Here is a 108,677-nt window from a genome sequence, read left to right as displayed (position 1 = left end):
CGATACGCATGCACCAATCAGCGTGAAGTGGGCAGAGCCGAGTAATTGGCATAAAGGGGGCGGAGCTACAGTCAACCAATGAATGACCAGTAGGCTTAGCACGGGCCATTTAGCGTGAACTGGGCGGAGCCAAGCCAACTAATTAGCACAAAGGAGCAGAGCTACGATTGACCAATCAGTGGGGGGGCTTGGCGTGGACCAATCAACAGGAAGTGGACGGGACTAATGGTGGCCAATCAGATGGCTTTGGATTTGACTTGTGCGTGGATTACAAGTGGATTGTGTTGGCTTAGAACTGGATTTTGGCTTAGAACTGGATTTTGGCTTAGAATTGGATTAGAATCGGCCATCTTGGATTAGAAAAAGGATGTTGTTGTACGTAACGGTTATTATACAGTCTTAATCTATACTACTCACATATCCGTACCGAACGAAATAGTAATGGGTGACCTAGGAATCTCCACTTTAGAAGCCAGAGAAGCATATAGCAAAATAACATATGAAAGCCGGTTAATAGATATGGAAGAACACAGATACACCTACAATTAATACGTATGCGCGACAGTCGGATCGGACGTTTCATACGGGCTAAAATGTCGCTGGTTCCTCTAATGGTAACGGAATTGAGGCAGTTCAAGTAAAAACACAATGTTTTATAGGAAGGGATGGGGGGGGATATGTTCATTAAGAAAGAAAAAAAAAGAAAGGAAAGGAAGGGGATGGCTGTTCTGTAAAGCTAGGTGCTTTCAAATTACTGCAGCCAGTGTGAGTTGCTGAGGCGTATGCCCCTCACCGTCACGAAAGTGTTTCGCTCCTTTGTACTCTCGGAGCGGGTTGAAAATTTTCGGGGCATACACTATTGCTATCCTCAATGAAGGCTCATGAGGGATGTTTGGCATTGGGACTGGCTGCATAGCACTAGTTGATCCTGCTCTTCGTTTTTAGGGTGAAGGCAGTGCTATCTTTGAATGTGGGCAAGCTTTCGCTTGTCCCATTCAGGGTGTCGGAGCGAACCGAAAACCGAAAAAAAAAACGCTATTTTGGTGCGAACCGGAACGAAATCGAAACCGTATACGTTTTTTTTTTTTCGCTCAGGAGGGAAACCGAAAAATATATTTAACGGTTTTCGGTCCAAGAAAAAACTTCGTCGGTTTGGACTACGGATAGGCGAATGAAACAGACGTCGTGTGCTCTGAAGTCATGTCATGGATACTATACGAGGGTTACGGTTACGGTGGAATGTATGTCGGTATACTATGACCCTGAGGCTCCCTTTGTAATGGTTTATCGTTCGCGCACGCACACAGACTTAGAGGTACATGTGACTCTCTAGCAATATGCAGTAGTGTTCGTTTATTTTGATCCCCCCAAACTCTCCTCAACTAAACAGCGACCCAAGGGGGCTGCATAACGGCTTCTTTGTCGGTAATGTCGCGCAACGCGTCCCTTGTTTGAGAGCAGCTAAGTTGAATACATTTACGTATACGCGAGGGCAAGCCCGTGCGAAGTGGCAACTCTTTTGTGGACAGGACAAGAAGAAAATAAAACGGAGCCGTCGAAGGCGTTTGAGGGAGAGGGTGTTCCTCGATTTGCGTCGTACTCGTGCAGTGGTGCGTGCTGTCTAGACAGTAGCAACAGACATTCGGATGGGACGCGATTGTTGCATCCCAGCAAGAAAGTACTTTACGTATGACATCACGACAAACAAGTCCGTTTGCAGCATGCGCTTCAAGAAAGGAGAAAGCCCATTTGAACAGACAGTAACCTACAGGAACCAGGACCTACCAATTTCACAGCTGTCTATTAATATTAAATACCATGTATGCGGAATAAACGTGTTTACATTTTGTAACATTGAGTTTTTGTGGGGATGAATATTCCCAGGCAGAAGCGGAACCGGTTAAAAACCGGTATGAACCGTTATTTTTTTGCTCCGGAGCAGAACCGGTACTGGATCGCTTATGATGTAACCGGAACTAAAAACGTTTCGGTTCGACACCCTTGTCCCATCCTACAGTTGGCAACACGACTGCCTGGGTCCTTCAGCAAGACGGGCATAGCACCCGTTCTTCATTTTTTTGGGCGATGCGGTGTTGTTTTTGTAATGCTGTGCGACGTGTATCAATAAGAAGGTCTGCAGAAATGGAAGAGAAGAGAGAAGTAGTATCAGTGGTGGATATTAAACCGGATAATACTTTATTATTACACGGACTCTCCGTTGGCGCTAACACGAAAATATTGGCGCAATATGTGGGCAAAATGGGCTTGCCAATACGGGCAGGCCATATTGAACCAATATTGGTATCTTGGTAATTGGTATATTGGTAATCTTGGCATCCCATGGGTCCAGTATTGGACCAATATTGGCGTGCTGCTTGGGATAGTACTGCTGTACAGTCTAAAAACAGAACTTCACCGCATACCACACAACTAGCCAACCACCATGCCGAATGACAACGTTCTCTCCCCTGATTTGATGAAACGCGGCGGTGTGCGCCATTTTTATGGCAATTACGAACTGCATATAACAAAAAAATGGCGTAGGCCCCCTTTATCAGCGAATCAGGAGAAAGAACGACGTCACTCAATAGTTGGCTAGGAGCGTGTCACGTGGTGAAGTTCATTTTTAGTGTACGCCTAAGAGCTCTAAAATGGAGGCGCGCGCGTAGTGCGCTCGGCTCGTGTCACGTGGTACACTTTGGATTTCGCGCGCTTTCTTTCTTACCAGGAAAAAAAAATCTTCACGCAAGTCGCACGCTGTGGGAATCAACTGCGATAGGTGTTTCTGGATACTCTGTACAACTTTCCGATTAACAAAAAAATCACACCTCGGCCCGAACGCGAATAATATTAGAAGTTTAGGTAATTAATTGCACCCCATTAATTAATCAAGCATCATGAAAACATACGGGCGATTAGAACACGCGATTCCTCACAATATTCTCCAGTTCCCATGACGCTTGCTTAGTGCATCAGTGCTGAGGACGCACCGTGTTATTTTTTTTTTTTTTAATAGACCTCGGTGCACGTTAGCTTGAACACACTGTATATATAATTGCCTCGCCTACTTCTGACTTCGTTACTGAAGTATCAAGCTTCGCTGACCTACGCGGTAAGCGCTTTTCGGTCCGTCGGTGTCTTGCCTCGCCTTATATCAGACGCCTGCTTTGCCCACTTTTTGATCGCCGGAAAGCCATATCGTTAACTCGCGCCTTCAGACGATAACGATGCACCGTCCTTCACCTGACCGTTAGTGCACGGAGTAACGAGCAACGACTGTGAGGAAAATAAATATGTACTCAATAAATATAAATATACAAGTCAGGACCACCGTAGTGGTTGTGTGAGCAGTTAGGTATTCCTTCAGGAAAATTCCTTTGGTCGTTTCACTATTACACAAAGCGCGGGACGTTGTCCTTGCTATTGTTCATGTCCCGTACGCGTAGTGCTTTTCGACCGAAGACACCATTGCACGCCTCCCTCTGCCCCTTCGCTGGCGACAGCCCGCGAAAACACATCCGTAAATGTATGTCCGTACACGTGCTGCCCTGAGCTGAGCACGCATCTTCAATGTCTCACACCTTTGTGCGTTGTTAGGAACCGTCCAAGCATGAATGACTGTCTGTTCTTCTCCTGGTACGTTCGAAGCACGTAAAAGAGATACGCAGCGATGCAGGTCGTGCAGAGAATCAGCAGCACGAATGCGCCTACGCTCGCCGCGAGGCCGGTGGCTGGAAGGCAGACACCGTAGATGACTTGCTCGTAGTGTCCCATGTACAACGGAGTACCGTCTCGCGTTGCGTTCGGCAGAAACGCGAGATCTACTCCAGACACCACTTTGATGATCCCGCGAACACCCAACTGGTCCGACGGGCCTTGAGCCTCCCTCTTCGACCTAAGGGACCGAGGGCCGCTGGGGAACCTCCCGCTTATCTTGACCTCCTTGACGATTATTGGAACTTTCGTCACTGTCGGTTCCGTAGGATCTATGGTATCCATTCGATCCTGTATCACAGCGGGATTCGTAGCCTGAAACGTCGGTATGGGATACGGGTAGTGCGGTTTACCGGGCTTGTAGCCATCCAGCGCCATAGGAGGTCCTGGCCTTATGGCGTTGAACTGGGTCGACGGACCTGGTTCTGGAACTGGGACTTCGTATCTTTCATCTGCAGGCGTGGGGTGGGTAGCTGATTTTTGAACGCTGCCTGCAGCACCCTGTTCCGTTGCCTCTCCGTTCACTTCCACCGTGCTTGAATGCGGGACGTGGAACCCTTGGTGAGTTGCTGTCGCCGACTCCTGCGTTGTCGAAGGTGGTATCGTTTCTGCTTCAGCGTCCGTTTCGTAGTAATCGTACTGGGTCACGACATCTTCCGTTGTTTCTTCAATGTTCTGAGTAGAGGGAACGTACACGGGCTGGATTTCGTCCAGTGGAGGAGGAGGCGTGGGTCTCCTAGTTTCAGGCATAAATCTGGTGGGAAACGTGGTCGTATCATGGACAGCTGGGGCTTCCTCCCTATCGTCACCATTGTGGGTTAGAGGCCCAGGTGGTTGGGGATGGACCGGTCCAGTATACAACGGCTGACGCGCGTGCGTCGGAGGCAAGCGTGCTCCGAACGGGATTGGGTGGGATGGTGGAGCATGAGGAGGTGGGACCTTGAACACTGGAGGAACGAAGACCGGGGGCCGTGGGGCATGAACTGAAACAAGGATTGAAAGAATGAATTAATATATCTTGGGATAACCACTGTTAGAAACATGCGCGGCGCGGTAACGGTTCTTTGGATGGACTATATCGTATAGCGATGGACTATATCGTATATCGTTTTCTATACCTGCAATGCGTATTATTAAGTTTCGTTGAGACGACGAGATCCCGTGTTAAAGGGGTTGCGGCAGATCAATCCAGGTTCTGCCACATAAATGTGATTGCGAAATACGTGGTGCCTTCTGATCCTTAAAGTATCAGTACGGACTAAAAACAAACGATATATATATTTTTTTAACTTCGTATTCTAAATCAACCTCGCTCAAAGATACAGCACGCAAAATATCCATGCAGTCTGTGGACCTTACGCGTTTCCACGGACTTTCCAAAGAAACCTACCGGCCTCGGTGGCTCAGTCGGTAGCGTGTTCGCCTTCTGATCCCGAGATCGCGGGTTCGAACCCGGCCGAGGACGCCAGCAACTTGGTGGCAGGGTACAAGTTGCTTAGACACGCCGCGAGGGACGTTAAATACGGGGTGCCGTGTGATGAGCTTTCATCGCACGTTAAAGAACCCTCAGATGGGCAAAAACAATCCACAGACCGACCGCTGTGGCGTCGCTCATGATCTCAGTTGTCCCGCGACGTAAACACTCAATTATTATTATTATTATTCCAGAGAAACCGCTATACCCCATAGATTGGGATTACCCAAGAGTAGGTCGGATTCTCGAGAGTTTGCCTCTCTCTCTTAACAACACTGAGAAGGTCTTAGTAAGCGTTGGAAGTCCGCCAGCAGCTGTAGTAGGCAGACAGAAATGTACCTTCGAGGAGCAATGTTGCCAGACGCCTGAGCATATTGAGCACCACATGGCTTCATACTTGTCGAAACTATAAATTAATTATTATTACATTAATTATTATTAAGGTCCACTCGTGCTTGGGGGTGTTTCTCGAGAAGCCTTCTCCTCCTCACGATAACCCACCTTCGCGCATTCGGAGCGGAGCGTCTGCTTCTCGACCAACAACCCTAGCATGAGTGGGATAGCTCACAACGCTCTCTCCTTACAGTTCTACATAGAGCCTATAGAGGGTGGCTCACTAACTACTCCGTCAGCTTCGACGCGTTGGGGCTGTAAGTACGATCACATGTATGTGTATGTGTGAGAGGCAGAGAAGACGGGAAATATCTATTAGTTAAGTAAGTATTGATAGTTTAAGAAAGTATCTATAAGGTAAGTAACTTAAAGATATTCCTCAAGATACAGGACGGTATGACCTAGACACCAGGGATGACGACAACAGGCACAAAACGAGGAAGTCTCGATATTCCTGTCGTCGTCCCTGGACTCTTGGTTTTATGGTCATGTACTCAAGTCACCAGCTAGTTTACCACTTAGCAATTCCCGCAATATCATGACGATATTTCATCAGGACTTCGATCCCGTCGATCTAGCTCAGCCGTCCAATTCTGATCCTTATCGGAGCGCGTCGGTGTCGTAATACTGCGCCCATTGCCGTCAGCAACGCCGTGCCAGCTTGCCTTATATTCGTACCGCTATGTGTACACTAATAAATCTTCAGTCGCTTGTACTGCTGCCCTCCTCTTGCTCTCTTGTTCTGTGTCTATGTTCCCATTTCGCGTTTCCTCACCATGACATGTAGCTAATTAGCCCAGCTGTCTCCATTGCTTCAATTACCCAGAAGCTTCTTAAGCTTAGCGGACAAGGACCTATTTTGAGCATCTTATCTGAAGTCTCTGAAGCTTGCTCGATAGAGATAGGGTGAGTGGAAGTGGTGGTGAAAGGGGTCGCCGTTGTTGGCCCCACAGAGGTGGGCAACGTCACGACTAACGCCCTGGGGGGAACATGCGTCCTGGGACAACTTCTAAGGGAACTAGGGTAAGTGATTTTCCACACACACGAATGGCGCACGGATCGTATTACTTAATTGGCACGAGGAGGAAGAAGCGGATATTTAAGCTATAGGCCTATTGATGAGCGACGGCTCCTTTTATACGATGTCGTTAACTGTTCTAATGCAGGCTACGTATAGCCATGCCAAGAAAAAAGGCACCTTAGCATCCAATTCTAGACTCCTTTGGGATCAAGAGAAGTTCCTTACGGCTTTGTCCTTGTCCACCGGCTTGATGATGATGGGGATGAGGTACCGGAGGTACGAAGATCGGTGGTCCGGGTAATCTCTTGATGGGAGGGTGGCCTTCGCTGTCAATGCCTTCGACGTCATTCGATGGAGGCCTGTCCTTCACCTGATGATGATGCTGGTGATGCTTCTCTACCTTCTGGCTCGATGCGGCATGCAGCTGCTGCTGCTGTTGTTGTTGAGCCTATAGTTCAGGTATGATAGGAGAAGTTACGAGGGAGTTTCAAAAGGCGACAACAAACCGACAATATTTCACGAGCATACACCAAGACTCCAGCGCTGGAAAGATACATTCATAGAGGTCGTTTTGACACTGCGCAATAGTTGGTGTGGCATGCTTGATCGCAATAGCCCAGTTCGAATTTTTCCATCCACGAATGTTGTTGACTGTATTTTACCCATGAACTCTTCAACACGTCATCTCTAACCCTTTAGTACGATGCCAATGATGAGGACGGTGCCCAGAAGGCGAACAGTCTCTGTTAGAACAATCGGTGGCTCTTGTCCTGAGGCTCGTCCCTTATAGTTTTCTAAGCGGTTCTCCGGACCTTCTACCTTTTTAACTTGATTCTGAATAGGGTGTCCTGAATACTAGGTAGGGAGCTAGTATTCAGAAACCCTAGATAGAAAGAGCAGCCTATAGAAAATGTCAGCGGAAATTTCAGCAAATCAAGTTTCAGCACTTCATAGTACTTCCCGGAGGTGTATTGTGTGCACTTATTTTGCGCTCAGTGCTTGTTGGCTGATCACGAGGTTGCAGGCGGCAGTTTTCGAGGCCCATGGACAGCTTCTGTGGCGTTTCACGAACAACCATCGAGACGAGGACCATCCGAGTGCATGATGATTCAGAGGGGCAGTGGTCGCCGCCCGGTTACCATTCAGTTCGACAGCCAGTCATAACAAGGACCATTGAAACGCCCGTGTGACAGCGGTATATTGCTGATAAATTCTGAGCAGCGTAGAGTACGGCCTGGGAGTTGACCGGCGAGTTGTTTGGATGTCGGAGTACTAATGACATTGTTAGATCATTATAGTATGTGATCGGGAAATGATGGATTTCACAGACCAGTCTTACGTTCATCGAGACTTCTCTTCAGGACATGGCCGCAACGGTACCAGTAGCGTCTCGCAATGAGGTGTTTCTTTTGCTACAATGCTAAAAAATGCGCAAAAAACATGGAAACCGGCGAACGAATGCGTGCTGTAGTACGCAAACTCGACAAACTGCTCCCTTACCCAGCAAGGCATAGATAACACACCACACACTGTTAAAACAGAGCTTCGTTCGGAGCCCAATGTTATCAATATTGTTTTGTCTCGTCCCCTGATTTCTTGAAAGTTAGATGGATCCGCCTGTATGGGACACTATGCAAAATAAGCAAGATAGAAGACATATTGTTCTGAGTGACGGTCCCTCGTCCGAGCGGTGCTATGTAATGTTCCAAGCTCCAAATGATATCATTCGATAGGCGTACGCCCGACCCTTTAGTCAAGTCAAGAATGATAATGGTGTCACGTGGCATGCCGTGGAGTTTTGATTTTCGAGTGCCGCTCAAGAGAAAACGCAGACAATGAAGGAAGTAACTTGTGTACTTTGACAATTATGTTAAAGATTGACCAAAGGCCGGGAACATACATCTTTAATTACCGAAATTCACACCGGCTCACAACAATTAAAAACATATTGTCCCGAGGTTTACGTTGGGGAAACAGGTAGGAAAACAAAAACGAGAATGAAAGAACACAAAAGGGATATGAAATACAGTACTAGTAAGCAGACAGAGCTCTGTGATCATGTTTTGAAAACAGGGCACCAGGTGAACTTAGAAAAACCGGCAATCTTGGCACATGAAAAACGTTGGGGGGTACGTAAACAATTGGAGTCCTGGTTTATCAAGAAGATAGATAACACCATGAACAGGCATCCCGGCCCGTTACCCGAATGCTACGCCCCCTTGATGTATAAAAGAGCGGGGACGACCACCTAGACCGCATTCTGATGATGGAATCCGGATGGATTCCGAAACGTCAATTTTATTCACTGTTTTTAATTGTTGTGAGCCGGTGTGAATTTCGGTAATTAAAGAACAATTATGTTAAATAAAATATGCTGATCATGAAGGAACAGAGACGCTACACGTCCTCTGGGCAATGCATACGTACGTTTTGACATTCGACGGGACATCCATGACGACAGATCTCGACGATGCACTGAATCTGGACCTCGATGGAGTCCGGAAACTTGAAGGCGTAGAAGTGAGAGAACGCGACCACAGAAGCTCGTCCGCTGAAGTCGCGCACCTTCATGAACGCCGTCAGCATCTTTGGTCGAAGGACGCAGCCATGTTCGTCCGTCAACTGAATGGGAGGACCTCGGGCGCCGTCATGGGCGGAGCATGACTTGACGCGCATGTCGAACTGCTTATCCCGGTCGTTGATGGCGATCACCATCGTTAGCGGACTGCCCAGCGGGACTATGCTGGACACCTGCTTCGCCCAAGGACCTTTACCTGTAGTACAGACATATATATTAACACGGAACCAAGTACGGAATTCGTGAAAAGTCACGATAGGAACCGGGAGGCGTACGTCTTTTTTGTGTGTGACATTTATGCTGTCAATAATTGTCACAAAAAGGGGCGAACCCTCCGTTTTCAACAAATAAGGGCAGACAATGATATCATTCGAGATGATGGCTGGCTGGGGGCGTGGTACTCCATCAAGTTCATTTCTTAGAGTGCAGTTAGGTACACTCTTAAAAATGGGGGGGGGGGGGTGATGGCAGGATAGGTTCGCTTTTGTTGGCCTCACAGATGTGGGCAACGTCACGACTGACGCCCTGGCACGCTCTTAAAAATGAGTTTCACCACATATAGCACGCTCCTAGCCAACCATCATCACGAATGACAACGTCCGCGCCCCTGATTTGTTGAAAACAGGAGGCGGAGCCTCTTTGTGACCATTATGCACCTGCATAATGTTATAAAGTGGCTCCGCCTCCCGTTTACAACAAATCAGGGGCGCGGACGTTGTCATTCGTGATGATGGTTGGCTAGGAGCGTGCTATGTGGTGAAACTCATTTTAAGAGCGTGCTATGCGGTGAAGTTCATTTTTAAGAGTGCACCACCACCACCACCACCACCATCATTGGTAAAAGTGCAGATCAGGTAGATCTGACAATTAATTCACTTCGTTATTTCTGATCTCGTACTAATCAACATTATTGTTGCTGTTTCTTTTTTAAGGATCATTGCCTGCAGTACCTACCTTCTTGGATTTCGAACCAGCAGCCTACGCTGTCACCCTGAAAATTCAGCTCCTGTACTTCTAGGTCAGCCAGCTGGATGGATGGCGTCTTGAGGGCTGACTTCTCGTACGCGTCGTGCCATTCGCATCGAAGACGCTTCGCTTCGTCCCACGCTTCGATGATATCCACACCGTACTGGACGACGATGGTATTTTCGTAAAAATTACCATGGTGGTCGGGCTGTAGACGAGAAAAAACAACCGCATTTTGTCTGAAGTCATACGACCACGTGACTTCCGTATGCCTGAAACGGGTACCTTAGTGCCGCACTTCTCGTAGAAGACATCGAAGCTTAGCGTGGTCGCACCGGAGCCCGGCCTTACGTAGACGCAGTCCTGCTGTCCGTGGTGTCCCTTGGAGAAGACGATCCCGTTGAATGGTCCACTAAAGTGCAGCTGCACCCGCATGTGCCTCTTTCCGCACGCTACTTCCACTCCAGACAGGCGAGGGAGGTCACTCGGGGGCTGATTGGGCAACGCCGGTTCTCCTTCCCACGCCACAGACTAAAAAAAGGTTGAATGGACATGAATATTTCACTACTAGATGTCGGGGGGGGGGATATATTTATGAGAACAAAGTAAAAAAAACGAGGGATATACTTATTTTAGAACAAAGAAAAAAAATGGAGGAATGGTCAGCCAAACGGGACGTCGGCTTGCTATTCCGAAAAGCAGAAAGAAAACGAAGTTAAAGAAGAATGAAATAAGTAAAAAGTGAAGAAGGGAATGAGGAAATAGAAAATAAACTAACAAACGCTACGACTGTAGAAAAAAAAAATACCCCCCCACACACACACACAAAACACAAAAAAAGGACGGGAGGATAGAGGAGGATGAAGGATGGGGGTTGCGGTGAGGGTGCACGAGGTCGTCGGGGAGAGCAAAGTATTAGATGGGTCGTTGAGCAAAGCCTGCCTTCTGCAGAAAGAGAATTAGGTGCTGCACCACAAAGCACGCTGCTAGCCAACCATCTGAAAGATGTCATTATGCGTCCGGATTTGTTGAAAATGGGAGGAGGAGTCTATCTGGGGCACATTATGGATGTCCCATATAGGCGCCTCACATGGTGATCCCTCCAATGATATCAATAGGAGTGATATGGTGTACTATAGGAGCGTGCTATGTGGTGAAGTTCTGTTTAAACAGTCGGTATCATAAACAGAATATTTTGCTACATCTCTCCTGCTATAATGATAATCATCATTTCAAACTTCCCAATATTTATGCATCCCCAGGACACGAAACAAAAAACAAAAACAATCTGGCTGCTAATCTCTCTGTCACACGGCCGTTACAATGATTGAAGCCGAATTGCGCATGGGTATGTCGCATTAAAAATGAGATACATACACCGACAGTTTCAAGTGGCCAAAAAGGTCTTCTACGGGTAACGATTGCGCGAAGGATTCATCAAGTGTCTTTTGTGCTCGCAAAAAGCACAATGTGACCATTATTGATACCTCATTCACACAAGCTTTCCGTTTTATCTTTCCTTTTCCTTTTTTTTCTGCCAGTATATCCCCCCTCCCATTCCCACGGACATGATTTAATGGCCATTGAACATGCACGTAGCACCACCTGCCGTGTAAAGTCTCAACCTGGGTCTATGAAAAGTTTACGCTCTACAGGTCTGATGGTGCTACGTGCAAGTCGAATGGACTTGGTTTCTTTTAATTCCGTGTTACCCGCGTAGCAACTGTGGCCATGCGCGGTGTACAGAATGAGAGCAGGAGCACAGCAGGAGAGCAGCGAAGTGGGGGAAAGGGGAGTTAGTATGCCTCGTGGGCCGACTTCAGGGGGAATTGTGCCGACACTCGTCAGGAAAGTCTGTAGGAAACCCGGGGAAAACCTCCGACGGCACAGCCGGTGTAGGGATTCTAACCCGCGTCACCTCCCAGTCTGTACCGATCATCCTAACCACTATGCTACGGGAACTGGTACCGTAAGTTTCAATGACCATTGAAGATGTGAAGTGGGTGTTAGTGTGAACATCTCTTTATGAAGGTACGCGTTACAGAAATGTGGATCGAACTGAAACGGTTATGCTGGTCAGTAGATGTATGGTGGACTTACTTGGCACCGGGTGTCCACAAACAAGAGACACAAGAAGAAAGAGAACGGCGCCCAATGCATCTCTCTCGGGCTTCCTCCTGAAAAGATACAAAGGAGCACATGTATATTTCCACGTCATACTGGGCCATAACGTCGTGTTTGTAAATGGATTAATATGCGATGACAGAAATTAGCTGTATTATTGAGAAGCAATGCATTGAGAACTCATATACAGATACAACTGCGAAAGCACTCAAACTGCCATTGTCCTCGTATTTCTTGGATCTCCTTAAAAAGAGGGACTCCGCAACAAGATCACCACAAAGGTTGCGGTATATTCCTAATCTCTGGGATGTCAGGAACATGTGTACGAAACATCTCGGTCCAAAACTGCGCAGATTTTACACAAACGCATTATTACGAAGCGAGCGCTTCGCGTCTGTGAAGCGAGAGGGCGCCGAAAGCAACACACTGCTGACATCATCCGGTATCCGGCAAGGGAGAAAGAATGCAGGCTTGGACGCAGACGACAATGCTGGGTGACGTCACGGAATCCTCTTCCGGACGAACCGGCGTCGTATGGAGCTCCGTTTTCTGCTCTTCGCATTTCGGTTTCGGTTTGCTATTGTCATGATTTACGAATTAATTACTGGTGCAAAATGAATGCGAATGTTGTAATCGAGGGGGTAGTTCGTGTTCGGTATGATCCTCACCTAATGTTTTTCGAATCCTTGCGAAGTCTCCCTTTAAAGTATCTCGTGTCTCCAGATTACTACCGTATTTATGTGACTGCAATTTACGTGTCTCCCATTGTATTCTCAGCTTCGTCGTCACGTCCAGAAGGCCTGCTGCCAACTCGAGACATGGCTGCCCGAAGATGTTGTCGATGCTGCCGGTATTGCCAAGAAGACCGCAAGATATGCCCTGTGTCCTCAACATGCAGACGCATTCGGTCAGCTTGAAGAATACACCTCCCAAAGTCTACAATAGTATATAGCCGCGTGCTGTAGGACACATTTAGGTGAAGCCGGTAGAACAGCCCGGTGAACGCCTCGGAATAGGGCCCCCGAAGAGACGGCGGTACGGTAACGGCACGTGGTGAATGGTCCGTGGCAAGGGTGAGCTCTGCTTCAACCGGGTGCTCCAAAAAGAGGTCCGCGCGAGCGTCGCCAGCGAGCCACTGTTCCTTAGACAGTTGGTGACACAGAGGGTACAGTGTGCTTCAGCGTACAGTATGCTTCAGACGCTTCCATTACACAATACGTGTAAGTTGCTGTGGGACCGCGGAGTTCTTCGGAAAGCTGAAATTCGCTGCAGTTTGATGAAGCCCATACATAGCGCCATACCCATATACAGGTCTACGCAGAACTCCAAGCTCGAGAGATTGGCACACGTGGCAGGTTGGCGAAAGTAGGTACCTCCTAAACCAACGTGCAGGAATGGAATATCCATATGGGATAATGAGTGAAGAAAGTGTGTTGGTCAAAATGATACATGATTAAGGAACGTGAAAAAAAAAACGGACACGTAGACATACAGACAAAGAGTTCGCTGCTGAAAAAAGAAATGTCATGCGGAAGAAGCTCCGTCTGAAAGGCAACGCTTGTTGCCACGGAGCACTGGCATGACTTGGTGAGGGAAGAATGTAGGGTAGATTTTAAGATTCCGTTTTTCACGTTTTTTGAGTGGGTCGTTTGTCTACATCCGTGTCTCTTTCGCGTTACGGAACATCGAACGCAGTGGCGATTGAAGTGATGGGCGTACACTCTAAGAAAAAAAGGGTGAGAAAAGGTGGTAACTTCTATAGTTACCACCTAGGTCAACATACCGTCTGATAAAGGGCGTAAAAGGGTGGTAAAAGCAATAATATATCCAAATTGCTACAAAAAGGCGTACGCCCCCCTCGCTCACGAAATCGGAAGCGGTAGCCCTACCATTCGTAGGGAGCAGGTAGAACTTTGCAACCTTAAAGGCACAACATATGCGACAGCTATTACCTCCTAAAAGGTGTAACTGCTACACCATTTTTTCTGAGAGTGTACGTGGAAGCAGTGTTCAACAGTTAAAAATACCGCTTGGTGTGTTTAAAAAAGTCAGAATCAGAGCCCTGCACGAGCCCGGGACCGCGACCCGGCCCGGGCTTTTTATTGCCTGTGTGCTCCGGGCCGAGGCCGGGCTCGTGCCGACAAACATGCACTCTTAAAAATGAACTTCACCGCATAGCACGCACCTAGCCAACCATCAGGCAGACAACGGTATCGTTCGAGATGATGGTTGGCTAGGACTATGCGGTGAACCTCGTTTCTAAGAGTGTGCTTCCGAAAGTCAGGCTCGACCGGGTCACGCAGCTAATTCCACGCAATGGAGGACTATCAGTTCATATCATCACGCGCTTGCGTCATTCCTGTGCATATATTTGCAAATACAAGCAATGGACACTTCGTTATGCGTATGATTCGACCCTCTGAATATTCTCCAAACCACTTTACATTGCTCTTGACTTCTCACGTATTTCAGAAACACGTTCGCAAAGCTACACTCTTAAAAATGAACTTCACCGCATAGCACGCTCCTAGCCAACCATTATCTCGAATGATATCGTTATCTGCCCTGATTTGTTGAAATGACGGGGCGTACGCCTCTTCTGTGACAATTATGAACAGCATAAGTGTCACAAAAAGGCGTACGCCTCCCGTTTTCAACAAATCGGGGCAGATATTGATATCATTCCAGATGATGGTTGGCTAGGTGCGCACTATGCGGTGAAGTTCATTTTTAAGAGTGTACACTCTTAAAAATGAACTTCACCGCATAGCACGCTCCTAGCCAACCATAATCTCGAATGACATCGTTATCTGCCCCGATTTGTTGAAAACGGGAGGCGTACGCCTTTTCTGTGACACTTATGTTGTTCATAATTGTCACAAAAAAGGCGTACGCGTCCCGTTTTCAGCAAATCACGGCAGATAACGGTATCATTCGAGATTATGGTTGGCTAGGAGCGTGCTTTGCGGTGAAGTTCATTTTTAAGAGTGTAGGTGAGAGGGGTAAGGATTGGGAGGAGTTTGTTTGTTTGTTTGTCCTCTACCTCCAAGAAAAAATTGGTAGTATAACGACAACGCGCTTGCCCGCGTGCGTTCTAGATTTAATTTGGTCTCGCGCAGTTGTGATGTTAAATCGACAGTTCCTGTATGCTTGTGGCCGTGTCTGCCCTTCTTATAAATTTGTTTATAAATTTGTTTGATAAGCGATAGAAACGCATACGCCAAGGCTGGAAATAGTAAGCCGGGATCTACTCGCTGGGCCACCGGGACAGACTATTTTCGGTCCGCTCGGGTCGGGCCCCAACTCATGATTCTTCTTTATTTATTTATTTATTTATTGTTACTTTTTTTGCCTTTCTGGTAACCCATATTTTGCGAAGAAATAGCGGTCGCGAAATTCGCGAAGATTACTACTCTTACAGTATATGCTTTACGGCACCATCATCCGCCGGTTGACATTGATACCAGTTTACGACTGCGTTCGATACTGTGTACACTATAGAAACACGTCCCTCCTACGTTGCCGACTGGACTGCTTTTCTCTGCTGCGATGGTCGTGTCGCGTGAAACAAGAAAATCTTCCTCGCAACCATAAAGGAGAGGACGGTTTCCGGGTCTACAAGATGATCACGATGCAGTCGCTGAGGCTGTTCATGTGAGAGCTATATTCTCTCTGTCCCGACCACATCATTTGTATTCACACATTCCTTTCTCGAGGTAACGATACACGCTTTCAGCGCGTTCTGGTGGCGCAAGCGATTTGCGAACAGGGATGGCGGGGAGCAATGCACTGCAAACTAATTCATTACGTCTGGGTAATGATTGTGAGAATGATTATTTCTCCCGTCTTGTTTTTCTTACAAACAAACACACAAACGGTAATACATTACATTTTGTGGAGAAGTAACGGGTAAAGTAATGCCATTACATTTCGACAGGGTAATGTGTGATGAAGTTACTAAAAAATATGTTGCGGATTTTTTTTAAAGCACCATGTATAGGGAGTGTTTTTTTTTTGTCATTCGTTACGGGTTTTTTATATTTAAAAAAAGCTATAAGAGCAGCATATATACCATTTTTGGGAGTGAGTTATATACGGCCATGCGGGGGTTCTCTCGAAGACGATATGTAAGTACTAGACGGCTAATTACATGAAATTAATTAATTTACTCGTTCATTACGGGCAGGGAAAACGTAAGATAACAGACTGGGAGACGACGCTCCTTGTAAGACATTCTATTTATTTAAAAAAATCTCTAAACGAGCACTGACGGGTATAAATCCAGCGAACTACGGTAGGGAAGTATGGAGGGAATTGTCTCAGGACGAGAGCCACCGATATTTCGAACAGAGACTGTTCTTCTTCTTTAAACGAGCACGTACGTTGAAATATCCGTCACTCCATTTCGGTATGTAAATGTGCGAAAACCGATCAGGAGCACAGGGAAACACAGCTCTCATTTCACGTCACAGGGCCACGTGCTTTGGAGCGATGGAGACGATTGGAGTAGGTGCTCATGTCGGATCAACAGCTTTTCTGACCGCGTGGCTCAGTGGTTAGCGTGCTGGCCATGTCTTGTCGTGACTGGGAGGTACCCGGGTTTGAATCCCGGTACCGGCTGCGCTGTCTGGGGTTTTTCCTGAGTTTTCCTCGGACGCTTACCAACATGTCGGCGCTAGTTCCCATAGAAGTCGGCCCAGGGCGTCAATCGTGACGTTGCTCACCTCCGTGAGGCCGACACCGGCGACCCCTATCAGCACTGCCACCACCACCACCACAGCTTATCTGCTCAGATACGCATCCGATGGCGAGGGTCATGGACTCCTGAGGCGCGTGTGGTTTGCGCGGTTTGAGGGAAACCGCTATTTGCCCTTTCAAGAATGCGGACAATGCAGAGCGTACTCTCATTGGTCCCCTCAAACGATTTGCCCAATCATTGCGGAAGATCGTTTGAGGACACCAATGTGAGATCCTCTCCGCATTGTCAGGCTTCTTGGGAAGGAGAAGAAGAAGGAAAGCATATAGACATTGCTGTTTCTTTCGCTCATAAATCAGGAATGACGCAAGAGGTGCATCCCGTTCATTTTGTATTCGTGTCAAAGTAACCGCATTTTCCATTCGGTGAGGAGAAATTATAGCGCGCATTTAATGGCGGTCTCGTAAAAGAGTGCTCAGACTAGAGCATGTTCTCTATGCTTTGTCGGGTAATACTGTCAACCTCGACTCGTTTGGGGCTTGCCGTGCTCAAACATGTTCATCAGCATAATTTATGCACTGTTTCTTTTGTAAATGGACACTCTAAAAACAGAGGGAGAGGGGGAGGCTCGCCGTTGTTGGCCAAACAGAAGTGGGCGTCGTCACGACTATAGCAAAAAAAAAAAAAAAAAGAAGAAGAAGAAGAAGGACGGATGGAGGATAGAGGATGAACGGTGAATACGCGTAGAGGGTGCTTGAGTTCGTCGGGGTGAGGAACGTGTTAGTGTTAGCGGGTCGTTGAGCAGGACCTGCCTTCTGCAGAAAGCGAATCAGGTTTCTTGTTTTAGCGGAACGTTCGACAGAAGAACCATCGTGGCAGAGGACGTCCGCTAGCGTGCCCGAGGTGGAGTGAACTTCACCACATGGCACGCTCCTAGCCAACCGTCATCCTGCATGACATCGTCCTCACTCCAGACTTGTTGAAAACAGGAGGCGTACGCCTTTTTGTGTCACTTATGCGGAAATGTTAATTGTTACAGGACGCCGTACGTACGGGCCCCCGTCTTTCCACAAATCAAGAGTGATAGAGGTATCACTCCGTACAATGGTTGACTTTCAGCGCGCTATGTGGCGGAGCTTTGTTTTACGAGCGTATAGAGTGTGCATCCCCGAAACTACCTACACCCTAAAAACAGAGCTTCACCGCATGGCACGCTCCTATAGCCAACCATCATCCCGAATGTCAGCGTTGTCTCCCATGATTTGTCGAAAACGGGGAGCGTACGCCATTTTTGTGGCAATTATAAACTCAATAATGCCACAAAAAATGGCGTACGCCCCCCGTTTTCGGCAAATCACAGGAAAGAACGACGTCACTAGTGATGATCGTTGGCTCGGAGCGTGCTATGTGGTGAAGCTCTGTGTTTAGACACAGTTCCCTTAGAAGTCGGCCCAGGACGCACACTCCCCCAGGGCGTGAGTCGTGACGTTGCCCACATACGTGAGGCCGACAACGGCAAGCCCTATCACCACCACCACCATCTGTTTTTAGAGTGCAGCCGCGGTTACATGAACCCGACAGAAACGGGTCGAGTTGAGTTATCGCACCTCCTCACATCAATCCTCCCTAGAAAATTGGATGACGCGGCCTGATGGGAGATATGATTTGCTGCGATAAACCAATTCGACCCGCTTTTTGTCGAGTTCATGTAAACGCGGCTACTGTTACCGAAAGGAGAGCGCTGCTATGCCGGATGACGGCGTATATACTGACGCGTGCCTGTGTGTGCTACAAGAAGTTCATCACCTTTGTGATTTGACATTTGGTATTTTCGCATAGCATAAGACGAACTGCGTAAATTTTTGTTGTTCGTTTGTGTTCTCCTGCGTACTTCGAAAGCTCGACTCGTGTCCCTTTAACCGACATACAGTATAAGACCACTCGAATTCTGCTTTCATTTTTACATCTGACTCCTACTGGTGAAAAGATGCACCTTTTTTGCAGAAAAAAAGAAAAACAAAAACAGAGGAAAGAAGAAAAATAGAAAATGCGGATAAACAACTACCGAATTTTCGTCAAAATAAACGCCGCAGACTAGACGTTAGGTATATATACGTCTGCGAGCGCTTACACAGACGCAAGTGTCCCTCGTCGTCTGCCATGTCAAGAACGGCACTCACAGGTTCGAGTCTGCGATGAATTAAAGAGTGGCGACTACGAAAATACAATGTAACCACAGCTAAGGTACATCAGGCATATCTTCTTCCTTTCCTTGTCTTGGCAGGTGTCGGCGATGACGTCTTTGCGAGTGTATGTCTTCCATCCCCCGGGAGGATACCTTACACTGGGACGGGGTACGCACGGGGACAGGTCGTGACTGTGGAAGCTGACATAGCCCCGCATCAAAAGACGTGTAATGACAGCTATCTCTCCGTGGGCGTTCTCCTTATATGTGGCATTGTGCTTGGATGAGGAGTCAGTCTCTTGAAAGCTCAATGGCAAAGCGTGAAAAATGCTGCGATGCCGGCAGTTCCGTGTCGAAGATGAGGTGAGCCCCCCCCCCATCCAAATCCCTCCTACCATTTTCTTTTTGAGGCTGCGTGTGTGAATGCGTCTTCTTTTGTATCTCCTGTGCTGTGTGGTGATGCTGGAGCTCTCTAGATTGTGCTGTGCAAACATTCTTCAGAGCCTTTTGTTGTTGTTGTTGTTGCTTTGTTGCTTTTCTTCTGCTCAGTGTCACGGCTTTACGAAACGCTACTATCAGTTTGCCAGTCTTTTCCCGTATCAAAATCATCGCTTAGTTGTTGAATTTCGTTGTCGTTCTTGTTACGTGCCTTGTACAGAATCTGGAAACTATACGCAGAGGGAGGGAGTGGGGGGGGGGGGGGGAGCAAATAGGAGAGCTATTACAACTTCTAGTACCCTACACTCTAAAAACATAACTTCACCGCATAGCACGTTGAGCGCCAACCATTGCCACTTATGATAAGGTTATCGCTTCTGATTCTAGGAGAGGGGCGGCATACTCCTTTTTGTGTCAATTTGAATCTATGATAATTGACACAAAGAGTCGTACGCCATCCCTCTATTCGAATGAGAAGCGACACCCCTACACTCTTAAAAATGAACTTCACCGCATAGCACGCTCCTAGCCAACCATTATCTGGAATGATATCGTTAGCTTCCCCGACTTGTTGAAAACGGGGGGCGTACGCCTTTTTTGTGACAGTTATGAACAGCATAAGTGTCACAGAAAAGGCGTACGCCTCCCGTTTTAAACAAATCAGGGCAGATAACGATATCATTCAAACACGAGGGTGGCGTGCTACGGGGTGTCGTCAACGCTGAACTATAGTGTTAACTTTTTGCTAAAAAGCGAATGACAGGCCGTGTCACGTCGAGACTGGGAGGTACCCGGGTTCGAGTCCTGGTGCCGGCTGTGCTGTCTGCGTTTTTTTTTCCCTGAGATTTTCCTCAGATGCTTTCAGACATATGTCGGCACAGTTCCCTTAGAAGTCGGCCTAGGACGCACATTCCCCCAAGGGCGTCAGTCGTGACGTTGCCCACCTCTGCGAGTTCGACAACGGCGGGCCCTTTCCCCAGCACCACCACCACCGCTGTTGGCTAAAATTAAACTGGTCTTGATCACCACATGACGTCTTGTCCTTGGGCCCTGGAACTCAGGAGCGACACTACGCAGCAGCACCCAGCGTATTATGCGGCGAAGTAGTGTTTTAGAGCATAGATGGCAATTAGTTCCCATTGTACGCTCTTAAAAATGAACTTCACCGCATAGCACGCTCCTTGTCAACCATCATCTCGAATGATATCGTTATCTGCCCTGATTTGTTGAAAACGGGAGGCGTACGCCTTTTTGTGACACTTATGCTGTTCATAATTGTCACAGAAAAGGCGTACGCCTCCCGTTTTCAACAAATCAGGACAGATAACGATATCATTCGAGATAGTGGTTGGCTAGGAGAGTGCTATGCGGTGAAGTTCGTTTTTAAGAGTGTAGCCTAAAGGGAGGTCCGAATGTCTTGACCCCTCCTCCTCCCAACCCTCAGTTTTTTTGTCTGCACATATAGTGTTTAATTGACCATGCACTCTTAAAAATGAACTTCACCTCATAGCACGCTCTTTGCCAACCATCATCTCGAATGATATCGTTATCTGCCCTGATTTGTTGAAAACGGGAGGCGTACGCCTTTCTGTGACACTTATGCTGTTCATAATTGTCACAGAAAAGGCGTACGCCTCCCGTTTTCAACAAATCAGGACAGATAACGATATCATTCGAGATAGTGGTTGGCTAGGAGAGTGCTATGCGGTGAGGTTCATTTTTAAGAGTGTAGCCTAAAGGGAGGTCCGAATGTCTTGACTCCTCCTCCTCCCAACCCTCAGTTTTTTTGTCTGCACATATAGTGTTTAATTGACCATGTAACATACTGCCCAAGGCTTGGCACCCCCTCTCAGAAAAATCATGTATTCGCCCCTGGTCACTTCCCAGTCTCGATGTGGAAAGTGGTCGCCTGAGCCACTAAGCCGAGATTCACTGTCAGATTGCATGACCGCAATGGCGTATTATTCTTTGCTCTACAGTTGCGCTACCTTTCGGCATCATCATTCTGTCACTCCGACTAGCGGCGTTCTCTAAATCAACGATAGTTATTTCTTTCTTTCATTGATTCATTTCCAAAGGACAGGAAATGGGGTTAGGAACAAAAGGGATATATCCCTGACGAGCCTCGTATAACCCCGCAGCACAGTGGTATCTGATTGATTGATTTTAAAAGAAAAAAATGGAGATGGTAGTCTCGAGCCACTCGGGACTGGCTACTCCAGGACGCGTTATTAATAAAAGAAAGGGAAACTACACTAACCTCGACGCTTTGAAACGCTTTGAAAGAATAAATGAGAACATCATCACCGAGCTTGTCACCAAAAGCGAAGTCTCAAGGCACTAAAAACAAAGAGTGTCACAATGTGTCAAACAGGTCCGTCGAGACAAGAAATTGCACAAGGGCGCGCATGGCAGGTATGAGCTGATTTGCTGGCCAGCACCCAAGAACCTTTTCGGTGGAGTATGGCCGATTATCCAGGCGAGACAGGGACGACACAAGGGTACATCGGTGTGCACTGTACCTCGGGCAGTCTTGGAGTATATGATCCACGTCCTCAACTACATCACACAGACTGCAGTTGGGGGACGGGACCATGCCGAGCTTAAACAAAAGTCGTCCACTGTATGGCACGTTGAGGCGAAGCCTGTAGATGAGCGACGTGATGGGTCGAGGAAGCGGTATCTAAGCAGTTGAAATTCCACAGAAACTACGTAACACAAAGGTAACAATGTACATAAAAAAGTATTGAGTTTGTGTTTCGGTAATAATAGATACAATGAAATATTCTATTCAACAATGAAATCACGACCTCTAGCTAAAGGCAGAAATGGTGCTCTCCTTTTATGACGAGAAGGCGGATATGCTTTGGGTCGTATACAGTGACTGGACATGATACAATGTGCCATAACGCCATCGTGCACTGTCTGTGTTGTCGATACGCCTGAGCGTCGTGCACCAACAGACCACCCACATATGTATCTCCTGCACATCGCCTATTCTGTTCGGAAATAATCGACGAAGAATTTATTTTTATGGGAAGCCATATAAGAGAAGGTCGCGAAACAGCTCGTAATGTATGCAAACAGCGGCTTTAAAAACGTTCTAAAACCCGAAGAAACTGGTACGCATTAGCCTAAGAAGGTCGTTGCATGGTACAGTGCACTGCAGTGGACGTAAAAGTAGAATACAAGCAAGCTGATGTAGATTCCACGAAGGTAGTCCTTCGGACTGAGAGACACAAGCCGGAACACGAAGTCCACAGGACAAGACAGGTCTAAAGGTTCTGGTCCTGTGTGTTCTTGGTGTTCTTTCTTGCGCTACTCCTTTTCCACAATCTCGAGGAAAGGAAATCTTGTTAGAGCAGACTTGTACGTATTTCGAGTATTGTATTGAAAATACTCTATTTTAAATACAATTTGCGGTATTTTGGTACTCTACTCAATACTTTTTGTTTTGTGTATTTGTACTCTATTTAAAATACATTTTATGGTATTTTCTACTCAATACTCTAATTACATATTTTGGATCTCCCTCTCATACTTTCTGTGTCTCGTCTTTCCATTATCTTGCTTGTTCAGTGGAAATCTCCTGAGTCCCTCAAACTTGACCTGGACATTGGCCCTTCTTTGAAGTCTCCATTTAGAGATCCTGCCCCGTGTGTCCTAATCCTTGGCCAGTGAGGGTTCTATTATGTGTGCCCTGACGCGGTGACGCCGAATTCTGACCTTATCGAGCATTGACCTGCTAGAAGTTTGCTTTGTTCTGGGTCACATATACTTAGTGGAGTTATGTGGTATCTTTCTGTCATCTTTTTGGGACTTGTGTTTAGATTACTCCTATCACACAGCGGCGGCTTGCGTAGTGCGCGGGGTTTTGGTGATTCATGTCACATAGCGGCGACTTGCCGCATTGACCAGTGAGTGACCGGTGACTTTTTGCGTTCAAGGATAAATAGTATCTTAATTGTATTTCAAATACTTTTTGAACTATTTTGTACTCCATCTTAATTACTTTAATTTTCATGTATTTATACTCTATCTTAGTTACATTCTATCGTGAGTATTTATTATCTTATCTTAAATAGAGTATCTTGTACATGTCTGTGTTAGAGGTAATACCTTTGACGTTGCGGGTAACTCACTTAGCGATACGTGAACTGGAACGTTAATGTTTCAACTTTGATTAATTCGGCCCCTCCGCTTCACCATAATGACCACCAAATGGCGCAGCGACCGGACTTTGCACTGAACAGATCGTGTGTCTTGTTGGTGTGTCCCGTTTTTTCTTTTGTTTTTTTTTTTGGGGGGGGGGTCGTTTTTCCCTGCCTTTTCCCATTCTTTCCCCCTCTTTCTTTCTCTCTCTGTGGCAACTTGCCGCCCGTGCTCGGCAGACAGACCGTCCTCTCTTTCTTATTATTTTTCTTTGTTTCGATAAACGATACCCCCCCCCCCCCCCCCCCACACACACACACACACCCTCTCAGCTTCATGCAGTATTTAACGTTCCGCGCTGAAAATTGTGTTCAACTTCCACGTTGCGATCAAGTTGTTGTCGTCCACGGCCTGGTTCGAACCCGCGACCTTGGGATTGATAGACGGACACGATGTAAACTGATTCACCGAGCTTTCTTTTTTTTTCTCTCACTCGAAGCTCATTTGAATGTGGTTCGTGGCATGCACTCTTAAAAATGAACTTCACCGCATAGCACGCTCCTAGCCAACCATCATCGCGAATGATATCGTTATCTGCCCTGACTTGTTGAAAACGGGAGGCGTACGCCTTTTTTGTGACACTTATGCTCTTCATAATTGTCACAGAAAAGGCGTACACCTCCCGTTTTCAACAAATCAGGGCAGATAACGATGTCATTCGAGATGATGGTTGGCTAGGAGCGTGCTGTGCGGTGAAGTTCATTTTTAAGAGTGCATGCGCAAGAGCAGTGCAAAACATGAGACGTGTGCACTGTACATTTTAACGCACCACGCACTTTACACTAACACTGTGTTGTTACATCTCGTATACTATTACACACACTGCAACCCAAGCTTCATACAATCACTATAGTACCTTAGTTCATTTCGTCCCGATCCAAACGGTAAATCAATAACCCCTGATTACCGTAAAAAGCTTCACGAAGTTTCCTTGTTTTCTTCACGTGACACATCCCACTTGACGTGACACATCACATGACACATCTCGGAAGACAGTAATCCGAGAGTCCGAAGCATTCATTCTGGAAGGTGCAGTGCAAAGAAAGATCAACATCATCACCCACTGAGGAACTTGTTTCCCGCCCATGCAGTATACGAGGAATGCCGCGAAGGTCGCGAAATTCGGCACCTTCTGTACGCAACGGCAAATGGACCATTTCCGACAACGCGTATGCGCATGCCCAGCCCTTGTGTCCGCCATTTTTGAGCGGAAAACATCGCCATGGACCCACCTGATGGCGACTGTCATGTTCATTGTGGGGAGATAAAATCGGTTTCAAGGTTACGCGGACGTTTGAGGTCTGGTAATGAGTACAATGCGCTTTCACTCTTTCCGCATTTTTCTTCCAATCTTCTTTTGCTACTTTCCCACGTAACATACGTGCCAGTTCGTAAAGCGTCACCATTATTGAGGGGAAAGACATGACGTTCGACATTCCACCGCCAGGGGCGACACGAGTATGGAAAAGGTCCATTCGTTTTCCGCAAGTAGGGCGTGTAAGTCGCACAGTTTTGCCTTATAATCCACCGTACCATGACAACTCCCCAAGGTCGTGAGTGAGATGTTTGAACGAGAATATTTTGTACAAACACGCTTCAGGTATATTGTTACATTGTTACATTACAGGTGCATTGCTGCTTCTCTCGTGAGAAATAACGGAAATGTACGTACGCCTGAAACGGGTTCGGAGTACACGATCGCACAAAACGGCGGAGAGATGACGTAGGTCAGTCTAGGTCACGAGTTTTCCCCAGTAAGCGACGTTCCAGATACAGCAAAAGAAAAAGAAAATAACTTAAATGCGATACTAATTAGTAGAGAAGATTTGGAAGCAGAACGCAATTAAGATATAGTTAGGAACTATATGAAACGAACGTAACAACAGGAGAGCAGTCAATACTGAAAAAAAGAAGAAGAAGAAAAAGGGGGATATGTTTATTTATTTATTTATTTATTTTGGTACCCTCAGGGCATAAGTTTTACAGAGGGGAGTGAGACAAGAAACTAAAGAAGAAACGACAGGCACATACAAGGCAATTTCAATCGTAACATAAAAATGCAAAAAAAAGAAAAAGAAAACACGCAGACAAGGTGGCCTAGCAAAACTAATCACTGGCAGAGTAATGAATTGCTACTGATTTCTTGAAGAGTGTAATGTCAGTTATTGATGTTAATGATGATGGCAGTTGGTTCCACTGAAGCGATGTTCTAGGTATGAAGGACTCAGAAAACGTTGTAGTTGCACAGCGATGAATACCCACTTTCTGGCTATTATCGACGCGACGCGATATGTAATGAGGTGGGAGAATGAGCGATTCCTTCAACGAAGGGTTGTGGTGATAGATTTTATGAAAGAGGTTCAGGCGACTCAATTTACGGCGCACAGACAGAGGTGGGATATCGAGGTACTTTTCATTGATGATACACTAGCGGTGCGATTGTAATTGCCGAGAATGAACCGTGCTGATCGATTCTGAACAGCTTCAATAGCGTTAACGAGCGATTCCTGATAAGGGTCCCAGATAGCTGCCCCATATTCGAGTTTTGGTCTAATGAGTGTTTTGTACAGTGTTAACTTTAGATGAAGAGGTACTAGATAAAAATTACGTTTGATGTAACCCAGAGTGCGATTGGCACTACTGATAATGTGTTCAATATGCGTGCGCCAAGATAAGTCCGATGTGATATGAACGCCTAGATATTTATATGATGAAACGTGTTCAAGTATGGTGTTGTTGATGCTGTACTCTGAATAGTTTGAGGTTTTGCGGCAAACTCTAAGGTGTTTGCATTTATTAATATTGAGCTCCATACGCCATGTGTTACACCAATCAAGGACGTGGTCTAAATCAGATTGGAGAATGCTGGCGTCGTCACTCTTCGTAATTTCACGATATAGCACGCAGTCATCAGCGAACAGTTTTATGTTTGAACGAAGGCTGTTGGGTAAATCGTTAATGTATATGAGAAAAAGAAGTGGGCCCAACACCGAACCCTGGGGAACACCGGAAAGGACTGGGATTAGATTGGAATCGTAATTGTTAGCCGTTACATATTGGAACCGATCGCTCAAGAAAGACCGAATCCACTCCAGAACCTGGGGATTAATATTGAGGAAGTTGAGCTTATGAAGCAGTAACTGGTGCGAAACCTTGTCGAAGGCGCGTTTAAAATCAAGGAAAATACAATCTATAACTGAGGACCGATCTAACGCTATGTGGAGATCGTGAGCAAAACAAGCAAGTTGCGTCTCACAGGAAAATGATTTGCGAAACCCGTGCTGGTAATCGCTGAAAAAAGCATTCTCTTCTAGGTGACGCACTAAATGAGAGTAGATGATATGCTCAAGTACTTTACACTGCACGGATGTTAATGAAATAGGTCTGTAATTATTGGGGGATTGTTTGTCGCCTGATTTGTGTATTGGGATGATCTTACCCAACTTCCAGTCAATGGGAACTTGTCCTTCAAGCAATGATTGTTGAAATATTTTAGAGAGAAAAATTGATGAGTAGACAATAGTGCTTTTCAGAAGTTTTGGAGTAATCAAATCACTGCCCGCACTGGATGACAATGGTAATGAATCGATGATCTTGCCAATTCCCACGTCATCGACAATGACATTTATTAAACATAAAGAAAGGGGCAAAGGTCAGACAGGCCAGACAGAAAAAGGAAAAAGGGATACAATTAGCATACTCGTGTATCGGTTGTCAAAGATATCGACTTTATTGTTCAATCTAAACGTAGATTTTGTCGGGTGATTATATAGACGAGTTAATTCTAAGACCTCCCGACCGGTAATAGGCGAAACGGCTCATTTACCACCCAGGATACACAAGTTTATTACGTGCCACAACAATAATTTCTCGAAGAAACGGTATTTGAGGAGTAATTTAAGTAGACAACACAGTAAGCAACACGGTTGTATTTTAACCCGAAATGTTGTCACTTGTGGCGGCGGACTTTCCGCTACTAAAATCTCAGAAATCCCTCATTGCAAAGTCGCTTTGTCAGACGAAGAGTATCTCAGAAGTAATTTGCAAAGTCGTAGCCTATACGACCTTTCAGCCTAACTAGAGTCACTAAATAAGCTACGCTTCAGAGTATCGACAGTGAGCCGTCATGTTGTTTCGGATGACCTCCAGCGCCATCCATTTAGCGCTCTTCGAAGTGTTGTCTTCTTCCACTGCTGAACTTCACCTTCTATTTCTACTGCCAAAATAGAGGTGGGGCTGGAGGTCATCCGAAACAACATAGCGGCTCAGTGTCGATACTCTGAAGCGTAGCTTATTTAGTGACTCTAAGCCTAACCTGTGCGTTGCGCGTGTGGCCTAGAATAAAATATAGAAATAGAAAGGAAAAAAATGGCCGCGTGTGGTCTTGCGCGCGGAGTTTGCATGTTTGTAAGCGCGGTTAATTTTTGTTTGCGTCCTCCCCTTGGTGATCCGTCGACGCAGATAACTTCCACTCAAGTGTAGCTCTAAATGGCGCTGGGAAGAGTCGGAAAGCAGATGCCATACGCGGATATGCCTTTAGGAGATAGGTTCACACACATACACACACGCACACGCACGCGCGCACGCACACGCACACACACGCACGCACACGCACACACACACACACACACACACACACACACGTCCGCATTGGGTATAATGTAACACCCAGAGGTGGTAGTTTTACCACCTAGCTGCCCGCAGAGTACAATGTAGCACCCAGGAATGACAATTTTACCACCTATCCACGGGGTATCATATTCTCCCTTCAGGTGGTAATGTTACACCCTGCCAACAGGACTTAATACTGCCACCCATTCAGTGGGGTTTAACTTGAGCGCCTTTTTGGACTAATATATGTGACAGCCCGTTACCACCTCAAGGGTATAATACTAAACCTTTTTTTTTCCAAGAGCGTGAGCCACTCTATACTCTGAAACTGAGTCACCTTCCTACTAACTACCAATTAGCCTCCCACTGACGAACAAACTAAAAAAAGATCACAGCTATATTAAGCTGACAAGAATGTACCTAATCTAAAAACATCTAAAGAAATGCAATTATTTTACGCGTCCATATAGTGCATCTATAGCCACAATGCCTCTTACCCTCTCTACTTAGGCTGCATATTACTTACCGTAAGCGTACACTCTTTCAATTGTTTCGCGAGTGATCCACAACCGCTACCGCAATAATACAATGTGACTGGATCGGAACATAATGAACGCGCCACAAAAGGACGTAAAGGAAAAGAGAGAGCGAGAGAAAAAGAGAGAAAGGGCAGCAGGTAATAAGGATGAGCCGATCAGCAGTTCTTAATGGATTACACAGATTGGCGCGTATACGCTTCGCAAGCAAGAGCGGTAGCCACGCGGGGGTCCGACGTATGATGCACCGTTCGGAGAACACACGGGAACTGGTTTGGGTGCAAGGTAGCCCCCTCTGGGCAGGTGAATGGACCGTGGCGGATGTACACACACAGAATGCGTCCCTTGCGGAATTGCTTTCCGTGTGTTCCGCCTTCGCTGGCACTTTTTTTGAAGACGTATGGTTGTGTATATATATATATATATATATATATATATACTATAGGGAAAGAAAAAAATAGTAGAAAGAAGTCTGAGAGAGAGAGAGAGAGAATGGATGAAAACGCAGTTTTTTTTTGGGGGGGGGGGTACACTCTTAAAAATGAACTTCACCTCATAGCACGCTCCTAGCCAACCATTATCTCGAATGATATCGTTATCTGCCCTGATTTGTTGAAAACGGGGGGCGTACGCCATTTCTGTGACACTTATGCTGTTCATAATTGTCACAGAAAAGGCGTACGCCCCGTGTTTTCAACAAATCAGGGCAGATAACGATATCATGCGAGATAATGATTGGCTAGGAGCGTGCTATGCGATGAAGTTCATTTTTAAGAGTGTATATGGCAGTTTTGGGTTAATAGGCAGGCCATGGCTTTATGTCGCGATATGATGTGATGTGATCAAGAAAAGAATGGGGATGGCAGTTACGACGAAGTCGAAATGGCTGCCTCAGTACGCTTACGCACAGAAAGTACAAACGGATGAGGGAGTTAAAATGATGGAGTTCAACATGTAGATCCAAAGCAGGGATGGGCATAAATAAATTTTTTGAGTATTTAAATATAAATACAAAATACTTTGTTGAAAAAACGTATTTCAATACTCTTCGTAAATACTTTTCAATGTGCGTATTTAAACACAAAATATAAATACAGTATTTAAATACCATAACTACTACCATAAATACTGTGAGGCAGATGTCATTTGGAATTACAGAAATAATGACGATCATAACAACAAACGAGCAAGGAACAATAGTATTTGTTTGTTAGATTATCATGGCGATTTTAATATTAGAAATTTCTCGAAGACTGCATCTTCTAGGTATCTTCCGTTCGGCCGTAGAATCAGATTCGCAAAGGAGAACACGTCTCCACAGGTGCCGATGAAGAAAGCCTTGTATTAAATTTGAAGAAGATGCATTGAACAACAAGGTTGTTGGGTAGTCGCGACCCTTGCCTGCAACAACAGTGAAAAACTGGCGATCTAAAATGGTTTGTTGCATGTGCGTGCTTGCGAAAACACGGCGTAATTGCGCGGCTCTTCAAACTCTGCTTTGCCCTCCTTACCGAAAGGTCGAATGCAAAGCACTGAAATATATGAGTCAGTATCTTGCGTATGTAGGAGTATTTATAAAGTATTTGCAATAATAAATACAAAAATTGGTATTTAAATATAATTATAAATACATTTTTCAATTGTGTATTTCAATACAAAATATAAATACATGCATGTATATATAATATAATATTTTAATTACAATGTATTCAAATACTGCCCGTCCCTGATCCAAAGTTTCAAACAAGTGCGTGTTTACGTCGCGAGACAACTATGATTAGGACTAAGTTACAGTTGCGGTTACACGACTCAGGAAGTGTTTTAGTTACAGGAAGAGCTACCGAAATAAAAGTGTAACGCCGTTACTCATGAAATGTAACTTCATTTTTAAGAGTGTAGGGATGGATGTTCACGCGAACAGTTCCAACCTTGTTTGAGTATGTCATGTTTGTGCAAGACCAGTGGCTATAAGTAAAATGAAAAGCCTGACTGAAGTAGGAAAGACTCAGCCTCTGGAAAGAGAAAAAAATACTGCAGACAGAAATTTACAACACAATCGTTAAACAACAGTAGAAACTAACTGTCCCTTCAGTATAAGTTACAGGCAAAACGTAATTAAGTGGCAGTTAGAGTTACTCAGCTTTGAAACGATTTAGTCGCGTGAATTAATTGCTATAAAATTAATTAGTTACAATAATTTAATTACATGTAACTAATTACTTCGGAGCTCTGTTCACGAGCGACGGCGGCACAGTGGTCGTATGGCGTTTGCCCAGCCGAAAGTTCTGCAACGGCCGCCGAAATCTCGGGCAGTTATTTAACGGTACTGCGTTCAACGTCCTTCACGGAAGTCGGCGTCTCTAAGCAATTTCCACACTCACACCAAATTAATGGCGTTCTCCGCTGAGCACGCTATCCGCCGAGGCCTGTTTTAAGTTCATAGGCGAGCGGCGAATGCTACACGCAAAAAGGCAACGAAAAAGAAAAGATAAAAAGTCGAAACGAAGGATCTAGATTGTCAAGTACAAAGCAAAAAGCAGAAAGGTCACGGTATAGTGATGGAGTACTGTTTTGCCATTTTCTGTTTCTGCATTCGTACGTGTGCCCGAATGACTGCACGATAAAGCTACACAACGGTTTCACGGGCGTGGATAGGTGGGGGCTGGGGACAAGAAGGCAGCCGCCCCCGTGATCTCAACCTGCGGGGACCTCGCCCCCTCATTCACGTAGACCGGACAAGACATGTGTTGTTCCTCTTACAAGACAGATTTTTACAGGACGTCGTTGTTTATTTGCACGAATCAAGGGGCATGAATTTTTGTTATGGAGGTAACGTCTTCACAACAAGTCAGAAGAACCTTTTCACAATCACTTCTGAATTCGGAAAAATCTCATTGTGCCTACTTTCGGATCTTCTGCTCGACTTCAGACATCCGACGCCCCTGACTGTATTAATACTGCAGTTAGGGCATGCGCAGTGTTCATGCAGTGGGTCAAGCGCAGTTACGTCTTGCTGATCTGTTCCAGACGTTAGTGCTGTACTGTGTTTTTCCAATGACCCTGGGTGTTCCTTTTGGCGCCTTTGTCTTCACTCCGTCCGGTTTTTTGTTCTGTATTGCGTCTCCACCCGAAGATACGTCAGTTGTTTTTTTTAACTCAGTTTGTTAACTTTGTTGTTTAAACTGTTGTTTCAACTTTTGTTTGTTAACTCAGTTCACTTCATTCCTACATCACTCATCTAATATCTCACATGTAGTGTGGCAAGGTACTGCACCACAGAGGATGAAACGCCCTATATGTCATAGTCACCATCTATTTGTTGTTGTTGGAGTTGGAGTTGGACGGACGAAAAATAACTGCTGAACTCTTCAGTTTCCATCGCCAACTGCACACACGATTTGGCTTGAGTTGTCCTAGAACGAGTTGTCTTAAAATGAACGGCCCTGGTATGGGTTGCGTTTTCACGAAAATATTTGTAGGTTACAGGTATCACACGAGAGAATACATTGGGACTGCACAATAGTGATCCGTTCACAAACGTGTGCTGATGACTCGTGAACATTGAGATCGTACGATAGAAAGGAAGGTGGATGAATACGGCGCAGGGCGCGGTTCATTTCATGCACTTCTGGTTTCCGCCGTTGATACCTATTGCAACGACTGCTGGTACCTGTGGTATCGACGCACACACACATAAATGGGAGGATGACCTGTGGTGGGTCATTCCGCGCCGTTATGGCGGTACACTACCCCATTGCGCTTGTGGAAGGGATGACAAGGTGATGATGATGGAAAGGTGTCCTATTATATTGGATTGGATTGGATTGGAAAAGAAAGAAAAATATGGAGAGGTTAGTCCCGACCCAGTCAGAACTGGCTACTCCAAAACGCGTTTGTGGGTAAACAAAATTAGAGTTCGTCCATTAGTCCAGTGCTGGAGAGGAGCTCAGCAGCAACTCGTATAGGCCTTGCATCAGATGTTCGAAACTATGGCGCTGGCTTCGGAAAAGCGGAATTTGCACCATAGCAGCTCCACGAGGATAAGAAAAATATGCATCAAGGGTTGTGCAATCAAGGATTGTGGGGAAATTACAAGTTTAGCAGACCTTGAAAACGGCATTTTCAAATTCCAGGGTATTCAAGCGTTTCAACGAGCAGTGGGAACCATGCATTTCTTTGCGTCTGTTGCCGCATTCGGTTGTGAGCATATCTTCTCAATCTCTTCGTCTGTAAAAAGAACGTTGCTGCAGCATTTCCTTGCAGCGCTTCACCGTTCTCTTTGGAGACACCGGCACTTACTGTTCTGAGCGCGTGTTTTTTTGCAGCGATGGGGGATCTGATAGCAGTTTAGCCTTGCACCCTTTTATTCTTTTCATCGGTTATATATACCCACGTGTATTGCCCTGACCGGCGGCCCTCCCCAACGGTGAATGGCACAGCATGCGCAGATCTCACCCGTTCCCTTGTCGGCAGTCAACCACTTCCTGGAGCCAAAGGCGACGTCTTTTCATGCGATTTCTTCGAACCCAATTAAAAGTCATATGGCTAATAGTGCGAGGCGATTAGGCGACCCTGCCCACTGGCACGTTTGTGAGGTTCGGCCCGTTTTGGGAGATTGCTTTTTATCGGAATGATAATGTGTTCGGTGATTACAGATGATCCTCGCCACTTGTATAATAACAGGCCTTACCTTCGGTTTCGTTGAATACTCCCTGATAGGTTGTACATTAGGCGTCTGCAAATGCGGGATGGTATAAACAAAAAGCACGTTTATTACGCAGTTGCAGATAGGACGAGAGAACTGTTACTCGATGCGTGCTGTGTAGTTATGCAAAGTTGGAATACCAAAGACGGTGTTTATAACTGGCTACCCTTGGTACGAAGGCAACCGTTTTTGAAGACGACTCTTGCATGCTGATCCATTCGGGGCCTTCAACGTGAGCGTGCATATCATCGTGCGAACGTGTGATGTCATCACGACGGTAGATATCATAAATGATAACCGCGATCGTAGGAACTATAATGGGGACCGCAGTCAGGTTGAGCGGCTTCCTGTAGAGCGCAGTGAGGGGTGCTACAGAATGGTTTGTGTGTTGCATATGGTTGTGCAACAACAACAACAACAAAAAAAAAAAAGAGGAAGAAGAAGAAGGCGTGGTTGTAGCTGTGCAAAGTTGAAGACAAAACGAAAAAGTCGCTGTAATGTATGACTTAATGACAGCAAAAAGGAAGGCGGTCGAGAGCATCTAAATTTTAATTGAGACGAGACTTTCGTGCAGAAGGCTGCACTTCTTCAGGTCACCTGAAGAAGTGCAGCCGTCTACACGAAAGTCTCGTCTCCTAATACTCATAAACAAAAAAAGGTTATGTACTGTACGAGTGGAACAATAATTTATATTTCCTCCTCGCCGTCTTCTTTGTCCCCTGTCTCTGATGTCAGTATAAATGTCCGTGGAACCTGTCAATTATGTCGCACCTGATGAAGGATGCAGTCTGTCCGAAAGCTTGTTTTTTTTTAGTAAAATGAGTTAGTCAAATGTTCCAATCTCTTTAAATACTTATCTTATGCATTATAAGTAGAATAACTGGTGCTGAATAAGTGATGCATAAGAATATCACACACACACACACACACACACACACACAAAGTGGAAAGGGGCAACTTATTAGTTATAACTAAAGTAATGGTAGGGTACCTGGCCAAGACGCTGAATACGGTGAACTACTCTATAGAAGCATGGTGAGCTCGAAGTATTTTTTCCTGGCTATTTAGATACTTTTCTAGAGAACTGTGCCCTGCAACGCGAAAACATTCCAAAATAAAAAGATGAGAGAAATAACGAAAAATAAATAAATAAATAAATAAAAGGAGTTCGGAAGTGCACGGATCGTTAGGTAAGCCAAATAGCCTTCATGAGAATCCACAATCCTGTTTACTAAGTTTTTCTTTTTTCTTTTTTTTTTTCAACGGAGGCGACGCATGCAGTTTGGACGACCTTTCGGAATGTGTGCCTCTGTGCCGGTTACTGTACCCTCCGGTGTCACCGGGGAGTTCTCCTGGTGGCCCTTTCCTTGACGGCTGGGCCCGTCAAATGGAACGGAGGGAAATTCTTTTGTTTTACTCAGCGCGCACAGCCGACACCTCCTTTTACAGATACAAACGTCTACACGCCTTTCTTAATAATGGGCCATTGTTCGTCGACGTATAGGCCTCAATCACAGGTTTCTGAAATCTAGCACTCGAAGCTGAATTTAGCACTCCTGGAGGGCTGCGTACGCCAGTTCAAGGTGCTTGGCGCTCTGGATGTTGCGCGAAACGCAACAATAACAACAACGACGACGATTGAATGATGAATCATGATGCCATGGGGTGTGTCTCCGCTTATGCTCCGCAACCTTACGCCAGCCCGTGTCGTTCGATATGATTTTAACGGAAATAGCAGAGGCTTAAGGGGAAATTAAAGGCAAGCACGGCATTTAAGCTTCACCTGTCATAAAAAGCAACTAAGTTACAGTTACGGTTAGCCTGCAAAAGTAGTAACCGAGTGACAGTTACCGTTACTCTTTTCGAAATGTAACAAGTTACCGGTACAAGTTATAACTAGGGCCTGACTTTTTCGGGTTTTATTTTTGGCCAAATTCGGGGGGTAAATATCGGGTGATATTTTTCGTTTGAAAATTCGGGTGTATTCGGGTTAAATCCCGTTACGGCATATTCTGTCGTCAGGAATTCGGGTGATTTTTTTTGTTTAATAAAAATTTGTCTTAACATGGAACTAATGTTTAGCAATGTTATTTATTTTTAATAAATAACTTTACAAACTTTAACTTAACTTTTTAACAACTTTAACAAACTTTAACTTTAACAAACTAACTTTTTTAATAAATAACAAACTTTATTTTTAATGCACGCTTATGAGTGTGCCACGCGACCCGGATGTTTTCGGGTAGATTCGGGTTAAACCCGAATTTTACAGATTTCGTTCGGGGGGTAAATATCGGGCGGATACGGGTTTAACCCTAAAAAGTCAGGCCCTAGTATAACGCTAAAGTAACTTAGTTGCCTTACAGTTACCTTCTAAGGGGAAAAAAAAAACTGCATAAATGTAACTCGGAAGAACTTTGTTTGAGCACTTGTACTGTCCTAGCATAGTTATACCGTTGTTATGAACAGAGGATTTCCCATGCACGGGAGGAGTTAACCTTGGTCATCAGGTGGGATGTGGTATGAGATGACAAAATTCGTGGAGTTCAGTTGTTGGGAAACTGGACGGCAGTGTACTTGAAGCCACGACAAAACGACGTCAAGGAACTGACGCGTGGAACATATTGCAGTACCTGTGCAATTTAGCTACAGTTTCATTTTACAGTCACTCTAACCAAAGCAGTAATTACACTCGTAAAACGGGTGATGGTGGTGGTGGTAGTGCTTGTGAAAAAGCTCGCCGTGAACAGGAGAACGTCACCACATAAAAAGAAAGCCTGCCTAAATAGTACAGAGGCACCGGAGTACGAAGGACGGAGTACACCGAGCTCGTTGAGCAGAGCCGCTACTTAACGTTCCCTACCATTCGATAACTCTATCATTCGTGGCAATGGTTGGCATAGAGCGTGCTATGCGGTGAAGTTCTGTTTTTGGAGTCTGAGTGTTTCTTTAACCAACAACAACAATAAATGATGGAGAAGTGATGATGACATGGGGCGTTTTCGCGTGCACTTCACAGACGTTAATATGAGAGGGTGAACTAATGGTGAGCACGAAGCGACGACATGTCGGAGTTCTGTTAGAGCGCTTTGAGGAGGCCAGTAGCCTGCACGAAAGCAAAAAGGAAGCGAAGACACCGGCACTGATGCGCACGAGAGCTCCATGGGACAAGTACTTTGGACAAGGTGAATGGCGTCTCTTTAAAGGTTGCCGCATAACTTTGCATTTTTTAGATTTGAGTACAAGCGTTCCTACGCAACGCATTATTATGAAACCGTCACATACGATGTTGCTGACAGACAAAAGAAAACAGACACAGGACATTAACTTGTCCCTCTCTTCGCAGTCGTGCCCAGATCAAGTGTGAAGAACGCAAACACCTTAGCGGTCCGTCAATATACGGCGACACGAGACGACATCTTTTGCCGCTCTGCTGAGGCGCGACTAACGCACTTTAAACGGAACAGTGCACAGCTCAACCCCACGGTGTCGTCTCCGGCACTGCATGGACGCGGAGAACAGGGTGCTCTTCTTCTCAGGCAGTGGACCATGAATGGGCGGCACCTTCAGGGACGCGCTGACTCTATTTCGTATGCGTATGGCTCGGTAACCAGGAATGTGTGTTTGTTTCTGATGGGGAAGAGTTGTTGGAATCTAGGTGCTTCGCAAGCAGTCCGCTCTTCTCTTGCACATACGGCCTTCTTCGCGAAAGAAGATTAGCGAAGAGGAGGTATTTGTGGTATCGCGCCATCGCCGAAATGTCAGATTACCTTAGGTTAGGTCAGGCCAGTTTAGGATAGATTACGTGTATTTAAAAATGTGGAGACCGTGACCATGACCACGATGGCTTCATGGGGTCGATTCCGAGGACCGCCTGTGATGCCTGAGGTTTCCCCTGGGTTTTCCTGTAGAATTTGCAGATGACAGTCTGTACGCTTCCCCCTGAAGTCGGCCCATGACGCGTATTAGCCTCCTCTTTGTCTTATTCCTTCCTGATGTCCTCTCCATCCATCCACGTTTGCACGCCGCTCGTATAGTCACACTTGCTTCGAGGTTCAAAACCGATTGATTGATTTTAAAAGAAAAAAAATGGAGATGGTAGTCTCGAAACCGAAATCAGAAGATGTATGCTTGTTTAATGTACAAATCGAACAGCTAACCATGAAAATGTGAAAGGGACCGCGATCCCCACGACAAGTTTCATAAGTGTGCTTGCCACCTTATTAAACTGACGAGTTCCTAGCCCTATATACTCTGTTTCTGGATCGAAATGTTACTCTGTCTTCATTGAGAGCGCTAGCACCCTTTCTTGCACGCTCAATTGGCGAGAAGGGAAGCAGAGGGCGCTCCCGTTATAGCCTGGACAGGTGATCTCCCGGAGATCATTGCTGCAATGCATGCTATTATAGGGATCCACTGCGCGTGACGGTCCGGCTGGTCATCGTCTCCAAGCCGTCATTTAGTTTGACAATGGCTGTATGAATGCACTTCTTACGAAGAAAAGAATTCTTACGGGTACCATATAATTTGGCCTTCTGCAAAACCTACACGGAAGAGGACATAAACACGTACCTGCCTAAATTATCGTGATCTCTGGGAAACCCGCGGGTGCGGCGCACAAGGAATCCAAAGAACACTTCGGCCCAGCCCAAGACACCATCTGTTCCAGACGTTTCGAGGGACAGTCTCCAGGGGCTGGTTAATACGATCACGGTGTTCTCATTTCTTGAGGGCTGGTTATTACGATCATGGTGTTCTCATTTCTTATTGTACAAAGATACCCAGCAAATGCTGCTGGCCACCGGACACTAATCTGAAATGGAGGAGGAAAAGCGACATAACCAGTTGGCTTTGCTGATTACGGAAATTAATTTTCATGTGGGGATTCGCCGTCGCCGCTTAGCGTTCAGTGGCCCGGACACTGGAAGCGAGGTTGCCTTCGGGCTCTTCGTGCAGGTCTTCGTGCACATTGGAGACTTGAGCATAGCCTGTATGGAATCATTGAGTGTCTCGCTTGTGGTTCCACGCGCCTTTTTCCTCGAGTGCCGTGTCCTTAGTCGCCGGTCTATAGGGCTGTACTAGTCTTTGAAGCGGCACTTTTTGAATTCTGGATAGTTCACATGATCTGGAGGACGTGCATAGCAAGCCCTCTTGGGGTAGAATTGTTCATCTACATGTAGACTACATTAAATTCCGCATTCGTTCATTGAACCGATTTAAAATCTGGCAATATTTGCCTCTTCTAAAAAGTTTGACACCGAGAAGTCCGCCATAAAGCACGACTAGGCGGATCCATCCATATCCGAATCCATAAAGAGCGAACGAGCGGGTTACATTCACTCAGTGGTGTCACTAGGGGGTGCGGGGGTGGCGGTGCGCATCGGTTGACGCGACGAAGGGGGTGACGCGCCGCACCAGGACCTCTCCACATCTGCGGTGACGAGGAGCCCTCTGCAAGCACGTGATCTTTTTCCGCCTGCGGTATGATATTCCCGAAAAGGGATCCCTGAGATCCTGAAAATGATCCATTGTATGCGGGCGGGGTGACGCAAAGAGCTCCCGCACCAGGTGACGCGTACCCTACACTCTTAAAAATGAACTTCCCCACACAGCACGCTCCAAGCCAACCATCATCCCGATTGACATCGTTCTCTCACATGATTTGTGGAAAACGGGAGGCGTACGCCTTTTTGTGACAATTAACATTTCTGCATAAGTGTCACAAAAAGGCGTACGCCTCCCGTTTTCAACAAATCAAAGAAGGGAACGATATCATCCGGGATGATGGTTGGCTGGGAGCGTGGTATGTGGTGAAGTTCATTTTTAAGAGTGTAGTGACGCCACAGCTCTCACGCACACGCCAAACACGAATGAACCACGAGCGGAGGAAAATTTAAAGCATAACTAGTGCAACACCGCTGTCATTCCGTTGACCGTAGATGCTTTCATTCATGTGCCTCATCTAAAATTGAGATCTCGAGATCTGCTACCTTCTCATGGTGTGGGTTTTACCTCTCGTTGCCGGTTATTTTACTTCTTCCCTCGTACTCGACTAATACTTCTTAGGAGTACATTTATTTGTTTATTTATTTTTAAGTAAGGATGTTCCAGTCGACTCATCCACCGTGAGCTTTTCATGCGGTGTAGCTGCAACAGCCGCTCTTCTTTTGTAAATCACCTGTCGCCCTCACTGCCACGGAGAGGTCAACCAATAGGAATGGCTGAGACTCTCGCACCTCTGACGTCATAGGTCGGCGTGGAAGCCTTTTCAAGAGCCCGTATGTCGCCAAGTGCGCCACGTAGGAAACCCGTCTTTTTTTTTTTTTTTTTCATCCGCATTCTCACGTGTAGTACGATGCGTGTTTGATGCAATGCACCTCAGTTATTGAAGCGTCACCATCCCTTTAACCAAGTCCGTGGTAATCGTATTGCCAACTGTAGGATGGGATCTTTTCTGCGCTCTTAGCGTTTTCTTATTCATACCCATCAATTTATCTGTTGTTGTTGTCGTTGTTACTTGCTTCGTCGTCTTCTCTGTTCACTTGTTGATGTGTCATCGCAGTGAGTGTTTTCCATGTACTGTGTACGGTTGATATCCTTGTCTGTTCTGTCTTAAATCACTTTGATTATTAGCATTATCTTACGTATTTATATATATATATGTATATAATAGTGGTGTTAGTATAGTACTACTTGTATTATGCTAGTGTATATAAAATTTTGTCCCACGTGCCACCAAATAATAAATAAGTAAATTTGTAAGTAAGTAATAAGTAATTGAATTAAAAACAATTAAAAACCCCCAGTGCTGGGTAGGACAAGGACAGAGGATAAAAGGACAAGGACCATTCAATATGAACCAACCAGCCCAAACGCTTACTCTACTACAAGTAATAAGTAAATCTGTTGTAATTTTTCATAACTGTATCATAACTGAACACTACCTCTAGATGAGCCGTTCCATTATCTGCGTTATGATTTTGAGGTCCCCGTACTACCTTCTAATTATGGGACCTTTTCATGCAGAATGTAATTGCGTCTATACCTACACGCATGAATAAAATCATATTGCCCAGAGTTGGGCAAAAGTTTACGGAACATTCTCAAGCGCGGTCCTCCCTCAGATTGACACGCTAGCGGCCTGTGGTACCGTAAGGACTTGCAGAGCAGGTGACTGGGTTACCTAACGCGCATGTCTGTAAATTCGTACGGCCCCATTCGCTGCTGACGCGTCACTCTGAGGAATGAATGCACCAGAGCATGTTCGGTAAACTTTTGTCCAGCACTGTATACCTATAAGAAATGGTGCCTCTCACTACACAAGTCTGTGTGTTCAAGATATTGACTCCACGCCTGAAGCGCAATCCTTGACATAACGCAAGCACAGCCGTACAGCACGGCAACCATATCCGTGTATTCACACGAGCGACATCCCCACGGAATATTCTAGTAGAAGAAAAAGCGAAAACACTGCCACACAGAGCCGAAGTTCCGACCCGTGTTATGTTGAGCATTCACACGGTGCGCAATATCGGGAGTGACGAACTGCGCACTTAGCAGACGACACTTAGCAGACGACACCGTCAGCGTGTTTTCCTGTCGTCTGCTACGGAATATCTTGTGGCTGTGTAGCAGGATACTCCCCACGGTTAGCAGTTGTACGTGAAGACACGACGTTGAGCGCATGCGCTCACGTGACAGTAGAAAGCTATGACGCTTTTCGCATCTTCCGCTTCTTTGGGAATGTCGCTCGTGTGAATACATGGTATGGGTAATGTTCCACCATCGCTGGCCGCCGTCGTCTGCAGATCCATGTAGATACAAGATCAAGACGCGTTCTTCTTTCAATGAGAGTTGAAGCATCATTCGAGGTTTTATGACTCGGATACAAAAGAAGGGCTATGTCCAGGAAGTCCGGTTGCTCTGTGGATCCTGTTGAAGCACGCAATGGCCGTCATCCGCTAATCGTTTTGAAGTGAGTCACGTTGCTCAACGGGAGACATCAGGAAAAGAGAGCGTTCGTGTTTTCCTCTTGCGCCGTGATGTACCCCAGAGGAGAGCATCCACAACAGGAGAAGAGCGTATCCGTTAAAAAGCGTCCGTGTCCCCAAGTTACTCGGAACACCCAGGTGATCTTTGAAGGCCCTACTTGTTGGCATGGGACCGTGGGCGACTCAGGCTGGCTGACATGGTGACATTGTGCTGATTTCTCGAGTCACGACAAGCTCAGCGCATTATAGTGTTGCATGATGACGTTAAACGGAAATGGCGATATTTTTTTACGTCTAAAAAAATAAGCTTTTGTAAACAAACGATTTGTTTTTGTTCCGTATACCGGGTGTCCCACCGAAATCCCCCGGCTGGATAATTCGTGGACAGGTGGCGCTATCGAAGAAATTTCTTCTTGGTAAAGATCCTTGGGACATCGGCTATGAACTGAGTAGTGAGCGGCTCATTTGCATACGCTCACTGATTAAATAAACATCCTACCTTTTAAATTTTACAATTTTACGCTTACGGAACCTCTGTTTTACGCATCGGGACGTTCAGCGAAAAATATTGCAAGAAAAAAACCCTCATGGACACTTAGTCATTTTTCCGAGTAATTAAACGGTTTCGGTTTACATATTTCTTGCGCGAAGAAGTGCACCGACGCGCTTTTTGGATCAGCTATCCGGCTGTCAATTTCGTGTTCATCCGCCTGGTTCACGCACGGGGGCGACGGAAGATTAGGAAGAGCCGCAAGAGATGCTTTAATATTCCTTATCAAAGCGACTGGTAAACAGCGCTGGCGGTTCTGTCGTTCCGTGGGTGAGATAGCGTGCTCTTATCATGAATGATGACGAATGCGCCGCGAGCGCTGTGAACTAGTGGGGTACACTCTTAAAAATGAACTTCACCTCATAGCACGCTCCTAGCCAACCATCATCCCGAATGACAACGTTCTCTCCCCTGATTTGTTGAAAACGGGAGGCGGAGCCTGTAGAGAAAGAGAAGGAACACAAAAGCGTCCCCTGCGGTCTTGCGGCTGTTCCTGATCTTCCGTCGCCCCCGTGTGTCAACCATGCGGATGAACACGAAATGGACAGCTGGATAGCTGATCCAAAGAGCGCATTGGTTCACTGCACCGTGCAATATACACTCTAAAAAGAAAATAACTTTATCGAATAATATGTTCTAGGCAATCAGCATTCCGGACGATATCGTTATACACCCGGATCCAGTCATTCCGAACTGCGTCCATGAGCGCAAAAGCATAGGGTAAAGTGAGGCTACTTGAAGACGGGGGCAAGTTGAGGGCAGTTTGGGTTTTTCGCGTGGCATTTTCTTGGCAATTATTTTTGCTCTTCTGTGACACCAGGTTGAGCACAGTCGTTGTCTGGGCTTTGAAGTAACGTGTTGATGTTCTGCACGTGGCTTTTTAGAAAAACGTGAGACATTGTTTTGCAGATGTGGTCGAGGTAAGAAGGGCCTTTTTTTGTCCCATCTGTAACTTTCGCGAGCATTCGGGCTTCCAGTTTGCTCACTTCTGTTCCTCGGCTAATAATATATGACATCGCCGTTACGATGCTGTGTCACTGCCCTGTGTTTTCATGTGCATTCCTCGTGGCCGACCGTTTCGGCTGGCCCAAACACAAGACAAAATTTAAATCCGGCATTAACTTCTTTGATGTCCTGAAGTTACCCATACGGCGGGGTAAGTTGATGAAAATATGTAGCCTGTCATTTTTGGGCTCGTACGAAATAAATATCTGGTTTAGCACCACAATAATATGTGGATCATTTCTCAAAGGTTTGGGGATTCAGTTAACGAATTGTGGTTCAATTTAGGCGATTCTTCTGACTCCTATTAACAAAATAGTTCAACTGTCTTCAAGATAGATCACCTTACCCTACCGGAGTGCCGCCCACAGCCCCTTTTGAGCCCCTCTTGGTGTGTTCATGGGTCAAACGGAAGAAGTGCTCAATCTCAATGCATTATCAACAGTGAACTATATACAGTAGCGGAAGTAACATGTATGTTATTGCCAATCCAGCGACGCCTGAGATCGTGTCTTCTGCTATCCGTATGGATGATCGATACGCTATCGACGTCGTTTGAAACTCGAGGTAGCTGCGCAATTTTCGGAAGGAACGATAACGGTATCATAACGCCCTTGTTGCTGAATTACTGTTACGAAATCGTTACATCGTTTCACGCGTTTAGTTGGGAAATACGTGTAGCTTTTATCGTTAGGATATGTTCACCTGTGAGGATGGAATTTAAGGTCTAGACCAACCGAGGTAATAAACTATTCTGCGATTGACAGATGATGTGAACCTGCTTTTTTGTTACTATATAGAAATGACGTACGTTATATCAATTTTCGAGTACAGAAAAGTGTGTTAAAAATAGCGGTTAGGTAGCGAAAACTGTCGCAATGTGCCCCATGCTTCCGCGATTATACGTGCATGCACCATAGCATTTCATTAGGCGCGTATACAGGGTGCTTGCTCTAACGTGTTGAGAAATTATATTTATAACGAGCGATAAAAGAAAAGCAAGTGGGATTTTTCTGCTACCTGAATAAGAAACAGGTACTGCTTCACCTGTTCCTTAGTCAAGTAGCTGAAAAGCAGCGCTCGTTTTTCTTTTATCGCTCGCTTTATATAAAATTTCTGGACACGTTAGGGCAAACACGCTGTATACAGTGTGTCTCAGTCATATCCCCGGGCTAAATTATTCGCGAACCGGTACACCAATCGAATAACCTTCTTTTTTACAAGTATCTGTCCGATCCCGCCTACAACCTGAACAACGTGTTCATTAGTTGGAGACGCTCATTATTTAAATAAAAATTTTAATGAGTTTCGTGAAAAAACACAACTTCTAAAGCAGGGCGCCGTCGGCGTTAAAATGGACCTTCAGTGAACACCTTTTAGAGAAAAATCTCCCACCGAAGCGGGTCATTTGTTGCAGTAATTAATTGGTTTCGGTTTCCATATTTTTGTCGCGGCTGGTCGCGGTGAAGCGCAAACAGGACTCTCTTCCACTCTCATTTCCACCAATGAATTACGTCCTTACACCAATGAATTACGTGACGCAGATGTCACGCACAATTACAACAATCACGCACATTCTACCAGGGCGGCAGCCTTGACGTTGCCCACCTCTGTGAGGCCGACGACGACGACGAGATCTTTCACCATCACCACCACCACCACCACCTCAGTTTTTACAGTGCATGACGTCGTCTTAGTACCTTCTACCATGGAGGAAAGAAACTAAGGAGAGGGCTATAAGATCGGAAGGCCGTGGGACCCCTCTAGCGGTCGCTCCTGGCAATACGACGCCCATCTAGTTGCCCGGTCACGTGATCCACACATGTTTCAGCGTTATGGCGGTCTGCGCGGAGGCTTGGAAGTTTAGCAAACCTCATCTTCAGCAAATGTCTTACCTTCAAGGAGTCCATTCGCACAATATTTTGAGGTTATGGGTTGTTTCAACATTTGCCGCGTGATAAATCACAGCAAAAGTTGAGAAAAACAGAAGAGAAGCCAGGCAATGTCACGATGACGTACGTACGTACGTCTTCTAGCGATTTAGTGATCCATTGCTTCCACACTGAGATGATCTATCTTGTGTTTCAACGGGTGTGATAACTTCTAATTCCAAAGGTGTTATGAAATCGGAAACAAGTTATTCGGCCGCAGCTCGTCTCTGTATTCAGGTAAGGTACGCCGCGGACATGGAGGACGCCATGTTTTATGACGTCTTGCCGTGACGTTTATGGGTCACGTGTGTGGGCAACTAACCACAATGCCATGCGCGGGTCACAGCACGCTCGCTTGCATTGGGAGAGGCGCTTAGAGCATCTCCTTAGTTTCTTACCTCCATGCCTTCTACTTAAATTTTTTTATAACAATACCCCCAGCGTTACAAACCCCCGTAACAACGCGAAGGCTCTTGTTTACGGAACTCGCACAATGTCCCGCAGCGCGTGCTGCGGCATCCATGACATACAGGCACACTTTCGCCGTTCCATACTTTTATGGGCCATCCCTGCTTCTATTCTAACGTATATAATAAGTAATAACCTATGCGTGCATTTCCCGCCCGAAGAGAACCTGTTTCCCGCTTTTGTTTCTCATACACAAAGGTCGGCAGCGCATCCACTCGGCCGCGCGCTACTCGGCAACGCTTCGCTAACGCCGGAGATGAATTGATGTGATCTGACCCGGACGGCGGGATGCATTCTTTGCAAGAAATTGAATGCGTCGTATTACATTAATTGAACAGTGTACTCCTGTGGTCTGGGGAAAGAATTTCGTTATGGGAGATCCTGTTTATAGGCACGGCGTTGCCCACAATAAGTACAGGGTTGGTAGCGAACGTAGAATGACTAGAAAGAGGGTTCCGGAGGTGCAGACTATGTATGTTGGAGAACGCACTATAGGCGTTAAACATTCACGTGGGACAACAACAACAACTTTATTGCGAGATGATGAACTGGGAATTTCATCGCCAGGGGGCGATGCTCTACCCCCATTGCTGGTGGTGATGCGGGGAATGAAATAATGAGCCCCTTCACAATAAGGAGCGAAGTCCTGTATGGTATCCAGAAAGGTGAAAAGAGCTTTGAGGGCAGAGCGTTGGCGGGCTGGATGTCGCCAGGGACCAAGCAATTTTCTGAGAGGGGGGGGGGGGCGAGAGTTCAGTTCGTTAAGCAACGTGGGGATTTTCACTTGGTCCATTTCTTTGTGAACAAATCGTAGGCAGGTTACAGGGGCCATGCTCCATGCCGCCAGGGGCGATGCTCTATATCCCATTGCTGGCGGTTAATATGATGAAATTGAATATTGAGTTGCCACACAGTGAGGCCCGAAGTCATATACGGTGTCCAAAAGTTATCTTTAAGGCAGAGCATTGGTGGGCTGAATTTGGCCACAGATAAAGCAATTTTGATACGGCGAGAGGAAGAGAGTCCAGATGGTTTATTGACATTGAAAGTACGGATCTGAAAGCTTGGTAGAAAAATGCTGTTTCTACCGTTTCTGATGGCCTATACAGCTTCGTGTCGTGTGCATGCGGCATGCTCGCATCTATCTTGGAGGGGAGGGGGGTGGAATATGTTTAATAGAATGAAAAGAAAGGAAAACGGAAATGTCAGCCAGGCTAATGCCGGCTTGCTATTAAAAAAAGAAAGAAACTCTAAATAAACAAAAAGAAAAAGGAAAACAAAGAAAGAAAAGGAAAAAGTAAGGGAGAAAAAAAGAAAGAAAAACAGTGCAGCGCAGGCACGACATGGCAAAAGAAAGGTAGCGTACGCAAGCTACTATGCTTAAATACGTGTACTTTTGTTTACTTACTTTTGGTATTTTAGTATCTAATTCTGTATTTTCTCTGTAAAGTAGTTGTACTCTGTTTAAAATATTTTTTTCGTATTTTTTACTGGATACTTTAATTACTCTTCGTTTGTCTCTTTCTCTTGATACCATTTTTCGATTCACGACAATGCATACCTGCTTTCACGGTGTTTCTCATCTTTGTTTCAGTACATTGACTAGAAGAGCAACAAGTTATTGACCGACTTAATTATTTGTCAAAGCAAGAGAGGCAGGCTATTTGAAATGCATTTTTCTAAAATTCTTGGCATGAGGGGATTTGTGTATAGCATCGTATAGCAGTACAAGCTTCGTTACGATATTTTTTTTGTTGCGTTTTTACAACTTCGAAGCAGAGCATACGCGCTTTTGTCATCGTACTTCTTGTAAATATGGCTTCTAGAATCAATTTTAGTTGGAACGTGTCACTGATGCACCAATAGCAAAGAAAAGGGCAGCATAGGATATTGTATAAAGAAAATTTACTACATTAACCTGATAGGATATTAACAATTTAAATAGGAGAATAATAGAATAGAATAGGAGAATAGAATAATAAGAAAATGTACTACATTAACCTGATAGGATATTAACAATTTAAATAGGAGAGAGCGGTTTTATATTTTTCGTAATTTACTGAGACAAATATGGAAGCTAAAGCTTTATCACATGATTTTCAAGCACCCATATAGATGCGTATCGATCACGAAAGTTCCGGTGACTGTCGTTCCTGCGTTATTCTTTAACGGAGCAGCCGAAATACAGCGCATTATCTTGCGTAAAACTGTGTATATTGTAGCTAAATTATAGGAAGCTGTCGTAACGTTTCAATCATAAACTGTAAACTGCTATGAGCATCGATGACGGTTGAAACTACCGTAAAAAATATGGATTGATATCAAAGAGAAATCCTATCATTGGATAGGGAGCACGTACGGCGAATAATTCAAACACAGACCCGGATACAACGACACAGGCTGATGTTCCAAATGTGCGGCAGGTGCAGCGAAGTTAATGTATGCTTAAATTACATTTATATGTGTAAGAAAGACAGAAACAATATCAAACGACCGAATAATTAATTTAAAAAAAAACTTGCAGTGGTTCGAAACATCGAAAAATTCATTGTGAACAAGACTTTTCTGCAGCAGTCTACATTTATTCAGGCTACTCATCATCACCCGAGCAAGTGTAGGCCTATACTACGACACCCTCATCCTGCTCACAATAAATTTTGGGATGTTATGAATCGTCGTATGTTTATTTTATGTTTAATAATGTATAGGTATAATTATATTGTTTTTGTACTAATTATTCCGTAGTGCAAACGCGCTCGCGCCGAGGAGTACGTACATCTGTAAATAACGAATAATAAATACATCTAGGTATGATGATGTATCTATGGTGATGTGTATGTAGGGTGTATGTCAACTAACGTGTGAAGTAGCAGTTCTTATTCCGTTCTTGAGTTTAATAAAATTTCCTTTAACCATAAATACATACATACTGTAGTTCAATTAAGTAGTGTTTTCTAGTGCAAAGTCTTGCACGTGTTTCACACTTTCAAGCTTTAATTATCGCAGTTGCATTATAGGCGCAAAAATGCACGTTTGGAACATTGGAAACCGTTTTTTCTTGTCTTGCTTTTCTTTAACAATGGCATTATTTTCATATTGTATTGCCCGCTCCATGCACCCGGAGACGGTCGATCCCAACGTCGCCACGAAATGTGTGGGTCCACCGGCAAAACGTGGGCACCGCGGATTCCGCATGCTACACCTGGGTGACACGGAACGAGATTTTCCGGGGAACTTCCTCGTCGGTGAACTTGACCGTAATCGCGCTCGGGATCGGGCAAATAGCATCCCGCCACAAAAAATAAACAGGAGAAAAAGAAAAGGCTGGGAGTGCGACACTCATTGTACTCCTACGATGTTGTATTTGAATACTACCACACACTAAGTGGGAGTGTGATGCCATCGTACCGAGTACGTCCTCCTCGTTTCGCCTATACTTTGAACTGCATGAAAATATTTTGTGGTTGCACTCTTCGGGTCGATACCACCAGCAATGTGGTAGAGTAAACTCCCCATTCACCATCTCGTAGTAAAGTTGTCGTTGATCGGGTCGATTATAAAACATTGGGCTTCGTTTCGATGCCTGTTTTTTTTTTCTCTCCCTCTCTTTCTCTGTATTGTACAAGTGCTTGGGGACAGCTCATTGCGGACTCTGCGGGGAGTTACCGTTCATGCGGACTTGTCGTCTGATCTGAACCGGAGTAGACGTCAACCAACAAGTTTCCGCAGCGACTTCTGTATTCGTTCGGTGAAATGTGAATACAGTGCATTTATGACGTTCTATGTGTATGTATGCACATGTATGCATGCATAACTTGGGTCTTCAGTGCATATCTGCCACATAACGAACTCTGAATGATAATGATGATTCAGAATGATAACGTTCTCTACCCCGATGTGTCGAAAATCGGGTGTATGCGTCTTGATATACAGGCCGTGTTCACCTCTTTGGTGCCAAAACGACATCCGGGTTCACACCCTGCGCCAACCACTGCGCCGATTGATACAGTTATCGCTTCTGATTTGAAGAGAGGGGAGTCGAATACGCCTTTTTGTGGCAATTGAAATTGTCCCAAAAGGCGTACGGCTCCCGTTTTCAGGAGATCAGGAAAGTGAAAGATATAATTCTGTATCGGCTAGTTCCGAGCGTCCTTAGTCGCCGAAGGACCGGAAGTCTTCGTGGCACAGGGAGTTTTTTGGGGGGCTTTTCTATGTTTGCTCGAGAATGCCATGTGTAATAGCATAATGCAATAAATGTAATAAAATCACCATGTACACGTCTTACTGTGTATAAGTTTGGACTAATGTCATACGAGACACAAAGATGTACGACTATGACATTAAGAGAATTAGGACATCCTGAACGAACAGTTACGACACTGAGCGTTTGTGCAGCATGTTCTGTTTTTTTTTTCTTTTTTTTTTTTTTTGTAGTGTATCCATCTCATTTCCGTCTGGCTCACACAATATCTCACTGTACACTCTTAAAAATGAACTTCACCGCGTAGCACGCTCTTAGCCAACCATCATCTCGAATGATATCGTTATCTGCCCTGATTTGTTGAAAACGGGAGGCGTACGCCTTTTCTGTGACAATTATGACCAGCATAAGTGTCACAAAAAAGGCGTACGCCTCCCGTTTCCATCAAATCAGGGCAGATAACGATATCATTCGAGATGATGGTTGGCTAAGAGCGTGCTATGCGGTGAAGTTCATTTTTAAGAGTGTAGTGGATACAGTGTAAAACAAACCTTCTCAGTATACATGCTCATGGCTAATCAGCGCTCAGAATGGTATATCGTGCTTCTGATTGTTGAAAAAGGAGTGTTAACGGCTATCATCATGTGCAGTGATTGGCCTTCAGCGTGTCACTTGGTGCGCAAAGCTTCTAGAAAGTGGGTGTTCGCCCCTCGCCCTCAGCAAATCAGGAAAGCGATTGATATAATTCTGAATGCTGATTGGCCCTGAGATCGTTGTGTCGCACGGTACAGTGTGGTCTTAGAAGTCGGCCCAGGACGCACATTCCCCCAGGGCATCAGTCATGACGTTGCCCACATGCGTGAGGCCGACAACGGCAAGCCCTATCACCACCACCACCACCACCACCACAGTGTGGTGAAGTTCTGCAGAACTTCACTGGCGTGCACAAGGTGATACCGTTATCACTTTTGATTTGTGGTCAACGCGGGGCGTACGCCTTCTTGTGACAATCACTATCATCCTACAAGTAAACGGCCCAACAAAGGGAAGACTGACAAAGCGGCTATGCAGTAATATTTCTCAAATAATTTTAGCAATGTCTTTGCAAAGATACATCTAGTACTTACTCTGTACGCACATAAGTGAAAGGCGCGTTGTGATTTGTTTTGATTGCTGTGAGTATCTAATAGCTATACAGCTCTTACAATGGAGCAGGTATGGCACCCACGGTGGGTTGCTGAAAGTTCTAAGGTTTACTTTATTTAACTAATTTAGTAACTAACTAATTAAAGGCGCAAAAACAGTGTTGGAAAAGGTGCTATGATAAAATCCACCTGAAATAAGGTTTTACATAGTATGTATTCCTTCATGAGATAATGTTTTTGTAGAATAGACAATTTCGAAGAGTGCTCCAGAAGACCTTTTCTACAGTGCTGTGCAAACTACACAGAAAAGCCCTGTGACAGAAAAGTACATTTTTACCTGAAGGGCGTCGGAAACAACTACTCCGTAACCTAATGCGTGGCGGCTATTGTGGCACAGTTATGTGACACCCATAAATAATGTTTCGCCTGGACCAGGCAAGACATCGCTTGAGACATCCCTCATTGCTTGAGACAGAGGCATTCTCTAACATTTGATTGTTTGAACCATAAATAGTATACAAATAAAGATTGTTAGTTTTTTAAAGATCTTCAGATGTTCATGGAGCCAGTGTTTTTGTCCCAATCAAAGGTAATGGCCGAAAAGTGGTCTCTAAAATTCACTGCAACTACAACATAAAATATTCGATAATATTCTGCCTGCATACCAGTGCAAACCAGCGTAACGGATAGATTATATGAAGAATCTGTCACTTCCATCGACGTTATCAATCTCCTTAGATATGGGATTTATCCTGCTTATAGAAGAATGTTTGTCATTCATTCATTCATTCATCCATCCATCCGAATGCGTGTACTGATCGCATAACGATTGCGTTCCATTCAGCCTGAAGACGCCTTTTGAACGAGTGAAGAATGAAAGCAGTCTTTGTTGCACGTTTGGCCTTCGCATTAATGCTCTGCATTAATACTCTATCGCGCATCGTAATATAGTACCAGTGACAGCTTATCGTATATAGCACACGAAATCCCCGTTTTTGGAAAGCATCGACAGAGTCGCGGAATACAGTTTTCACACCAAGGGCGTGTGAAAATCCTCGAAGCACGCAGAAGGAACCACTTACCGAAAAAATGCCGAATCAAGAACACTGTCAGACCAGCACGAAAATCACGCCAGAAACACCACACACCGTCCTTCTTTCACCGCATTGAACAACGCCGAGGCACCGCCAGGAGCAACACATCACCGCCGTGGAGCGAGAACGTCCCGCAGCATCCGCAAGCACCGTTTCATTGCAGCCGCATTCTCAATGGCAAGCAGACGACAGACCTCCACTGATAGCAGAAGATGCGCTTCCTCCTTCCGCACCTGCGCGTACGTCATATGACGTCACGTCCGGTCGTGAAAGAGATCCTGTTACGGTCAGTGTGTGTGTGCTGTTTTTCGAGGGCGTGGGGGTGCGGGGCACGCGGAATATGTTGACTGGCGTTCTCACGCTCGTGCGTTTGCTAAGAGGAGCGTGCGAAGGAGGGTCATCGCAAACGTCGTTAGCGGCTGCGCATGCGGCAGTTTGGCAAGCTGGAAGGAAGCGTAGCTTCGAAAGGCCTATTAGTAGAAGAAAGGGAAAGAGAGAAAAAGGAAGACTGGACTGAATATCAATCAAGAAATCAATGGAACTCACCGCGGCAATCGCTGCGGCAAATTTCGCGATGTACATATCTGACTGCAAACTCTGGAATACGTCCGATTTGGTCGAGTTCTTCGGTTCCACGGGTCACGGCCAAAAATCAGGCAGTCTCAGAGCAATCATTCTGCACTGTACACCGTTAAAGAGGCTATGAACTCTACCAAGCTAGCCCGCCGGATGTGTCGGCTCCAAACGGCGGTTTTAACTTGTTGGCGATTTCAACTCGACACCTTTTGTATAGATGAATCTGATAGGATCGGGGATCTTCTAGGATCTGATAGGATCTTCACCACATATAGCACGAGCAGCTAGCCAACCATCATCCCCAATGACAACGTTCTCGCTCCTGATTGGTTGATAAAGGGAGGAGGAGCCTATTATGTATCTACTATGTACGGTATTATGGCTACAAAATAGGCTACGCCTCCCGTTTTTCAACAAATCAGGGGCGAAAACGTTGCCATTCGGGATGATGGTTGGCTAGGAGCTTGGTATGTGGTGAAGTTCATTTGTAAGAGTGTAGAGCAGAACGCTATGTGTATCTCCGCGTAGTCGTCTGATTGGGTGCTGAATTCTTCAAATGACAGAACAATGGTTAGAGATATCTGGATGGAGGCGTCTACTCGCCTGTATAAAAAAAAAAGCGTTTTCGCATTAGCGCTGCACACGTTATGAATAAGAAGTGTTGATCAATAAATTGTAAATAGAATTACGAAACGTAGAACAATATTACACCTTTTACACGCGTGACTAAATACCTGCAGATATGAGTTCTTACCTCCATAAAGATTGGCCAACCATTACGGGGAATTATACACTGTTAAAACAGAACTTCACCAGATAGCACGCTCCTAGCCAACCATCATTCCGAATGATATCATTCTGTGCATCGATTTGTTGAAAATGGGAGGAGGCGCCTATCTGGGACAGATTATCTTGTCCCAGATAGGCTCCTCCCCCCCTGTTTTGAACAAATCATGACGCAGGATGATATCATTCGGTATGATGGTTGGCTAGGAGCGTGCTATGTGGTGAAGTTCTGTTTTAACAGTGTACCCTTCCCCTGAATCGAGGAATGCGAACACACTTTTGTGACACTTTGGAAAACTGCATGACTGTCATAAAACGGCTCGTAGGGCAGTGATTCCCAAACTTTGCTACCTTGCGACCCATTATGACTACAAAATATCACATCGCGACCCCCTCTCGCTTGCTTTCGCGATGCCACAAGCTTTTTTTTTTATTATTTTAGGGCATACGCAGTAATACGCAGAACCGACGCTGAATTTTATTTTGGCAGTTGATATCGTCACATGTAGTAAGCCGGGCTAGAAACCATCGTCAAACGCAACATAAACACATGGCAGCAGGGAGGAGGGATATGTTTATTCAAAAAAGAAAGGGAGGAAAGGTTAGTCAGGCACAGGCCGACTCGCTATTCCTGAAAAAAAGAATAAGAAAAAAAAATACACACACACGTACACAAAACGGGGCCTTAGAGGCTGGTCGAGAGGCCGGATGCAAGAAGAAAGCTCAAGAGGGCAGTCGTAACCGCCCGCTGCTTGTGCAAGACTGGGCCGAGCAGAGTGGCCAAGGAGACGTTGGGGTAACCAAGTTGTCGCAAGTGGCGTTGGAGGACAGCAGGGATGGCTGTTCCTATCCACTAAAGCGAGCTTACTTTGTAGAACTCGTGGTCTGCCATCACGAGATTATTTTATTTATTTATTTTTTTTTTTGGCACGCAGAATAGTGGACAGAGCATGGTATATGGACATCTCTTCTTTATAGTTTCTGAGCCTATTCGCGACCCTCCGCTGAATCGGTCACGACTGCCCCGGGGCTCGCGCCCCACAGTTCGGCAAACACGTACAGGTCCCGACAAAAGTTTACGGAACACCAGAGCGACGTATTTCTTGATCTCAGCGACACCCTAGCGGCGAATTGTGAGTTCTTCCTGAGAGGTGTGTCGCGTACCCGGTCACGTGTTTGTAAGTCTATCTGCTCCTGTTTGCAGCAACCGTGTCGCTCAGATAACTATATGCACCACTCCAGTGTTCCGTAAACTTTTGCCTGGACCTGTCGTCGTAGGGGGTGCAGTATTTGCTGGCTTTCGTGGGCCTTTCTCGTATCGGCTGTTAAAATGGTTTTGTGTATAGGGTGTGTTGGGTGTGTGAGGGGTGGTACTTGGAGAGTCCTTGTTCGATGAGATATGTGCTCCTGTTTCTGCTGCTACAATGTGGTATATCTTTTGTTCTAAAGCAGCGAAGGTGCTATGAATACAGTCATGTCCTGCTTATGCTAAACACAGAACGGGAAAACTCGGAATGTTTCGAATTCGACGAGACCTGCATTCAGTTTTCTGGAGGTCGGTATCCGTGTCCGGACAGGGAACATCGTGGCCGTTCTGGGTTCCAGGTAAATGTAAAATGCTATTATTTGATTTACTTAAATTTGATGTCAGAATTTTACAGCAAATAGGGTGAATAAATAGGGTGCGTGGAAAATCGGCACCAGGTATAACGAAACTTAGGGAGCAGCTCCCCTCTATAGTGGGGGCTCGCGGGAGAGGTCACGTGCATACGCGAACCAATAAGTATGAGGCTCGCGGTTCTCAGATGTCGGATGCCTTCAAGAGTTTCTATCTCGCAAACTATATGTACCGTGTATTCACACGAGCGACCATGAAATATTATTTGTGGAACGGTGGTGAACCGGGCAAGTTGGTATTATTATTATTTATTACGGTGCCCTAATAAATTAACGAACGTCTTTAGTGTTGACGATGAAAGACGATGACGTTTTCAGTGTGTTTGTGCCCTGTGTTTTTTAAACAACCGCGCTTTAAACTGCCCTTCGGCGTCTTTGCTCTTCTAAAAGGCAAAAAAAGAAGGCTTTCCATGCCGATAATGGGAAGTGACGCGAGTTAGAGTTTTTGCACCAGTTCTGCTGTGAGCCGATTCTCATCGGTTTTCTGCAGGCGCTTCCGGGTCCACCTCCGCACAACCCTCATAAAGTCGACCCAGGACGCAATGACCGCTCGAGGAACGTGTTGTCAGCTATAACTACACGCAGACGAAAAGAGACATGTGACATGACGTTTCAAGAAGGGCGTTCTGCCTGCTAGAATAGGGAGACCCACAACACGCTGCTGCAACACGCTATGCAAGTAGGTCACAGGACTGCACATCCGTCTAACTTTTGTGACGGTCGTGCATGCTTTCATTGGTTGAGCTTAGCATATGGGGGGAAGACAAGTTTGAGGTGGAACATGGTCTCAAGGTTAATGACCATGTCTCTTGTGGTCAGGATCTCCATGTACTCTCAGCATCGGTGACGCAAGGACAGTAAGCCAACGAAACTATATGTATACTGAACAACGATTACGTCTGTCAGTTTACAAGTAACGACGCTATGGTGAAGATAGCAACATACTTTTGGTGCGCCGCCTGACCTCGAAGCCGAGCAAACTACTGGATTCTAGATTTCAGAAAGACAGCTATGCATATATTTTGGAAATTTTATTGAGGTAGACATCGCGTAGAAGTATTCGACTCAAGGCGTCTTCAGCAGACTTCATGTTCGTATGTCGTCTGGTATCTTTTGCTTCGCAAGACTTCCTTGCAGCATGATGGTGGAGTGTCAACGAGTTTTTTCGTAACCCACATCTCAGTGGCTGCAAAAGAGCAATGGGCCATGGAATAATTGTACTGCACTGTGGCAATTTAAAGGGAAATTCATACACATTGACGAGTTGGAGTTGGAGTCGGAATTAGAAAAGAAAAATATGGAGATGGAGGCTCCTTCAAAACACAGGAGCCGGCTACTCCGAAACACTTGAAAATAAAAATCGGTAATGCTAAAAAGTTAGAGGCGCTGCAATGTCCACAAGAAATGGCATTAAAAGAGCTGTCGCACGCTGTCTAAGATCCCTCCGGTCATTCTCCGAGGAGCTTCACTAAGTCTAGAGGACGGTGGCCAGTCTTTCCAAGGCGGCTGTGCGGTCATTACATTGGACACTGTATCTGGAGCTGTTAGTTAATATATGTTCAGTGTTCTCCACTTCATCACACGTGAGGCAGTTCGGCGAGTTTACTATCCCCATTTTGAAGAACAGGGCACGGCTGAAAGGGACGTCTAGTCGGAGGCGGTGCACTAATCATTCAATGGCACGCGGCGTGCGACTCAGAAGACAGAAGCGTATGCAAATGAGCCGCTCACTACTCAGTTCATAGCCGATGCCCCAAGGATATTTACCAAAATACATTTCTTCGATGGCGCCACCGCTTCACGAATTATTCAGCTGGAGCATTTCCGTGAAACACCCGGTATAGTTCTCTCCTTGACTATCACACTGCACAATGGTCGGCGCGGAGCGCGTCGTACGGTGAAATTCTGTTCTTTGGAGTGTAGATTCACGCGTGAGCGATATACACTGGCAACTTATGCCACTGGTGACATGTTGACACATTATGGCTGTGGGAAACTCGGTGCAATGTGAAGTTGCCTCCACACTATAACAGTTATGCGCTGGAAGGAAGCGCGCTTCACAGGGCAAAGCTAACTGCGAAGTACCTGAAACATGTGATCGGCAAACCCGAATGAGAACAAGATGCAATGAATGAAGCAAGCATGAATTTCATTTGCATCATCCTGCCACCACCTTCATCATCTTTCTTCATCATTCTTTCATATGTAAATACTTACCGGAATGAATGTACATAATACTTACTGTACATAAAACCTGTATATATTGTAACCACTGTCACTGCCTGACACCCGTGTCAAGTTTTTTAGGGTGTGTTGTTGTTGTTGTTGCTGTGTGTAAATATTCTCTGAAACGAATGTACGTAATATTGTCTGCAGTTGTAACGGCATATTGTATGGTGGTGTCTCGGGTGTGTCGTATGTTGTGTGTTGTTACCGTCAATAAATTTTCCTATAACAAGCAGCAACTTTATTTTGAGACGAAGAATGAGGAGTTTCATCGCCAGGCGCGATACTCTACCACATTCCTGGTGTTGAAGTGGGGAATGAAGTCATGAGCCCCTTCACAATAAAGGTCGAACTCCTATGGTGTCCACAAAGGTCGAAAAGATCTTTGAGGGCAGAGCTGTGGTGGGCTGAACGAACCACTCAACCTTGATAGAGAGAGGGGGCGAGAGTCCAGCTGATTAAGAGACCTAGAGAGTGCAGTTCGGGAAGGTTCGTAGTGTGGGCAATGAAGAAGAACATGGAGCATTTCAAATTTGTGTTTGTGCCATGAATGAGCTGTGCGGGGACGAAACAAAGTTTTGGCCAACACGATGGTTCCCAGCAAAGCGGCTGTCTGAAAACCATAACTCGGATGTTTCCAGAAAAAGTCTAGAAGACAATGGACGTGTGCGTATGGCCCAGGTAGGTGAAGACGTGCTTACCATTATTGTTACGGAGAGTGAAGCAGTTTTCGCCGCGAGCCTCAACTGTCGTTCCACACAGTGGCCCTATTCACAATGAGAATAAAGCGGATTAAAAATAAGGGCATTCTTTGTACAATGATACGACATAAAGAGATTAATGCCTCGTGGAAAACTCTATTGTTGTCTTGTTAACTCACGCTAATACATATATGACAGTATGATGACGCAGTCTGCAAGAGAGAAGGCTATGTACGTGTGATGTGATGTGATAAAGAAAAAAAATGGAGATGTGAGTTTCGACGAAGTCGAACTGGCTACCCCAGTACGCTTACACACAGAAAGTACAAACAGATGATGGGATGATGAGAAAACAAAGAGATGATGACCATAGAAGAACAGAGATGATGATGGAGTTCAACATGTAGTGCTTATCATTGGCCATTTGTGTCACAGGTATGCTATTTACGCCAGGCCATCCCACCTCACTCTGCTCTCGCCAATGTAGTGTTTATTCCCAGTGCTCTTCCATATCCTCTCCCCTTCGAAAGCAAACAACAACCCAAACCCTCTCTTGCAAACGCGATCTCAGCTATCGTCTCGCGCCTTAGTACGTCCTATGAAATTTTACAAGAAGAAGAGATTTCAATTACAATTTACTATTTACCATTTCCAAATTAATGGTAAAACAAGCATCAATATGCTAATCTCTTGTGCTTTAGTATAGTGTGATTTTATCTGAAATATCCAGGCAAAACAAACCGCACAAAACCAAATGCGACCTCACAAGGCTAGTAATCTCCAAGCAGTGCTATTACGTTAGCGTCGCCACCGTATTAGTGAGTTGTAGCATACCACTTTGCAACGTCCCGGTACGGTACACGATATGATAATCCGGAACGATACCACGATACGCAAGACTGACGATGTTGACGTTTTATAACGTCGTGGCGCTCCCGCATGGGAAATCCCGAACCCTGAACCGTGAAGCCTTTCGATGTTGCGCTCTTCGAGGAGTTCTGGTGTGAAGTCCCGTATCTGTACCGCTGGATTTTAAAAACTAACGGGACAGTCTAGAAGTCAAATGTTGCATGGAAGTGAAAGAGTGTTACATGCCGCATCGAACAATATAAGAATTATAAAAATCCGTGCACTCGAAGAGTTTTTACATTGGTTTGTGCTGCGCTCTATTGAGCACTTTGTTGGCCATGGAGGAAGGAAACACTATAGGAGAGGCTCTTCCTTCCAGACTGCGTAGCCACCCTCTAGCGGTTGCTCGAGGGTGGCCATCACGTCCTGTATATCGCCACGCAAATCCCATTGCCATCCCATCGCCATCCATGGCCAATCGCCATCACGTCCTGTCCACCACGTGATCCTCTCTAACGTTTCGGTTTTGCAAGGCTTTGTTTCTCGCGCTGCTCTCCGTGTGATGTTGCTTTTCGAAAGTCATTCATTGTGAAAATGTGAGGACAATCGTAGAAACAACGTACGGTAATGTGTTCGTGTCCAGGCTGCGGCTCCCGTTGAACCGAAACAAGCTCTGTCACGGGAACACGTTTTATTCGTAAGTACACGAGCAGTTGTTTAATTCGCCTGCGAGTGTTCGAGCAATCTTGAATCATTCGTTTGGGACCTGACACTGTGCCGCAGATTCATTTCATATCCTCTGTCGTTGTGCAAATATGATTAATGATGTTCTGGGTACAGCATTCTTTGACACTTAATCAAGAAACGTATTGTTCCAGAACAACCGGCGGCCTAGACACCATGATAGTCGCAATATACAACTGACTTCTGTCCTTTGGTCACAGCCTGTGTTTCCAATGGGTACCCAGTCACACCGGCCTGCACGGAAACATCCGCGCAGACGCCTTAGCACATCGGGCACATGGGGACTGCACCTCCAATAACTGTCTCCTACCACTTTCAGCCTCATCGTGTCGGTTACAGACACAGCGACTCCGTCATAACGGCACTCGGCAGTTTCAAGCGGACGCTGTCCGACTGAACGACCATCTCCGGTCTATCGACCCGTCGATGGAATTCCTTGCCACAAACCACTGCTCGCGTCAAGAAGCGTCCTATACCGACTACGCTTTAATACCGCCAGGACACCTCTACTTCTCTGTAAAATGGGTCTTCTCCAGTCGCACAAATGCCCCACTTGCGCTGTTGAAGCTGATGTTCCACACCTTCTCCTCGACTGTCACAGATTCGACACCCATCGAGCCACGCTGAGACGACGCCTACTCGAGCTGCGGTGCACGGACTTTTCTCTGGCCACTCTGCTCGGCCCAGTACGAGATCACACACAGCGGTCTGTGACCAAAGTAGTTCTGACTTTCTTGAGAGATTCAGGTCTTATGAACAGCCTGTGAACTCAGTCGTGCAATCCCACTCTTCTGTGCCCCACTCTCACCCTCGACGCATTAACCCATGCTTTTGTGGCGGCCCGGTGACGACGATGACAACGTGCCTCTGCTTGCACGCGCTACGGCGCTGGCGCAGCAGTTCTACCGGCACCGTCCTAGCGTGAGGCCACGTCCATCCCTCTGGGACATACCATCATCGCCGGTCAGGACTCATGTAGGGGAACACCACCTCCTCTACATTTGGTGACCCGAACAACGAACACCATGTTCGGCGTAATTCGGCCATGCAACATCCTAAATTTTTCGGCAAACCAGCAGCGAACCACCCTCTAGCAGGCAAGGCGCACCGGGACCACTGTTCCACCGGGGACCTGCAGGGAGACCACACTACGCTGACTTTCCGGCCTCCACCTGCTTCATGATGGATCTCCCCGGCACTCCTCTGGCGGCAACCGGCATTCACGCTGTCGTACCGGTCGCGGTACTGTCGCCCACTGCGCAACGCACTCACCCAGCAACAATCAGCACTCGGCAGCAATCTCTCAGCAAGCACTCAGCGCAGTCAACAAGAGCTCAACCCACTCAACAGACAATCAGCAACCACTCAAGCACCCAACCACTCAACCAATCTGCATTCACATCTCATCACTGGAACCCACCCGGATCGCAGCACTCTTGTTCCCGCCATCCAGCTGCTGCTGCATCAACAGCCACAAGCACAAGCCGAATGCCCAGCCGTCCACCATCTACGAGCCGTCATTCATTCTCCTCTTCGTGGTATCGACGCGAATCTCAACCACATGCACCGCTCCGCGTCTGAGGGGGGGAGTGATGTGGCGGCCCGGTGACGACGTGCCTCTGCTTCCACGCGCTACGGCGCTGGCACAGCAGTTCTACCGGCACCCTCCTAGCGTGAGGCCACGTCCATCCCTCTGGGACATACCATCATCGCCGGTCAGGACTCATGTAGGGGAACACCACCTCCTCTACACTTTCCATGTAAAGTCATCTTCTGTGATCCATCTCATCATTCTTTCACCGTTTGTTAATCACCTTTGTTTTGTCATCTTTGTCTTTAATCTACTTCATTCTTCTTTCATCATTTGTTAGTTCACCCTTTATTTCCTAATTTTTTCTTTATTTCTTATATCTTAATTTTCTTTCTTTCTTTAATTATTTTCTTTTTATTTATTTATTTCTGGAATAGCAAGCCGACGTCCCGTTTGGCTGACCCTTCCCTTGTTTTTTTTTCCCTTTTCGTCTAATAAATATATCCTCCCCCCCCCCCAAAAGAAACGTACATTCGTTGAAAGTCTCCCGTTGCGGCTTTGTTTCCGGTCCTTTTGCTCCGGTGCTCCTTTTGCGTTCTCCACACTGTGGACTGTTCTTTTAATAGAAGGGTAAGCATCCCAACATGCAGAAATAAAAGTGCAAGCATGCGTTCAGCTCGCGTCGTCTGCTTTGGCGGCGTCCTGCTGTCTGGAGGGTCACGTGAGTGGTCACGTGGTAGACAGGACAATCCCAGAATGCAATGCGAAGGCGGTTACGCTCGCCCCGATGGAAAACTGTTGAAGGGGCCGCCGCTCGGTTTCCTTCCCCAATGTCGTTGACACTGCGACGACCTTGCTAAGCCTAACGAATATGGAGGGCGCCATCTTATGAAAGGACGGGGAGCCTACGACACTGTGGGCCACCAGTGGGATAAAATATGAGATCGTTTGCTAATGACTGGAGCAGTGTTACTGTAGCAGTATGAAGAGGCAGTAAGAAGCAGGAAGACGAGAATATATTAGGTGATAATGTTGCAACGGTAAGAAATCTAAAAAATACGGGAGCATAGAAGCAAGGAGAGAAAGTTTCATTCTTTGAGTTGGCTGAGGAGGAAAATAGGCTTGTGGCAGTAGCGTCGAAGACGTGATAGCATTGTGCCCGATGTGAACTTCAGGTTGATATGTAAGCATATTGTGGAAGCCGTAAAATATGCAAACGCCGAGACTGACCAAGGTTAGGTCAGGAGGGCCCTTTACGTATTTCACACGTTGGAGAGTGGGTAAGTTCGTGTGCACTCTAAGAAAAAAAGGGTGTGAAAAGGTGATAACCTCTATAGTTACCACCTAGGTCAACATAGCGGCTGATAAAGGGTGTAAAAGAGTGGTAAAAAATTATCATATATACATTTTAAATTGCTACAAAAAGGTGTACGTCCGCCTCGCTCACCGAATCAGAAGCGATCACACTATCATTCATGGCAATGCTGGCGGACAACATGCTGTGCGGTGAAGTTACACTGCACTGCGCTGCACGAAAACACCGAACTGAATTCGCTAGTGTTCTGTATCGGGAACAGCGCTGTCTCAAAGAGCACGACGTGACAGTATAATGCCGACGCTTTGAACCACATGTCGCATTTCGTCTGGGAGATATTTCGCTCTTAGAAATGAACTTCACCTCACAGCACGCCCCTAGCCAACCAAAATCTCGGATGATGTCGTTATCTGCCCTGATTTGTTGAAAACAGGAGGCGTGCGCCTTTTTTGTGACACTTACGCTGTTCATAATTGTCACAGAAAAGGCGTACGCCTCCCGTTTTCAACCCAACAAATCAGGGCAGATAACGATAACTTTTGAGATGATGGTTGGCCAGGAGCATGCTATGCGGTGAAGTTCATTTTTAAGAGTGTTCGCTTATGAGAAGCGTCCTTTGCAATACTGTCTTTCTATTGTGATCCCAAGGTCTGTCATGTCAATGAAGAACTGACTTGCTGAGTCTGTGGCTCCAAACGGGCAAAAACGTTCGACGAACTACCATTTTACGTTTCCGTCAGTTATTGCTTACCATGAATATCCGAAGGGAATACTTTCCCCGTGCCACTGACCACGCCTGTGAAGTTAACCCTGAAAATAGAAAAAAAAAAAAAACATACTCAATTTTAGTGTATCTCATGCATGCAATCAAAGCGTCACGTGCAAAGACAACTGTACCAATGCGTCTTCCACACGATATGTTGAGTCGTTTGTGCGATATTTAATTTATTTGTGAGAAAATTTAGCAAACGTAAAGTTGCTGGTATGAGTATTTGAGGCATCTCTCTAAAGTTAGGTTGAGCTTCTCCCGAACATCTCCACCACTACACACGCCACATCGGCAGAAACTGTAGCAGCATCGGCGGGTACCTCACGCACAAGCTACATAATACTGCAAGCATTGTGACCTGGACTCAAGCAAAACTTCCAGCATCGAGTAGTAGTTCTCGATGTTGCCGCTTCGCTGTGGGATATGCACTCTTAGAAATGAACTTCACCGCATAGCACGCTCCTAGCCAACCATATTATCGAATGATACCTGCGTTATCTGACCTGATTTGCTGAAAACGGGAGGCGTACGCCTTTTTTGTGACACTTATGCTGTTCATAATTGTCGGAGCGCTCCAACTGCAGACCACTCTATAATGTGACGTTGTTGGTAGAGAGTCTCCTTGTTCGTTGGCAGGAAAAACCGTCTGCTACGAACATTACGAGCTGTTTCTTGTTGACTTCTATTCGTTAAATGAGTTATATCATGTTTTCTAAAATAATCGTATGTGCAGCCTGATAAAATGAGATTGCGATCACAAGAGTAATATCCGTTGCTTCTGTGCAATCTTACAACTCACAGTAGCAGAAAGCAAGCAATGACGGCGCTATTGTGGCGCCACCTGTTAGCCACTGAACCAACTCTGCGGCGAAAACGGTCAGACAGGCCGCACACTGTCGGGAAGCTCTGAGGTATCACTGTACAACACACAGTAAGATTCGTGCTGCACCACTCGTTCTTCCCGTGGTATCAGCGGTCCCAAACATCGAGGTCGTGTCGTTGACAGCCTTCAAATCCTCCGTTTCGGACATCACGCAGCCGGAGAACGCCTGGAGTCTTCGAAGCTGTAGCAGACGCTCCGGCCTGCGCGGTGATGCTCACCTCGATTATGTGATCCCAGGTCCAACGAGGAGCGCCCTTACCACTCGCGTCACATAGTGAGGCGCGTGGCGGCGCTTATCACCTGTCTATCGTGGAGGCGAAGGAGGGTGTTTCGCGCACGGAAGATTCGGGAGGCTATTGCAGGCGTCCGAATTTCGCTAAGGTTGTTTTGTCTTGCACATGCTTTTGGGGTAACAAAATTCCTCACCAACCATGCACCTCAGACAGCTAGTAACGGGTCGCGCATGTGGATGCGTCAGCGTTTATAATACTGATGCCTATACCGTAATCAAATATAGCGGAGAGTGGCGCAAAAGGGAAGTCAGGGCCAGCGATGGCAAAAGTTATATGTTATATAGTTATGTTAGGTTAAGTGGGTTAGCCTATTCAGTGTTCTTATATCTAGAGTGCTTTTGTATTAAAATATGTACGGATACTTGCCATTTTCTGTGGTCTTTATACCCGTAGGTTACTTGAGTCCCAGGCTGACACGCATCCAATGACTCTGTAGCAGTCACGTAGTAGCAAGTCTCCCGGCTCGTGTTCGTTGTACCCGTGAGATAATACGTATCGCTCTGCAATGCTGTGAGGACCTATATCGAAAGAAAATATTTAATTCTATGCATATAAAAAGAATAAAAGAAGAAAATCCGCTTTTATATCCAGTATCTGCATGTCTCACTTCAGGCATCAGAGACCGACACTGAAGATTTTTGTTTAAGTTTAATTTGTACAAGCTTTCGCGTGGAGGTCCACGCTTCCTCAGGTACCTCAGGTCCTCAGGTACCTGAGGAAGCCTGGACCTCAACGCGAAAGCTTGTGCAAACTAAACTTAAACAAAAATCTTCAGTGTCGGTCTCTGTATTTTGTTTATGTGATCTACAGGGACTTGACACCCCTCTTCGTATACGCTTCGGGCATCAGTGTGAAAACCGTCACATCCAGAACACGGTACTAATGGATATTTTACGGAAAGCAGACAGAATGTATAGCTTCAATGGAGGGCATCGAGTTCGCAGGTTAAGCCAACTTTAAGAGCAGGTGTCCCGCAATTCTGGCAATGTAATGCAATACACAGCGACAGATGGGCAGGTTGGTACATGCTATTGTGAGGGCGGTGACATGGAAACAAAGAACACATAGAGATACGGTGGCAATTTTCAACTTTGCGCTACTTAGCATTATACAGAAATGAATGGAAATTATTTAAAATTACGAAAAGCAGGTGTCTCTCATCGTCACTTCACTGTGCTTCGGATAACGCGAAAAAGATTTAAAATTTAGACCAGCGAAGAGGAGGGAAGGAAGATAATTACACCGTCGTGTACCAAGAATGACTGTAGCATGTAATTTTAGTTTATTTCTGCCTGGTGTTAAGTAAAGGAAGGATGAAAGTCGCGGTTGTCCCTATGTGTGTCCCTTATGAGGGGGGAGGGACGTATTAGAAAAAAAGAAAAAATCGGGGAAAGATCAGACAAACGGTATATCGGCACCATAAGCACCTTTGGCATAAAGAAAAAACAGCCTCGACAATCCTTTTACAGCTCTTGGCGACTTCAACAGCAGTCACAAGGTCCATAAGGGAGTCAACTGAGTTGCGGTGCCGACGGAAGCCCGCCATCTCATGGGGGCAAATGCGATTTTGGTCGCACCATTATTCGAGTCTGTGCAAAACCATCCGCTCCATGACCTTACCAACACAACTGGTAAGGCTAACCGGAAGGAAGGAGGACAGGTGCGACGGATGCTTGCTGGGCTTCAGCAGTCGCATCACCAAAGCTACCTTGAGCTGGCGCGTACCTGGCCAGATCTTCATGAGCTGTTCTATATATAAACAGCAAGGTTCCAAAGCCTTCAACGCCAATATTTCAAAGAGCTGAATAAGTGATCCCGTCTGCGCCAGGGGATGACTTACGTTGGCACAAACGAATGCCAGTTTTAAGATCTGGATGCGAAAAATCCGCATCCAGCTGCTGTTCGACGGGAGCCTTACACGTTCAAAATCCCCGCGAAGTTCAAACACATAGGCATGAAACGTTGTGGTACCCGCAGCTTCCACCGCCTCCGCTACAGTTCCCCATAAGTCCAGATCTACTTCTACCTCAGGCTTGACCCTAGTCCATTGGTGCGTCGTAAGCCATCGCGCAGGCTACGCGCAACTTGCCAAATAGACGATTTCAGAAGATCCAGGTGCTACTTGCGTACGCGTTGCGTCTTGGGAGTTTACTGGAATGAACTGCCCTCCAAGTTTCGCTTTCGCTGACCTTGACTCATCCTGGACAATCGGCCGAGAAGTCGAGACCTTCTGCTCCTTTGTTATCAGCAGATTTCGAGGAAACTCGTTACTAGTAACTAAGTTCCTTTTTTTGGTAACTTGTAACTTAACTCGTTACTTTTGCGCCGTGGTAACTTTCAGAGGAACTCGTTCCTTTTTCAGGTAACTTTGCCAAAGTAACATAAGCTAAGTTCCAAGTTACTTTTAATTCGCTTTTCACTCACGTCCACATATTTTCTTGCTTTCTCTTCAGTTCTTTCATGGCATTTTATGCCACAAAACATGATATTCAATCAATGAGAGTATTCTATTCAGGAAGTATAAGAACTGCTGCCACTGAAATGAAGCTGAACCATTATGCGCATACAGGGAGTAAGATGCAAAGTGTTCGAATTATTGGACATAAATGTAAACGATATAAGCGTGTTGCACTCCTCCGCAGGCAACTCAAGATCTAACTCAACTGCTCACGCGCGCTGCACCTGTGTAGCGCTACTCTGTGTCCGAAGTAAGTTGATGGTAACTCGTTCCCTTTTTTTTTTAAGGAACATCGTGACTGCGAGTTACATTACAAGCTGACGAACTTCGTTATTAACTTAGTTAACCCTCTAACTGGCGCAAATAGAACGCTTGGTCAAATATTTTTTTTAAATGTATTTATGAGGCTTCAACAAGTCATAAAAGTGTAAAAATGCAAGCGCCAGGTCGCTGCAACGCTTCGTTTAGAAATTTCCACACATTTGTGGAAATTGTGAAAATTTATACAAATCGGATGTCAGTGAGCTCAACTGGTCCGAAGTACGCTGATAGACTGGTAATCAATGCCACCAACCCTTAGACACAGCTAATAACAACATGAAGCTTCCACCGAATCTATGTAATTCTCACTCTGTGTATTGCCCCTGAACTGGCACCTCGACAATTTTGTAGAGTCCGGAAATGCGTGTGAGCAGAGAGCCCAATAAAACAAGAGAGATTTTTTTTTTCTGTACGTTCTACAAGGGCCATATTATTACGAAAAAAAGTTTGGATGCATTGCCTGATCTCTGTCGGCGGAAATGTACTGCACAAAGACGCTGGTTCTCCAAAGCGCCGCAACTTTTGGCGCGTGATCGTCGTCTACCTTTTAAGATGCCACCCGTGACACCTATCGTCACGATACTTAGTCAAACAACAGAACATTGTTTCAGAAGTAATATGTAGGTGTCGGCACTCTTCAATCTCTCTCCTCCTCAGAGAACGCCGGTTTTGAACATCATCAACAAAATTGTCGAGCAAACAGTTAAAGGGTTAAATTTTGCACACGGTAACTTAACTCGTAACGAGTTATTTTTGACGGGCAACTTCTCGATCTATGGTCATCAGCAAGTTCCCATAGCTCGAAGCGGCGCTAAGCTCTCTGGGATTTTCTGAAGACGTCTATTTTGGCTGGTCTGCTGAAAGGGTCCAGTATTGCCGATATCCAGCCAATATTGGGCCCATTGGTATTTGGAGTAGATTTACGCATTAGGTGTGCCGGCCTATTTGTGTGGCGACGTGCCGCAGTGTGAACTGTGCCAAGAGTTTGTGCTGCTTGGGTGATTTCGGAATGCAATGCGGTGAGCATGTTTTTGGTTCTGAGAATGGCTTTTGTTCCATGCGTTGTTGTGGTTTCGCCGTCCCTTACGACTAATGCATCGCCTTACGCAACAGAAATATTGCAATTTGCGCGCGTGATATTCATTTCGTACCAGGTTCTTACGCTGTTTTACAGTCTAAAATTAAATTTGTACCCAATGCACTACAATTAGTAACCTGCCTTAAGTGACTCACCTCACTGACGCCGTCTTTAGTGGTACACTCTTCGGCACCAGCAAGTCCTAAGAACAGACAGGAAGTGAAGAAAGTGAATACTCGTATCATGGTTCCCTTGTGCTTCACGACTGATACGCTTCTAAATTCAGCTGAATGTATACGTATACAACGGTGTTCTCTGTCAGCAACTAGCCGTGTGAGCGAGAGGGAGATCACTGAGACAATAGCCTTAGTAAGGAAAAAGATAATGATACCTGATTCTTTTCCAAGTTCTGTGGTCAGCACTCGTCTTGGGAAATCATCTTTCCTAATTATGGCGAACATTCAAATCACGACTGCACGTCATCCGTTGTTGATTTCGACACTGATAAATCGACTTCATTGTCTTGTCATACCTGGTTCTTCGAACGGAAACTTGGAAAGGTCCCTGGGTCCCTTCAAAGAGGGCAACTGAAGCAACAAACTCATTGCAGATGTATGCAGCACAAAGACGAAGACAGAATTGTTAGAATAAAACTGAGATAGTACGACTGCCAGCTCTAAACTAGTGAATTTTACGAGAAAAACCTATTTATACACTTCGCAAGATGATAAGCGTAAGCAACAAAAGCAGCGCGAACAACACGAGGACAACACGTGGGAAATTCTTTATGGATGTTAGCGCACGTTTTCCTAGGAAGAAACACACACCACGTGGGTGAAAAGAAATAAGAGTGGTTACAAACCAAGATAACTTTTTTTCCAATTCCGATAGAGCTGCTCATGGAGATCTAATACACTTATCTGCCAGCGACTCAATGTGGAATGCTTCAATGATCTTTGGCACGGATTGTTGACCATGTCTTGCCAAAATAGATGTGTTCTCGAACAACGGGGCACAGGAATCACAATCCCTACAGTGTTCAAGCTCCGTTGTTGAAGAACTCATCTATTTTGGGAAGACGTAGTTAACAATCGAGTAGCGAGAGTTCATTGAGGCATTCCACATTGAGTCGCTGGCAGATAAGTGTATTAGTTCTCCATGAGTAGCTGTATCGGAATTGGAAAAAAGGTTATTTTGGTTTGTAACCACTTTGATTTCTTTTCATACCCACGTGGCGTGTGTTTGTTCCTGGGATAACGTGCTTTAACCCTCATAAATAGTTTTCCACGTGTTCTCCTCGCTATCTACCCGTTCGCGTTGCCTTTGGTTGGTAATGCTTATCATCTTGCGAAGTGTATAAATTGGTTTTTCTCATAAAATTCACCAGTTGAGAGTGGACAGTCGTACTGTCTCGTTTTTGCTCTAACAATTCTGCCTTTCTCTCAGTGCTGCATGGATCTATGATGAATATATACCAACTGCCCCGGTACAGTCAACTCGTGAAGCAACAATGTAATGCAAAGAAAAATGCGGAGGCGTATTGCTGTGTTTAGCAAGAACCTTTTCGTAGCAGCTGGCAAGGCTAGACAGAACGTTTCCACATGTTTCATCTGTATACACACATGTTTCATCTGAACGCCTTTTGATCTTTTGGGTGTATTTTCATTCCTGTACTTAGGTTAAGGTGGTGCAAGACGAGTCATACATTCGTATTCGAACGTTATTTTTATTAGTTATTCTATGTAAAACAACATCGAAAGAACACGTCTAAGTAAACTGAATAAACTAAACTATGTAACACTAAATCTAAACAACTAAATCAAGATAAATAATGCTATTCTACTAAACTAAATAAACTAAGTCTAACACAAAATCATACCTCGAAACTGAAAAGTCACAATCGTCTGGCTTAGCCTATACTCTAGACTAGAGGCACAAACCGGAATGACACTTAGCTTGCGGAACGACATCGGCGTTGGAAAATTCCGTACGGCTTCAACCTTGAGGTCGAGGGGGCGTTTGCCATTCGCTGCTGACCAAGAACTCAGATCATGACTTCTCAGACTCCCATGTCGCTGCATTGATAACGAAGTCTTATCTTCTGACCGACTAACAAGCGTGCGATATAGGTCCCGTGTTCTTCCGGCGAAGCAACAACAACAAGTATGTCACGGATATAGACGAACGCGAAACGGAGCCCCCTCAAGACTGGGTCGATGAAACGATGGCAACTCTGCACAGCGTGTGCGAGGATGCCGAAACGGCATCCTCAGATATTCAAGCATATATATATAATATTACATCAGGTCCCCCAAACTCACCTTCGAAAAGCGTGCAACGAAGAAGGCCGCCACTAGATACCCCACTGTTGCCGTTCCGGATCACTTCAGCGCGCTAAGTTTAGCGGCAAAATGTTTTTGTTGTTTCTGCGAATTAATCTAGTCTTTATATGTCCAAATAAAACGCGTATAACAACTTTCTGTTTCACTTTTGGTCCCGTTTTTAAACGTGTTGAGCGATCGGAAGGATCTAGTGCACGGCTGCGTGCATCACATAGCGTGCCTGTCGTACCAGGTGCCGCAGGCGCAGTCGTCCATTTCTCCTTCGGTGACTTGGCCTGGCTTGGATAGTGCTTCAACTGGAGCTTTAGCTCGCTACAATTCAACGCAAGCCAACGTCTGGTAACAATGGGGTATCTAAGGGGGCCTCTGGCATTGCACGCATCGGGATAGGAACAAATACATGGGAAAATGGCGACCTTGGGGGACCTGTATTACATTGATCTGATGGCATATACAGGGTTCGCCAAGATAAACTTCGGGGTTTGTAACGAAGATAAAACAAACAGAAACTGTTTCTGGAAGCTAAGGTAGATGTGAGAGAACCTATTATATATGCCCCCAAATTTTATGTCCATACTGCCACTTGGTCCGTTTCATTGCGGATAAATCGTGAAGATTAAAAAAAAAAAAAAACGCCGCTGCCTAGCATTTCATATCGGCTATACCTATGTTTCAGCTCCTTCCGTCGGTGGCAACACGGCGTTGCAGACGATTTCGCACAGTAGTCCTCTGCGTTCAGTTCCACTTCTTCGCTTGGTTTCGATATCGTCTGCAACGCCGACATTTTCGCCATCTGACGGGAGGAGCTGAAACACAGGTATAGCCGATTTGAAATGTTAGGCTGCGGCGGTTTTCTAATTTTCATGATATATTCGCAGATAAACAGATCAGCTGGCAGTGTAGACATAAACTTTTTGGGCATAATATGTCCTCTAACATCTACTTTAGCTTCCCGATACTGTTTCTATTTGTTTTATCTTCGTTACAAGTCCCGAAGTTTATCTTGGCGAACCCTGTACAATGAAACCAGCATGACAAGAGGTGTGACGATGATAGTTTTCGGAATATGTGAGGGCTCCACGGGTATAATGCGGTATAGGCTTTTACAAGATCTACATCACAGTATAGAGGAGCGTCCCATGGAGGCTGGAGACAAAATCATGAATGTGTGGGATAGGGCAGCGGTCTGGTACACTGTCACCTTGTTCAGTGCTCGCCCCTCATGGCCTATAGTCGCCAGTTTACTTTGGCACTTGTGCAACTTCGACGATCAATTGCTAGTGGAAGGTCGAAGAAGTTGAAGTTCATGATTTTTATTTTATAAATATGTTGTATAAATATATAAATTTTATGAATTATTATTAATAATACATAGCTAGAGCATGCACCCGAATTCCTGACAAAGCCCTCTGGTACAAAACGACGAGGACGGGCGTACACGAGTGGGTCAGTGGTGTCGATGAAGTGAGTCACTGTGTGGTTTACTGGGCGCTCACTGTTGCACTTCCGCAAGCGAGATGGAACCTCCTGTGGAATAGTGTCGTATCGCGTCGAAGGACATGTAAACAAGATACACGACCTCAAGCTGAAGGTTTGCTGTCTGGTCGGCAAGCAGAGAAACATCGACAGGGTGTGTGCCATGCTCGTGGCTGGTGTCGCTACAGACAAGGATAGGTGGGTGCTGGGCTCCTGTGGCTCCAAAACTAGGTCAGCAGGGTGTTACGTTTGTACAGTGCTGGCCAAAAGTTTATGGAACATCCTCCGGCGCATTCCTTCCTCAGAGTGACAGGCGAGCAGAAAATGAGACCATATATACTTACTGTGTCAAGGTAACCCAGTCACACGTTTGTAAGTCCGTACAGCACCATTCAGTGCTAGAATAGTCGCTCTGAGGAAGGAATGAGCAGGAGCGTATCGATAAACTTTTGTCTAGCACTGTACCGTCGAGACATTCGACTCGTGCATCGAGAGCCTCAGCGCCATCGACGGATTCATATTGTCTGCATCAGCTAAACCATTCTCGTGTATAGCCTGCGCAGAAATAGTTGACTCAGGACGTGGTTGTCTAGGACGTCAGGTCGACTGACCAGTAACAGACCCATACGGCGTAGGAATTGAGACTGGGTGCAATTTTAAAGCTCCTCTCCCGTCAAAAGCGTTTGCGAACGCTTCTGTTCTGACATAGATGTGCGCCAAATAAGCTCTGCCTTGAGGACGTCATACCGCCATACGCCTCGGTGAGGAGGCACTAAAGTCACGAACGTCGGTTGCCCCAGCAGGAGAAAGTGACGCAGCCAGACCACACAACTCGCGGACTTCAATGGCTCAGTCGGTAGCGTGTTCACCTGCTGATCCGAAGGTCGCGGGTTCCAGCCCTGCCGAGGACGCTGACAATATGGCGGAAGGGTGCAACTTGCTCAGACACGCCGTCTTCCGCGACGGACGTTAAAGGTGGTGTGTCGAGATTTCGGTACCGAAAAAGTGTTGAGATAGCAGTGCGACGTCAATCCGTGTCATATATTTTTTTAATTAATAAAATTTCTCATGCCAAAGTGGCACAGATAACTAAAAAAAGATTTTTTCTCCTTTGAGGAATCAAGCGCTCCTCCAAGGAAAAGCTGTCCAGCAGCACTGTGCTGCACCTCACCGGTATTCTTCGTGTACGGCTTTCCGTAGGTTTCGTTTTTACAGCTGGGGAATATTTTAGAACGAAATTGGGGAAGCGGATGACTGGTCATCCGTGTGGCACGACGAAGATATAAAGCGCGTGCCCGGAAAACAGCCCGTGGCCCACACGAGACGCGAGGTGACCGTCACGCAGCGTACAGAAGGTAGGAGAGGCAAGCTTCGGAAGTTTCGGTTACATTTCGAGCTTCCGAGCTCTTTTGGCAACTAACGAGTCCTTGACTGCTAAACCAACTTTGTTTCTCATTTCGAAAGAATACGTCGAGCTTATTTCCACGGCCATTATAATAGTTTCGGATTGTCCCGGAGTCTCCCTTTAATGAACCCTCAGTAGGAAAAAAATTAATCGACGGACCCGACCTCAGTGGCGTCACTCATGATCACAGGTGTCTCGCGACGTGAAGCCCCGAATCATTATTACATGACAGAACTCGTTGAGCTGAACTCGTTCGTATAATGGCTCTGATGTCAAACTGTGTTTCCGACTACTGGTTCTGCTGCCAAAAAGAAGGTACGGTAAGTGTCAGGGCGGCGACGTGAGGCGTAGTCGGCGCAGGGAGGTCCGTCTGAGGACGGACGTGGTCCATATGTGAACGCCAATGATTTGTGAAAGCAGCGGATGAGGAACAGAGTGAGTTGCTTGGGTATCGAACGTCCCATGTGGTGCTCCAGCGCTCCTTCTGACCTCCCTTTCTCCGTTTCGTACGAGGCCAGTTCATCGGATGGGACGCGAAATTTCAGCAGGACGGTCCTGCTGAAACTTCGCGGCCCCTCGGATGAACTGCCCTGGTCTCGTACGAAACGGAGAAATAGAGGTCAGAAGGAATCACACTTCTCCTACCAGTTTTTGGGAGGAAGCGGAAAGACTGCAGGTACATCGTACAAGAACATATACAATTATTGACAATACGCAAGGCCGCTGTAGAACCACATATCACGTACCGGAAAACTGTCGCTGAAGATGCGACTGATACTCTGCTTTTGAATGAACCAGCTACCCAGGTCTGTTAGATAATTTTATTGATATGTCTTCACGTAGAGTTTCGAAATTCAAGGCTCCTTCAGCAGACTCCATGTTCGTATGTTGTAGCGTAAATGTTGTCCTTAAATTTTTTCTCCAACTTGTCTTTGCAGCATGTTGAAACATCAACGGCACTTGCCGCAACCCACACCTCAGTTTCTGAAAAATAACAATGAACAATTGGTTGATTGTGTTGAGTGTTGGTGAAATTGCTACGGTGAAGCACGTCATCCATCGTCAGTTACGTAACAGTAGTAGTTGCTGTCCTACATTTGGCAACTTAATGCATAATTAACACTCAATGGCGCAATTCGTATATTTTCCAGTTAGTACTAGTCTTCATTAGCATGCCAGTCTTTTGCCAAACATCGTAATAATGAAAAAGCCGGCGTACAGTTGAATCACTACCATTGTTATCAAACGGCGTGTGAAGTTGGCTACACAGAACTGCAATAATGCGCCGTGGGGAAGCACGCCTTACAGGCCAATACAGGTGCCACGTACCTAAGGACACAGATAACCGAATGAGAGTTTCTTCATCTTGGTTTCGCTCCACGTTTGTGCTTATGTTACTTTCTACACTTGGTGCATGACATCAGGACTCGTTTTATACTTCATTGCACCGCTGACCCGTATGGATGCGAAATAAACTTTAAGAGAAAACATTCATTCAATGCAAAGCGGCTGAAAACCACAACATAGACACTTCCAGAGAGGTGTAGGAGGTAACTGATGGACATGTGTGATAGGGTAGTCTTATTCGCGTTGGTGAAGACACACTTACCAGTTTGTTTACGGAGAGTGAAGCAGTTCTCGCCCCGAGCCACGACCCTCATTCCTTTCAGTGGTCCTATAGTCATAACAAAAAGAAAGGGGACGAAACATCACACCCACTTTCATGCATGCTACACGACATCTACACTTTGCATTGTTGCCTCGACTGCTTCATTTCATTCAGGATGGCAGTGTGAAGGCGACATAAATTTTAACATTTCACAGTGACATCCAGAAGCAACGCAGACCTCTACCGACAACGGGAAAGAGGTTGGCGTGTGGTCCAGGGCATGGAAGAATGAAACACGGGAGCGGACTCTCGCCCTCTTTTCAACGGGAAGGATCGTGCCGGCCTGCGCATGGACACTGGGATACTCCTATCTACCACGTGACCGCTTTCTTCTCTTTTTTGCTTTAGAAACTGGCGATAGCCTTTTGCAATGGAGTTCAATGGTATGCTGTAAGCCATTTCCCAGCACTTTTCGGTATAGTAAAGGATGATCTACCGTGAACTGCATGATTCTTTGTACCTATGAAGTGTAGAGGCGAGGGAGTAAGAGTAAGGACGGAGGAGCTAGCCATCGCCGGAACCTAATATTACCTCTCACATGTGGTACACGGATTGGCACACCACACGTAAACCGGTTCAAACCGTTGTTTTGGTTGCGCTGAACCCGAACCCGAACCCGAACCGAACCGAAGAACTTGAACCGGAACTTGAACCGGAACTTGAACCGGAGCCCCCCCCCCAAAAAAAAACAAAAAAAAACGGTCCCTTGCCCTGGTCTAAACAACTTGTACCCTACCACCAACTTGGTGGCATCCTCAGCACGGTTTTGACCCGCAACCTTTAGGCCAGCAGACAAGCACGCTACCTACTGAGCCACAGGACGGTAACACACCAGCGGCATGGCCGAGCGTGCTACGGCGTCCTGCTCGTTGGTGGTAGCCAAGGTCGTGCTGAAGACTGGGAGGTGGTGAGTTCGTATCCTACCACCGGCTGTGCTGTCTGAGGTTTCCTCGAGTTTTCCGAAGACTTTTCAGACGAATGTCGGCACAGTTCCCCCTGAAGTCGGCCCACGACGCATAACGACCCACCTGTTCCTCACTCTCTCCTGCTGTCCTCTCTCCATCTGTCCACATGTGTACGCCGCTCATAGCCACAGTTGCTTCGCGGCGCTAACTCGGAACAAAAAAGAAACAAACAAGCACAAAAAAAAACAGGCCGGTACAAGACGAAATGGTCTGTGTTTATCACTGGGCAACCGTCTGAGAGACACGCCTTCCTGCACTTACACAAAGTAATTTCTAAAAAGCATACGAAACAAGCCTGGACATGGTGACATAATGTGTTTTTTCTATAATCTAGCCCAACCTAAGGTATCACACAAACCAAGCCACGCCAAAACAAATGCGACTTCACGAGGAGAACGAATCTCAATGCAGACGCCATGACAGGAATACGGACACTTTGAACCACTTATCGCTTTTCTGTGCGAATCATTCTGTTTTCTGAAACGTCCGTCGTGGTATCATGCCCGCTTATACTTATGGAAATGTTACTCGAACACGAATCGCAAACCTGGGCTTCAGTCGAAAACTGGCACATACCTTCAAGGGGCCGTCAGTTAGCACTTTCATCTGACTTATAAAACAACTGACGCATGACTTAGACGGCAAACCTAAGTCTGTTCGCGGAACAGCGGTTACTTTACCTGTTGTCTAACAATAATTTCGAATGACATCGTTATATGCCATGATTTGTTGAAAGCAGGAGAGGAGAATTATGAACGGAGTAATTGTTACAAGAAAGTTGTACGCCTCCCATTTTCGACAAATCAGGGCTGAGAGCGCAGTCATTTGAAATGATGGTTGGATTACAGGAAAAGTAACCGCCGTTCCGCTAACGGACTTAGGTTTGCCGTCTGACCAGGGTATAAGACTTACCAGAAAGACGGGAAGGAAATCTGTCAGACTTCCCAGTTTGGTCCACCACATCAGTGTTGTTAACCCTGCAAATCAGAAAAGGATACTCAATTTAATTCCAGCTATGTCAGCAAAGCGTCCTGCATAGGAATGACTTATGGAGTTGGATATAAAGGCAAGCGTTTATTGACAGTGATACCAACTAGGGGCGGTGGAAGGGGGGCTTCAAGAGTTACTGTATTTGTGAAGGGGGCGCAAAATTCCTATGGAGGTGAGGCGCCAAAGTGTTATCTCCGGTGCCCCATGCAAATAAAATGCCATAAATCATTTTCCTGAATCGATCGCATTGTCAGCATGGAAGGGGGCGCCGGTTGAGATCTGGGATCCCCCTGAATTCAGGACGTTGCACGGGCCCTGATACGACGATTCGCGGGTACCATCTGTTTCACACGAGACGTTGACTCGGTTTTGTGCAATTTAATTAGCAAACCGAGAGTGGTTTAAATAAGACGTGAGAAATCTCTGCGAAGTGACGTTAAGCTGAGCGTGTACCAGAGAACGACATAACCGTCGTCAGCAGAAGCTAGCTGCACCCGCGTGTGCCTCGAACACGACCTATGGGTAGAGACCCGCGTCCACTCGCACGAAAGGCTTAGAGGGCAGTCCTTAACGCTTTCTTTCTTCAGTGGCGTCGTCAAGCGGAAAGTGAGTTGCACTATTTCTAGGGCGCTGGCTAGAGCAATACAGTTAGGGCGCTTGTCAGGGAACGCTTGTGGGAGCTACTAGGTATCTGAAAACGTTAGTTCTTGACCCCTGAACTCTAGAACTGACTTGGCAGGCACCATGGATCGCGTAGTTAGGCTGCGCTGTCCCCATCGGCATACCCTAAGTGTGATGTCCTCGTAGCGACAGACGCGTGGACAAGAGAGAAACTGATGTTGATTTCCGTCGTATGAATGTGTGTATGAGTGATCAAAAAATGTAAGAGTGAAAGGAGGGTGAGTGAGAGAGAGTGGCTGGTATGTCGTCCCTTCACATGACGCACCCCGAAAGTCGCTGGAGAGGCGTGTTAGCTTAGCTCAATTGGTAGAGCACTGGACCGGTAATCCAGAAGATGTGGGTTCGATCCCTACAGCTGGCTAACCTTTTCAGTGACTTTCATCTTTCATCGTGGACAGAGCTCGCGACAGCTCGCTGGAAACGGTTGACGAGGATGAGCTGTATAGCAGTTTTCATTCAAGGGTGTGGGACATTCTTCATCATATACCCCACGGCTCTCGGCATCAAGCCTTCGATCATTCAAAATCAGTCTCTCTCGCCATCACTGCACGTACTCCTGCAGTTTCTCGCCGTTGGAAACGTTTTCGTCACAGCGTTCGATATGGTCAATGTGTAAGTGATGGTATGTAGGCTGTACGGTGCATGGTGCAACTGCTCTAGATCAATCTTTGAGAGGTACGATTTGTTGACTGCCGATTCCGTTAATGTAACATCCACCTTCACTCTAAGAATAAATTGTGTGAAAAGGCGGTAACTTCTATAGTTACTACCTAGGTCAACATAGCGTTTGATAAAGGGTGTGAAAGGGTGATAAAAGAAATTATCATATATCCAAATTGCTACAAAAAGGCGTACGCGCCCCTCGCTCCCCGAATCACAAGCGGTAACTCTATCACAGGTAGAACTTTGCAACCTTTTAGGCACAACATATGTGACAACTATTGCCTCCTAAAAGGTGTAACTGCCCCACCCTTTTTTCTGAGAGTGTGGGACATTGCGTACCGACCACGACAGGCAGCGTCGCTGCAGTTCGGACCATGTTATGCAGACGTGCTCCTTCGAAGAAAAAAAGAAAAAGCACAAAAAACAAACAGAACATGACATGTGTCGCACGAATACTTGCCATTCTCTGCCGTTTTTGTATCCGTAGGTTACTGGCGTCCCGGACACGCAGTCTTCGGTTAGCCCTGTACCAGACAAGAAGGAGCAGGTCTCCCGACTCTTGTTCGTTGTACCCGTGAGGAAATACGTTTCGGTCTGCACTGCTGCAAGCACCTGTAAGGCCAGAGAGAGAGTGAGAAAAAGTTAATTCCGTACACGTAAAAAAAAGTAAGGAAACTGCTCATTGCAGGCGGTTTCGTGCCTCACTTCGGGCCTCGCAGAGAAAACCGTCGCTCTAATAGAACACGACTTGAGGTTGTTTCCAAGTTACATGTGGCACTGTTTGGCCGGAGACTACTGGTGTGGGTGTCTCTCTAAATAAACGTGTAAAAGTAAAACTCCCATTGAGAGTGTTGTAATTGAGTATGAAGGTAGTTTTTCTGTTGGTCTAAAGGGCGATGCCTCCACAGGCAGCTCTGGTACTTAATGGTAATGCACGTCCTAAGGAACATTATGCTCAATCCTCCAGTCTTCAACAGAAAAAAAAAAGTGTGCTTTTTTAGAGAAGAAGTTCGGTTTTTCGCGACAAGAACTTTTTTGTTTGATTAATCTCAACTACCATGCAAGTAATGAATAAAGTGTTTCTCTCGTATCGAAATGTGTTACTTTGATTCTCCAAGCGGTTCAAACAGGTTCGTGGGTTAAGGGCAGCAGCCGGCAACTTTCAGAATTTTACAGGGAATACAATCTTTGAGCGGACTACATTTTAGCGCTGACGTCTGTTGTGCGTTCCATGACATTTTGCTGTCATTGATAAATGTGTCAAGCATAAATGGGAAGCTGACATATCACCGTCGGTTGCAGAAGGCCAATGAAAGTGAGCGTGGCGGTCCTGCTGGCGGATATAGCACGATTCACCCACTCTGATACCACATATCACATTTCCCCGCGCCGTTAACAGTACACGGTTCGCGTTTGACAGTAACTCGTGCACTGCGTCTGAACGCACGGCTGGCGTGATGCCATAGATCAGAAGCCATTTTAGCACCCTGTTTCCTTTCTATAAGCCTGTAGGACGGTATACAGTGCACCACGAGGAGCAGTGTAGCCATCAGCAGAGGAGCATTGCAGTGTAGCCATCAAATTAGTGTGTGCTGAGGACCGCTACGCCCGTATTCACCAGTCTCACTTAGCCGCTGGTTCAGTGACGTCTGGTTTAAGTTAATCACGTGAGTACTTCGTCCGCGAATCACGAACGCCTTTTTGAATTTACCGCCACTAGTTAGCTTGTAACGACCGTAACGACGATGAAGCGATTAAGCCCCATGACAGATAACGATATCATTCGTGACAATGGTTGGCACAGAGCGTGCTATGCGGTGAAGTTCATTTTTAAGAATGTAGTTGGCGCAGGACGCGTCATGCGGTCAAGTTGATTTTGTAGGCGACTGTACCGACATTTTACTGGCAAACAATTGCAGTGTAGCCATCAAATTAGTGTGTGCTGAGGATCGCTACGCCCGTATTCACCAGTCCCACTTAGCCGCTGGTTTAGTGACGTCTGGTTTAAGTTGATCACGTGAGTACTTCGTCCGCGAATCACGAACGCCTTTTTGAATTTACCGCCACTCGTTAGCTTGTAACGACCGTAACGACGATGAAGCGATTAAGCCCCCATGACAGATAACGATATCATTCGTGACAATGGTTGGCACAGAGCGTGCTATGCGGTGAAGTTCATTTTTAAGAATGTAGTTGGCGCAGGACGCGTCATGCGATCAAGCTGATTTTTTAGGCGACTGTACCGACATTTTACAGGCAAACAATTGCAGTGTAGCCATCAAATTAATGTGTGCTGAGGACCGCTACGCACGTATTCACCAGTCTCACTTAGCCGCTGGTTTAGTGACGTCTGGTTTAAGTTGATCACGTGAGTACTTCGTCCGCGAATCACGAACGCCTTTTTGAATTTACCGCCACTCGTTAGCTTGTAACGACCGTAACGACGATGAAGCGATTAAGCCCCCAGGACAGATAACGATATCATTCGTGACAATGGTTAGCACAGAGCGTGCTATGCGGTGAAGTTCATTTTTAAGAATGTAGTTGGCGCAGCACGCGTCATGCGGTCAAGTTGATTTTTTAGGTGACTATACCGACATTTTACAGGCAAACAATCGCAGTGTAGTCATCAAATTAGTGTGTACTGAGGACCGCTACGCCCGTATTCACCAGTCCCACTTAGCCGCTGGTTTAGTGACGTCTGGTTTAAGTTGATCACGTGAGTACTTCGTCCGCGAATCACGAACGCCTTTTTGAATTTACCGCCACTCGTTAGCTTGTAACGACCGTAACGACGATGAAGCGATTAAGCCCCCAGGACAGATAACGATACCATTCGTGACAATGGTTGGCACAGAGCGTGATATGCGGTGAAGTTCATTTCTAAGAGTGAAGCTTGTTTCCTAGCCATTTTTTCATTGTCTTACCTCATTGTGTTGTATTATACGATCCTTCTACAGAACTTCAGCAGTTTTGCACAGCACAAAACAAAATTATTATGAATCATGAAAAGAATTATGAATAATTTGTGGTTTGACGCCTTGAGGTAACTGTCAACGTGAGTGGCTGTTTGTTGTTTGATGTTCCTTGGTGCTCAATGAAATCTGTGCATGCGACACCTGGAACGTGTGCCAGGACCAGATATACCAGGACCAGGCGACACCAAGGTGTAGTATCTACACAATCTTTGTGCGGCAGATCCTCTAAATATGTAATGAATGTGGTATTGCTCACTAGAGTAACACACCCACTGTATCAGTGCCAATTCAGTAACATTATCCGGTGTGAAGTTGTGACAAATAAATAGTTCCCTTCTTTCTTAGCTCTCAGAACACAGACAATGAATACATAATGACAAACAATGCTAACATGAATTCCGGTCTCTTCCTCAATGAAATAAACATTGACTGATAGGAAAAGCACCTTCCTCAATGAGGTAGCAGTAACAGAAATGTGCCAAAGAAGGCGGGTTAACTCAACTTATATAATGTATCTTCTGAATCAGACTCTGAAGCTTGTACCACCCCATCCATAGGAACAATGTTTCGACAGAAAAGTGCTTGAACGGGGCGGTAGCAGTTGGTGGTGCTCACACCCTCTTGAAAGCAGAATTTGCGATGCTGAGGACGGATGTGATGGTGGTGCCAAGATGTCTGCATGAAAGCACCCATCAAAAGTGGAATGTAGGTTAACACTCAACTTTATAACCTCGCATTGCCATGTACTAGGTGGCTGCAGGACTGCAAGTGATGTGTCAGAATTAATTTCTTTACGCGACCTATGCAAGCCAGAGTCAGTTTCATTTTCACGTTCTTGCACCTGTGGTGATTCACAAATTGGATCATCAGCACTGTTGTGTTGTTAATTGTGGTTATATCAGATGAAGCAGAGTAGCTAACAGACAGATGCAAAATCCGATTCACGAAGCTTCCTATTTTTAGATCGTGTGGTATATACTTCATTAGAGGTATATTAGAGGTATATACTTCATTTTTAGATCGTGTGGGCTATATTTCGCCATAAATGTGAACTTGAACCTCGACTTACCTCCACTTATTCTCTTTATTGCCTCGGTCCTCTGCAGCTTGTTGAAAATTTGTGGGTACACCATCCCACTTCAGTAGATTTTGCCCCTATAATCCAATCTGCTTCTGGAGCCGCGAGTTGCCTATGATAACATCCACGGTCGAAATACATACAGTAAATCGTTGCTTACGCAGGTGGAACTCAGTCTGCAGGACAGTCTATCGCAACCAGACAAGAGTTTTTGCACCGTTTCGTCGTTTGGTAACTGGTGGAAGGAAACGCTTGAAGTCTCAGATAAATTGTCGTAACTAGCCGGGATCGTGGCACTGTCGCATTCACAACAGCTATGCCGCCGCATGTCACAAAGCACTGCAACTCATAAAGAGGCAAGGACAGCGCAAGGAAGTGCGCGTTCCAAAGGATGTCGCGCCAGAGAAATGTGACCACAAGCGGCGAGTTCTTCTCGGAAGAGAATGTTGCTTGTTTCCGGCTTGAACAATAACAGCTGTTTTCCAATGCGCAGAGGATGAAATGAAAAAAACAAAAAAAAAACAAGAAATTTATGCCAAGACAAATCTTTTAAAACCTATAGGGAGTTTTCACCTACGTCACATTGTGACGTGACAGTGACGTGGCATGCTCGTAAGCTACTCCCACTGGTGGTCACTTTTCCTGGTAGCGCTACTGAAAGATGACAAACAGCGCTGTTTTTCGATGCGACAACCATAGTTTTCATAAAGGCAAATGGAGAGCGACAATAACGAAGTGTCTTCGGGGTAAAACGGGCACGGACGTGACCGGATTTCAAAACACCATTCAAGGCTTCGTTTTCGAGCAAATGCTAGATAATCTCGGCAGCTGCGCCGAAAAAGTGACCACCACCATGGCGGCCAAACGCGTTCGTTTGACGTCATGTGAAAACACCTTATAGCACTGACGTCAGTTCGCTCTTGTGCAGTATTGACCGACCGTTTAGACGGGATGCCGATGAAACTAAAAAAAGTGGTTTTCTAAGAAGCTGCAAACAATTCGGTTAAATTACTTCACGCAAATACTTAATGTTCCCTAATCGACACACAGGATGAGTGTCGTTCAATTATGTGCCACTAAAAAGTCGGCATAGCAAACTCACCTCGGAAACTTTAAGGAATAAACTATAAGGAAACTTTAAGGAACTTTAAGGAAACTGAAGGAACTTTGGGGAAACTCACCTCGCCCACGGTAGCGTTATCCTTACACCCTTCGCCATGAGCAATTCCTAAGAACACGTAGGCGGTTAGGAAAGTGGCCAGCTGAATCATCTTTCAACCTGTACTTCAACGTTCATACGCCTGAAGAGTCACCGAAATGCGCGTGCAGGACAGTGTCTTATGTGTGACAGTCGATAGACGCTTGAAGAATGGATCACCAAGGGCCCAACAAAAGGAAAAAGGACAGTATTTTTCTCAAAGCCCAGCACCTGCCTTGTAAAATCGGTTTCGCTGAAGGCAAACATTCAAACCACACCTGCACCTCATGAGTAGCTGCCATCACTGTCTGCGTTGATAAATCGACAACAATACCTCGTTATATCAGGCTATTGAAAGGAAAAGTGGAACGTGATGCTTTATTTGACATTTACTTCCAGGAAAATAAGCTAGATAGCAATGCAGTGCGAAGTAATAGTTGTGAGGTATATTCATGTGCTTATAGTGGGAAGCGTTTCGCAGCAACTAGCAAACCATAATGGATATTTCATAACGCCACATCTTGACTTTCTATTTGCTTCCTCGCCACTCCCGTAACAAAAATCACATCAACTAACAGCGTCTCGGCTGGGATAGGTACACTCTAAAAACAGAACTTCACCGCATAGCACGCTGTGCGGCAACCATTGCCAAGAATGATAGGGTTATCGCTTCTGATTCGAAGAGAGGCGGGGGCGTAAGTCGTTTTGCGGCAATTTTCATATATCCAAATTGCCACAACAAGGCGTACGCCCACCTCTCTCTTCGAATCAGAAGCGACAACCCTATCATTCGTGGGAATGGTTGGCTCACAGCGTGCTATGCGGTGAAGTTCTGTTTTTAGAGTGTACTGTAAGATGGGGTCAAAATGAGAAACATATTTGCAATTCAACATCACATTTATTTGAACTTTTATTGCGACAAAATAATCACAGGAACGTCCTAAGGGGCGTCAAGCTTCGGACCTGTAAATATAAAAGCAGTAGGGGCTGTGTTCTTAAACTGTCCTCGTCTCAGCTCGAGTAGCTCTTCGAGACTAGATTTGTGATTAAAAAATCGGCCTTGCCTCGAAACATCCCCAAAGCGAAGGGAATCCATCTGGCTTTCCCTCTCCCTTTGCTGGTCTACACTCTTAAATATGAACTTCACCACATAGCACGCTCCTAGCCATCCATCACCCCTAATGACAACGTTCTCGCCCTAGATTTGTTGAAAACGGGAGGAGGAGCCTATTTTGTGCCATGCATAATGGCACAAAATAGGCTCCTCCTGGAGCCATGCCGTCAGGTTCCCTTTTTAGTCGACTGTATGGATATTTAAGCAGGTAATTGTGCAGCTCTCCTTCAGGTCGGCCCAGGAGGCACCATTCCCACGAACAACACGTTTCCACACCGGCAGGCAGATCGCTCGAAAATAGCACACTACCATCACCACATCCGCCATCACTTTTCAGCCGTTCTTCAGTAGTATGTAGTCGTGACGACGCGCACCCTCGTATGTCAGCTGCGGCGAGTTAAATGTCGACATTATCTATTTAGAGTGTACTCCGCGGAAGAAACTCACCTCGGTTACAAGGGCCACACTCCATTACCATTACATCACTCGCCATGTGTCATTGCTGTTGTCTTACGTTGTTGGCTTTTTATACAATTTATAATATGTATGTAATATCTGCGTACACACATGTACCAACTAGGCAGATCCGCAGACAAACAATATCACATCATCTTTTTTCACCAAGAGAACAACATTCTCTTAAGAAATGACAACTGAGATGTTTCTGCGGCTGTGACTTTTTAAGGACTATTATTTTTCAGCTACACCTGCAATCTGATAATAGTAGTACGGCACTATGACACAAATAAAATTGCATCACCATTGGAAGTGAGGGCATAAGTCATGTGACAATGCTCCTCTCGCCGACTTACCAATGCACAACCACTTTCTGAAGGTTTCGTTCGTTGACAGATTCCCTCCAATTTGAGTTGGTCATGAATGTGCAGTTGGTGGTGAAAGTTGGCCTGTGTGAATGCTCTTATCCTTTGTCACCCCTGTTTGTGTGACAGACAAATGAACATGCGATAGATACGTCAAGTGAGCTGAGTAAGAGAGCTTTGGACACTGCTCTGTACAAACAATGTGTAAACTGTAACCAACTGATAACTTGAAAAAATCACCAATTGCCAACATAATTTTCTTTAAATATTTTTCACTGAAGGTTCCGATACGTAAAACAGACATTCCAAAAGTGTCACTAGTAAAATTTAAATGTTAGAATTTTCATTCAATTAGTGAGCATATGCAAATGAGCCATTGCCTGCACAGTCCATGGCACTGCACTCTCAAGTTTACGGAGGTCTAATCTGCACTAGTGCAACCCAGCTTAAGACATACAGAATTAATTTGCCAGTTTCGATTGAAATACACGTGTCAAGTGTGAACAACACACACTTGTTTCCTGACTGTAGGTCCTCTATGCCCACTCAGAAGAAGAGCTCGATGCAGCGACAGCCAGCCCTCAAAGTCAGTCTCACCCATGCAAGTGTCAAGGTGATGCTGCTCGATTACAATCTCTGTCTCTTTATTACAAATATCCAATTATTACATTATTCTTTATTTGACACAATATCATTTTCCTTCAATACAAGTCAGGCCACATCTGCCATTCGATTGACTCGCCTGCAAGTTTGTTGCGGTTGTTGATGTTGCAAAATATAACAAAATTTAAAAAAAATTCCTAGAGTATAATAACTATTGGGACCTGCCTACTAGTGTGTGCTGACATTTGTAGAACTTATTACCTGTATGAAGATATAATGAGTACAACATGCAGTGTATGTCTCAGCCTTAGCATTACACATCTCTACAGCAACACATAGCATGACACATCGTATTGACAGTTCAGTACAGTGGATCAATTCTCCGCACCGTGTTTACCAACAGCATATGAATGATAAGTGGAGGCTCCTAAACGACAACTGTTTTGACGCAGGAGACTGTTTTGATGTGCTTCGAATGTGGGTCGAGGCACATCTGACACATGACACATGACTACATCAGACAGGGAAAGAACGACATTGACATTAACAGTGCGACTGGACATACTGTTCCTTGTGTGACAGTTTCCGAACGTTCAAATTAACAGTTGTTGCCCTCTTGCTGTATATGGCGTAACACATTCTCCGAATATCTGTGTGGTTTCAACTATAACTTCGTAACGTTCCGTCTCATCTACAGTCCAAGGGGTAGTCAAATTTGACCCACCCTTGCTTGTAATCCAAACACATAGTAAAGAACGTCAAAATTACGTGCATGTTCCAACCTAACCTTGTTCTCCAGCACATTTCACCACCCTCCGCCCTGCCCCGTGGGCGATGCGTACAATTTACAAATAGTCGGCGTCGGCGTCCGTACAGCAAACGCATCGGGTTTTCGGGGTTTTCTGCCGCCGCCGCCGCCGCTCTTCTGTATCGGTCAGGGTTTCGAAATACGCCTCCTGGCCAGATGTTTAGAAGTGCACACCAAAGAGCACACTGGGTTTGGCAGGAAGTGAACCTGTTTGCAGGCGGCACCCGTGTTTCTGTAGAGGCCCATTATAACATATGGTCAGGTGGGCCGTTGCCCCAACCGCAGGTCATGTATGGTCACAGCGTAGGGCACTGTTCTCAGTCTGCGGTAATGCTATCGTGTTTTGTACTTGTTTAGCAGTGCACCAAAGAGCACAGTGACTTTTTTAAATAAGAATATCCGCAAAAAATAAAATCAGACACCCTGTGTATGATGTGCTCATTCTTTACCGATAACCTTGCTCTTTCAAGTGTTGCCGTGTGGTATAGGGCGCCGGCTAACAAGACACGGTAAGTATTTGCCATTCCGATATTGAAGTATGAAAGAGAAAATTGGTGTCATCGCCCTTCAAAAAGTGGGAGTTTGGGGTCTCCATCTGGTAGCTACGTACGGTTGCCAGCTCGTTTGGCAAGTGTGTTTTCTTCAAGAAGAGGCAAGCCCCTTACTCGTTGCTTGTGCATATTTCAAAAAGATGACTTACCCAGCATGAGCGTATTATGTATTTCAGAGCAACATATGCATCGTAGTTTTGCAACTCATGCTACATTGATCAAGTCGCGACACAAAAAGAGTAACTGAGCACGTGTTGCTTGCTGATTTCTGGCGTTTGTGTGTGTTAAAGTTGAAAGCTGTTGTTGTTGATGCTTGTTGTTGGTTCTACTTTTAAGAAAGACAGCTACACACGCATTTTTCCAAGTATTTATTCAAACGCCTTGGCGTTGAGGTTTCACAACTGAGGCGCCTTCAGCAGTCACCAAAGTTCTGTGGCGTCTGGTATGGTCCATCTTTACGCATTCTATCGAACGTCGATATACAGCATGTTGAATTGTCAACGGAAGGCTTCGTGACCCACAGCTCAATATCTGCAAAATAACACAGAACTGTGTGTTCGGTATTTGCAAAAGCAGAGTTCTGCTCTGGCACTGTAACAAAAAATTGATGCTCATTGATGTTGCGCACACTCATAACAATGAACTTCACCGCTAGCACAGTTTTAGCCAACCATAATCTCGAACAATATCGTTATCTGCTCTGATTATTTGACGACAGGAGGCGTACACCTCTTTTGTAACACTTATGTTGTTCATAATTGTCGCAAAAAAGGCGTACACCTCACGTTTTCAACAATCAGGGCAGATAATGATATCATTCAAGATATGGTTCGCTTGGAGCGTGCTACGCGGAAAAGTTCATTTCTAATGGCGAATTCGGGTAGTCATTTCATGGCAACACGGCCTACACTCTTAAAAATGAACTTCACTGCATAGCACGCTCCTAGCCAACCATCATCTCGAATGATATCGTAATCTGCCCTGATTTGTAGAAAACAAGAGGCGTACGCCTCCCGTTTTCAACAAATCAGGGGGCTTAATCGCTTCATCGTCGTTACGGTCGTTACAAGCTAACGAGTGGTGGGAAATTCAAAAAGGTGGGCACGTGACACACTGCGCGTGACGTGTACCACGGCCTCCGCGTATCGCGCGAAGAGCGCCGTGCACGTGTTTTATCACGTGCCCACTTTTTTAAATCTTCCGCCCGCCTTTTTGAATTTCCCGCCACTCGTTAGCTTGTAACGACCGTAACGACGAAAAAGCGATTAAGCCCCCAGGGCAGATAACGATATCATTCGAGATTATGGTTCGCTAGGAGCATGCTATGCGGTGAAGTTCATTTCTAAGAGTGTAGCGCTCAGAAATTGCTAGGTCGCCGCCCGAGCTGTATCATGTGACCGTTATCACCTGAACATGAGAGCCAGGAATCTAGCGGTTTTAGTAGCTTAGATTATGCTAGGGGCATTGCGGTCGCCCGTCTTCGAGTTCCGTCTTCCGCTAAATCACGCGAACTTCGTCGTGCGGGCCGATGAGGGCACTCACCACGTTTGCAGTGCGGATGTGACAACACTGTATATAATTGGGCTCAGTCGTTTGGAGACCAGGCAAAAAAAAAGTGCTAGTTGGCAAATTCAGAGCGTTCGGAAAGAGCCACGCAAACATGCGAGATTGCTTGGCTTTGACCACCCGAACATGACTGCTCAGGACATGTAAAAAAAAAGCCACAAATTGACAACCCGAATTCGCCATAAGAGTGCATAATATATTCAGTTTAGAATACTTCAGTTTTAGCTGCCCGTGGACGATGTATGGCGGGCTAGAAGGACTTCATTCTAGCCCGCCATAGACGATGTCTACGTGCCATTGCCGGCACGCGGTAGCCGGCGCATAGCGCTCATTTCTATCGAGCAAGGCCGAGCATTGAGAAGCTAACCAGCGCTTCTACACGCTCTACCATCGTCGGTCGTGATACCGAGGTACCACCGTTCCTTCTGCATTTGGTAACCTGGATAGCGAGTACTACACTCTGGTAGATAATGTTTCCTTTAACCATCCCAAATCTCACAAGGAACGTGAAGGCGCACATGCGACATCCCGGAAGCTGAAGGAAAATGAACCCGATGCAAGGGAGGAGGACAAACATGACTCGGTTTCAGAACGTGTCGTCGTGTTTGTCCTCCTTCCTTGTGTCGGGTTCCTTTCCCTTCACCATGTACCAGGTCGCCTGCGCCCTTACTCTTCTCCCGGAAGCTATCCTCCGACATCCACCAGCAGTGCTTTCCCAAGGACACACGCTCCAGTACCTGTCGGCGCAAGTCGCTGTTAACTGCACCACTTCTAGCACGTTCCAGGAACCAGTCCCATGCACTCTACATTCCGAAAATGTAATCCCTTTTGGGTTCGCCGACAGCCGACCAACCTCTGGCGGACAAGTTGCACCGCAATGGAGTGGAGTAACGTTAATATCGAGCGCTCTGCATGCCGCAACAGCGGCAAGGTAATGGTAGCGTGTATTCCACGTAACGTCTGTCTGCCTGAACGGTGGAAAGACAGATCTTTAACTTGTCGACGTTCCGTAGAAACCGTTGAATGCATCACTTCGCCCGTGACTCGCCACGATTTCACGCGTGAAGGCCAATTGCAGCCTCAATTTGAAGTCCCGGCCCACCAGAACGGTTGTTATGTCCCGTCGCAGGAGTATGGAGTGCGCTAACTTGAAACATAACCCTAATGCGTGCTATGTACACTCTGAAAACAGAACTTCACCGCATAGCATGCAGTGCGCCAAACCGCCATCCATTGCCACGAGTGATCGGGTTATCGCTTCTGATTCAAACAGAAAGGGGGCGTACATCATTTTGTGACAATTTGCATATCGTGGGGAAGACTCATCGCCATCGCCGGCCCCGAGCGGGAAGTTCATTCGAATTGAACGCTTCTACCGCCATCCGCCAGCGATGAGTCTTCCCCACAATATATGAAAATTTCCACCACCCGCCACACACCCACACACACAACCCTCCACATCGCCCCCCTGTTTCCCAATCCACGCGATCACGCCACCATTCGTGGAAATAGGTGGCGCCAGTGGCGGATCCAAATTGTCACTTTATACAGTGGGTTTCCCTCTCTCCCCTCCCCCATTACGAACTACGACAACCCCCCCCCCAAAAAAAATAACAAAAAAAACGAGTGTCTGGCTCCGCCCCTGGGTGGAGCGGTAAAGTTGTATGCGGTGAAGATATTCTCACTTAAGCTAAGGAAGTAATTGGCATGTATGCATCACAGAGTGATCGTACTCACGTAACATGCTTACCGACTATTAATTGAAGGACGAAACAGTCTTTGCCCTGAATTAATAATTTCTTTCTTCTCAGTAGCCCTATTCATAATAAAAAGAAGTAATATGAAACATGCAAGCATTATTTTGCAAAGTTACCATGAAATCTGCTCTCGACCCACTGGACAACCTCAACTTTTCCCTCGTAAAAGTACTGTGTCCTTGGGCACCTGACAAGAGGCACGCTGCCTTGTCAGTGCTTATGACATTTATTCATAAGTGGCGTTGGATTCAGTCTATTAGGACTGTGTGATCGCTAGTTACCCTGTGATTTGGCACTAGGCCGACAGTTATTGCTAAAACAGGAGTTTGTCTTTTATATTTTTTCCCCTTTTGTGGGGGTCTGTTTATGGTAGTAGCGGAATTTGGCATGCGACGAATTCAATCTCTCCCTATTATTTTTTTTCTTGCATTAACATCAACATCTTTTACACGTTAGCACAGCAAAAAATCAATGGCTCACGCATGGAAAACGACTTGGTCTCGTTAGTACGTAAAAATTAGTACGTGATTTGATCACGAAGCAGAGTGTAAGATAAAGTGGCCTGTATTAACGTTGGCACGCTGACGCGCTCTGCTCTTTCTTTTCCTTTCTTTTTTCTTAATAAACATATCCCCCCTTCTGCTCTTCACAATGTTGTGTTTCTTCGCGGCTGAGAGGCTCTGCTTCCTCCTCCTCTCCCATTTCTCCTGAGCAAAACAAGCCCTGGAACTGAAGAGGTCCTCCAGGGCCCTACTGTGAGGGGGGATATGTTTAATGCTGATAGAGAAAAAGAGAAGGATCGTAACTGGTCGTGAGAGTAAACTGGGCTGCAGAATTTTCCTAAGCTGTTACCAAGAAGTCCGAGTATGCCAGTCTAGCTTAATCAGAAGCATCCAGACAGACCAAACCGCAGCGAGCAGATTTCAAGGCAAGCGGCATGACAGTAATACCGATGCTTTGGACCACAAATCGCTTTTTTAAGCGAAATTTCTGTTTTCTGACTACCAGTTGACATTTGCATCTGATTGACGAGGCTCCGAAGTGCAACAATGTCTCCCCGTTGAATGAAAAATGTCGTTACCTCGATACAAACACAAAACGAACGGCATTCGTCGGTCGCTGGTGGTACGATGTTCAAAAGAATAGGAGTGAGGTCTGCCTGCCCAGACAAAAAGCTTCACTCCTTAGTTAAAGAGGAAGGGGAGTAAATCAGAAAGGGTATGGAGGGTCAGAAATTAAAAGAAATACGAAATTAGAAACGATGAGAGAAAGAAAAAAAGAAAGTGGGAAGGTAGAGAGAAGAAAAGCGTTCGCGACAGACCCGCAGACCCGGATGCACTGCTCTGCGTCCCTACAAACCGTCCTACAAAATGTCGTGTTCCTTACAGAGAAGGGATCGCCCTGTAAGTTAGGCGGCTCGCGAATACACAGACTTGAGGTGGAACATTAGGCGATATCTCTGTTCGGTACTTCACATTTCCCTAATCCAAGAACTCTCCGCCTCCTAATCGGTTACCAAGAGTCGATCTGCACGCCTTGTCGTTCGGCTTGCGTTCTCTACGGAGTGCATGAGGCATGCCGTTACTTGATGAGGGAAGTGTATGCTGGCGAATCCTCTTCTTGTTGACTTCACCGCTGCAGTGCAGTGTGATTTGGCAAGTGAGCTCTGGTCTGTAATGGGATCGGTCGACACTGACCACACGCTCGACGGAAGTCGGGGTCGCAGGAAATATTCAACAACGCAGGTCAGTACGGAGAGTTCTGAAATTTGTCTTCTCGAACGACCTCCTGCGATTATTGGGGAAATTGTTTAAGGAGACCAGTGAGAGCTTGCTCTGCATTATAAGGTAAGTAAAAGCGTAAATTGTAGGCTGCCTTTTGATAAATTACGAACGATGAAACAGGTGAATCCCGTTCCATTTCTGTCTTTGTCAAGGTAACGGCATCTTTCACAACGCGAGGAGAAATGATTGCACTTCAGTGCACCTTTAAGGCTTACCATCAAGATCAGAAGGAAATCTCCGCTCTTTCAGGTCTTTCTCGTCTTTCTGCTCTGCGACCACTACTGTTCTGTTAAACCTGTAAATAAGAAAGGATTTTCAATTCCAATCTGTCCGTCGATATGAGCAAAATACCATGCAGAAATATCGTTACTGGAGTTGATAAGAAAGAGGCAGACCAGAAATGAGGTCAATGATTATCTGGTGCTGCCTGCTCGGCACGAGACGCTGACGCGTTTCTGCGAAATTTAATTGCCAAACCATATGTAAAATTAACATCGGCAGCAGAAACTAAGCGCAACCGCGAGGTGACCACGCGCGCGCAGGGGATTCCTCATTTGGAGGTGACGTGCGCTGTGTGATGCGGCCTCGACCGGAAATATCTCACGTGACAACCGACATAGGTGATGGTGATGGTGGAGGTGGTGTGCTATCTCTGAGCGTTCTACGTGCTGGGGTAGCGGTATCTTGCTCAGGGATAACGTGCCGCCAGGGCTGACTTCACATGGAACTGTGACATTTGTCTTGTCGCTGGCACGGTGCCGCCCGTTCCGACCATCACACCTTTGGCCGAGTATCCTGATGGTCAGCGCTCTGTCTCAAGTCTTTCCGTCACTGTCAACACCCTGCAATCCAGCGTTGATCGGCTCACACAGCTTGTAACTGGATTGACCACTCTGGTTGCCTTGTGGCGTGTACCTCGGGAGACAAGCAAGGACAACTAGACTGACTGTCGTTGCCAGAAAGAATGCGAAAGCGCACTGGCACGCAGAAGCGGCCCCGTGAGCTCGCGTCCCATTTATTGCGCTCGTTGTCGATGGGCGATGGGCGATGCTGATAGGCGGCTGCTACAGGGCTCCCCCTCCCCGAAGACGGGTTGAAGGAGAATAAGACACAGAGAGGGGAGTAGCCCAGGTAACGGTGCGGCGAGGCTTGGCGCGAGGTGGGTGAGGGACGAAGACAGAGGACTCTGTGGCAGGTGCAGCAGGGGTGTCGACCTCCAGGTATGCCGGTTTTACCCTGTCGAGGGAGACCACCTGAGGCCGGGCTTGAATGTCCAGCGTCATGGTCTTGTCGGTGCGAGACAGGACACGGAAGGGACCGTCGTAATGGGGTGAAAGGGGCTTGCGGGGGGCGTCATGCCGAAGAAAGACGTGTGTGCATGTGTTGAGATCGGGGTGGACGAAGATGACCGGGGAATTGGGGGTCCTGGTGGCGGTCGGCGAAAGGCGTCGGAAGAAGCGACGAAGTAACTCGACGTATTCAGACTGCCGAGTTTCGGCTTGGGAGTCGAGCCAGAAATCGCCGGCGAGGTGCAGTGTCGTTCCAAAGACGAGCTCTGCAGCGGAGCAGGACAGGTCTTGCTTGAGGGCAGAACGAATGCCCAACAGCACAATCGGCAGATGATCTACCCAGGTGACTTGGGCCCCGCGAGCAATAAGCGATGCCTTGAGCTGGCGATGGAAGCGCTCTACAGCACCGTTAGCGGCGGGATGATAGGCAGTCGTTCTGATGTGGTGAACTCCCAGCAGGGTCATGAGAGTCTTGAAGAGGGCGCTTTGGAATTGCCTGCCCTGGTCGGTCGTAATTCGAGTGGGGCATCCGTAGTGGGCGATCCAGGTAGAGACGATCGCCCGAGCTACGGTGTCGGCGGTCATGTCTGGGATGGGCACAGCTTCGGGCCACCGGGTATACCTGTCGACCATGGTAAGAAGGTACCGATAGTCGCGGGAGGGTGGTAGGGGGCCGACGATGTCGACATGGAGATGACGGAAGCGGCCGTCGGGCAGGGGAAATTGGCCGACGGGCGACTTGGTGTGACGGGTTATTTTGGCCCTCTGGCAGGCCATGCCATCCCGCTCATGCTCATCCCGGCTCTGCTCATGCTCATCATCATCGGCATCATGCTCATCCCGGCATCCGGGATGAGCAATGCTGTGGAAGCTCTGGAAGGCTGGGAAACGGAGCGAAGGAGGGAGATACGGGCGCGGCGAATCACCGGAAACGTCGCAGGCGATGTCGCAAGGAGCCATGGGGAGAGGAATGTACTTGAGTTGGAGGGACATCTTGCAGGGGCTAGCGGGCGTATAATCACGGAGATCTCGATCATTTGCCTGTGCTTCCGCGATGTCGTCGAGAGTGACGCCGGAGACACGGACGGCCTCGATGCGGGAAAGGGCATCCGCTGCCTGGTTTTCAGCACCGTGCACAAAGCGAATGTCCGTGGTGTACTCAGAGATGTAGCACAGGTGACGAAGGTCGGCAGAGGAGTACGCAGCACGATTAGACTTGAACGCAAAGGTCAGAGGCTTGTGGTCTGTGAGCACGTGGAAGGTCTGCCCGTCGAGGAAATGGTGAAAGTGTTTAAGCGCGTAATAGATGGCCAGGAGCTCTCGACTGAACGTGCTGTACTTTTCTTCAGAGGGCTTGAGTCTCTGGGAAAAGAAGGCCAGTGGGCACCAACCGGATGGGGAATATTGTTGGAGCACGGCTCCGACGGCATGGGTTGATGCGTCGACCATGAGGCGGAGGTCAGCCGAAGGATCAGGGTGTACCAGTAGGGCGGCATCGGCCAAGGCGGTCTTGGCCCGTACGAATGCGTCCAGAGCCTCGGGAGAGAGGTGGAAAGGCTTTGCCGCACTCCCAGAATTGCGCAGCGTATCAGTGAGAGGACGAAGAATGTCGGCACAGTGCGGGATGAAGCGGCGATGAAAGTTGATGAGTCCCAGGAATTCGCGCAGTTTCCGAAAGGAAGTGGGGGCGGGGAACTGCTGGATCGCGTGCACTTTGGATGGGAGAGGCCGAATACCCTCCGGGGTTACCTCGTGTCCCAGGAACCGCACGGACGACTGGCCGAAAACGCATTTTGCGGGGTTAAGGACAAGGCCGTGCTCGTCCAACCTGCGGAACAGCTGGCGTAGATGTTCTTCATGTTCACCGGGAGTCTTGCTGGCGACCAGTATATCATCGAGATATGCGAAGGCGAAAGGGAGCCCGCGCAGAACCTCGTTGATAAACCTCTGGAAGGTCTGCGCCGCGTTACGCAGACCGAAGGGCATGCGGATGAACTCGAAAAGGCCAAATGGTGTTATGATTGCCGTTTTTGGGATGTCTTCCGGTGCCACAGGGATTTGATGGTAGGCCTTTACGAGGTCGATCGTGCTGAAGGTGGTCGCGCCAGCGAGGCCTAGGGCGAAGTCGTGAAGGTGTGGAAGGGGATACTGGTCTGGGACAGTAGAGGCGTTCAAAGCTCTATAATCGCCGCAGGGGCGCCAATCCCCTGAAGACTTCGGAACCATATGGAGCGGTGAAGACCACGGACTGGACGATGGTCGAATCAAACCTAGCTGCAACATATGGTCGAACTCTTGGCGGGCGATCTTGAGGCGGTCGCCGGCGAGTCGGCGTGGCCGAGCCGTGACAGGGGGACCCGTCGTCACAATGGTGTGGGTGACAGCATGCTTCGGGGTGACAGCCAAGTTGCAGGGCTTCGCGACGGAAGGGAAGTCGAGCAGAATGGTGGAATACGGGGACGAGGGCAAAACTGTCCTGATGCCCGAACTATGCTGGGAAGACGGGACGCCAGAGATTGTGAGGCCGGTTGTGGAGTCAGCAAGCTTCTTGCGGGCGATACTTATGTCGAGACCGAAGTGGTGAAGGAAGTCGGCTCCCAGAATGGCAGTAGGCACGTCGGCTGTGACAAACAGCCAACGAAAAAGGCGCCTGAGCCCGATGTCAATGGTGAGGGATCGCAGGCCAAAGGTTGCGATGGGCGACGTGTTGACGGCCTGAAGAGTCGAGGAGGAGGGCCCGCGGGCGCGATCAGCCCGCGTGGGGGGCACGATGCCCACCTCAGCGCCGGTGTCTACCAAAAAACGGTGGCCTGCGAGTCGGTCAATGACGTAGAACAGGCGGCTTCCTGGGGGGCCGTGGTCGAAGGCCGCCTCTATCGACCGGCCTCCGCGTTTCCCGTCCAGGAACAAGGTCGTGTGCACTTCAGTGCCTTGTCGCCGTATTTCCTGTGATACCAGCAGAGGCCGTTGGGCTGGCTCTGTGCATCAGACTGGGCGGAAGGAGAACGGCGGCGGCCGCGGGACGGTGAACGTAAAGTCCGAGGGCGGTGAGTGAGATCAGAGCGGAGACTTTCCACAGCTTCAGACAACCGCGCAATCTGCTCCTGAAGGGCGCGGGTAGAGCTGTCAGTGGGAGGAGGGGCGTGCGGCGTGCGGTGGGAAACAGCGGCGATGGAAGGCGAAGAGTACTCAATGATCCTATCCGCGAGTTGGGCGAAGGCCTTGAGGGAGAGATCTTCGGAGCCGGCCAAGACCATTCGTACTTGCTGCGGAAGCCTCTGGAGGAATAGCTCACGTAATATGGGGTGCTGATCGTCCGTGGCGCCTCCGAGCAGTTGTTGCATACGATGGAGAAGCTGCGATGGCTTGCGATCGCCCAGTTCCTCGCCAGAGAGGAGCTGACGGATCCGTGACTGCTCTGTGCACTCAGCACACGAAAGAATCGCTTCCTTGAGCTGTTGGTACGGATTTTCGGCAGGTGGGGAGGCCAGAAGGTCGTCTACCTGGTCGGCAACGTCGGGAGGTAAGGCCGAAACGACGTTCAGATACATCGTAAGGGGTGATGTGATTCGGCGAAGGGCGAAGCGAGCTTCGACCTGCGAGAACCATGCACGCGGGTTTTTCGTCCAGAACGGCGGCAGGTGGACTTCTGTGCCAACGGCGCCTACTGTGGCCCCTGTCAAAGCAGGCGGTGCAGAAGGAGGCGGCTCCAAAGGAGCGTCTGGAGAAACGTTCATTGTCGGGTCACCAGTTGTGGCGTGTACCTCGGGAGACAAGCAAGGACAACTAGACTGACTGTCGTTGCCAGAAAGAATGCGAAAGCGCACTGGCACGCAGAAGCGGCCCCGTGAGCTCGCGTCCCATTTATTGCGCTCGTTGTCGATGGGCGATGGGCGATGCTGATAGGCGGCTGCTACAGCCTCTACAACCGCGCGACAACATCCATCGCCTTCACCGCACTACCGGTATAACCGTCGCCGGCACACTCGCTCGCCCCGGCAATACCGCTCTCCATCTCCAGCTCAGTCTTCACCTTACTGTTGGTACCATGCCAAGTTCGGTCCCCGGGCCCGTAACTGTCCATGCACCATGTACGTGGCCGGGAAACCACAGTCCCGGCAACTGAACGCGGCCGAAGTCGCTGGGCCTAATAACAGCCGCCTCTTTTACGTCCCCAACGACACCATCAATCATCTTCGCTTTCTCACCGACACTGGCGCTGAAGTCAGTATCATTCCACCCCATCCTTCGGACCGTCATCACACTTCTCAGCATTCATTGCAAGCTGTAAATTCTTCACCAATTAAATGTTTCGGTGAGCGATCCCTCACCCTGAACTTGGGCCTGCGTCGGAACTTTCAATGGGTCTTCATCATAGCCGACGTCTCTGATGCCATCATCGGTGCGGACTTCCTCAAGCACTTCGCATCACTACCACTGTCTGCATCACCCCGGCATCAAGTCGACGCAGAGACTCATTCGCACCCGCTTCGTCTGGCCGTCCATGAATCGGGACATCCGCCAGTGGGCTCGAAATTGTTTGGCCTGTCAGTGTTCCAAGATCCAGCGCCATACGACATCCCCGTCGATGCCCTTTCCCACCCCTGATGCCCGCTTCCGCCATGTACACTTAGATCTGGTGGGTCCTCTTCCTCCATCTGCCGGCTACGCCTACCTCTTCACCTGCATTGACAGGTACACCCGGTAGCCTGAAGCGGTACCTATCAAGGATATCACGGCTGAGACAACCGCTCTCGCGTTTCTGTCCTCCCGGGAGGCGCGTTTTGGAGCTCCCGGCGTTATCACGACCGATCGCGGACGCCAATTCACGTCCCGCCTCTTCGCTGACGTCTGCAGATTCCTTGGCGTTCTCCATCACTTCACCACGGCCTACCACCCAAGCGCCAACGGGCTGGTCGAGCGGTTCCATCGCACGCTCAAGACCGCTTTACGTGCCGCTGAAGAGCGCTTGCCTTTAACGCTCCTTGGCATTCGTGAAACCTCCAAGGTGGACTGTGGCGTTGCACCATCCACCCTGGTCTTCGGGTCTGCCTTGCGTCTCCCTGGGCAGTTCTTCGACGCAGCGACTATAGCCCAGCCCGCACCCGACCCTCTCCACTTCGCCACACGCCTCGAAGAACATGTGGCTGAGTTTCGCTCGCCAGTCCCACGCCATTCATCTTCTCGTCCAATATTCGTGCACCCAGACCTTTCCACCGCCACCCATGTCTTCCTTCGCCACGACGCCATCCGCCGTCCACTCGAGCCTCCTTACGACGGCCCCTTCCTAGTGCACTCGAGGCAAGACAAGACCCTTACCCTCAAATTTCCGGGTCGTCTCGAGGTCGTATCCATAGACCGCGTCAAGCCGGCATTCCTGGACACTTCTCCAGCACCGACCCCTCGGCTCCTGTCCCCTCGCCCTTTACCCCCGCAAGCTGCCCTCCCAGCTCCAGCTCCATTGGGCTCCAGACTCCCCGCAAATTCACACCTTTCCCGCTTCGTACCCATCCGGGAATCTGCGGTGACGACCCAGCCGTGCGCGGCCTTCCCGACTTCCGCCACATCTTCCGGCCTTGCCTTCATCAACCTCCGGTCTAGGCAGGGGGCCCTTGTAGCGGCAACTGCTGACAACGACGGGCCCAGTCTCTGCCCTGCTCGTGCTGACTGTTCGTGCGATTTTTCGTTAGTTGAGATCCGGCACTCACACAGTAAAGTGGTTGTTGCCTTTGTCTCTTTTGTTGTCGTGCCTTGACTTCGCGACACCCTCCTCTCGGTGCTCCCACGAATTTTTTTTATTTTTCATGAAACATTTTTTTTACTTTTTTCGGGATATGCCGAAAAGAAGAAACTCTATAAGGTGGTAAGGTTTTTGTGTTTTCCCTGCGTCTGTCTTCAACTATATGTTTCCTTTCCGAGAACCCCTGCACCCTGGTTGTGGTGGCGGTACTGCCGAAAAGCTCGGCGTTGTCGGGCTGATATGGGTGCGCAACGTCACGACTAACGCTCTGAGCGAATGTGCATCCAGGGCCGCCTTCTAAATGAGCTGTGCTGGCATATGTCTGACAGTGTCGGAGGAAAACTCAGGGAAAGCCCCAGACAGCGCAGCCGACCTAACTCTCACTGCACCATACCAGGCACGGTTGTTGACCAGTAGCGGCCTCATCACAGCGACCACATCACGAGCCTTTTAGTTCACCCTGCCAGGTTTCTCCACACGGGAGCTCCATACTCGCGGAGTTCGAATGCCTGCTGTGCACGAGGCAGAGCAAGATGCGATAGGCTCGTATATCGTAAAGAGCCACTAAACTGATGGTCGTACTTTGTCTAATAAACAGCACAGAGTGAGAGCAGGGATTTCACTCTACCTAAATATGGGGAAGACCTTGTGTAGCTCAGGCGCTTTAACTATTTAAAAAGTAGATCAAAGCGCGAAATCAGTGCAACTCTCCCCTTCGTCTAATGCGGTAGCAAATGTCACTCGGCTACAGCCAACGGGGCAGACTCATCCCCGAATGACGTTCCGCGTCGTCAACCAATCCTGGACTCCCACAAGGTCACCCGCGGGGGAGATCCTACCGAGTTTTTATGGCAGCTTCGTACCCTTGTTCAGACGTGTCAGAGTGGTAGCACCATGGATTATCAAAGCTGTGCGTACGAGCACCCGCGAAAGAAGACAGAGACTGGGAGACAGCGAAGCAAAGCTGGGTCGGAGGATGCCCGGAAAGCGCGTTTGGCTGCAGATGCAGTCTTGACTTAGCGTTTTCTAGGGTCTTGTGAAACGTTGTGTAACGTTTGTGAAGGGTCGTTGACAGGGATGTGTAGCGTTGTGAAGGGGAATTCCAAAGGGGTCTTCAAGTTTTAATGCTACGCGTTTCCGTCAGATCCAGCAATGAATCGACCATGTTTTTGTACTATGCTCAGGCGTGCGTCTCTTCATTGTAATGCGATATCTACGAGTGCTTGCCAGTTGCCGTTGCCTCTATATCAATAGGCTAGGTGTGTCCAAGACAAGGCAAAAAGAGAACGTGACATGTGTCGCACAAATACTTGCCATCGCCATTTTTTGCCTTTCCTGTATCCGTACGTTACTGGCGTCCCGGGCACGCACCCTTCGTTTAACCCCTGAGCAGACAGGAAGAAACAGGGCTCTCGCAGATTATTCGTTGTACGCGTGAGGTAATACGTCTCCTCCTGCAATGCTGCGAGGACCTGTAGGGAAAGAAGGAGTAAAGAAAACTGCGGACCCTCTCTAACCCTCGGCACATCACTGTCACAATCGCTAACATAAATACCGCTTCAGCTCCCACGCCTTGCCCCCAGCGCAACCAGAAAGGCTGTCTCATCTCGACCACTTTCGTTCTCCATAAAGTAACTCCACATGTGACACTTTAAAGCAGACCTCCTTCGCTTTAGCACATTCAATGTCAACCATTACACAGGATGATACCACGCCTGATTTGTGCAGAGATGGAGCGGCAGGCCTTTCTGACAGTCAACATAAAGGCAAAGTGCCACGAAAGGGCGGACGTCTTCCATTCTCCACAAATGAAAAGAGAAAACGATATCATTCATGATGGCTGGCGAAGAGAATTGCATGCGACAAAGTGGTTTGTAGAGAAGAAACCGCCCCTAGTATTAATAAAGTGACGTCATTCCACACGATATTGTGCTCTGCGTGTCTCTTGACTAGTGGATCGCATTACACGACGTAAATATTGCGGGTCTCTGCGCAGGCTATCGACTTGGTGGAAGTTCCTCATCGTGTTTTAAGCTACTTCAGTATGCCTTAAAGTGACTCACCTGAGCTACACTGCCTTTCTTACATCTTGGCTCCTTCTTCTTGCCTCGTTTGCCATGAACGGCGCATAACAACAAGCAGGCGATCAAGAAAGTGGCTAGCGGAGTCATGGTTCACCAGCACGTCTCGAATGATACGCCTCAAGTGTGACACAAATACGGCTTTATACGTGCACAATACAGTGTTCTCTGTACTGTCACCCCCAGCGGAAGCCATCCCCATATCATCGTCATCATGTATTTCTCTCTCTCTCTCTGTGCTGTCTGTTACACATAGTCCCTTGATGCTTGAGGGAAAGCTCACCAATACAATAGTACTATTAAGAAAATAGAGAAAAACATCGCATTTTTCCAAGACTTTTCGCAAAAGGTCAACACAAGTCTCTAGCCTTGGCATTACGACACATGTGCGGGCCACATGTTGGAAAATCGATTTCCCTGGTGGGAGGCGAAGAATGAAACCTCAGTTCCAGGTGAATCAATCAACTACAGAGTGGATGCTTAACACGTCACTATAGACGTTGATAAATGTTTCCGCACTGCGACCGCACTGTTCCTTATACTCAGTTCTCTGACGAAAATGTGAAATGTGTTGCATTACATGATAGCTGCTTGCCGGGAATGAGAAAATTTCAAGTGAAATACGGTCAACGTAAGTAATAGAAAGATACAGTGAAACCTCTGTTTATTAGCTACATGAACTTTTACGTATAGCAGGCTGCATTTCCGGCAGGTGCAGTGCTGAACAAACTTTTGCAGAACAGGCTCCGCTGAATTGTTTCCTCAGAGTGACACGCTGGCACCTAATGGTATCGTGTGGACTTACAAACAGGGTTACCAAGGCATATGTCGTTAAGTTCGTAGGTGCGATTCCCCGTAGCGTGTCAGTCTTGGAAGGAACCCAGTAAACCATAAATGTCCCTGGGATGACTGCAAGACATCCTTACCAGGATATGTGGACTACCTGTGGACGTCCACAATCCTCCTGATGATGTCAAAGTGGACATCCCATGGATGTTAAAAAAAGCATCCATATCATGTCACTGGGATGTCTTTCAGAGACATGATCTGGTACCTTGTTGGGACGTTTTTTATGTTATGCTAGGTGCATATACTTTGAGCAATATCATGATGCAAATATGTGGTTCAGCTTCAACGTTTCTTGGTGCACTGACTGAGTACAGTAAGACAGCTTTTCATAAAAATAGTCTCGATTAGAATGAATCAAAAGTACGATAAGAAACTACAATAGTACCACAGCAGCGAGGAGCTTATACAGCTGGGTTTATAAGCATTTTTAGCAGGATGGAGAGAAAAATATGCAGGTTGTGTAGAGAACAAGGTTAAGCCACATTGTGCTACATAGCATGTAACCAAAGTAGCAGAGGCACTGCCGTGGTAACACACGTTTGTGGGCGCGTTCGCTATTGACGAGTGATATCAGGTCTGATGTGATTGGGGGCACTGTCTTGATGCTCATGTTAACACGTGGCGCTGCTCTGATACTAATATTAACAGAGCTGTTCAGGCTCATGTTAACACTAGAGCTCCCTGATGCTGATGCTAACACGAGGGCTGCCTTAATGCTGATGTGGCACAATAGTTGCATTGATGCTGATTATGGCAATCTTGAAAATGCTGCTGTGTGGCCAGCAACGGCAAGCTATTCACCGACCCTCCCCGTCGCTGTCTACATGCTTTCTGAAATGTTCCGCGATGTAAGCCGCTCATGTCTGGGGGAGATGAGAACCCGCAAAAACCCACGCGAAACAGTAGATATAGCAGCAAGAAATCACTTTATCACCACTCACGAGTACGTGCCTATGAAAGCATCCCCATTCATCATCAACAGCATTCGTCTCACGCAGGCACAAAATTCGCAATGATCGGACAATGAACAACAATGAAAAAAAGCACATAGATTCTCACTTCCGGTCCAACTTGTCTTTCTCAAAGCATTTGCAAATCTTGTAATGGATGAGTCTCCGCCACATTGAACACAATGCTTGCGTCTTTCTTCCTGGTGCACGTTGCGCCATACACGCCCAATCTGCAAGAAATATCTTTTCAGAAAACACGATGACAGCATAGCCACGTGCAGTAGGTGTCAAGACATATACACACTGTCCGCACAAAGTCACTCACAGTTTCATCTTGCGTTCCGTCTCCCTGTCGTTGGTCAGATTGCCTGCAAATGGAGTGAAATCTACAATGGCAATGGAATGCACAGTCGAACATATTATTTCACAGTTATATTGATTACACACCTTACACGGCGAAAATCCTGATGGCGAAGAGCGATTTTGGCTTCAGATACAGGGCCGCGTCCTCACTTGACATTTCAAACGAGCCTGAGTGGTCTGTTGTGGGGTGGCAGAAACATTTCCCCTTACGTGCTCTTTCTCAGGCGGGTTGCTCGAACGACAGCATACGCAGGGAACGACAGTACAAACCCTCTAATAGCTGCAGACTTAGCGGAACAATAATACGCTCGAGATCATCCGTACCACTCGCCGCGATGAGAAACGTCTGTTACGCCCAAAGCAAAGCGAACCAGCGCCAAGCGAACACAACAAAACTGCGCATGCGCGACTGACAGCGCTGGCTGGTGGCATGGTGAACAGGCAAGGACGCGGGAGTTCGTGTTGGCATGCAGCCAATGCAGCCATCGCGGCCCAAGAAGCAAAAATAGGAAACTGTACACAATATTTTTTGTCAATTTAAACTGAAAAATATTGTATCGGGCACGTGCCTGGTATCATGCATGTGTAATTCCACTGAAGTGACACTCGCCCCACATTACGTCCAGAGTACAATGTCAAAATACAATCCTCAGGATGTCATGCAAATGACAGCCTTTGCGACACTACCTATGGATGTCCTAATGATGTTTAAATTGGACCAGGACGTCTGGACTAGATGAGGACGTCCATGGGTTTTTTATGGTTTATTGGGAAGAATTGCACCAGAGCGTCTTCTGTAAACTTTTGTGGGTGTGTTTCAGATACCTTGTGAAACTGAGTCTGCCACATGAAAGCTTTTACATTAGTAAAAAAAGGACAGTGTGTACGTATATATATTTATCACCTCATAGTTGCTTTCAAACACACTTGAGACACCAAGGTAAAGCAGGATTTTTGCAAGGTTGTACGACCTCTCAAAGTGAACCCAACTGCTTCAAATGCTCTCCTGATTGGAAATGAAACGATTTTTTTTGGGTGCTACACTGTCCATCAGACGACATCATAAGGGCTAAAATTTCGTCTAAAAATCATGACATGTAAATTGGAGCGGGATTTCCAGGGAGGGTTGCTCATACTCTGGGAAGTTTTGCCTATATACTGCTTGCAACAGCTGAAGGGGCAAAAGTAAAACACATTGTTTGTGCAAACAACAAACGTTTTGCGATAGTTTGCAGCAGAGAATTGAGCATTTGGTGGAAGGTTTACCGTCAGAATCATTTTTGAAAGCTTGCACGGGTGAGCAAAGATTATACCCTTAGACATGAGGACTTGCTGGCTATTTTGCTTTGGCTATATTGTATGCTTACAACAGGTTTTTCAAACCTGGAAGGAGCAGTGCAACCTTTCCCAGAGCCAGAAGGCGTTCAGGAATTATTTGAACTTTTGGGGTACTTTTATGGCCGGGTACCCTGCAGAATCAAGTGAGTATGTAGTTGGAATATTAGGGTCTCGACCAACAAGTTCTCATGGCTTGTCAGTCAAGTTCTCATGTTCTCAAGTCCTTTCGCGTTGCTTCATGCAGCATGTTTCCTACTCCCACCACTTTCATACACCACTCTCCTCGTCATTCACCACTACGTGTTGTTTGTGACTATCAGAATAGTGACTGTTAGCCACTATTAGAATACCGTTGTCACTTGTGGGCGTGGTCAGAGAAAGAAAGATTACATCAAATATTTGATTTTTTTCCTAGCGCTTCTCTTCCCTAACACTAGTCGTGATCTCCAGCTGTACCGGCACCAACATTCAGGTTAACGTGCTACAGTAACCTCAAGGATCCTCCAGGGATGTACTGTGCTGACCTACGTCAGCCCCAAGAGCACACACGCTCCTCGGGATGTCCTCACAGGAGTGTCATCATGTCCTTCGATGTGTATCCCCAGAACGTCCTGAGAATGACAGCCGCGGACTATCCATGGAGAGTAATTCAGATACGTCCTGTGCCCGTCCCTGTGGGTAGCTAGCGGGACGAGAAATATTACTTTTTTTGTTCATCTGCTTAGACTCCCTGAAGACATTTGTTTTGTTTTGGGGCGATCCTAGGGCCTGATTCAGCGTAAAATTATCTGCCTTGCAAAAGAATGAGTGTCTATCATACATGGAGTATTTCTCGTGGAAATGGCAGAAAGCGTTCTTTTGTAGCACTGCTTTTGACTTTCAAAGTACATACCTGGGTGTCTCAAACCAAAATAAGTAAGAAACATAGATTTTGCAGTGATGTAGAGCTAATACTTAAATAATTTTCTCGCTTTGGATATTTACTCTTTGCGTAATCGAAACAAGCGTGGACTGCTCCCCCTTCGTTTTGTATAGTATCCAGCAGGACTGTCGAATCTACGGAGGGTCATGTTATAAGCAGTAAATATTATCTGTTTTCGCTTCGGAAGGTATTTTGGGGTGGGTTTCTCGGGCATGGTGCCCCTGGCAGGATTGTTTCTTTGTCTTTTATACTTTTCTGCTTTCTTTTTAAACCATCCTGATCATTGTCTGTTGTGGATTGCACTAGAAACGAGCAGCAAGACTTTATTGTGGCAGTTTACCAAGATGTATGGATCAGTAAAGTCACGCGGAAGAAAAAATAAGGTGCAATAAAGTGAAACTAGGATTCGTCCCTGAAGTGTCATCGCTCTGTCCTGAAATTGTCCTCAAGGAATGTCTGAGGACATACTTAGTACGCCATAAATAGTGCCCCATTGACACAATCAGGAGAATTTGAGGATCAGATTTGACTCTCCTCGGGATGTCATCCGTGTCTGTGCATGATGTTCTTGGGATATCCCTGCGATGACAGTGTGTTCTTGGAGAGGTGCTAACATCCCTGATTCTGTGAAAAAATATAGTTTTTCAAAGAGCATTTTTTTTCCATTTGACCTAAGCAGTTCTGGCGAACAGAAACTATTGAGCATTCAAGCTGTAGGCTCCGTTTCTGCTTAGGAGTACCGATGACCACGGAGAGATTTCCAGATCAAGCAAAAGTGCGGAAATCATCAGCATACGTCTTACATGACAAAACAACCCTACACGTTTGCACACGCTACCATACCCGACATCTTCTCACAACCTCTGGAACCTCGCACAATCTTGCACATCCTCAGCATTAGGTCCAGCTTTGTTCCTCGTTTACAAGAATACACCCGATCGACCTCCACACATGTCTTGTATGCGGCGCCCATGTGTACAATTTTTCAGCCTTTTGTGCGCAAGCATATATGTTCGTGATATTCCTTGTGTTCTAGTGGTGACGACGTGAAGGACATTCTTCATTGTCTTCTGCACTGCCAGCTGCACATTCCTGAATGGCAAGCCCTCCATCGGCGTCTAATGCAGCTTGGCTATGCCGTCCAAGGCCACCCTCCTTGGTCTTTTCCTTCGGCCTACCCAGTGAGCCGTCACCACAGTCCTGCTACACTTTTTGAAACACTCCAGCCTTCTGTCTACCCTCTGACTGGGCCCTCTTCCAGTGTCTAGCCTGTACCGTACTAACTGTTTTCCTTTCTTTCTTTCTTTTTCTAGTTTTACTTATTATTATCTTTCTTTTTGGAATAACAAGCCAGCATTAGCCTGGCTGACATTTTCATATTCTCCCCCTGGTGTTCCTGAAGAGTAACGCACAAACCACTGTGGTCCGTTTACGTACACTGCACAAAATCCATACACTTCGTGGCCTCCGAAGTTATGTACATACTAACGGCTCAGTCCTTCAAGACGGATGGACAGCTGCAATTTACATTCCACATCATGGAGTTTCACATGAGCAAGGATTCAAGCTCCTCCATGCAATGTTGTGACATTGCCAAGGTCTTCGCTATTAGCTGCTTTGAGAGACGACCCTTAGGCGACACCTAGAGTTTGGGTGATCCTCACGGGAAGTTAAGGAGCGTTGAAGGTAGTAGTAAGCACTGTCCACTGGCTGGCGGCATCACACAGGACAGGGCAACACAGAGGGGATGTGGACACCATTAAATTAACATTTAGAGCCAAGTACCCAAGAGAAAAAATAAAGTCGGCACAAAGTCGGCCCAATGTACAGTGTCAGACTAAAAGTTGTCGGCCCGACCTACGTAAAAGTGACCGGGCTAAGGTCGGGGATTAACATTGGCCTAACGCGGCCGGACTTAAGTACTATAAAGCGGTCGAGGTGGAACCTCATGTTTTGTGTGCCCTGTATGTTGTACGTCCCTAGGAGTAAAATGCCACAAAAATTTTCACATGGACGTTATAGCTCCCAAAAAAATGCAAATTTAAATCTACTGGCAACACTGTGGCGAAGCAGACCGACGAAACGCCAACTCCGCCAAGTACGGCGGCAAAAATGTCTCATGTGCACGACTAAGGGCCGAACAGAGAGAGGTACGATAGCAGCGCCACGATGCTGAAACAAGGCCCAGGTATAGACGTTTAGCTACTGAGTGCGAGATTGGGTGTGTGTTTATGTTCTTTCACACAAATTACATTTTCTCAAAAGCTAGCATTTGCAAATCCCAACAGGAAAGCCATCTGTTAATCGGTCTCCTTGTTTACAGGGTTGCTTGACAAATTGAGGACTTTTTCCACTAGGCGTCGCCCCGACATTCTTGACTGCGTTTTTATTTACCAATTAAAAATACTTAGAGTAAACTCGTGTGCATATTACTTGTTGTGCTGAACCTTTGAA

The 108,677-nt window shown here is 46.7% G+C and overlaps 4 protein-coding genes, 1 long non-coding RNA gene and 1 other non-coding gene across 7 annotated transcripts; 2 read left to right on the top strand and 4 right to left on the bottom strand.

Annotated features, from left to right (window-relative positions):
* Positions 1 to 3,301: 3,301 nt before the first annotated feature.
* LOC135366592 (uncharacterized) lies at positions 3,302 to 52,192 on the bottom strand. The gene is made up of 7 exons (XM_064599367.1): positions 52,024 to 52,192; positions 12,247 to 12,323; positions 10,432 to 10,677; positions 10,135 to 10,354; positions 9,030 to 9,376; positions 6,828 to 7,050; positions 3,302 to 4,697 (listed from the first exon to the last, which is right to left on the bottom strand). Exons 2-7 carry the CDS (start codon positions 12,304 to 12,306, stop codon positions 3,568 to 3,570), a joined length of 2,226 nt encoding a protein of 741 aa, XP_064455437.1. The 5' UTR covers positions 12,307 to 12,323; positions 52,024 to 52,192; the 3' UTR covers positions 3,302 to 3,567.
* A 3,898-nt stretch (positions 52,193 to 56,090) lies between these two features.
* On the bottom strand, positions 56,091 to 70,610 carry LOC135366585 (uncharacterized). The gene is made up of 9 exons (XM_064599348.1): positions 70,564 to 70,610; positions 70,122 to 70,317; positions 68,775 to 68,829; positions 68,634 to 68,686; positions 68,398 to 68,444; positions 64,752 to 64,903; positions 63,192 to 63,250; positions 58,002 to 58,067; positions 56,091 to 56,260 (listed from the first exon to the last, which is right to left on the bottom strand). The coding sequence occupies exons 2-9, from the start codon at positions 70,210 to 70,212 to the stop codon at positions 56,151 to 56,153; spliced, it is 633 nt and encodes a 210-aa protein (XP_064455418.1). The 5' UTR covers positions 70,213 to 70,317; positions 70,564 to 70,610; the 3' UTR covers positions 56,091 to 56,150.
* Positions 70,611 to 74,272: 3,662 nt separating this feature from the next.
* LOC135366584 (uncharacterized) lies at positions 74,273 to 83,976 on the bottom strand. 2 transcript variants are annotated; one of them, XM_064599346.1, is made up of 6 exons: positions 83,671 to 83,976; positions 81,915 to 82,086; positions 78,894 to 79,047; positions 77,012 to 77,076; positions 75,075 to 75,140; positions 74,273 to 74,449 (listed from the first exon to the last, which is right to left on the bottom strand). In XM_064599346.1, exons 1-6 carry the CDS (start codon positions 83,758 to 83,760, stop codon positions 74,331 to 74,333), a joined length of 666 nt encoding a protein of 221 aa, XP_064455416.1. In that variant the 5' UTR covers positions 83,761 to 83,976; the 3' UTR covers positions 74,273 to 74,330. The 2 variants fall into 2 exon arrangements, with proteins under 2 accessions (XP_064455416.1, XP_064455417.1); XM_064599347.1 differs by lacking the exon at positions 81,915 to 82,086 and having other exon boundaries at positions 78,894 to 79,045; positions 83,671 to 83,968.
* On the top strand, positions 78,059 to 78,131 carry Trnat-ggu (transfer RNA threonine (anticodon GGU)). Its single transcript has one exon. It is a non-coding gene; the product is annotated as a tRNA-Thr (tRNA).
* A 3,968-nt stretch (positions 83,977 to 87,944) lies between the features above and the next one.
* On the bottom strand, positions 87,945 to 101,984 carry LOC135366583 (uncharacterized). Its single transcript, XM_064599345.1, has 5 exons — positions 101,784 to 101,984; positions 101,035 to 101,192; positions 92,907 to 92,986; positions 90,901 to 90,966; positions 87,945 to 88,115 (listed from the first exon to the last, which is right to left on the bottom strand). The coding sequence occupies exons 1-5, from the start codon at positions 101,889 to 101,891 to the stop codon at positions 87,997 to 87,999; spliced, it is 531 nt and encodes a 176-aa protein (XP_064455415.1). The 5' UTR covers positions 101,892 to 101,984; the 3' UTR covers positions 87,945 to 87,996.
* Positions 101,985 to 102,278: 294 nt separating this feature from the next.
* On the top strand, positions 102,279 to 108,041 carry LOC135366582 (uncharacterized). Its single transcript, XR_010414227.1, has 3 exons — positions 102,279 to 102,432; positions 105,336 to 105,444; positions 107,260 to 108,041. It is a non-coding gene; the product is annotated as an uncharacterized LOC135366582 (long non-coding RNA).
* The last annotated feature ends 636 nt before the right edge of the window (positions 108,042 to 108,677 follow it).

Source organism: Ornithodoros turicata, chromosome 8 (genome assembly GCF_037126465.1).
Source record: "Ornithodoros turicata isolate Travis chromosome 8, ASM3712646v1, whole genome shotgun sequence".
NCBI lineage: Eukaryota > Metazoa > Arthropoda > Arachnida > Ixodida > Argasidae > Ornithodoros > Ornithodoros turicata.
Note: the sequence above shows the minus strand (reverse complement) of the source record. Positions and strands in the feature narration are given on the sequence as shown.

Coding starts and splice junctions, on each gene's coding strand:
- LOC135366585 (XM_064599348.1), bottom strand. CDS start 70,212: ATGTCGTTCCGCAAGCTAAGTGTCATTCCGGTTTGTGCCTCTAGTCTA. Junction 68,445..68,633: donor AGAACTTGGAAAAGAATCAG/GTATCATTATCT, acceptor GTCTGTTCTTAG/GACTTGCTGGTGCCGAAGAG. Junction 56,261..58,001: donor CACTCTCCGTAACAATAATG/GTAAGCACGTCT, acceptor GCTCTTTTGCAG/CCACTGAGATGTGGGTTACG.
- LOC135366592 (XM_064599367.1), bottom strand. CDS start 12,306: ATGCATTGGGCGCCGTTCTCTTTCTTCTTGTGTCTCTTGTTTGTGGAC. Junction 10,678..12,246: donor TTGTGGACACCCGGTGCCAA/GTAAGTCCACCA, acceptor ACCTTTTTTTAG/TCTGTGGCGTGGGAAGGAGA. Junction 7,051..9,029: donor GTCCCGTCGAATGTCAAAAC/GTACGTATGCAT, acceptor CCTGAACTATAG/GCTCAACAACAACAGCAGCA.
- LOC135366583 (XM_064599345.1), bottom strand. CDS start 101,891: ATGACTCCGCTAGCCACTTTCTTGATCGCCTGCTTGTTGTTATGCGCC. Junction 101,193..101,783: donor AGAAAGGCAGTGTAGCTCAG/GTGAGTCACTTT, acceptor CTTTCCCTACAG/GTCCTCGCAGCATTGCAGGA. Junction 92,987..101,034: donor AAAGGCAAAAAATGGCGATG/GCAAGTATTTGT, acceptor TCTTATTTACAG/GTTTAACAGAACAGTAGTGG.
- LOC135366584 (XM_064599346.1), bottom strand. CDS start 83,760: ATGATTCAGCTGGCCACTTTCCTAACCGCCTACGTGTTCTTAGGAATT. Junction 82,087..83,670: donor ATAACGCTACCGTGGGCGAG/GTGAGTTTCCCC, acceptor GCTTTCATGCAG/ACATCTTGGCACCACCATCA. Junction 75,141..77,011: donor ATTTCCTTCCCGTCTTTCTG/GTAAGTCTTATA, acceptor TTATGACTATAG/GACCACTGAAAGGAATGAGG.